We start from the raw sequence: 144,179 nt of genomic DNA, 5'->3' as shown, positions 1-144,179 counted from the left end.
GGTCCTTTGTGACATTCATTTCATTGTGACATCCATTTTCCTGGTCTTTTGTAACATCCATTATCCCGGTCCATTGTGGCATCTATTACCATTGACCTTGGTGACATCCATTATCCTGGTCCTTTGTAACACATTTAATCCTGGTCCCTTGTAACATCCATTATCCCGGTCCCTTGTGACATCCATTACCCTTTCCCTTGTGACAGCCATTATCCTGGTCCCTTGTGACAGCCATTATCCTGGTCCCTTGTGACATCCATTATCCTGGTCCTTTGTGACAGCCATTATCCTGGTCCCTTGTGACATCCATTATCCTGGTCCCTTGTGACAGCCATTATCCTGGTCCCTTGTGACAGCCATTATCCTGGTCCCTTGTGGCATCCATTATACTGGTCCCTTGTGAAAACCATTATCCTGGTCCTTTGTGGCAACCATCATCCTAATCCCTTGTAACATCCATTACCCTGGTGCTTTGTGGGATCCATTATCCTGGTCCCATGTGACATCCATTATCCTGGTCCCTTGTGACATCCATTATCCTGGTCCCTTGTGAAAATCATTATCCTGGTCCTTTGTGACATCCATTATCCTGGTCCCTTGTGACATCCATTATCCTGGTCCCTTGTGAAAATCATTATCCTGGTCCTTTGTGGCATCCATCATCCTAATTCCTTGTAACATCCATTACCCTGGTGCTTTGTGGGATCCATTATCCTGGTCCCATGTGACATCCATTATCCTGGTCTTTTGTGACATTCATTATCTTGGTCCTTTTTCACATTCATTATCCTGGTCCTTTGTGACATTCATTAACTTGGTCCTTTGTGACATTCAATACCTTGGTCCTTTGTGACATTCATTATCATCATTATCCTGGTCCTTTGTGACATTCATTAACTTGGTCCTTTGTCACATTCATTATCTTGATCCTTTGTCACATTCATTATCCTGGTCCTTTGTGACATTCATTTTCCTGGTCCTTTGTCACATTCATTATCCTGGTCCTTTGTGAGATTCAATATCTTGGTCCTTTGTGACATTCAATATACTAGTCCTTGGTGACAGTCATTATTCCGGTACATTGTGACATCCATTATCCTGGTTCTTTGTGACATTTATTATCTTGGTCCTTTGTCACGTTCATTATCCTGGTCCTTTGCGACATTCATTATCCTAGTCCTTTGTGACATTCATTATCTTGGTCCTTTATGACATTCATTATTCTGGTCCTTTGTGACATTCATTATCATCATTATCCTGGTCCTTTGTGACATTCATTATCCTGGTCCTTTGTGACATTCATTATCATCATTATCCTGGTCCTTTGTGAAATTCATTATCTTGGTCCTTTGTCACATTCATTATCCTGGTCCTTTGTGACATCCATTTTCTTGGTCCTTTGTGACATTCATTATCTTGGTCCTTTGTGACATTCATTATCCTGGTCTTTTGTGACATTCATTATCCTGGTCCCATGTGACATTCAATACCCTGGTCCTTTGTGACATTCATTATCATCATTATCCTGGTCCTTTGTGACATTCATTATCTTGGTCCTTTGTCAAATTCATTATCCTGGTCTTTTGTGACATTCATTATCCTGGTCCCTTGTGACATTTAATAACCTGTTCCTTTGTGACATTCAATACCCTGGTCCTTTATGACATTCATTATCATCATTATCCTGGTCCTTTGTGAAATTCATTATCTTGGTCCTTTGTCACATTCATTATCCTGGTCCTTTGTGACATCCATTATCTTGGTCCTTTGTGACATTCATTATCTTGGTCCTTTGTGACATTCATTATCCTGGTATTTTGTGACATCCATTTTCCTGGTCCCTTGTGACATTCAATACCCTGGTCCTTTATGACATTCATTATGATCATTATCCTGGTCCTTTGTGAAATTCATTATCTTGGTACTCTGTCACATTCATTATCCTGGTCCTTTGTGGTATTCATTATTCTGGTCCTTTGTGACCCACATTATCCTGGTCCTTTGTGACATTCAATACCCCGGTCCTTTGTGACATTCTTTATCTTGGTCCTTTGTGACATTCATTATCTTGGTCCTTTGTGACATTCATTATCCTGGTTCTTTTGACATCCATTATCCTGGTCCTTTGTGACATTAATTGTCTTGGTCCTTTGTGACATTCATTATCCTGGTCCTTTGTGACATTCACTATCTTGGTCCTTTATGACATTCATTATCCTGGTCCTTTGTGACATTCATTATCCTGGTCATTTTTGACATTCATTATCCTGGTCCTTTGTGATATTAAATATCTTGGTCCTTTGTGACATTCAATATACTAGTCCTTGGTGACATCCATTATCCTGGCCCCTTGTGACATCCATTATCCTGGGCTTTGTGACACAACTTATTCTTGTCCCTTTTAACAGCATCTGCCATTGTAATCTGTAAAACTTTTTATACTTATGCTTTATATTACAACAATCGTAGCAATTTGTATCATAATTAATCCCCTTTCTTTGTTCCACTCTTTATCCTTGTCCCCTCCCGTTTGTTTCGGGTACTAACCCAAAGGCGGGCAAAATTCCCCTATTCGATATTCATTTTGTTATTTTATTAAATATTTATCATATATAATGTATATATTCTATAAAACTGTTTATAACATTTCACAGCAATTTCTTGACAATCAACATGCATATAGTTGGAAAGCACCATAATTGAGTATTATAGGTAATAACTAGCTTGTTTAACCATTTATGGGGCGAAAACCACACACACATGATGGAAATACAGAACTTGAGACCGATTTTGAATAGATATGAAGTTATTTGAACCATGATTTAAGTCCTAAGAGTAACTTTAAACGTTTATTAAAAATGATAAATGTAACATTACAACAATTTATTAGTTAATAACAGCTTCGCGCGTACGAAAGTGTCGGGTCATTTATTATTAAAAATGTCAGGCACGAACAACAATATTTTCTTGAACTGTTTTAAGGTAATTCATGCACATTTTAACGATTAGACTAGTTTCCGTTTAGAAGACAAATTTCGTAAACACGCCAATATATCATTTCGTTTTCAGTCTCAAAATTTGAAAGCTATGACTTAAATGTATGGAGGAAATTTTGCTGGTGATATCGCAATAAACTTTGAACACGGAGCGAGCACAACAACTGGAAGTTTACATACTGCCGCTCTTACCAAACATACCTTTATGCTACAATAAAGAACAGAACAGAACAGATCACAGTTTATTCGCTTTAATGTTCACAACCAAATATCTTTGTTGAATCGTATCTTCTGAATTTATATTTGAGTTTTCGATTTTGGCAATATACAATATAACCGAGACAGGCCGAGACAGGCGTAGCCCGTATTTTTTTTATGTGGATTGCCAAAATTGGACAATAACTTAAAGTGCAACTCTTATTCAAAATCAATAAATACATATGTATAACAAATATACATTTTGAGTGATAAACCTTTAACTAATCAGTAAATAATGCATTTATGGAAATTATTAATTACTTATATCAAGATTGTAACCGTGTATTTAAAAGCTGAAAACGCAAAAATATTAAATGATTGGCGAATGCTTAAAGATTTACTGTGATTTACTATCGTATTATAAGGTAAAATACCGTGTTTTCAGCACATTTCTTTTAAAATAAACTCGGTGTCCTTTATAAGAAACATTGTTTTCGACTTTTCTTCACCCTTTAATGATATTTTAAAACTATTTTTAATTGTGATAAATCTTATTCGGGAATAAGAGTGCATCTTTAATTGGTAGTTGTTGTAGCATTCGTTAGAATATATCTTTGTAAAAATATTCAACAGTAATTTGATCAATCCTCGATAGTTATTTGCTCACACACAAATATAAACAAGTATGCTACCTTTAACTACTGGCACTAGTTTACTACGTGGGAAACAGACTGACATAAATATATACGATAAGTCTTTTTATGGTGCATTCGTCAGAATTGATCTACTTAAAAAGTTAGAATCAATCAACAGAAAAATTGAAAAGTCCTCGTTTGTCATTGGCCCTCACAAAAATGTAAACATCAAGTATATGCTACCTTTTACTTCAGACAAATTCTAACTGAAAAACACTTTATGAATCATTTTGGGGCTGCTGGCACTAGTTTAAAACTGCACTCTCACATATTGAACGTTTTGACAACTTTAAAAAAAAAAATGTATTTGAAGGAGCCAATGTGTGCGAAAATACATGCAGACCAGTCATATCAGACTGCTGACAAAAATTAGATCGCAGATATTTATATTTAAGTTCAAAAAATGTTTTATGCATTTTTCTTAAAACCGTTAGTAACGCTTTTAGCCATAAAACATTAATTTTCGAAAGGAAATATGAAAACCTGCGATCTGATCTTTTGTCCGCAGTCTTTTATCACTAGTTTGCAGATATTTACGCAAAATATTGCTCATTCCATGACAAAAAATATAAAAGCTGTCAAAAAAAACAGTTAACATGTGGGAGTGCAGCTTTAACACGTAAGCCTTGATGGACTAAAGTATGCTTGAAATACTGAAGCTGTCTTTTCATAAGTAAAATGCATGTACAGAATTGTTGAACAATACTCGATTATCATTGGCCTACACCAAAATGCAAACACCGAAAAAACAGAGTAAACAAAACTATAAATAGCTAATCGAGTGACGAACAGTAAATAAATGACACATGGTAACACGTTTTTTTTTCATTGACTAATAGATAATTTGTGGTCGCACCTTAGGCGCGAAGACACCACTTAGCCGGCGCTAAAACCGTCATAAATGTCTAAAACCGTCCTCATACCGTATCGATTCTGGACAGATATTGTGCGTTTGTTTCAGAAATAATATAGTTAATGTCTGGTCTACGGTCAGTCGTCCGCTCCCACGTCGCAACTAACAGTATTACCTACAATGTAAAGTATAGAAAAACACGTAAGTAGATAAATAAATAAATACATGCACTTCTGTGGGTGGCTGTCCCAATGGCAAACACATGGTTGTTTCGGCATGTTGTTTGGTACATAGCATGTTCGTGTTATATCAGTTTGAGCTGGAGCCACAGGTACTTGGCTAAATGTGAAGGTCAGAAGTACTGTGCTAATTCAAGATAACCACAATTGTAAGTCTTGTGGTATTCAAAGGTCATACGTTTAAATTCTGACCTCACCTTGAGCCAAGCAAAATGGCCGTAGCCCAAAAAGCATCTCAAAGAACAATCCTATTTTGTATGTTTTCAGTATGTCTCCACGTGCATCAAGCATCCCCGTATTCCTCCTGGCTGTAGCCTGTGTGTGCCTTGGTCAGAATCAACAGTTCCCCTATGAAAACATGATCGTAATGGCTCGTAACCTTGACCCAACAAACAGGCTCGCAAGCGGGCTCGGTCCGAAAAGTGGGCTCGGTCCGATAAGCGGACCCGGGCCGTCAAGTGGGATAGGTCCGTCAAAAAGTGTCGGTCCTTTCGGTGGAGTCGGTCTGCCAAGTGGAGTTGGTCGGTCCAGTGGAGTTGGATCGTCCAGTGGAGTCGGTCCGTCAAGCAGGCTAGGTTCAAACAGCCGTATCGGTCCGTCAAGCGGGCTCGACTCGTCAGCTGGGCTTGGTTCAACAAGTGGGCTCGGTCCGTCAAGTGGACTTGATCCGTCGAGTAGGTTCGGTTTGTCAAACGGGCTAGGTGCAACAAGCAGACTTGGTCCGTCTAGTGGGCTCAGTCAATCAACTGGGCTCGGTTCACCAAGTAACCTCATTGAATCAAAGGTCGGTCCGTCAAGCGGGCTGGGTTCAACAAGCATGTTCGGAGCAACAAACATGCTCTTTCCTGATCAGAGTACGTGGACGACTTTACAAACAATATATAACTCCATTGATCATAAAGATAACTAAACAAAGGCATCTGGATCTCCCATTTATGTTAAATATATATGTCCCTGCATCAAAACACCTTTCATACTGTTTGCATTGTGTCTTGGTAAAGTACACGGACGTTTTTCATCCTTTATTCCAAAACGTCCGTGCACTTTATCAATTTTGTTTTTTTGCTCATTTCCCCCTTGAAATAACTAGTTGAAATAAAACCATGGCCTCTGATACCTACAAAATGCATAAAACTTAATGAAAATATGATTATCGTATGGATAACTTACGGCTAACACAACTTTTAGTAATATATTTGTCAGGAGCCGTGTACAGAGCCGAAATTTCCACTTCCCAGAAATCAATTGGTCAAGAATTTCAGAAAAAAAGTTAAGGATTTTAGAGAAAGTTGTCTATAACCGTGGAAAGTGCTCTTAAAAATTATCCCAAAATTAAGAAAGTTATCTTTAAAAAAACCTACCTGAATCGAGACATTTTTTTAACATTTTTGCCTTGAACTTTACCAATAAGTCACATGGGTTCTCCATTGTGTTTTTGTAGACGAAACTGTCCATTGACACTGAGCAAAAATTACATAAAAACAAATTGGCAATTAATTCAACCGAAAATGATTTTTTAAATAATTATTGTTTTTGTTTAGTTCCTGATCCAGACTGTCCGTTAGAGATTCACCCGGATACCGATACAATGTTCATCCAGCGTGATGCTGTGGGAGATCCTAAACCACGCAACTGCCCACCAAGGACATATTTCCTGCGTTCTGTTTGCTCCTGCGTGAATATACCGCGCGACAGTAAGTAGGTTACATTCTACTAAATAAAGAGTATAGGTATGTGAACAGGCCGGGTGAATCTCTAACGGACAATCTGGACCAGGAACTTGAGAACCAGAAAAACAACCGTATGGAAAACGGATGTAGTCCTTCTATAGTCTTAAGTTAAGGTCATGTGTACCCACAAAAGCCTAAGTATTTCTTAATGACCATCTTAATAATAATAATAATAATAATAATAATAATAATAATAATAATAATAATAATAATAATAATAATAATAATAATACTAATAATAATAATAATAATAATAATGAAAATAATATAAGCTTTGACACGACCTTTTCACAAGGCACTTTGAGTTCAATACCTGCGGCATTTGTAGCGAAAATTATGGCTACATTACAAAGAACAGTACAGTTATTCCAAAAGCTGTCGATCCAGAATGTATCCAAAACTGAAAAGAAATTATTCGTTATGTAATCACATATGAAACAATGCAGTATCTCAATTTTTGTAGCTTTTCCAGAGTGTAACCTCCGACCATCTGGGCTCGGTTCCGGCTGGTACGAAGAGAATGTGTTTGGAATGTGGATCCAGCGACCATGTGGACCCGGCTCCGCATTTAGCGCGTCAACGTGCGAGTGCTCGCTCGCAATATAGTTACGTCATCAATTTGTGTGTATATATTATTCAAGAAGAGTAAATTCTATGAAATAGGGCTTTTGGACAATATTTTGCACAAACATGCAGAATACCAGAACGTGTGCGTTTTATTTAAATAAACTTAGAAAGTGACAACCACACGTGTATACACGGGTTCTAGGGACCCTATATTTATTGTCTTGTATGTTCTGAAGTCCGTGTATCTGTATGTTGTCACTGTAGTTCAAATCAAAGAAAAAAGTCGAAGCAGTTTCTCAAATATTGACCTAGCTTCTGTTTCACCTGTACGACTTACTGATGGCTCATTCGGAACACCTCGGCCGTTTTTACCGAAAACTACCTCGTATGTATAATGGTACATTAGTAGAAGTAGTTCGTAAAATTTTGAAATCTATTTTAATAAAATGTAGTGTTTTAGCTACTATTTGTAGATCTAAGTATGAATAGATTGTCAGTGAAGGGTATTATTTCAAACATATATAAGATTCCTAAGTGTTAAGTCATTAAGTTTGACTATAGATAGATAATTAACATTGAAAGCCGTCCATATTCATCTGAGGTTGTTTTCGAACAAAATGTCCGAGGAGCTCCGAATGACTGATGACTTACCAAAAGTCCTGTACCGCAGCTTTGAAAACGCTGCTTTCCATTGGATAAAATACAAATTAAAAAATACCACTGTAATGTTTTGGAACGTAAATGTCTGGTATTTAGCTTATGAAACTGCATTTCAATAAATAACTCGTTATTATCAAGGCATTGCTGAATAAAACATCTTTTGTCGCCAGACTGATTAATTGGTTTGACCATATGTGTGTTGTCATGTACTTACACTCATTTATTAAAACTTGTCATTTTATCAGTTATTTTTTTTCCTTGTTAATTGACATTTCATGTGTATAGTCTTGTTAATAATTGTGAAATAAATACTTCCATATGACATGCTTGACGTTATTTATTGCCTGCACTGTTGAACTCATACCTGGTTGACGTACATGTCCAGGGAGTGTTGCGATGCTCTCGTTATTAGTTTTAACACATCACAACAGCTTTATTTGTAGATACGTGTAACATTTAAGTCGACTAACAAACTTGGAGTAGATGGTAACATGTGGTAAAATGTAGGAAAATCACCAATTAAAGCTGCACTCTCACATATTTTTTGCCGTTTTGACAACTTATTATTTTTTGTCTAGGGATGAGCGTAATTTTGCGTAAATATCTGCAAACCAATGATATAAGACTGCTGACAAAAGATCCGATCGAAGATTTTCATATTTCCGTTCGAAAATTAATGTTTTTTTATGGTTAAAAGAAAAATGCATAAAATATCAATTTTATAATTTAAATATGAAAATCTGTGATCTGATTTTTGTCAGCAGTCTTATTTCACTGGTTTCCGTGCATTTTCGCATAAATTTGCTCGTTCCAAGACAAAATAATAATAATAAAAAAAATGTCAAAATGTTCGATTTGTGAGAGTGCAGCTTTAAAAACTACCATCGATTTTTTTTTTATTAATATTTATGAACAAAACCAACACCTGATTATAACTGTAGTGTCATCCGTGCTGGAGGTGCATGTCCACCAAGCGTAGCACTGGGCCAAAGTAACTCACGTTTTAATCTGAGTTGGAGGCTGAAGATATTAGTTTTATTGTAAACTTGAAATTGAAAGAGAGGTAAAGACATGTTTCATTTCCTGCAATTATAAAGAAACATAAATAACTCATTATATTAAACATACGAAGTAAATTAAATTCATTCTGAACTTGAAATTATAAGAGAGCTATTTTTCATTTTCACGATTATTAAGAGACATTAATAACTCATATAAATAACCATACAAAAAAATCAGACACACCTTAATGTTACACACTAAAAGTGAATGTAATGAGGATATATTAATAAATATATAAAACCTCAATTTGACAACAAATAAAAAGTAGTATAAAATTGTTTTTTTTTATGTTTTAAACAAAAAGGAAACAAAGTGGTTTAAAATGTTTTTGTTGTGCACATTTTCTGAATGCGAGTTGTAGACCTTTTCCAATGTCACCAAGTACTCGATCATCAAAAATTACCAGTCAAATCTCAATCTCAAACTCTTTTTCCCATATAAGAGCTTAGTATGATTCAAAATATCCAATGTTTTTACTACATTTAAGCTGGGAGTTGGATTAAATTGGTCCCAGATTTAAGAACGTATTTTATGTACTTAAATAATTGCTTACACACTGTTAACCGATGCGTTGTACTTAATACTTATTACTTTTTTCTGCAGTAAAATAAAAAAAGGAATCTTCATCAACGTTTCTAATCCACATATCATGATAAGAGAAAGGTAAACAAACTCGTCCGATTTTCAATATTTTGACGTCACATGTTCTTCACGAGTTGGGAATGGAATTGATATTAAACTATTTTTCATGATATTGCTTGCCTGTAAATAAGGTTATGAGTTTAATCGGACTGAGTCTGGTCCTTGACGTTTCAGTAGTGAATATTGGCTTATACGAATCTACATGACTGAATGAACAGATACACCTCTGTCAGCTTTCGTAACAACTCGGCAATCTCCGGCAAGCCTCGGGAGAGACCTCGTAAATAGGCTTCAAGATATACGAAAATGTAATGAGGCCACCGGCGATTTACGCATTATCATTACGCTGAGTAGACCCATTCGAAAACGGACACAATATACTGAAATTATATTCAAAGACATTATACCCATTCGTTGAAATATTGACAAAGCTGTATTGTTCTCATATAACAAGTATGGTTTAATATTTATACATCAAAATATACATTAACAAGATGCGGATAGTATCCGATTCAAACACTGACAATATCATAAAAATAGTATGTATGGTGCAAAAGTTACAGGGGTCTGAACAGGGTCACTAACGCAGACCCGGCGCACACCGGATGCATTGTAATGACGTTAACAGCGTAAACGACGTCAACCTCGTATTTTTCAAAATAATCGCCGTCACAGTGAATGCACATTTGGTGCTGATGAATCCATTGGTATCGGGATACATCTGTATACGTCTCAGAGTCATATTGATTGATCATTTGTGATGTCGCCTTGAGGAGATCTGTCAGCGAATCAAAACAATTTCCTTTCAATTGGGTTTTGATTGTCGGGAAGATGGCAAAATCAAACGGTGACAAATCTGGGAAATATTGTGGGTGGTTGTTTAAAAGTTAAACTGATTTGTTAAAATACTAAATACCGTGTATTAATTCAAATATTAAGTTATATAAATCCTTACAATAGGCAACTTAGTTTAATAAATTGTTTCCGTTTTTTTCTTTTTCTAATTATAATACGTTTCTTTAACATATCGATGTTGTAGAGAAATAATATTTTATATCGCACACACCATCGACAATTGTAGAACCTCATTAAGTATTCTATGAATTATTCCATAGCCGACACCGAACGTCTCTGACAACGTTCTGACCTTTAACCGTCGGTCCTTAGCTTATGCGTCAGCGATTGACGTCACCAACAAGGTCGCACCGTATTTCTTTTTCTTTCTCTACTCTCGTCATCTTCAAGGCTCTCTCTGCCGTCACAGAAACACCGGTGCAATTCAACCTGCTACCCGTAATAACCAAAATTTGCAAAGTAGATGTCATCAGTTGATCCCTTTCGCTGACAAAGAGTTGATTAATTGTCATTGACAAGAAATCCTTCACCACTTTTTATATCTTTTTTGTTGGTAATGCTGGCTCTTTTTTGGACAACTGATAGGTGGAAAAGGACGCATATGATCTGTATAAAGAAAACAACATCAGACAACGAGTGGTAATAAGAGTGGTAAATTGTTTAATGAAAAGTCACCAAGCAACTTAACTTTCACCATTTCACCCGTAACGATATGACATGGTGAATATGAATTCTATAGGGATGGCAACCAGTACCCGAGTACTTTATCAAACATCCGAGTACCCGAGTACCAAATCACTACTCGAGTACTCGAAAAGATCCACACGATTTACAGACGATTCTATAACAATTAAAACTTTTGTTTCGTGTTCATCTTTATTCTGCTTCGATAAACAATGGCACCGGCACATGTGACTAGTATATATATAACATAGTAACACATGTGACTAGTATATATATAACATAGTAACCACCCTGATATACATTTCATATACAAGCTGATATATATATATATATATATATATATATATATATCAGCTTGTATATGAAATGTATATCAGGGTGGTTCAATTTCCAGGAAGAACTCTACACGGGGTTCCCATGTTACAGTGGTCGGTGGTGTGTAGTATATTTTAGTGGTGCGGCGTGGAATCGAACCTGCGACCCCCGGAATAAAAACAGCCAATACGAAGTCATTTTGAGTGCATAAGTAATATTTACATTTTCACCATATTCCCCACTATATATTGTGGTCTTTAAGTTTGAGAGTACAGCGATCAGTCATTTTTCGTTAAATGTGGAAAAGTTTTACACATGTAAAAAACGAAGTTTCATAAAACGAAAAACTTTTTTATCTTAAGACAGTGTCACTGCTCAATTTCATTAAGTTGAGTGAACATGCTAGTATTAGTACATTAAAAGGAACTTTGCAAGAATTCTCTCAATCCATCGTGACATAGATAACATAATTGGTCGTCATGTACACATATCGTACACATTTCTAGGTGGCGTGACACTCAACAGGTAGCAAGTGAACACGTACCGAAAGCTCTTCACTGCATCACTTGTAGTTAACATACCGTCTGTATAAGTGGTCGTTTCGATAAAGGCTTTTAGTCGTAAGTTCACCATTCTTAAAGGTGTTCAAAAGCACAGATTGCAACACACTGACTTTTTTTCAATTTACGTCTTAAAGCGACTAAGATTTTCCTTGAAACAGCCCCTAGCGAATAAGCCAATATGGTTGTCTCTAATAATGCAAGCTCCTAGAATTAATAACATATCGCCAAGAAAAAGTTGCAATGCTTTATATAACTCAACGTCATGATATTGAGCGAGCATACAGGAAACACACGAAACTGGGGCGAAGAGAACGCGCAAACGAATTATCGTCGCTGAATGTTCAATATCGACTGCATTCCAGGCATGCGCACTCGGTAGGTTCGGTGATGTCGCGGGTGATATCATATCCGAACACCTCGTTCGAGTTGATATCACATATGGAGAAAGTAACAGGCGTCCTTCTTCTGCTAACGTCCTTACAGCAGTTGCACGACTGAAAACAAGACATTGGAAATGCATACTATCGTATTGGTTCAAGTGCGACGTTTATATAGATCATATAATGAAACAGAACTCTGAAAATGGCCAAAGCTATATCATATCATTATTACATTTCATTTTCTCAACGAGTTGATTATTGAAAATACTCATGGTAAACTGCGCCTTTTGGAATATAACTATAAGAGGTCAATCAGAGTGCGAACAAGTGCAAACCGTTGGACAACAATAAAATGACCATAATACTAAGATACACATCATAATAAAGCGGGGCCTAATACGGTTCAAACAAGACATGCACAAGGCAGTTCACTGAATATGGATACAAAATAATTAAGTTGAAAAAAACATCAGCACTTACCCGTTCGAACCCGTCATAGGCGGTTACATCCGGTCTGACGAGAGATCTACACAGTCCCTCGCACTTGTTAATCGTCACACGCCCTGTGCACGTGAGCAAGAGGGGCCCATTATGTGTGTCGATGTACTGCCGGAAACGCATGTCCATTTCCACCGTCTCCATTTTACACTGTTCAACGTCTCCTGATGGCCGTTTTTGTGGCGGCGGGAGAATATCTGATGAATATTTCAATTCATCCGCGTTATGAGGTTTGTTGTTTATCTCTGACGATGCGTTGACATTGTCAGAACTATTTCTACTTTTGTCAAGTTTGTTTTCTGATGCACGTTTCACAAACCTATGGGAACGAAATGTTTGACTTTTACCGTCGTTAATATCTATTCTGTTATTATATCTGTTATTTTTCTCTATTGGATACGGCGGTGTCACTTTTATTCCATCCGTTTCGATATCATCCCTTTTCGCGTAGGAATATTTACTGCCAGTCAAAATTGAATCAATGGGGTACCCGTATTTTCCCGGGGAAAAGTTATAATTCATAGGTCGCAATAATGCTCTGGACATGAGTAAATTGTATAAAAACATATTCTCCATATATTTGTGAGATATTGCCTTCGAAGAAACGTCATCACTTGTTTGATAAAGCCCCAAGTTTGGATCTGAACCGTCGGGCACAGGAACCGAGAATTTCACTCTATGTAAAACCGGTGTTTTCAGTATATTTTCGAGATATTCCTCGCTGGATTCATCAGTGCCTGATTTATGTCTTAATGTGTCGCTACGGGTGTCAATTTGTCCGAATCGTGATTGTCCGAATGTATGAGCGGAAGTAATTAGAATTGCATGATGGAAAACTATCACAAACAGCACCGGGAGGAGCAGCGCCATCTTAGCTCGTAACAGCCTGAAAAATATAAATGGTTATTTTCAAAGTTACAAAACATACAATAATATATTGTGTCATATTCTGCATTATAAATTGAAATAAATATTTTTAAACGTTCTCATAAATCAGCTGACACAAGTCTGCACGTTTTCAATGTCGAACACATAAATCTTTCAAACCCAACTCTCAAAAAAAGAATTATCATCGAAAAGCCTGTCATTATTCATTATTGCACTTGATACATTCAACATGCATTATATTCCATTTTCTTTTAATAAACCGCTAATGTTAGTTCTTAATGTTTGCAAGTATATTCCCATCATATCTCCGTGTATCAATGTAAGGAATATATCTGTACGAGAAATTACAGAAAAGGATCTTGACAAATACTTGTTGAAATGCGAAGTGGCGTTAACTGACAAGAGAAATACGTTGTGAAGCATCATATAAATGTCGCGTCCTCTTCAATCTTTATTGGAGTTCCACTGTGTGATGAAATGGCTGATCCTCGTGGCAAAAGCCAGATAAATACCGAGAAGCACCCACAACAATTATTTCCATAAAAGCCAAAACAAGATCTGTAATACGCCACATTCTATATAAAGACATGGCAGATTCCAGATTGTGCCTTAAGCGTCATTAAATCATCGTAAGAAAGCCGTAAATAAGTTATTAGTCGACTGTTTGGTTTAATGCGTTAAGAACTTCCATATCATTCATGAGGTATGACTTTGTCTTGCCGCTAAGTGCATGAAAATACTCCATTTTAGTCAATATCATGAGATAAATTAACCCTCTACAATTGGCATTTCATTTGCAGTTCGCTCAGAAAATGAAAGAAATAAAAAGTGTGCTGTAGAAAGCCATTTAACAGGAACACATCATGCCTATGCCCATCCCACACAAGTATTTACGAACATCGATACCTAATAAAACGATGGTTAATATATAGGGGCAAGGCCAGAAGCCAAACACAAGGCCGCATAGACACTGTCAGAACGAAAACACAAAACGTTCATAACGTATACTGTATATATCAAACTATTTATATCAATAGTTTAACTAGTTCAATGCCCGCTTTCATCATCATCATCATCATCTGAAGAACCACCACAAACACGACCACCACAACGACCACCACCACCAACAACAACAACGAGACAACGTTTTTTGCCATCGTAATTTCATACCTTTTCTTTTTATTATTGACAATCTTTTACAGTTGGATAATGAAACATCTGATTCAGAACTTTTTTTTAAAATTTGAGAAGAAATTTAATTTCTATATATCGCAAAAAAACACTTCTTCTCGTTCCATCGCGTCTTGTCTGATTTTAATTTGTGTATCATAATAAAGAATGAGTTTTCCTCGTAACAGAAGCGACGACCGATTGAATAGTCCGAAATAAATTGTTCAAATGAATACGATATATGTTCTTGTTTGCGATAAGGTAGACTTCTATACAATAAGTCAATCCACAGATGTCAATTTAAATTGAAATATCAACCTTGAACGCAGTGCATACAAAAAAAGCTTTGGTTAATGTTATAAGGAGTCGTAAATCGTATAATATACAGGGAGTTTTATAAATAAGGCTTGTGATAAAAGAATCAGTGAAATATTAAATCAAGTTAAAAGCAAATAAATGGCAGAAAGCATATTTTCCATTGTAAGCAAACAGTATATCAATGTCGGTAAACAGCATGTCAATGCCAGAAAGCAAACATTTAATGTCAGCCAACAAGATGTCAATGACGGAAAGCATTCAGTCAATGTCAGCAAACACGATGTCAATGACGGAAAGCAAACAGTAAATGTCAGCAAACACGGTGTCATTGTCAGCAAACACGGTGTCATTGTCAGCAAACACGATGCCAATGTCAGCAAACACGGTGTCATTGTCAGCAAACACGATGCCAATGTCAGCAAACACGATGCCAATGTCAGCAAACACGGTGTCATTGTCAGCAAACACGATGCCAATGTCAGCAAACACGATGCCAATGTCAGCAAACACGATGCCAATGTCAGTAAACACGATGTCAATGTGAGCAAACACGATGTCAATGTCAGCCCGCAAGAAGTCAATATCAGCAGATGGTATGTGTCAGCAAGCAAACTGCCAGTGTCAGCCAAAACTTTCACTGTCAGCAAGCAAACTGCCAGTGTCAGCCAAAACTTTCACTGTCAGCAAGCAAACTGCCAGTGTCAGCCAAAACTTTCACTATCAGCAAGCAGAATATCCATGTCAGCAAGAAGAATATCAATGTTTATAGCAAAGAAAATATCAATGTCAGCAAGCAAACTGTCAGCAATCACTATGCAAATGTCAGCAAACAAATTAACAAGGTCAGCAAGCAAAATGTTAATATCGGCAAACACGATGTCGATGTCAGCAAAAAGAATGTCGATGTCAGCAAGAAAGTGTCGAAGTCAGCAAAGAACATGTCGATGTTAGAAAGAAAGTGTCGATATTAGGAAGAACGTGTCGGTATCAGCAAGAAAGTGTCGATAGCAGCAAGGAAGATGTCTATGTCAGCAAGGTGGATGTCGATGTCATTAAGGAACGTATCGCTGTCAGCAATAAAGTGCTGATTTCTAGAATAAGGGTAGATGGCAGCAAGAAAATGTCGATGCTAACAAGGAAGATGTCGAGTTCAGCAAGAAAGATGTCAATGTCAGAAAGGAAGTGGTGTCGATGTCAGTAAGGAAGATGTCAATGCCAGCAAGGAAGATGTCGATGTCAGCAAAAAAGATGTCGATGTCTTCAAAGAAGATGTCGATGTCAGGAACAAATATGTCGATGCCAGCAAGGAAGATGTCGATATCAGCAAAGAAGATGTCGATGCCAGCAAGGAAAATGTCGATGTCAGCAAGGAAGTGTCGATGTCAACAAAGAAGATGCCGTTATCAGCAAGGAAGATGTCGATGTTAGCAAGGAAGTGTCGATGTCAGCAAAAGAAAGTCGATGTCAGCAAAGAAGATGTCGATGTCAGCAAAGAAGATGTCGATGTCAGCAAAGAAGATGTCGATGTCAGCAAAGAAGATGCCGTTGTCAGCAAGGAAGATGTCGATATCAGCAAAGATGTCGATATCAGCAAAGAAGATGTCAATGTCAGCAAAAAAGATGTCGATGTCAGCAAAGAAGATGCCGTTGTCAGCAAAGAAGATGTCGATGTCAGCAAAGAAGATGCCGATGTCAGCAAAGAAGTGTCAATGTCAGCAAAGAAGATGTCGATGTCATCAAGGAAGCATCGATTGTAGCAAAAAAGATGTCGATGTCAGCAAAGAAGATGCCGTTGTCAGCAAGGAAGATGTCGATATCAGCAAAGAAGATGCCGTTGTCAGCAAGGAAGATGTCGATGTCAGCAAAGAAGATGCCGATGTCAGCAAGGAAGATGTCGATATCAGCAAAGATGTCGATATCAGCAAAGAAGATGTCAATGTCAGCAAGGAAGATGTCGATTTCAGCAAAGAAGATGCCGTTGTCAGCAAAAAAGATGTCGATGTCAGCAAAGAAGATGCCGATGTCAGCAAGGAAGATGTCGATATCAGCAAAGATGTCGATATCAGCAAAGAAGATGTCAATGTCAGCAAAAAAGATGTCGATGTCAGCAAAGAAGATGCCGTTGTCAGCAAAGAAGATGTCGATGTCAGCAAAGAAGATGCCGATGTCAGCAAGGAAGATGTCGATATCAGCAAAGATGTCGATATCAGCAAAGAAGATGTCAATGTCAGCAAAGAAGATGTCGATTTCAGCAAGGAAGATGTCGATGTCAGCAAAGAAGATGTCTATGTCAGCAAGAAAGATGTCGATGTCAGCCAGGAAGATGTCGATGTTAGCAAGGAAGATGTCGATGTCAGCAAGGAAGATGTCGATGTCAGCCAGGAAGATGTCGCTGTCATGCTATGGTCACAAATGCTTTAAGAGTCACATGAGATGCTTGTCACGTGTAAAGCGTACTCTAAATGATAATATATTCGAAATAATGCGAAGACAATTTAATCCGATATAAGAACAAAATCGGTTATTGTGCATTAAATATCAGGTTAATCGATCATGCTTGGAGGTTCAACTATTGCTACAATGTATTGTTTCAAGTTAAATGAAGGTTATCCTTTATGTAAATGGTTTATTTATCGACCAAACAAAAGATCCATGTTATATATAAGCTATATTTGCTAATGTCGGGCATGAAAGAAAATATTACATTACAATCTTATGATAAAATGAAAGGACCTGGATATTTAAAAACGAAACGATTTATGAAGATCACATACAGCAGATAGAGAACTTCACTTATTCTTATCTGGCTTATTGAAATCATCTATCCATTTCAACGTTTTCAGTGCAATAGACTCGCTCCTTAAAAGGCCTTTTTCTTTCGCTCACAATGCATATCCTCATTGCCCTTTGCTATATCTCCTGAACAATACATATTTAATGATATATTTTTATACTTAAAATGACGCATGCTATAAGTTGCCTAAAGTCCCTTGTGAAAGTTTAATCTCGGGGCCTTTGTCTGCTAATAAAACACGACGGACAGATACAAAGCACGGAAATCCCATTGGAAATGGCCGTTCAATTCATGTTTATAATAACTTATAAAATGTAATTACTGTAACCACGATTCAGTCTGGAATGGAGATTTCCTTGGAAAGTTTGTAAATGTTGATTTTAATTAGTCTCAGATGGAATAAATTAAAGTTTGCTCCACAAGTAATAATTAGTTGATTGGCTATACTCGAACGACTAAAAAAATACCTTGACCAGAAATATTTTTAGCTTCGTTATTTTTTTCGATTTTCATTACGGACTAAAGGCATTAGGAAGTAAATGTAATAATCTCCCATCCAACCCCTTAGATTGTAATGCACCAGTCAATTGTAACCACGGCCCCCAGGTCCGGAGGTATACCGGGGATAGCCGGGTAAAAGGGCCGTGTTTTTTCTTTCCAGGTGGCCCCGCAGGGCCGGGTGACCGCGGTGGTTTTGTCTAAGCGCCAAATTAAGCTGAAATTGGGCCTTATATAGAGTCTCTGGGGTGCGGGGGCATTTGGCCGGGGTTTAACCATCAGTTCGTCCCCGCAGTGCGGGGATTTTACCCGGAGTTTGCTGGACCGAAAGTCAAAGTCCCGGCTATTTCCCGGACCTGGGGGGCCGTGGTTACAATTGACTGGTGCATAAGTCGGGAGGGGCAAAACAAACTATTTTTAATTGTGGCCTCATTATTATTTCTTAATTGGCAGAGCCTTAAATAAACCATTTCCTTTTGTACTCACGTGCGGAATGTTTAATACATTTTGATAGCAATAAGAATAGCTTACGAAGCTTAACATTTATATCCAATTTAAAGGTGGTACCCTACAAATAAGATCAGATCGATTGATCTCTGTACTCTATATATCTCGTCACGTGACTTTAATCCTTTAACCACTCAATGTATACATTGTGATCAAGCCCTGGAGTCTGTGATATGTAAACTGATTTCACTTTTTCAAATCAGTTTAACGTCCGATGCGGGATGAATTAGACTCAAAATTTTACTATTAATATTTTATTTTTCTTGTTTTAAATTTAACCATACCTAAATAAAGATGTCGAAAAAAGATTTAAAGGACATATCGGAGCTTATCCGGAAAAAACTGTAAGTATGAGTGTTCTATATGCAGGTTTAATCCAGGCTTAGATAATCTGTCAACAAGTTAGGAGTGATACGGTTGTTTATTTTGATTTATTATTTAGGTTGAAATTGACACAGGTATTTGACTGGTTTTGCCTTGTAAGTGTAGCTTTGACGTGAAGTGTTTCTAAGATAAATAGAGATAAAAAAAGAAGCTAAATAGACATCTATATGCATATCTGTTATTAAAAACGCATCTAGAAGCAAGAACATTGCTTGCCTTCAGCAGTCATTATACAAAAAAAAATATAACGTGAAGCAAGTTTCATTTCTTAAAGATGAAATCTTACTCCAAAATAAGATACACCACAATTAACAATAGTGTTTTAATATTCCGAAAAAGGAGGAACAAATGTCGAATACAATGGTTCTTATGAATGATACCGAGTTTAATTTGAAATAAATGAGCATAAAACACGGTATTTCTAGATTAAAGTAGACCACAGTAAATCTTTTAGCATTCATCAATCATTTAATATTCTTTGTGCTTTCTGCTATATAATACACGGTTACAACCTGGTTATCAGTAATTAATTTTTTTCCATAAATGCATTATTAAGTAAGTAGTAAAAGGTTTATCAGCCAAAATTGGTGTTTGTTATACATGTGTATGCATTGATTTTGAATAAGAGTGCCACTTCAATATTTGCATGCTCAATTCATCGAAATATAATTATAACAATGGATTATATAACAATGGAATCTTTGGCGCATTGAACGGCAGATGTTGGGATCAAATGATAGCCAAATAATTGATAGTCATGTAATTGGTAGTAATAAAAGGATCATTTAGATACTCACGTTAACTATGGGAATTAGTTCAATACTAAATGGTTTATGTGACCCTACTATTAAAGATCAATGTCCCGTCATTATAGGTATATTAATTGCAATGTAAACTGGGTGTAATTTTATATAATACGATTGCCGGTTGCGGGCTGTTTAAACATTTTAAATCCCACGCCGGCTTACAGACTAATGCTTCAGTCAATATCTCGGTGTAAGATATTATAATTCTGTAAAGAATATTTTAATAGGTGAGATAAGGCAAACATCATGTATATTGCGTACTGAGTGCACAAAACGTGCACTTATCTGATTCCAAATATAGCTATTCAATTATTGAATCTTAAAGAATAAATGCAGTGAATAAATGTTCCTTTCATCCAATAAATACGTCTCCATTACAAGCTCAGCATTCGTGGAAGTGATTAAAAGAAAGTTCAAACGAACATAGAACTCGAGAATAAACTTTTATAAAGGCAATGGGGTGACACGTTATGAGGACAGAAAGGGGGTGGGGCAAACCCCTTCTGAAAGTTACACTCTTATTCAAAATCAGTACATAAAATGCATAACAAAAATAATTTTTGAGTGATAAACCTTTACCTACTTACTGGATAATACATTTATGGACAATATTAACTTCTGAAAACAAGATTATAACCGTGTTTTTAATAGCTGAAAACGCAAAAATATTAAATAATTAAATGCTAAAAGATTAACTGTGATCTACTATAGTCTAATAAGGTAGAAATACCCAGTTTTCTGCACCTTTCTTTAAAATGAAACTCAGTATGCTTCACAAGAACCATTGTTTTCGACATTTATTCATCTATTTTGGTATATCAAAACAATTTTATTAATTGTGGTAAATCGTAGTTTGTAGTAAGAGTGCAACTTTAAACATGCTTGCTAAAACAACACACAGTATCAGTATCGTGAAACCGAACCTTTTATCTGAGCTCATACGATTTCGGAATTTATTTGTGTTAAATGTCCACGCAAGACAACATTACAGAAAATAATTTTACAAAAACTGAACAAACCGAAGCCTGAGTTCCGACTACTGCCATAATTATGTTGTATGTGACATATTCTGTTACGACGTACCCTTGTCTAATGTACCGAGTACTTCTTAAAAAGCCCTGAATATCGCGTACCACAAGAAGGGGGGGGGGGGGGTACGGCCTTATCCTTGTCGGGTTGAGTATCGTCGTGTGATCATTAAGGGACTAGCAAATGTATTAAAGGGTCTGACATCAATAACAAAATACTCGTGTGATATGTGAACAAAATGATTGCTTTTATGATATCAACTGTTTAAAGATCTCTCAGGTCAATTTCTATTTCAATTAAATTGAAAACAGATTGCCGAAAAGTGTTAGTAACCCTATTGAAAATTTTAAGACAACAGGTCTGAGTCTACAAAATTCTGTACATATGAGTATCTACCATAACTTAAGATTCAGTTATGTTTAAAAGCGAATCCTTGAGAAAAGATGACTGTGACTGAGTCAGTGTATGCGCTATATAGAGACTAACTTCAACTTTACAGAAATTTTCGGAACAAAATCTCGGTTAATTTTCTTATTATTGCTGAAGGCTTTTTCGGAAAACAAGTCAATATGTTGTATTAATACTACAATGTACTTCAGATCATTTATATTTGTGTCATCTATTCGTTAAGGCTGCCCCTGGACAATTCTCATTGCTGACGCTGGCCGAGATTTTCAACGTATTCTTGTTTTCATTAACGGATGCCTACCAGGGGCTCGCAATATTTCACAGACTCAAATTATTTCGCAGAAGAAAATACTGTTTCTTGAATAAAATGACCGTCTTTTAGCACCAAATGAGTTTCCTGGCAGCTACAGTAGGACAATATTCGTGCAATAACGAGAAATAATTGAACAGGCATTAATTTTATACTCCGGTACTTTCAAAATGGAAAAAAATACATATTTCAATCCAAACATCTTTTCAAAAAGAGAATTCTTAAAAATTAGTGCCTTCACGGTTTGGAACTATTTGCTTAGGGAAATAATCTCAAACTAATGGACAAACATTGGATTAGAGTTTATTTTTTCGTGCTGAGAGGAAATTCAGCATTATCACAAATTACTGTTTACATGTATTAAGTGCACAAGCATCGCAGAGATTTGTGCCTTGTGTAATTAAGAATAGAGCGCCATATAATAGAGTTGATCGCCATGAGCAACACAACATTCCGATTGTCATAATGTATTAAATATATGTACGATCACACAACATTGCTGAGTGTCACACTGTACGATATGTACGATCACCCAACATTGCTGAGTGTCACACTGTACGATATGTACGATCACCCAACATTGCTGAGTGCCACACTGTACGATATGTACGATCACCCAACATTGCTGAGTGCCACACTGTACGATATGTACGATCACCCAACATTGCTGAGAGCCACAATGTACGATATGTACGATCACCCAACATTGCTGAGTGTCACACTGTACGATATGTACGATCACCCAACATTGCTGAGTGCCACACTGTACGATATGTACGATCACCCAACATTGCTGAGTGCCACACTGTACGATATGTACGATCACACAACATTGCTGAGTGCCACACTGTACGATATGTACGATCACCCAACATTGCTAAGTGCCACAATGTACGATATGTACGATCACCCAACATTGCTGAGTGCCACACTGTACGATATGTACGATCACACAACATTGCTGAGTGCCACACTGTACGATATGTACGATCACCCAACATTGCTGAGTGCCACACTGTACGATATGTCCGATCACCCAACATTGCTGAGTGTCACACTGTACGATATGTACGATCACCCAACATTGCTAAGTGCCACAATGTACGATATGTACGATCACCCAACATTGCTGAGTGTCACAATGTACGATATGTACGATCACCCAACATTGCTGAGTGCCACACTGTACGATATGTACGATCACCCAACATTGCTGAGTGCCACACTGTACGATATGTACGATCACACAACATTGCTGAGTGCCACACTGTACGATATGTATGATCACACAACACCACACTTTACGATATGTACGATCACCCAACATTGCTGAGTGTCACACTGTACGATATGTACGATCACACAACATTGCTGAGTGCCATAATGTACGATATGTATGATCACACAACACCACACTTTACGATATGTACGATCACACAACATTGCTGAGTGCCACAATGTACGATATGTACGATCACCCAACATTGCTGAGTGTCACACTGTACGATATGTACGATCACCCAACATTGCTGAGTGTCACACTGTACGATATGTACGATCACACAACATTGCTGAGTGCCTCAATGTACGATCACCCAACATTGCTGAGTGCCTCAATGTACGATATGAGCGATCACCCAACACTGCTGAGTGCCTCAATGTACGATATGTACGATCGCTCGGAATTGTTGATATCCATAATTTACAATATTTATTCATACGTAGCATTGTTTATTGCCATATTTTAGGGTCATAAAGCATTGCTGGTTGCCATATAAGCCAATATGTATGATCACAAAGCATGTATGTTTGCCATATTTTACAATACTAAGTATGTATTATCACATGTAGGTTTTCTGATTGTCATATTTTACCTAGTGTACGACTGTCCATTTTTTCTCTCCATATTTTACGATATGAACGGTTCTACATCTTACTTCCAGTGAAATGTACATGAATGTGGAACGCAGGGAAACCAGGTTTGACCCACGTGGTCGTTTCACCACCACTCCCAGAATGGTACGTACAAATATGTTGTTATTTAATTCATTTTACAATTGAACTTCCGCCAAACAATCTTGATATAAATATTAATTGCAAAAATGTACTATCAAACAAATAGCACATGAAAACCCTGGACGAACACATCCACGTATACTTGGTTTTAAAAGATTATATCGTTATGTTCTGTTCTGTTAAACGAAGTAGGTAATTCTCGAGGGCGGTCTTAATCCGATTGAGCGTCATGTCAAATATAATTGAGCCATCTTAGGCCGTTTTTGTATAATAAACAGGCTTATTTTAGTAGTGTTTGTGTCTACGGATTATTGATAAAGCCACGGGAGCATCAAGAACAACCCACATATTCTTATTTGATTGAGGAACACCATGTTTATCTCAAGCAAAGGGTGGGGGGCGGGATGGCGTGGGTGGGTGGGTTTGTATGGGTGCAATTGGATTGGATGGGAGGGATGTCAGCAGGGGTTGGGTTGGGTGGTGTGTAAGGTGGGGTGCGGTTTGGTCGGGGTTTGGTTGGGTGGGGTGTAAGGTGGGTTGCGGTTTGGTCGGGGTTGGGTTGAGTGGGGTGTAAGGTGGGTTGCGGTTTGGTCGGGTTTGGGTTGGGTGGTGTGTAAGGTGGGGTGCGGTTTGGTCGGGTTGGGTTGGGTGGTGTGTAAGGTGGGGTGCGGTTTGGTCGGGGTTGGGTTGGGTGGGGTGTAAGGTGGGATGCGGTTCGGTCGGGGTTGGGTTGGGTGGGGTGTAAGGTGGGATGCGGTTTGGTCGGGGTAGTGGTGTCAGATGGGGTAAAGATGTTGAGTTGCGTTAAATTCAGTGTATGCATGCATGTCCACTCCTATAATAATTGATAGTAATAGTCAAAATATCCCATTCAAAATCTTAAAAGTACAACGCCGACAAAGTCGTTTGTCTGATAAAACGTTGAAGTGATGTGATACCTAGGCATTTAACTTCCTTTTTACTCCGGGTTAACGGCGTCACTGGAAGCAATTTCAAGTTTTGAGGAACAACTTTGAGCACGGCGTCATGAATCTGACATTTCGTTTTTCCCGAAGATTTTTTAAATCTTACGAGAATCTTTAGACGGACTTATTGTTTGAAAAGTACATCAGACTTCAAATGAAAGAAAAAAGGGTTACAATGTTAACCGGTCGTGTAGTGTGGGTTCTGCCAACGGACATCTCCTTGCATGAACGAATGTAACCGATCGTGTTGTGTCAAATCGATAAGGGAACTTCTCTGGTGAATTATCAATAAAACAATCACCAGGACCGCAAGGGGGCTATTGCTTGAATGATATCATCTGCTGTAGTATATGCCTTTACAATCGAACTTACAATTCAGTAAAATATCTAATGCAAGTTTAAAATAAGATTTTCATATAGCTCCTCAGCAACAAGGCTTTATTCCAATACTTCAGCACAAATACGACTTTCTGTACAAAGTGCTCGACTCCACTGCCCTGGAGGCTCAGCACCGGAAGTCACGTGCGCGGAGGGACGACGCCGCTAGGCCAAAGACTTCCGTCAAGGTATAAATTGTTTGGGTGTTTTTAAAAGGAAAGAAAACAAGAAGTTATTTTAAACAATATATGTTATTTCTTTAAACCTTTAAATACCGCTGCCTGTCTGTATATGTGCGTATGGTGAAAATTGTGATGTAGGCTGTGGTGGCGATGATGGTGGCGATGATGATGGCTAATTGTCTTTTTGTTTGACACGTTCGTGATAATGTTTTAATTGGAACTTGATTTGTTTCCCAGTCTCCAGAGAAAACCAAGTCCACCCGAAAGTCATCAGAGCGGGTAAAGTCTAGCCTTGTTCGATCCTCAATGAGCCCAAAACGGGAGAGGCGAACGGCAAGGCGAGTGATCTCCCCTGGGCCGAGCGATAAACGACGGGGAGAATCTAGGTACGAAACACTCACCACTGAATGTGTGTTCCTGTTTTTTGCATACGTAAAATAATGGACCGCATTTGAGAACCTGCGTACCGAATACCGCATGTGTAATGCGTACCTCTTTCTTGTGTACCGAATGCTCAATAAAACATTTGAATAACGCGTACCAAACACACAGGGTCTCAGAGCTTCATTGATGGGCTAAAAGTACTGTTACCTTTTTACGTTGTAATTAACACGAATCCTTGCTCATATAAGGCACCGCACCTAAGCAAGCTTATATAACGTTTCTATGGTATCAATGTAGGCGGTGTTAGGGTCAGTTGCTATTTGAATGCATGTTTTACAATGTTGTCCAACCAACAAACTATTCGATACATACAATTGGTTTGATCTACATTTGTAAATAGTTTGACATACACATCTTTGTTTGACAAAGTTAAAACAAGCCGACCCAAGGTATTTGTACCTGTCACATATTTTGATCTTTTGATGTGTTTATTTGCAATCAAGGATTGGTTAATAATTTGTTCAAACAATTGATGAGTATTAAAATCCTCAGAGCAAATACTTTTCAAGTTGTGTATACATGTAAATGGATACTCTGGGCGCTTAAGTTAAACATTCGAGTCCCCATTATGTTCATAAAAATCTGAATTAATTCCGCCTTTTAGCACCTCTAATATCAAGTCAACATATTTCGCATTAATAACCATGCATCTATTGATTTCCTGGTGAACTTATCATTGATAGCATTTCTTATTCAATGGTATCAATGAAAACCTGTACTTTTTGGATACTGATATACTCTGTCAACATATGACGCCGTTAAATTTATTATCGTATTCGTATTAGTTTAAACTTATTTACTTAACAACTAATTACAACATAATAATAATCACTTTCGTTGGCACGATGTTGCGCTAGAGTGTGGTCTTGTGTTGTGGGGGAAACCGGAGTTCCCGGAGAAAACCCACTTGTCGGGCTTGGTGACCACAAAACAAACTCACATGCACCCGGGCCGGGAATCGAACATTCGGATCTCGCCTTGGTGAGAAGCGATCAGTGCGCTAACCACTGCGCAAACCGGGTAACCGGTTGGGTTGAAGTTCATATGGGCAATTTAAGCAATTCATGTTGTTCAGTATAAAATCTATACAACAATGTTTTGAACTGAAAAAGGCCAAATCTTACTGAATCTACCCGAACAATAGTTTTTAAAGGCGCACAATATGAGTACATGTATTTGCATTTTATATTTTAATGCATCATACTGTTTGGCATTAATGATCAAGGTACAAACAAACATATTAACGATGTTTAGGGGCACTTTTAACTGGAGAATTTGTGGCCACGTAGTTATTTTTCAAGGAACCCATTTATAAAAGCTCTTATAGTTTATTTGTTTGCCCTTTTCCTCCCACACCCTTTCTGTTTTTTCATCATTTAAGTCAACTGGGTTTAACATGATCATGTATTAATTTCGTTTTGCCTCAACCTGCATTGTGCGCCATAAAAGATACCAGCCATGGCATTTAAACAAACAACCTCTTGGTGTTTTATAACATCGCACAAGGTTCAGTAAGAAACAGACACTGTTGTGTAAGTCAACTTGATATTTGTACGCCGTTTTATGTCCCACCTTTACATAGTTGTGGCTGTTTACATACTGTGTCCTCATCCAATCCAGGTCTGCAGTGACGCGTACAGACGGACGGACTGACAAGACTGGGCGGGGCTATCCGCGGTCCGACCCAACCCCCTTCCAGGATGACGCCCAGGTCACACAGTCGGAACACCTCGACATTCACAGTAAGTCTAAACCATTTGGCCCATGAACGCGAAAATAATAAAATCGGAGTTCAGCAGCGAGCTTTCAGGCAAACCACTATTCGCCTAGTTCACACATTAACTCTACGTTCCTAAGCAATGGTCCGCTTCTCGAAAGCGTTTTTATAAAACAAATATGTTCATGGAAAAAGAGCGCGAGAGGTTAAGACCCGCATCCAAAAAGTTCAGATGTGTTTACAAAGTATAGTCACAGTACAGTACGAACTACAGCTTTCTTGTTCTTAATTAAGCGACCGAGAGCTAACGCATCCAAAGTTCAGTGTTGAAAACTGCAATTCCTAGATCCACTGTAACTTTCTTTCCGGTGTATGTGTATATTACATGTCACACATTTATTAAGACTATAACTAGTATTTAGCAGTCGGGTAACACAATAATGGCGAAATGTATGTAATTTTTTATTACCACAATATTCTGAACGATTATACGTGGTACTCATTAAAGTTGGATAGGCGTCATGAAGGCGAAATACATTATCCTAATTTCATAACAATTCTACAAGTCTGGTCCGATGCGAGTCTAGCGTTCTTGCCACTGGGCTCTCTAAATGCACTAGCAATAACAGCAGTTTTGAAAATGTGTAATATATAATAACGATGTGTTTCAGAAGATAACTGTATATGATGTTCTGATGTATTCAAAACTGGCTCCGACAATAAAAGCTGATCAGTAATACAAATAAACCAGAAGAATGTAGTTTTAGCTATAGTTTCTTTTACTCGGACACTTTTTTCAATATTTTACAGACATTGACTTGAAAGTGGCAGCAATAAATATATTAGAATCATCAACATCTAAACTGATATCGTCTGGAATCATTCTCTACCACCGCGAGGTGTAATCTTGACAAAATGTCAGCAATGTCAATACAGGAATTTCCCTGAAGAAAAACACACACACACCTTTTTTCAAGAAAACGAAGTATTAGGAAATAAATCTGATTGGCTTTATACTGAAACCGTTACTTTTGAACTGTCTGGAGAAATACCACAGACATATATACTCGCCTTAATTACTCCTGGGCGGGGATATTGCATCTGCAAATGCGTCTGATATTGTTTTTTTCATTAATCTGTAACAGTAGAGGACATCAGTTGTGGTTGTTGTCACATGCTGATATTATGTTACACTGTGTACTCATTCTACAATGGAATTATTTTTTTCAATAAGACGTATTAAACATGAGATATATTTGTTCCCGCTTCACGACATACATAAATATTTTACGCTCAATTCTTAATTGTTTTTGCAAGCAGAAATAAACACCGTTATTTTTTCTCTTTTTTCAAATACTTTTCTGTTGGTAGTTTCTTGAAAGACGCCTAAATGAAAATAGACGATGTGTCGACAGTTTTCAGTGGCATTAACTTATTAAGACACGACTAAAATGATATCCCGACCTATACATACCAGTGATATCGCAAGGACGACCCATTTCATCCGCTTTCAAAATTGTTTAAAAAAAGTGGAACAAGTTCTTTAAACTCTTCCAAAAGTTGAAGAATACGAAAAATATGTCCTGAAATAACTTTTGCTTAAGCCCTTGAACTAAAAAAAGTGAACAACTTCATAGTTAACGCAACGCCAATGACAACAGTAATGATACCAAGTCTAAATGAACGTGAGCAAGAACTATAAAGGGTACCTTAGCTAGATACTGTCACACCCATCGCGTGCAAGAACTATAAGCTCTAGCTAGATACTGTCACACCCATCGCGTGCAAGAACTATAAAAGATACCTTAGCTAGATACTGTCACACCCATCGCGTGCAAGAACTATAAGCTCTAGCTAGATACTGTCACACCCATCGCGTGCAAGAACTATAAGCTCTAGCTAGATACTGTCACACCCATCGCGTGCAAGAACTATAAGCTCTGGCTAGATACTGTCACACCCATCGCGTGCAAGAACTATAAGCTCTAGCTAGATACTGTCACACCCATCGCGTGCAAGAACTATAAAAGATACCTTAGCTAGATACTGTCACACCCATCGCGTGCAAGAACTATAAGCTCTGGCTAGATACTGTCACACCCATCGCGTGCAAGAACTATAAAGGGTACCTTAGCTAGATACTGTCACACCCATCGCGTGCAAGAACTATAAGCTCTAGCTAGATACTGTCACACCCATCGCGTGCAAGAACTATAAGGGTACCTTAGCTAGATACTGTCTAACCCATCGCGTGCAAGAACTATAAGCTCTAGCTAGATACTGTCACACCCATCGCGTGCAAGAACTATAAAGGATACCTTAGCTAGATACTGTCTAACCCATCGCGTGCAAGAACTATAAGCTCTAGCTAGATACTGTCACACCCATCGCGTGCAAGAACTATAAAGGGTACCTTAGCTAGATACTGTCACACCCATCGCGTGCAAGAACTATAAGCTCTGGCTAGATACTGTCACACCCATCGCGTGCAAGAACTATAAAGGGTACCTTAGCTAGATACTGTCACACCCATCGCGTGCAAGAACTATAAGCTCTGGCTAGATACTGTCACACCCATCGCGTGCAAGAACTATAAGCTCTAGCTAGATACTGTCACACCCATCGCGTGCAAGAACTATAAGCTCTGGCTAGATACTGTCACACCCATCGCGTGCAAGAACTATAAGCTCTGGCTAGATACTGTCACACCCATCGCGTGCAAGAACTATAAGCTCTAGCTAGATACTGTCACACCCATCGCGTGCAAGAACTATAAGCTCTAGCTAGATACTGTCACACCCATCGCGTGCAAGAACTATAAGCTCTAGCTAGATACTGTCACACCCATCGCGTGCAAGAACTATAAGCTCTGGCTAGATACTGTCACACCCATCGCGTGCAAGAACTATAAGCTCTAGCTAGATACTGTCACACCCATCGCGTGCAAGAACTATAAGCTCTAGCTAGATACTGTCACACCCATCGCGTGCAAGAACTATAAGCTCTAGCTAGATACTGTCACACCCATCGCGTGCAAGAACTATAAGCTCTTCGAATTACTGAATAATTTTACTAATAATTTCTCCCGTTGGAGAGTGGTTTTATTATGCATGTTCGTGCAAAATGAAATGGAGCCGCCACTCGGCTTCTTATAAGTACTTCGCTTTTATGGTTTAGACATGCAGTTTTACAACTTTACTGACATGATGTCATAATGTTATTGCAGACAACGCGTAAGTCAGTAGAAACATATTGTGTACAATCTAAATGACTCAGAAGGACTCGTTCGATCCGCTCACTCCGCATTCCTTTATAAAGTTTTCACAATATGTTTTAACTATCACAGTGTAACCAAGGTTATGTTACATTTCCACATTTACATGTGTGCTCCATAAAACTGTATTTATCTCTGACTTTTCTGTGAAATGTTCGTGACAAATTACAATGTGAAATGTCCTTTCATGAATTAAATAAATGCTATTCAAAGGTATACATTCATTTCATTTAACTTTAAGGCTATGGAATAGATAAAACAAAACAGCAACAAAAATAGCACCCCGGATTATAGACCTTAAAGACACTTAAATCATTCCCACTGCGACCAATTAAAAAAAAAACTTTAACAAACTGTTAAAGGAAATCTCCATTTCAGACAGTCATGCTAACAGTAATTACACTTCGATAAGTATGAACGAAACAGTCATTTCCAATGGGAATTCCGTGTTTTGAATTGGTCCGTCGTGTTTTATTAGCCGACAAAAGCTTTGAGATTAAACTTACACAAGAAGATTATCTGGGGACTTTTGGCAACTAATACCATCGGTCACACCAACTGAACTATTTTTAAGTAAAATTACATAAGGGTTTGACAAGTAGCAGTGAACGGTAATGAGGACGTGCTACCAGATGTGGTGGTGATGATGATGATGATGATGATGATGATGATGATGATGATGATGATGATGATGATGAAAGTTAAGTTGATTATGATGATGATGATGATGATGATGATGATGATGATGATGATGATGATGATGATGATGATGATGATGATAAAATTTAAGTTGATAGTGATGATTATGATTATGATGATGATGATGATGTTGTTTTTGATGATGATGATGATGATGATGATGATGATGATGATGATGATGATGATGATGATGATGATGATGATGATGATGATGATGATGCTGCTGCTGCTGCTGCTGCTGCTGCTGCTGATGATGATGATGATTATGATGGTGGGTGTGGTGGTTGTGGTGGTAGTGGTGGTGGATGGTGATAATGCTGATGATGGTGGTTGTGGTGGAAAATGGTAACAATGATGATGGTGGTGGAAGTGGTGGTTGTGGTGGTGGTAGTGATAATGATGAAGATGGTGGTTTTGGTGGTAGTGGTGGTAGTGGTTGAAGATGGTAATACTGATGATGATGATGGTGGTAGTGGTTGTATAGGTACTTTTGGTGGATGGTGATAATGATAATGGTGTTGGTTGTGGTGGTAGTGGTGTTAATGATGATGGTGTGTTTTTTTGTTCTGTTGTGGTGGTAGTGGTAGTGGTGGTGGTGATTTTCATGGTAAAATGGCCTTAATCAAACCTTCCCACGTATATGTGTGGATAAATTATTACAGAATGAAGATGTTTCCAAAACATAGCATAAAAATAGGCCGGCACGATTTGTAATTTAGCCTGAAATGATTGGGAGAAACGTCTAAAAAGAACATTTACTGGGACAATGAGAAATATCAGTCTGTAAAAAGTCTGGTATTGGCTGCGTGGGTGAATTGGTTGAGAATGTCAACAAACAGTATTAGTTTTTAACCACTTTCAGCTTTAAACAATGCTAAAAGGGTATTGTTTGGCTAATAAACGTTTTTAGACGACATAATTTCTTATGAAACAAATTATTGTCATACTTTCTGTTTAAAAAACAACATAATAAATGTGAAGATGCAATTACTGTTTGCAGACAGTAGCTTTGCGTTTAGCAGAAGACGCATTTTGTGTTAATAAACGCCATAAACGTATTTGTGTATTATTTTCTCAATGCAGATATCGATGACATTTATTCCGTTTGCACACGTTTGTTATGTTTAGGTAGACGACATATTTTCAGATATAACTCTGTCAACAAGCATCAAATTTTCAATTGTGCAGATGATGCATTTATATAAACCATTCTCCATAGTTTCTGAACAAGTATGCACACATCCTAATATATTTTTGTTTGCAGAAGGTCTTCCGTTTTACGTACGACATATATTCTGTTGTAGACGACATACTTTTTTCTTATTAAGTTTTTGTTTTATATAAAAACGACGTTAGTGACCAATTTCTGTTTCTTCTCTAAACAAGCGACTCTAAACAATTCATTTTGTGGTTGTGGACATCATCTTTTCTGTTATATTACAGACGACAGGCGTCCGCTGATCAGCCCCCGCCTCTCTGATACCAGCAGACGAGTGGTGCTACACAGAGAGTATGACAGGCTCGCCAATTATGCAAACGGCATTTTCGTAAGTAACGACCAGTAAACCACTGGAAAATGACCAGAAAACCACTGGAAAATTACCATTGAACCACTGGAAAATGATCAATGAAACACTCCAAAATGATCCGTGAACCACCGGAAAATGACCAGTAAACCACTGGAAAATGACCAGTGAACCACAGGAAAATGATCAGTGACTCACTCAGAAAATGATCAGATAATCACTCTGAAAATGATCACTCGGAAAATGATCAGTGACTCACTCAGAAAATGATAAGTGAATCATTCCGAAAATGATATGTGAATCACTCGCAAAATGAATAGTGAACCACTCGAAAATGATCAGTGAATCACTCGAAAAATGGCCAGTGAATCACTCGAAAAATGGCCAGTGAATCACTCGAAAAATAACCACTGAACTACTTCCAAAATTACCAAAATGACCACTGAATTACTCGCAAAATAACCACTGTATAAAACAATTTATGCACATTTAGTTAACTTACGTTTATAAAGAATCTGCATACAATTTTCATTTTATAAACATCCGGTGTTTGATCCAAAGTAGACACCTATTCAATATAAATCATCCCTATATCGCATTTACTGACTTTTCTTCTCTTAACCACAGGCGATAGTGATAATTATATCTATCATCTCCGTGGAAACGAATTGCGTATAAACAGCGGAGCTTATTTATAACGCCCATATCGTCATAATTATTCAATAATCATAATTAAATTGACACCATTATAGCAACTTTTCCCCCAAGAGTACGATGTATCATCTATACAATATCAATGGTTTATTTATTTAATAGCAAAGAGAAAAGCTTTTAATGTAAGATGTTCTTGGATTTTTGTGTTTTGTCATTTTTAACCGAAAGTGAAGACCGATATTTTTATTCTTCTACAACTACAGATGTGTTGTTTTTTCGAGTAAAGTGCGTCCAGATTTGATTCAAACCCACCCTCCTAACCGACCCCTTGCGAGGTTCAATCATTCAAGCACCTGTTCGTTCATAAATACACTTTTTTGATTTCAAGACTCTAAAGTTTCATTTATTATTAAGCGTCATTTTGCCGGGTCCAAAATTATTGACGTCATAGAGTAAATGGCGACATTGAACTGGACGATACCGGTTCATGTGTGAAGCAGGGTAAACATTTGCATTATTTTTAGGTAAACTTAAAACATGATAAAATTTCCTGTTTACAGCATGACCTCCCTCTCCGCGAGGTTCAAGTCATCCACCGGTACCGGCCGACTGCTGGACCAACACACGAGCCCAAATACCAGGGCTTCAGTCGACATGTGGGGTCAATACTCAAGTCCAAGGACTTCGTAGACTACTACAACCAGGAAGGTATGACTGTTATCCGTTTAATTAAGCTCATTTGGGAAGACAGATCTAAATTGGAACACCTCTGTCATTTTCCATCGAAAATAACCGCGGATGCATGCCGGTACACTAGTAGAAGTACATGTACTTCGTAAAATTATTAATTATATTATTATTTCATTGTACTGCTTGGGCATGTAATTTGTGTTACTAATTTCAAATTGATTTCCAGTAAAATATATTATTGCATGAATAATTAATATTCGTAACAGTAAAGTTCTGAATTGAAATTACTACACGATTTACTTGCAGCGTAGTTAAATATAAATAATTCTGACATCGTCAACCGTCCATAAACAATCGGAGTTGTTTTAGATAGGACATGGCCGAGGTGTTCCGATTGGACAGATACATGCTAGATCACTCTCGAGTCCATTTCCAGAGTAGAAATCAGTACTGGTGTTCTTTTCGAGAGTAGCCATGTTTGAAACTACGCTCTCTTGAATAGGAGACTGATACCTATACCACTTGACCACTCTCGCCCGACCTTAGTTTAACATTGTTATCAGTTCCCCATTTCCTTAAATGAGGTAGAGTAACAGGGGTTCAATCGACATCAGACCTTCATATTCAAATTAACCCTTTTTCAATTTTGAATGTTAGCTAATTATTTAATTCTAAGCCACTATACACTAGCAGTTATAACAATTTTCGCTCTTTTAACGCGCATTTGGTATTTTTTGAAAGACCATTACTTGCAAATTTGGAAGTAAAATGGCCTGCTATACAATGTTTCCATGCCACAAAAGCTGTGGCCGTATGATGTGCACATTCGTTCTCTAACCTGAAAGTTTAGTCAGTTTAGAGGAAATGGTAACTAGTTTTAAGTTTCAAATACAAACAAAATCTTATTATAAAGTAAATCAAATATCTTACGTTCTTACTAAGAATCTCAGGCCAAAATATTGCTTTTTTCTCACATCTAAGCGAGCATACACCATGAGTGTCAAAATCAGGTGCGTAGCTGCCTATACGCGAGTACGCGGCTGAATCCACATGATTCTGACAAAAAAATCTGCCAAATTTGCAGTATGTGTACGTGACTACATGAACCTAAAACTGTCCATTTTCCAGTACTACATAAAGCACACCACACAACGCCCAGAATGCACCAGAATCATGAATCCACATGAATAGAGGGCTAGCTACGCCCCTGAAAATCAATTCATAAACCATGACAAACAACCCTCACGCAAAACTCGTACGTTTATGAATGTCCTTATTTCGTGCATCCGTTTCCAAGCTGGATGACATATGACATATTACATATGCTACCAAATGACACAAACTCATGGAGAATGCACCTCTTTTTTCACTCTCGTGAACGTTTAAACAGCAATGTTAACAAATACGTCATATAAGGGTATGTTTATTAACGTAGCCAAAACGACAGAGAACAGCTCTCAATTGCTTCTGAATATATTACGGGGTCATTAGGCATCCATAATGCACCAGTCATTTGTAACCACGGTCCCCAGGTCCGGGGAATAGCCGGTACTTTGACTTTCGGTCCAGCCAACCCTGGGTAAAATCCCCGCCCTTCGGGGACAAATTGATGGTTAAACCCCGGCCAAATTCCCCCGCACCCCAGAGACTCTATATAAGGCCCAATCTCGGCTTAATTTGGCGCTATGACAAAACCACCGCGGTCACCCGGCCCTGCGGGGCCACCTGGAAAGTAAAAACACAGCCCTTTCACCCGGCTATCCCCGGTATACCCCCGGACCGGGGGGGGGGGGGGGGCATGGTTACAATTGACAGGTGCATAATTCACAAGTATAATCGATTTTTTAAACACAAAAACAACATATACTTATGTTCAGTGATTATTCATATAGGGTTGTGTTTCAGTCCGTAATGGTCACGATAACAAAGTGGCTTCATTTTCTTCCCTGATATTTCGTGTTATACCGCCATTATGAGACACATACCGAGGTGAAAGTGACAGGTCGCTATCTGCTGCTATACTCAAGTACACTTTCAACCCATTCGTTTTCGTTCCTCAGTATCTAGTATCCTGACTGTACTTAAAGCTAGAAATCACGTTCCTAAAACAGTTGCTGGATGCTATATTGGGATGTCATTTATGCACTTACCAACAGATTTATATCCTAGTAGGATCGGTGAAGAAACTCAGGGGATTTAGAAAATTTGCTTTTTTGTCGAAATCCCAAGCCCTGGGGTAGAGAAAATTGTAAAAATATTTGGAATCGGAGTTGGAGCTGTCCTTTGCATCCTTAATCCAAAAGAAAATGAAAGCGCTGAGACTGTTGAAATGCTGTAGCGTGATTTTACTGATTTACAATTCTTTTCACATGCAATCGATATTGAATCCAAACAATCTTACGAATGACTTCAAACTGTAACCGATAAGTGCTTGTCATTACCTTAGGTAATGTTAGTTGATGTTTTTTTAACATGATCAGCTGGTTTCAAACAATTACTGATACACCAATATGTACAAGGTTATATGAACATTGCTTTCATCTTGCAAGTGTATTGCTAGAGTTATGGTAATTCAAATGAAACCCGATATTTGGCTGAGGGCGTTTTGACTATTTGTAGTAGTTATTCTAAGACAGGGTCTTTTAGTCAAGACATTTTATTTTGTAGCGTATTTATCTATAATTATCTGTTTGCCCCTGGTTCTCACTAAAACCTTCGGCTTGCTTTCAAATTCTTATTAAAGTTGCAATCTAATGCACGTATTTAATTATAATGGTCTTTTAATTCGCACTACTTTTAACCGAATAACACCGTACATCCCATTTTGTAACCCCAGCGCATTAATTCTTTTAAAATGTAAGGTCAAAAAGTAGAATAATAATAATAATAATAATAATAATAATAATAATAATAATAATAGTGCTGTATTATTTGATGTCCTTATATTTTCAACAATTATTGGCGGATGTAATCATTGTCATAGATGTGTGATTTGATCTCTTGAAATCTTCAGGTCTGCGAAACGCGTTAGAACAAGAAACCCAGCTTGACAGACGCTCCAAAACAGCAAAGGTACATTTTCATTACGTATATCAGTATACTTTACAGCTCTGCTGTCTCACGTTACAGTGGACATCAAGGCCTCTAGACGGTTGGATGTGTGCTTTTTCGGTCTTACAAATATCTTTTTACTAAAACAAACAATGGAATAATATACTGTTCAATACATCTGTAAAACTGTATCTCTTCCGATACAATTACGCTTTGTTGCAGAAATAGAGTATATTCTTTGTAATGATTTTCCAGTATATAATTAGTTTGATTGGAGCTTGCAGCTGCGTTATAAAGAATGTCAAGGTTTTTTTTTTACTTTAATAACAGTTTTTGCTTTTAAAGTTTTAAAAGTACGCATTGTTGCAGAAAATGAGTAAATGTTTATATAAATATTATTATTTTCAAGTAGAATATAGATTGTGTGACGTGGGCTTGCAGCTTGTTATTTACAGAGTTCAGTTTCTTTTACTATTTTAATTGTGTTTGCTGGGCAGGTTTTAAATAGCTTCGCATATACTTTTCATTGCAATTGCAGAATTTTAAAAAACAAAAACATTACTGATACATCAATTAACAGAGCTTATGATTACCATGCTTATTAGTCATTTACTACTTCCTTCACACCTGTAGAAAACTAGATCGCCCGTACGGGGCGCACGTGTAAAGCAGACGACAAAAAGTGCCCGTGACGTCAGTAGGTCTCGTGACGTCACAGGGTCACGTCACACGACTTATAGTACTATAGAAGATACTGTACCCCGGTGAGTTGGGCATGCACCCCTTTCCCCATCCCCCACCTCTTTTCTGAAACCTCGTTTTGAAAATATCCACCGACTTCTTTTTACTTACAATAAGAATATACACTCTTTTTATTTTGCATTGTTGCTTTTCTCTCAACGGTTTGTAACATTTCATTCCATTTCTAAGATGTCTTATCATCGTATTTCCGTCCATTTTGATCACCAGAGTTCATTTGTTTGCTTCCCAATTATTTTCAGTGAAGTAATTGGATCATTATTTTTCTTCACAAGACATATAAACCAATAGATACGAATAAAATAACGGTTTAAACACCAAGCTCCATCAATATTATTTGGTGAAACTTCACTCCAAACACCTGGTAAATAGTATATATCTGAACGGATTGATTCTCTTCATAGAAATGAATGTTTCTTACTTTAAAGATGCACTCTTACTCCCAAATAAAATTTATATAAAATTATTGCAAATGTTTTGATATACCAAAAAGGATGGATACACGTCGACAAAAATGGACTTTGTAAAGGATACCAAGTTTAATTAGAAAGAAATGTGCAGAAAACAAGGTATATCTACCTTATGAGACTATAGTAGATCACAGTTAATCTTTTAGCATTCACCAATAATTTAACATTTGTGCGTTTTCAGCTATTAAATACACGGTTACAATCTTTTTATCAATTTTAATATTTTCCATAAATGCATTATTTAGTAAGTAGTTAAAGGTTAATCACTCAAAAGTTATGTTTGTTATACATGTGCATGTACTAATTTTGAATAAGAGTGTCACTTTAAGACAAACGGAAAATAATAGTTTTTTTTCATCGGATGATCTGTGGGGTCTCATACCTGAACCATAGGTGACAATATCGGTCCGGGGTGGTAACACGTTTAATATTATAAGAAACACAATAATTATACGCATGCATATAAAGTTTCATCAACAATTCTTTCGCCCATCCCTGACCAATACCTTTACCTAGGAAACAAAGAAAACAAGGAATACTAAAAATCAGTCCGTATCTCCTAATTAATCATTCCTTTTCTTACACAAAACAATAAAAGAAAGCGTACAGTTGATATATTTCTGTTTACAAACCCTATAAATCATTGTTTGAGAATTAATGAAACAACTTCCTTGTTGCGTGCGAGCGCAAATCTGGTGCAGCCATAAGGAGCTCGTTAAACATGAGGTTCATGAAATAAACACCGTCTGAAACAGACCACTAGTACATTAAAGAAAATGATGTTGTGCATCTTGCGAATATGATTAAATGTATTTTAAGATAATATGAGATGATATAGATTTAAAGCCGACAAGGCAAGATAATTAAACATAAGTGTGTTGCTTTCTTAACCGACTATAGAACTTAATACCCTTAGAGTGGAAGTATGTACTTGAACAATATCTGCGTGACTATTTCACATGTCTATGTGCGAACGTAATTTGACCGGCTTCCTATGAGAGACCGACCCCGTGCATTTCGTTCACGTGCATTTTAGACAAGCATGGGAAGTTGGTTGCCGCTTCCTTTGTAAGAAGCGCTGGGAAAAAAACGACCCCGTGCATTTCGTTCTTGTGCAATTTAGACACGCTTGGAAAGTTGGTTCCCGCTTCCTATGTAAGAAGAGCTGTGAAACAACCGACCCCGTGCATTTTGTTCACGTGCAATTTAGACAAGCATGGGAAGTTGGTTCCCGCTTTCTATATAAGAAGCGCTGGGAAAACAACCGACCGCGTGCATTTTGTTCAAGTGCAATTTAGACACGATTGGAAAGTTGGTTCCCGCTTCCTCTGTAAGAAGCGCTGGGAAAAAAACGACCCCGTGCATTTCGTTCACGTGCAATTTAGACACGATTGGAAAGTTGGTTCCCGCTTCCTTTGTAAGAAGAGCTGGGAAACAACCGACCCCGTGCATTTCGTTCACGTGCAATTTAGACACGCTTGGAAAGTTGGTTCCCGCTTCCTCTGTAAGAAGCGCTGGGAAAAAAACGACCCCGTGCATTTCGTTCACGTGCAATTTAGACACGATTGGAAAGTTGGTTCCCGCTTCCTTTGAAAGAAGAGCTGTGAAACAACCGACCCCGTGCATTTCGTTCACGTGCAATTTAGACACGATTGGAAAGTTGGTTCCCGCTTCCTTTGAAAGAAGAGCTGTGAAACAACCGACCCCGTGCATTTTGTTCAAGTGCAATTTAGACACCCTTGGAAAGTTGGTTCCCGCTTCCTTTGTAAGAAGAGCTGGGAAACAACCGACCCCGTGCATTTCGTTCACGTGCAATTTAGACACGCTTGGAAAGTTGGTTCCCGCTTCCTATGTAAGAAGCGCTGGGAAAAAACCCAAGTGAATTTGGTACCCATTTGTGTAGATAATTATTAATTTCCATCTTAAATTTCGGAATAAAGTATTATAGTACTCTTTGGTAAATAAAATATGTAAAATACAGAGATATCACTGAATACCAACCAAGGGTATTAGAATTCGTTCCATTATTAGTGATTATTACAGCTAAAGACTATGAAAAATTAACGAATTATATTTAAACAGTCGAAGTTGTCCCCTTATAAGTCAAGAGAGGTATACAAAAATTCCATTAATTTATGAAAATTTATGAAAATGAATAACTTTGGCGGCGATTCAATTGAAAATATATACGAAGCTCATATCGGAACAGAACAGAACAGAACGATTTATGAACGAATGATTTATTTGGATACAATCTTAATTTTACTCATTAATACAGAAACTAACATTGAAACAATTATGATCAAACAGTAGCATTTTTATTTTGAAATTCTGATTTCAGTAGCTTCATGTGTTGGCGACCCTAGCAATATTAACATACCCGGGTTTTACCAAGACAAAAAATACAGAAAGAAATGTTTCTTACTGCCGATAAAAAAATAAAATTCGTATTTCAGTAACGATGACAACTCCTGCAATTTCTACATATCTAAGTTTCTTGTGTAAAGACAAAATACTACAGAAGTATGAGTTACTTCAGATGAAAATTACCATTATTTAATAAAATAAAACTGTCTGTATAAATGAAATATTTTTTGTCCGATCAGTTTTAATCATTTGAAAACCTCACTGCATTACATAAAGGGAAACACAGCGTGTTTCGTTCCCATACAACGTAAGAGTACACGACACTTTAACTAACCTTGCAGAAGTGTTTAGAGTCTCTGTAACGTTGGTTCACTGCTAGTCATTCTCAGCCAATAACCCTTCTCTCAGCTTACGTCTCAGGCCCACACAGCAGTCAAGTGTTGACCAAGCTACCAGCAGTCACAGACTATCTCACGGCTTCCTGTCGCGCTGACTTATATTGGACGACACAGGCAGCTTAGCAGCCATGGCAGAGGCAATGATGTGAACATAGCTCGTAAAAAAACGGCATGTTATTCCTCAGATAGCAATAAGCGTGTAAAATCTGCCAGAATATTGTTCATTTGACAGACGATAGCTGTCAATGTTGTTTGATAATGTATAACATATAGCACTTTGAGCACACACAGGACTGTGTCACTGTTGTCGGATCATTGCAGGACAGACAGGTACCCAATGCTTAATGTCATTGAGTACGTATGCTGTTTTGCTACCAAAATATAACGTTATGGTAAAACAAATGCATTTTCAGATTTTAACACAATGTCAGACTGTGGACAGATCTATAATTGCCCTGTCGGAATATCTCGAAGAATCTTAGCATGATTTAGTTTCTTCATTCATTCGGCAGTAACTAATTCTTCAACTTGAGTTTACAAAACACACACACAGACAAAAAACGTATATATACATCTTCGGTATAGTTAAATCGAAACAAAAATAGCTTGAGTCTGTTATAATTAGTTTAAGACTGTTCGAGAACATTGGGGATGGCCTTGCGTTTAGAGTTTCTGAACCGTGTTTACATGTTTTGGAATAATATGAGTTGTGGTCTTGCATCAAAGCCATCTATGATTCCGGAGATATAGTCAATGATAAAGGTACATTTAAAACAAAACGACAGTAAACAGCTAATATTTTAAATCCAATATCTAAACATTTAATTACGATCTCAGTGGCTAAGTTTATTTATTAACAGGAACACGTTGACGGCGTTGGTATTGGCGCTATCCTACGTGCTGTGTTTCACTATTAACACATATGATTGACTTTGGAACCGTTTCTAACTCTATATTATTAAGAATTATGCATGCATATAATACATGTACTCCATTTCATTTTACCATATTGTTACTTAAGTGCATGTTGATTTTTTAAGACTCGTTATTCGAGACCTGTCATTTTTATACTTTTTTTATAACTTCTCTGTGGGTTAGAACATTCTTGACATCTGACATTTTTGCCATTGACAGCTCATTTCAGCTCGTCTTTTTCGAAATGTTTGTATGTCGAAGTATTTTATCGCATTGATATCTCTTCGTCGTCAAATTGTAGTCATCGTGAAAATCGAAACCCTTTGGCTCGAACTCGGTTGGCTCGAACTCCTTGTTGGCTTGAACTGTATGTTAAGGACGGTTCCTTTATATTGAAGGTAAGCATTCCCGCTTGGCTCGATTTTGCCGAGGCTGGAGGTATGTTTGCCGGTCCCTGGGACTTCGAGCCAACGGGGTTCGACTGTATTACAATACTACTCATTAGTTGAAACACCCGGAGAAGCTTGCAATATAGACTCAATAAAACATACTAGGGGCCCTTTAAACTTGTAATGTCAATATAGCACACGTATGTAAAACAAAATGATGCAAGAACACCATTAGAAATTTTAATAATAAGATCACCAATATTCGTTTTGTCAATGACAGTTTGTGAAGATATTAAACGTTTAAGATTCATGGTAAACTACTTATATAAATAAACGACTCTAAATGTATTTTGCTGAGCTTATTACTTTTCCTTTTGCACACACATTATTAGATATGCTTTATTACTAAACTGAAATTTATTTAACAGAACTTTTCAGAAACCACATTTTACAGTTTCGTAAAGATGTCACTTGTTGAACAACGACGCATCTATATTCGCTACCTTTATTTTTTTCTGAGCAGATTGCCAATGGGATAAAGTTAATTAGTTCTGTACATTCATTTCTTAGCATTTTAATTTTATCCCAAATCTAACTTTATTGTAACCGTATAATTTAGAAAAAACTCGAACTATGTGTACCTGTAATTTCAGAACGACGAGACATGCCCTACCGCAAAATCTGACGACCTGGGAGAGAGACCACAAGCAACTACCGCCGACGGCCCTGTATCAGAGGGGCCTGCCGACGGGGAGCATTGATCGCCCTCCGTCCCCTAACTACATCCCCCACCCCTCCATCGACACCACCTCTTCATACCCCCACAGCCATGACCCATACAGACCGCCTGACATAGAAACACCTTCCTCACCCAAACTCCGCTTAAAGCGATCTTTGTCAATTTCGTCTATAACTTCTTCGGTCAAAGTTTGCTTTGATAGCGAAGATAAGTCGGATAAAGGATTCACAGGAAGTACTCAGTCAATTGATAAAAATAGCCCGGAAATTAATGACACTGGTGGACGCGACGTCAAAGATGATGCCAAGATACCAAATGACACAACTCCTTCAAAAGACGGGAATGTCAAAATAAGAAGTAGGTCAAATAGTATAGAGATAAGAAAAGAAGAAACAATACGTAACAACGATCAGAGTTATAATGTCAAACAAATAGTTGTCGTTTCTAGAAATGAAAAGCAAGAACCGACCGCAAAAAATGAAGATACTCCAAAGCCAGAGGGGCATTCAATATTGAATGACACATATTCTACAGATTTGGACCAACATAACGGTGATATCTCGGATTTAAATTCCACCCAGAGAACTATAACGCCGTCATTTGACAATCACTTAGAAGACACGTCTAAACAAGAAAAGGCAAAAGTTAATGAAGTTAAAACTAAAGCTACAGAACCCACTTGTTCCACACCACAGTCGACCCCAAGGCCAGCAAAACTAGCCCCTCTTGATCACACACCTGTGTCTAGTCCAAGAGAAGGAAGACGGACAACCAGAAGGAAACGGGGATCTACTGGAAAGGACTCACCCACAACTGATTCACCAAGACGATCGAAAAAATCTTCAAGAGAAAGCAAGGAACAACAAAACACATCAGTGGATTCTACTGGCAGTGCTTCTACTCCAAGGAAGCAGCTTGCACAAAGGAAGCTAGAAAAACAAATAGCTAGTCGGAGTCCTCGAGTGAATGACGAAAGTAGAAAAGCTCGAGTGAATGACTCGAAAGTTTTCTATGTTGTAGGAACCAAAGAATCTAAAGGAAAATGGGCAGCTAAGTCAGAGATAGAAGAACATGATAAGCACGAAGAATATGACAAGTTAAGTCTACAGGATATTAAGTCGGCTGACACAGAAAATGAAAATGATACTGACAGAAATGTAACACAAGAAAATGAAGTACCGAGACTTGATCTAAGGACAGTAACGGACGTGACTGGGGAAACTGACGTCAATAGGCATGAGAACAATAATGTTAATGAAAAACATGAACACATTAATAACAAAGTTACAAGAACAGTCAATATGCAAGAAGAAATGACATTTACTCCTGCAGTAGATCAAAATAACTCAGCAGTTACAAAACGAGACATTTGCATTGATACAACTGAACCAGACGAAAAGGCAAACGAAGTTATCTATGAAGATGATTTTGAGGAAGTATCAGATGAAGAAAAATCAGTCCCTAAGGTGAAGGAGAAAGGCATTTATGATGAAGAACCTATCAGTCTAGACAATGAAGTACGAAAGAAAACCTCAAAAATAGAGACAGGTGTTGAACTACAATCTGATACAAACCGTGTAGTTGTAAAGAGCGCGGCCACAAGTGACATATACAATGCTCGGGACATGGATGTGGTAAATGTAAGCAAGGAAGAACTAGAGATAAAAACACAGCATCCAAAGGAAAGCCAAGGTCAGAGTATAGGTACGGTAGTTATATCAAATTCAACAATCAATACCCTTGTCATTTCTAGCGACACTGCTCTGGATCTAAGCAAGTTGAACACAATGGGTGTAAAGTCAGAGGAGCCCTCTGATGTATATCAAAGTGGGAAAACACAAGAAACAACTGATGACTTGCCTACACCGGATGTTGTCTCTGACCCAAAAATTATAGATGACATTCTCCCAGAACCAGACGTGCTGTCAGAGACTGACAAACCTTCTGATGCTGCTAAAGTGAGGAATGTAGTACAGCAAGGTACACTGAACGGTGATGCAGTTAATAGGCGCACCGGGAAGCTTGCACTTATAGATGAAAGGGTAATAGAGCTCATGTCAACGGAAATGCAAACAATTTGTGAGGGATCTACACAGACTGAAAATTCAGTGCATGTACAGACAATCTCTGAAGCACAAACACAAACATTCACATCTAAAGAAGAACACACAAACAATGAACCAGAAGCAATTGAAGGCAAATCACTAAATAATGCAACAGTTATTCTAGCGAAAACAGATAGCGAACATCTATCTGAGCTGATTCATGGCAAAGTAACTGAACGTATAGTTAGAGAAGACAAAGTACCAGCAACTAAAGCAACAGAAGACAAAGTACTTAAACTTGAAGTGACAGCAGACAAAGCAGCGCAACATAATGTAATAGAAGACAAAGAATCTGAACCTGAATTGTCAGAAGACAAGGAAATGGAACCTGAAACAACCAAGCATAAAGTGTCTGAGCTTGAAGAACCAGCAGACAAAGTATTGGAATCTGAAGAGAAAAAAGATAAAGCACCGGAACCAGAACCAACTGAAGACAAAGTACCACCAGAACATGAACAGACAGATGACAAAAAATCGGAACATGAAGTCACAGAATGCAAAGAAAAGGAACCTGAAGTAACGGAAGACAACGTATCCAATCCCGAAGTGACAGAAGACAAGGCAATGGAATCCGAAGTACCTGAAGACAAAGTGGTTACACTTGAAGTCACAGAGGACAAAGTATCGGAACTTGAAGTGACAGAAGACAAAGTATCCGAGCCTAAAGTAACAGATGACAAAGTGCCGGAACATGAAGCGACAGAATATAAAGTACCGGAACCAGAAACAACAGAAGACCAAGTACGAGAACATGAAATGACAGAAGACAAGTTACCGGAACAGGAAGTAACGGAAGACAAAGCAGCGGAACCTGAAGCGACCGAGGATAAAGTGCATGCATTTGAAGCAACAGAACACAAAGTATCGGAACCCGAAGTGAAAGAAGAAAATGTTACAGGAACTGAAACAATAAAAACTCAAGTGCATGAAAAATCAGAAGACAAAGTATTCGAACCTGAAATTTCAGAAGAAAAGGAAACGGAATCTGAAGGAACCGAATTCAAAGAGCCTGAACTTGAAGTAACGGAAGACACAGTGTCGGAACCTGAAGTAATAGAAGACAAAGTGTCTGAAACTGAAGTTATAGTAGACAAAATCTCGAGACCTGAAGAAACAGAAGATACAGCACCGGAACCAGAAATAACAGAAGACAAAGTTACAGAACCAGAAGCAATAGAAGATAAAGTGCAAGAACCTGATATGACAAAGAATAAAACACCAGAACATGAAGTGACAGTAGACAAAGAACCGACAAGTGAAGTAACAGGAGGTATAGAAGATGCACCTCAAGTTACAAAAGACAAAGTAATGAAACCTGAAGTACCAGAAGGAAAGGTACAAGGCAAAGAGACAAAAGACAAGGTACCGGACTCTGAAATGACAGAATGCAATGTTACTGTACATGCAGCAACAGACGACAAAGTTACAGAACCTGAAACTACAGACCAAGAAGTACCGGAACAAGAAGTGACAGAAGACAAAGCAGCAAAACCTAAAATGACAGAAGACAAAGTTCCTGAACCTGAAGTAACAGAAAACAAACCTACTGAACCCGAAGAAACGGCGGACAAAGCACCTGTATCTGAAGCAACAGACGACAAAATAACGAAAACTGAAATAACATACGAAAATGTTCCGGAACAAGAAGTTAAGGAAGACATGGACACAGAGCTAAAAGTGACAGATGACCAAGTACCACAAGACGAATTTCCAGAATCTGAGGTGAAAGAAAATAAAGTATCGGAAACTGAAGTGACAGATGACAAGATACATGAAACTAAAACGACAGAAGATAAGATACCAGAAACAGTAGTGACAGAAGACAAGGTACATATAGCTGTTGTGACGGAAGACAAGGTACCGGAAACTGAAGTGACAGAAGATAAGGTACCGGAAACTGAAATGCCAGAAGACAAGGCATCTGAAACGAAAGTGACAGAAGACAAGATACCTGTAACTGAAGTGACAGAAGACAAGGTACCTGAAACTGAAGTGACAGAAGACAAGGTACCTGAAACTGGAGTGACAGTAGCCAAGGTACCTGAAACTGTTGTGACGGAAGACAAGGTACTAGAAACAGAAGTGACAGGAGACAAGATACCTGAAACTGAAGTTACACAAGACCAGGTGCCTGAAACTGAATCGATAAAAGACAAGAAAACTAAAATTGAATTGACAGAAGACAAAGTACCTGAAACAGAAGTGACAGAAGCCAAGGAACCTGAAACTAAAGTGACAGAAGAGAATGTACCGGAATCTGAACTGACAGAAGAGAATGTACCGGAAACTGTTGTGACAACAGACAATGTACCTGAAACTGAAGTTACAGAAGATAAGGTACCTGAAACTGAAGTGAAAGAAGATAAGGTACATGAAACTGAAGTGACAGAAGACAAGAAAACTGAAATTAAAGTGACGGAAGAAAAGGTACCTGAAACTGAGGTAACAGAAGCCAAGCTTCCTGAAACTGTTGTGACGGAAGACAAGGTACGGAAAACTGCAGTGACAGAAGACAAGATGCCTGAAAGTGAAATAACAGAAGATAAGGTACCGGAAACTGAAGTGACAGAAGACAAGGTACCTGAAACTGAAGTGACAGAAGACAAAATACCTGAAACTGAAGTGACAGAACACCAGGTACCTGAAACTGAAGTGACAGAAGACAAGATACCTGAAACTGAAGTGACAGGAGACAACAAAACTAAAATTGAATTAAGAGAAGACAAGATACATGAAACTGAAGTGACAAAAGACCAGGTGCCTGAAACTGAATCGACAGAAGACAAGAAAACTGAAATTGAATTGACAGAAGACAAGGTACCTGAAACAGAAGTGACAGAAGCCAAGGAAACTGAAATTGAGGTGACAGAAGAGAATAAACCTGAAACTGAAGTTACAGAAGCCAAGCTACCTGAAACTTTTGTGACAGAAGACAAGGTACGGAAAACTGAAGTGACAGAAGAAAAGGTACTGGAAACTAAAGTTACAGAAGACAAGATATCTGAAACTGAAGTGACGGAAGATTTGGTACCTGAAACTGAAGTGACAGAAGACAAAGTACCGGAATTTGAAGTGACAAAAGACAAGGTACCTGAAACTGAAGTGACAGAAGATAAGGTATCGGAAACTGAAATGCCAGAACACATGATACCTGAAACTGAATTCACAGAAGACAAGGTACCGGAAACTGAAGTGACAGAAGATAAAATACCGGAGACTGAAGTGACAGAAGACAAAGTACCGGAAACTGAAGTGACAGAAGACAAGTTACCTGAGACTGAAGTGACAGTAGATACGGTACCGGAAACTGAAGTGACAGTAGACAAGGTAGCTGAAACTGTTATGACGGAAAACAAGGTACCAGAAAAGGAAGTTACAGGAGACAAGATGGCTGAAACTGTTGTGACGGAAGACAAGGTACAGGAAACTGAAGTAACAGAAGACAAGGTACCAGAAACTGAAGTGACAGAAGATATGGTATCGGAAACTGAAGTGACAAAAGACAAGATACCTGAAACTGAAGTGATAGAAGACAAGATACCTGAAACTGAAGTGACAGATGACAAGGTACCGGAAACTGAAGTAACAGAAGACAAGGTACCGGAAACTGAAGTGACAGAAGATAAAATACCGGAGACTGAAGTGACAGAAGACAAAGTACCGGAAACTGAAGAGACAGAAGACAAAGTACCGGAAACTAAAGTGAAAGAAGATACGGTACCGGAAACTGAAGTGAAAGAAGACAAGGTAGCTGAAACTGTTATGACGGAAGACAAAGTTCCAGCAAAGGAAGTGACAGGAGTCCAGATAGCTAAAACTGTTGTGACGGAACAGAGGGTATCGGAAACTGAAGTAACAGAAGGTAAAGTACCGGAAACTGAAGTGACGGAAGACAAGATACCTGAAAATGAAGTGACAGAAGACCAGGTACCTGAAACTGAAGTGACAGAAGACAAGATGCCTGAAAGTGAAGTTACAAAAGACAAGATACCTGAAACTGAAGTGACAGAAGAACAGGTGCTAAAAACTGAAGCGACAGAAGACAAGAAAACTGAAATTGAAGTGACAGACGATAAGGTACCTGAAACTGGAGTGACAGAAGCCAAGGTACTTGAAACTGTTGTGACGGAAGACAAGGTACCAGAAACGGAAGTGACAGGAGACAAGATACCTGAAACTGAAGTAACACAAGAGAATGTACCAGAAACTGAAGTGACAGAAGACAAGGTACCCCCAACTGATGTGACAGAATATAAGGTACCGGAAACTGAAGTAACAGAAGATAAGTTACCGGAATCTGAAGTGACGGAAGACAGGGTACCAGATACTGAAGTGACAGAAGATAAGGTACCTGAAACTGAAGCGCCAGAAGACATGATACCTGAAACTGAAGTGACAGAAGACAAGATATCTGAAACTGAAGTCACAGAAGATTTGGTACCTGAAACTGAAGTGACGGAAGAAAAGATACCTGAAACTGAAGTGACAGAAGACAAGATGCCTGAAAGTGAAGTGACAGAAGACAAGGTACCTGAAAGTGAAGTTACAGAAGACAAGATGCCTGAAAGTGTAGTGACAGAAGACAAGGTACCTGAAAGTGAAGTTACAGAAGACAAGATGCCAAAAAGTGAAGTTACAGAAGACAAGGTACCTGAAACTGTTGTGACGGCAGACAAGGTCTCAGAAACCGAAGTGACAGAAGACAAGGTACCTGAAAGTGAAGTTACAGAAGACAAGATGCCTGAAAGTGTAGTGACAGAAGACAAGGTACCTGAAAGTGAAGTTACAGAAGACAAGATGCCAAAAAGTGAAGTTACAGAAGACAAGGTACCTGAAACTGTTGTGACGGCAGACAAGGTCTCAGAAACCGAAGTGACAGGAGACAAGATACCAGAAACTAAATATACACAAGAGAATGTGCCAAAATCTGAAGTGACAGAAGACACGGTAACCGCAACTGAAGTGACAGAAGATAAGGTACCGGAAACTGAAGTAACAGAAGATAAGTTACCGGAATCTGAAGTGAAGGAAGACAAGGTACTGGAAACTGAAGTGACAGAAGACAAGGTACATGAAACTGAAGCGCCAGAAGACATGATACCTGAAACTAAAATGACAGAAGATAAGATACCTGAAACTGAAGTGACAGAACACAAGATGCCTGACAGTGAAGTAACAGAAGACAAGGTACCGGAAACTGAGGTTACAGAAGACAAGGTACCTGAAACTGAAGTGACAGAAGACAAGGCACCTGAAACTAAAGTGACAGGAGAAAAGGTACCGGAAACTGAAGTGACGGAAGACAAGGTACAAGAAACTGAAGTGACAGAAGTAAAGGTACTAGAAACTGAAGTGACAGAAGACAAGGTACCTCCAACTGATGTGACAGAAGACAAGGTAACTGAAACTGAAGTGACAAAAAACAAGATACCTAAAACTGAAGTGACAGAAGACAAGGAGCCTGAAACTGAAGTGACAGTAGACAAGATACCTGAAACTGAAGTGACAGAAGACAAGGTAACTGAAACTGAAGAGACAGAAGATTTGGTACCTGAAACTGAAGTGACAGAAGAAAAGATACCTGAAAATGAAGTGACAGAAGACAAGATGCCTGATAGTGAATTGACAGAAGACAATGTACCGGAAACTGAAGTTACAGAAGACAAGGTACCTGAAACTGAAGTGACAAGAGATAAGGTACCGGAAACTGAAGTGACGGAAGACCAGGTGCCTGAAACTGAATCGACAGAAGACAAGAAAACTGAAATTGAATTGACAGAAGACAAGGTACCTGAAATTGAAGTGACAGAAGACAAGATGCCTGAAAGTGAAGTGACAGAAGATAAGGTACCTGAAAGTGAAGCTACAGAAGACAAGATGCCTGAAAGTGAAGTGACAGAAGAAAAGGTACCGGAAACTGAAGTGACAGAATACAAGATATCTGAAACTGAAGTGATAGAAGAACAGGTGCCAAAAAGTGAAGTTGCAGAAGACAAGGTACCTGAAACTGTTGTGACGGAAGACAAGGTATCAGAAACGGAAGTGACAGGAGACAAGATACCAGAAACTGAATGTTCACAAGAGAATGTGCCAAAATCTGAAGTGACAGAAGACAAGGTAACCGCAACTGAAGTGACAGAAGATAAGGTACCGGAAACTGAAGTAACAGAAGATAAGTTACCGGAATCTGAAGTGACGGAAGACAAGGTACTGGAAACTGAAGTGACAGAAGACAAGGTACATGAAACTGAAGCGCCAGAAGACATGATACCTGAAACTGAAATGACAGAAGATAAGATACCTGAAACTGAAGTGACAGAAGACAAGATGCCTGACAGTGAAGTAACAGAAGACAAGGTACCGAAAACTGAAGTTACAGAAGACAAGGTACCTGAAACTGAAGTGACAGAAGACAAGGCACCTGAAACTAAAGTGACAGGAGAAAAGGTACCGGAAACTGAAGTGACGGAAGACAAGGTACAAGAAACTGAAGTGACAGAAGTAAAGGTACCAGAAACTAAAGTGACAGTAGACAAGGTACCTGAAACTGAAGTGACAGAAGACAAGATAACTGAAACTGAAGTGACAAAAGACAAGATACCTAAAACTGAAGTGACAGAAGACAAGGTGCCTGAAACTGAAGTGACAGCAGACAAGGTACCTGAAACTATTGTGACGGAAGACAAGGTACCGGAAACTGAAGTGACGGAAGATAAGGTTACGAAAACTGAATTGACAGAAGACAAGATAGCTGAAACTGAAGTGACGGAAGATAAGGAACCTGAAACTGAAGTGACAGAAGACAAGGTACCTGAAACTGAAGTGACAAAAGACAAGATACCTGAAATTGAAGTGACAGAAAAAAAGGTACTGGAAACTGAAGTGTCAGAAGACAAGATACCTGAAACTGAAGTGAGAGAAGACAAGTTTCCTGAAACTGAAGTGACAGACTACAAGGTAGCTGAAACCGTCGTGACGGGAGACAAAGTACCGGAAACTGAAGTGACAGAAGATAAAGCACCGGAAACTGAAGTGCCGGAAGACATGATACCTGAAACTGAAGTGACAGAAGACCAGGTGCCTGAAATTGAAGTGAGAGAAGACAAAATGCCTGAAAGTGAAGTGACAGAAGATAAGGTACCGGAAACTGAAGTGACAGAAAACAAGATACTTGAAACTGAAGTGACAGAAGACAAAGTACCGGAAAAAGAAATGACAGAAGACAAGGTAATTGAAACTGAAGTGACAGAAGACAAGGTGCCTGAAACTGAAGTGATGGGAGATAAGGTACTTGAAACCGAAGTGTCAGAAGACAAGATACATGAAGCTGAAATGACAAAAGACAAGGTGCCTGAAACTGAAGTGACGGAAGACAAGTTACCTGAAACTGTTGTGAAAGAAGACAAGTTACTTGAAACTGTAGTGACAGAAGACAAGATTCTGGAAATTGATGAGACAGAACTCAAGTTACCGGAAGAGAAGGTTACGGAAAGGAAAGAGACAAAAGACAAATTAACGGAAACTGAATTGACAGAGGACAAATTGTCGGACACTGAAATGATAGTGGTCAAGGTATCGGAAACTGAAGTGACAAAAGACAAAGTACTGGTCCCTGAAGTTGTAGTAGAGATGGTACTGGAATCTGAAGTAACCGAAGACAATGTACCGGAAACTAAAGTAAGAGTGGACAAGGTACTGGATACTGAAGTGACAGAAAACAAAGTAACGGACACTGAAATGATGGAAGACGAAATTTCGAAAACTAAATTGACAGAAGACAAATTACCGGAAACCGAGGCGACAGAAGACAAAGTTCTTGAACCTGAAGCACCAAAAGACAAAGTGAGAGCAGACAAGTTGACTGACCGTGAAACAGAAGAAAAATCACCTGAAAAGATAGAATACAAGGTACCGGAAAATAAATTTTTAGAAGACAAGCTTACGGTTACTGAAGTGATTAAATACAAAGAACCGGAACCCGAAGTGGCAAAAGAAAACTTCCCGGAACATGTAGATACGGAAGACAAGGAACCGGAAACGGAATTAGCAGAAAACAAAATACCGGAACCTGAACTGACAGAATACAAATTACCAGAAACAAAAGTAACAGTAGACAAATTACAAGAAGCAGAAGTAGCTGAAGACAAAGTTACAGCACCTGAACTGTCGAACAACAAGGTAACAGCACTTCATGAAACGATAGACAGAATTAAAAAATCTGAACTGTTAGAAGACAAGGTAACTGAACAAGAAGTCACAGAAAACAAAGTACTGGAACCAGATTTTACAGGTACCAAAATTTCTGAGCCAGAAGTAACGGAAAACAATGTTTCCGATCCTGAAAGGGCAGAAGAAAAAGTAAGTGAACCTTCGGTTACAAAAGACAAAGAACCAGAAGCAGAAGTTACAGAATACAATGAGCCTGAGGAAGCAGAAGTCAAGGTACAAGAACCTGATTTGACAAACGAAGAGGTACCGGAGCCTAAAGTAACAGAATTCAATGTATCAAAAGCGGAAGTAATGGAATACAAAGTATCGAAACCAGAAATGAAAGAAGACAAAGTATCAGAACCTAAAGAAACAAAAGAGAAAGTGCCTGAACCTGATTTGACAGAAAACAAAGAACCAAAGCTAGCAGAAGTCAAGGTACAAGAACCTGATTTGACTAACGAAAAAGTACTGGAGCCGAAAGTAACAGATTACAATGTATCAGAAGCGGAAGTATTGGAAGACAAGGTACCGAAACCCAAAATAAAGGAAGACAAGGTATCAGAACCTAAAGAAACAAAAGAGAACGTGCCTGAGCCTGAAATAGCAGAAGACAATATACCGAAACCCGAGATTTCAGAAAAAAAAGATGTTGACATACTAAGAAGGAAAGCACAAGAACGTGAAAAATCTCAAAAAGTTGTAAATGTATCTGAAATATCAAACTATAATGAAACAGATGAAAAAGAACAATCGAATACCAATATTGTTTTATTTGGGCCAGCTTGTGAACCAGTAGAAGCAATTTCATTCGAGTCACTGCATCAAGATATATTTCCAAATGATACTCCAATAGGTTATTCCCACTATGAAAGACAAACTCGTCAACCATTAAACGATACGCTGTTTATACCTATAAATATTACATCACATACCGATACCGACGAAATATTACCTGGGGACAAAGGCATTGAGATCAATAAAGATAAGGGTACAGAACCCGTGAAAATAGCAGATAAACGCGAGACCGTGGTCATTGAGACAACTGAAGACAAGGAGCAGGACATCGGGGTCACTAAGACCACGGAAGACAAGGAACCAGAGGCCGAGGTATCTGAGATCACTGAAGGTAAGAAACCAGAGGCCGAATCTAGTGAAGAAAAAGAATCAAAGGCATTGGTAGTGTTATCTGAAAACATGCAACTAGAGACCGAGGCCGCTGAAATCACTGATCACATGGACTCAGAGGTAAATGTCACTCAGATAAATGAGTTCCTAGAAGACAAGAAACCAAAGGCCGCGGTTACTGAGATGACTGAAGATAAGGAACCAGAATTTGATGTCACTGAAGATAAGCAATCAGAGGCCGAGGTCAATGACGACAAAAAACCAGACGCCGAGGTCACTGAGATCATTGAGGATAAGGTAACCGAGACAAACGTTAATGGAATCACTGAAGACAAAGAACAAGAGACAAAGGTAACTGAGATTACTGAAGACAAGGAACCGGAGGCCAAGGTAACTGAGATTACTAAAGACAAGGAACCGGAAGCCGAGGTAAGTGAGATCATTGAGAACAAAGACAAAAAGGCCAAGGACACTGACATCACTGAAGACAAGGCACGAGAGCACGAACAGAATGAGATCCCTGAAGACAATGAACAACAGGCTAAGGTCACTGAGCTCACTGAAGACAGGGAACCAGAGGCAAAGGTCACTGAGATCACTAAAGAAATAAAATCAGAGTCTGAGGACATTGAGGACAAGAAACAAAAGTCCGTGGTCACTGAAGACAGGGAACCAAAAGTTGAGGCCAATGAGATCACTCAAGAATGGAAACATGAGGCCGAAGTCACTGACATTTGTGAAGACAAACAACAAGAGACCGAGACTACTGAAGCCAAAGAAGCAGAGGTCGATGTCACTGAGATCATTGAGGACAAGGAACAAGACGTCAAGGTAACAGAGATCTCTGAAGATCAAGAACAAGAGGAAGAAATGACTGAGACTTTTAAAGACAATGGGCAAGAGGCGAAGGTTACTGAGATTATTAAAGACAAAGATTTGGAGGTCAATATCACTAGGAAAACACAACAAGTGGCCAAGGCGATTCACATCACTGAAGACAAGGAATCAGATGCCGAGTTCACTGAAGACAAGGAACCAAATGCAGAGGCCGCTGAAGACAATAAACCAGAAGCCGAAGTCACTAAGACCCCTGACGACGAGGATCAAGAGGCCAAGTTCACTGAGATCAGTAAAGACAAAGAACAAGAGGCCGATAATACTGAAGACAAGGATCCAGAGGTCGAGGTAAGTGAGGTCAATGAGGACAAGGAACAGGAAGCCACTGAGATCAGTGAAAACAAAACACAAGAGGTCGAGACTATTGAAGACAGGGAATCAGAGGCACATATCACTGATATCACTGAGGACAAGAACCAGGAAGACAAACTCACTGAGATCACTGAGAATGCAGAAACAGATTCCGAATTCAGTGTGGTCAATAAAGACAAGGAAAAAGAAGCGAAGATCACTGACATCACTGAAGACCAAAAACGAGATGCAATACCCATGTTCAACGAAAAAACTAAAGATCAGGAAGCAGAGAACATGGTCACTGAAGACAAGGAACAAGAGACCGAGGTCATAGAGATCAGAAAGGACAATGAACAATATGCCAAGGTCACTGAGATTAGTAAAGAAAATAAACAAGAGACCTTGGGTCCTGAATACAAGGAAGGAGATGCCAAGGTCATTGTAAACACCGAGGACAAGAAACCAGAGGCCAAGGTCATTGAGACCACTGACGACGAGGAACAAAAGGCAAATGATGGTGCAATCACGTATGACAAGGAACAAGAGGCCGAGATTATTGAAGAGAAAGAACCAGAGGCCACTGAGGACAAAACACAAGAGGCCAAGGTCACAGAGATTTTTGAAGACAAAGAACAAGAGGCCGAGAGTACTGAAGATATTAAACCAGAGGCCGAGGTAAATGAGATCACTGATGTCAAGGAACAAAAAGCAAAGCTCACTGAGGTCACTGGAGAACAACATCAAGAGGGCAAACTGACTGAAATTCCTGAAGACAAAGGACACGAGGGGAAGGTAACTGAGAATACTGAATACAAGGAATCAGAGCCCGAGGTTATTGAGGACAAAGAACATGAGGCCGAGGACACTGACATCACTGAACACAAGGAACCAGAGGCCGATGTTACTGAAGACAAGCAACCAGAGGCCGACTTGACTAAGTTCACTGAGGACAAGTCACAGGAGACCAAGGTAACTGATAGCACTACCGTAAAGGAAATAGAAGCCGAGGTGACTGATATAACTGAAGATATGAAAGCAGAGGCCAAAGACACTAAGATCACAGAAGGCAAGGAACCAAAACACGAGGTCATTGAGATCACTGAGGAAAAGGAACAAGAGGCAAATGACATCAATATTACTGATGATAACAAATTAGAAGAGGTGATTGAAGAGAAGGAACCAAAGGCCACTGAGGACAAGGAACAAGAGGCCAAGGTCACTGAAATCCCTGATGACAAGGAACAAGAGGTCAAGGTGACTGAGCTCACTGAAGATCAAGATCAAGAGGGCGAACTGTCTGAAATTCCCGAAGAAAATGAACACGAGGCGAAAGTGACTGAGATCAGTGAAGATACACAACAAGAGGCCGAGGCTAATGAAGACAAGGAACCAGATGCCGAGGGAACTGAAATCCCTGATGACAAGGACCAAGAGGTCAAGGTCACTGAGATCACTGAATACCAAGATCAAGATCGCGAACTGACTGAAATTCCCGAAGCAAATGAACATGTGGGGAAGGTGACTGAGATCAGTGAAGACACACAACAAGAGGCCGAGGCTAATGAAGACAAGGAACAAGAGGTCAAGGTCACTGAGATCACTGAAGACCAAGATCAAGAGGGCGAACTGACTGAAAGTCCCAAAGAAAAAAAACACGAGGCGAAGGTGACTGATGTCACTGAATACAAGAAATCAGAGACCGAAGTTACTGAGGACAAGAAACAAGAGGTCAATGATACTAACATCACTGAAGACAAGAACCAAGAGGCCGTGGACACTGAAGACAAGCAACCAGAGGCCGAGTTGTCTAAGATCACAGAGGACAAGGAACAAGGGGCCATGGTCACTGAGTTTAGTGAAGACAGACCACAAGAAGCCGAGGCTAATGAAGATAAGGAACCAGAGGCCGAGGTAACTGAGATCACTGAGGACAAGGAAGAAGAGGCCAAGCTCTCTGAAATCAATGAAGATACGGAATCAGAGGTGACTGAGACTACTGAGGACACACAGCAAGGGGCTGAGACTACTGAAAAAAAGGAACCAGATGCCGAGGTTACTGGGATCACAAACTACAATGGACAAGAGGCCAATGTCTCTGAGATCAATGAAGACAAGCAATCAGAGGCCGGGGTGACTGAGATAACTGAAGACATGGAAGCGAAAGTCGGTGAGATCACGGAAGACCAATATCAAGAGGGCGAACTGACCCAAATTCATGAAGACAAAGGACACGAGGGGAAGGTAACTGATATCACTGAATACAAGGAATCAGAGCCCGAGGTTACTGAGGACAAAGAATATGAGGCCGAGGTCACTGACATCACTGAACACAAGGAACCAGAGGCCGAGGTTACTGAAGACAAGGAACCAGAAGCCGAGTTGACTAAGATCGCTGAGGACAAGGAACAAGAGACCAAGGCCACTGATAACACTCAAGAAAAGGAATTAGAAGCCGAGGTGACTGCTATAACTGAAGATATAAAAGCAGAGGCCAAAGTCACCGAGATCACAGAAGGCAAGGAATCAGAATACAAGATAATTGAGATCACTGAGGAAAAGGAACAAGAGGCAAATGATATCGATATCACTGATGATAACAAATTACAAGAAGAGGTCATTGAAGAGAAGGAATCAGAGGCAACTGAGGACAACAAACACGAGGCCAAGGTCACTGAAATCAATGGAGGCAAACAACAAGAGGCCAAAGCTAATGAAGACAAGAACCCAGAGGCCGAGGTAACTGAAATCCCTGCTCACAAGGGACATGAGGTCAAGGTCACTGAGATCATTGAAGACCAAGATCAAGAGAGCGAACCGATTGAAATTCCCGAAGAAAATGAACACGAGGCGAAGGTGACTGAGATTAGTGAAGACACACAACAAGAGGCCGAGACTAACGAAGACAAGAACTTAGACTCCGAGGTGACTGAGATCACTGAGGACAAGGAACAAGAGGCCAAGATCACAGAAATTAGTGAAGGCACACACCAAGAGGCCGAGGCTAATGAAGACAAGGACCCAGAGGCCGTAGTAACTGAAATGCCTGATGACAAGGAACATGAGGTCAAGGTCAATGAGATCACTGAAGACCAAGATCAAGAGGGCGAACTGACTGAAATTCCCGAAGAAAATGAACACGAGGCAAAAGTGACTGAGATCAGTGAAGACACACAACAAGAGGCCGAGGCTAATGAAGACAAAGAACCAGAGGCCGAGGTATTTGAGATCATTGAGGATATCGAACAAGAGGCCATGGTAACTGAAATGAGTGAAGGCTCAAACCAAGAGGCCGAGGCTAATGAAGACAGGGAACCAGAGACCGAGGAAACTAAAATCCCTGATGACAAGGAACATGAGGGCAAGGTCATTGAGATCACTGAAGACCAAGATCAAGAGAGCGAACAGACTGAAATTCCCGAAATAAATAAACAAGAGGCTAAGGTCACAAAATTCAGTGAATGCACACAACAAGAAGCCGAGGCTTATGAAGACAAGGAACCAGAGGCCGAGGTAACTGAAATCCCTGATGACAAGGAACATGAGGTCAAGGTCACTGAGATCACTGAAGACCAAGATCAAGAGAGCGAACCGACTGAAATTCCCGAAGAAAATAAACACGAGGCGAAGGTGACTGAAATCAGTGAAGACACACAACAAGAGGCCGAGGCTAATGAAGACAAGGAACCAGGGGCCAATGAAACTAAAATCCCTGATAACATGGAACATGAGGTCAAGGTCATTGAGATCACTGAAGACCAAGATCAAGAAAGCGAACCGACTAAAATTCCCAAAGAAAAAAAACAAGAGGCCAAGGTCACAAAAATCAGTGAAGGCGCACACCAAGAGGCCGACAATAATAAAGACAAGGAACCAGAGGCTGAGGAAACTGAGATCACGGAGGACAAGGAAGAAGAGGCCAACCTTTCGGAGATCAATGTTCATAAGGAATTAGAGGCCGGGGTGACTGAGACTACTGAGGACACACAACAAGAGGCCGACACCGCTGACGAAAAAGAACCAGAGGCCGAGGTTACTGAGATCACTGACTACAATAAACAAGAGGCCAATATCTCTGAGATAAATGAAGATAAGGAATCAGAGGTCGGGGTGACTGAGATAACTGAAAACATGGAAGCCAAAGTCAGTGAGATCACGGAAGACCAATATCATGAGGGCGAACTGACTCAAATTTATGAAGACAAAGAACACGAGGGGAAGGTAACTGACATCACTGAATATAAGGAATCAGAGCCCGAGGTAACTGAGGACAAAGAACATGAAGCCAAGGTCACTGACATCACTGAACACAAGGAACCAGAGGCCGACGTTACTGAAGACAAGGAACCAGAAGCCGAGTTATGTAAAATGATTGAGGACAAGGAACATGAGACCAAGGTCACTGATAGCACTCAAGAAAAGGAATTAGATGCCGAGGTGACTGATATAACTGAAGATATAAAAGCAGAGGCCAAAGTCACCGATATCACAGAAGGCAAGGAACCAGAACAAGAGGTCATTGAGATCAATGAGGAAAAGGAACAAGAGGCAAATGACATCGATATCACTGATGATAACAAATTAGAAGAAGAGGTCATTGAAGAGAAGGAATCAGAGGCCATTAAGGACAAGGAACAAGAGGCCAAGGTCACTGAAATCAATGAAGGTATACAACAAGAGGCCGAGGCTAATGAAGCCAAGGAATCTAAGGCCGAGGTAACTGAAATCCCTGATGTAAAGGAACATGAGGTCAAGGTCACTGAGATCTCTGAAGACCAAGATCAAAGGGGCAAACTAGCTGAAATTCCCGAAGAAAATGAACACGAGGCGAGGGGGACTGAGATCAGTGAAGACACACAGCAAGAGGCCGAGACTAATGAAGACAAGAAATTAGAGTCCGAGGTGACTGAGATCATTGAGGACAAGGAACAAGAGGGCAAGGTCACAGAAATCAGTGAAGGCACACACCAAGAGGCCGAGGCTAATGAAGACAAGGAACACGATGCCGAGGTTACTGAAATTCCTGATAACAAGCAACAAGAGGTCAAGTTCACTGAAAACCAAGATCAAGAGACGGAACTGACTGAAATTCCCCATAAAAAAGAACACGAGGCGAAGGTGACCGATATCATTGAATACAAGGAATCAGACCCCGAGGTTACTGAGGACAAAGAACATGAAGCCGAGGTCACTGACATCACTGAACACAAGGAACCAGAGGCCGAAGTTACTGAAGACAAGGAACCAGAAGCCGAGTTGACTAAAATCACTGAGGACAAGGAACAAGAGACCAAGGTCACTGATAGCACTCAAGAAAAGGAATTAGAAGCCGAGGTGACTGATATAACTGAAGATATAAAAGCAGAGGCCAAAGTCACCGAGATCACAGAAGGCAAGGAACCAGAACAAGAGGTCATTGAGATCACTGAGGAAAGGGAACAAGAGGTAAATGACATCGATATTACTGATGATAAGAAATTACAAGAAGAGGTCAATGAAGAGAATGAATCAGAGGCCACTGAGGACAAGGAACAAGAGGCCAAGGTCACTGAAATCAATGAAGGTATACAACAAGAGGCCGAGGCTTATAGAGACAAGGAACCTGAGGCCGAGGTAACTGAAATCCCTGATGACAAGGAACATGAGGTCAAGGTCACTGAGATCTCTGAAGACCAAAATCAAGAGGGCAAACTTACTGAAATTCCCGAAGAAAATGAACATGAGGCGAGGGTGACTGAGATCAGTGAAGACACAAAGCAAGAGGCCGAGACTTATGAAGACAAGAAATTAGAGTCCGAGGTGACTGAGATCACTGAGGACAAGGAACAAGAGGCCAAGGTCACAGAAATCAGTGAAGGCACACACCAAGAGGCCGGCGCTAATGAAAACAAGGAACACGATACCGAGGTTACTGAAATTCCTGATAACAAGCAACAAGAGGTCAAGGTCACTGAGGTCACTGAAAACCAAGATCAAGAGACCGAACTGACTGAAATTCCCCATGAAAAAGAACACGAGGCGAAGGTGACTGATATCATTGAATACAAGGAATCAGAGACCGAGGTTACTGAGGACAAGAAACAAGAGGTCAAGGACACCGACATCACTGAAGACAAGAACCAAGAGGCCGTGGTTAATGAAGACAAGCAACCAGAGGCCGAGTTGTCTAAGATCACTGATGACAAGGAACAAGAGGCCATGGTCACTGAGATCAGTGAAGACAGACCACAAGAGGCCGAGGCTAATGAAGATAAGGAACCAGAGGCCGAGGTAAGTGAGGTCACCGAGGACAATGAAGAAGAGGCCAACCTTTCGGAGATCAATGAAGATAAGGAATTAGAGGCCGGGGTGAATGAGACTAGTGAAGACACACAGCAAGAGGCCGACACCGCTGACGAAAAAGAACCAGAGGCCGAGGTTACTGAGATCACTGACTACAATAAACAAGAGGCCAATATCTCTGAGATCAATAAAGACAAAGAATCAGAGGTCGGGGTGACTGAGATAATTGAAAACATGGAAGCCAAAGTCAGTGAGATCACGGAAGACCAATATCAAGAGGGCGAACTGACTCAAATTCATGAAGAAAAAGGACACGAGGGGAAGGTAACTGATATCACTGAATACAAGGAATCAGAGCCCGAGGTTACTGAGGACAAAGAACATGAAGCCGAGGTCACTGACATCACTGAACACAAGGAACCAGAGGCCGAGGTTACTGAAGACAAGGAACCAGAAGCCGAGTTGACTAAAATCACTGAGGACAAGGAACAAGAGACCAAGGTCACTGATAGCACTCAAGAAAAAGAATTAGAAGCCGAGGTGTCTGATATACCTGAAAATATAAAAGCAGAGGCCAAAGTCAACGAGATCACAGAAGGCAAGGAACCAGAACAAGAGGTCATTGAGATAACTGAGGAAAAGGAACAAGAGGCAAATGAAATCGATATCACTGATGATAACAAATTAGAAGAAGAGGTCATTGAAGAGAAGGAATCAGAGGCCATTAAGGACAAGGAACAAGAGGCCAAGGTCACTGAAATCAATGAAGGTATACAACAAGAGGCCGAGGCTAATGAAGCCAAGGAATCTAAGGCCGAGGTAACTGAAATCCCTGATGTAAAGGAACATGAGGTCAAGGTCACTGAGATCTCTGAAGACCAAGATCAAAGGGGCAAAATAGCTGAAATTCCTGAGGAGGCGAGGGGGACTGAGATAAGTGAAGACACACAGCAAGAGGCCGAGACTAATGAAGACAAGAAATTAGAGTCCGAGGTGACTGAGATCATTGAGGACAAGGAACAAGAGGGCAAGGTCACAGAAATCAGTGAAGGCACACACCAAGAGGCCGAGGCTAATGAAGACAAGGAACACGATGCCGAGGTTACTGAAATTCCTGATAACAAGCAACAAGAGGTCAAGTTCACTGAAAACCAAGATCAAGAGACCGAACTGACTGAAATTCCCCATGAAAAAGAACACGAGGCGAAGGTGACCGATATCATTGAATACAAGGAATCAGACCCCGAGGTTACTGAGGACAAAGAACATGAAGCCGAGGTCACTGACATCACTGAACACAAGGAACCAGAGGCCGAAGTTACTGAAGACAAGGAACCAGAAGCCGAGTTGACTAAAATCACTGAGGACAAGGAACAAGAGACCAAGGTCACTGATAGCACTCAAGAAAAGGAATTAGAAGCCGAGGTGACTGATATAACTGAAGATATAAAAGCAGAGGCCAAAGTCACCGAGATCACAGAAGGCAAGGAACCAGAACACGAGGTCATTCAGATCACTGAGGAAAACGAACAAGAGGCAAATGACATCGATATTACTGATGATAAGAAATTACAAGAAGAGGTCAATGAAGAGAATGAATCAGAGGCCACTGAGGACAAGGAACAAGAGGCCAAGGTCACTGAAATCAATGAAGGTATACAACAAGAGGCCGAGGCTTATAGAGACAAGGAACCAGAGGCCGAGGTAACTGAAATCCCTGATGACAAGGAACATGAGGTCAAGGTCACTGAGATCTCTGAAGACCAAGATCAAGAGGGCAAACTTACTGAAATTCCCGAAGAAAATGAACACGAGGCGAGGCTGACTGAGATCAGTGAAGACACACAGCAAGAGGCCGAGACTAATGAAGACAAGAAATTAGAGTCCGAGGTGACTGAGATCACTGAGAACATGGAACAAGAGGCCAAGGTCACAGAAATCAGTGAAGGCACACACCAAGAGGCCGGCGCTAATGAAAACAAGGAACACGATACCGAGGTTACTGAAATTCCTGATAACAAGCAACAAGAGGTCAAGTTCACTGAGGTCACTGAAAACCAAGATCAAGAGACCGAACTGACTGAAATTCCCCATGAAAAAGAACACGAGGCGAAGGTGACTGATATCATTGAATACAAGGAATCAGAGACCGAGGTTACTGAGGACAAGAAACAAGAGGTCAAGGACACCGACATCACTGAAGACAAGAACCAAGAGGCCGTGGTTAATGAAGACAAGCAACCAGAGGCCGAGTTGTCTAAGATCACTGATGACAAGGAACAAGAGGCCATGGTCACTGAGATCAGTGAAGACAGACCACAAGAGGCCGAGGCTAATGAAGATAAGGAACCAGAGGCCGAGGTAAGTGAGGTCACCGAGGACAATGAAGAAGAGGCCAACCTTTCGGAGATCAATGAAGATAAGGAATTAGAGGCCGGGGTGAATGAGACTAGTGAAGACACACAGCAAGAGGCCGACACCGCTGACGAAAAAGAACCAGATGCCGAGGTTACTGAGATCACTGACTACAATAAACAAGAGGCCAATATCTCTGAGATCAATAAAGACAAAGAATCAGAGGTCGGGGTGACTGAGATAACTGAAAACATGGAAGCCAAAGTCAGTGAGATCACGGAAGACCAATATCAAGAGGGCGAACTGACTCAAATTCATGAAGAAAAAGGACACGAGGGGAAGGTAACTGATATCACTGAATACAAGGAATCAGAGCCCGAGGTTACTGAGGACAAAGAACATGAAGCCGAGGTCACTGACATCACTGAACACAAGGAACCAGAGGCCGAGGTTACTGAAGACAAGAAACCAGAAGCCGAGTTGACTAAAATCACTGAGGACAAGGAACAAGAGACCAAGGTCACTGATAGCACTCAAGAAAAAGAATTAGAAGCCGAGGTGTCTGATATACCTGAAAATATAAAAGCAGAGGCCAAAGTCAACGAGATCACAGAAGGCAAGGAACCAGAACACGAGGTCATTGAGATAACTGAGGAAAAGGAACAAGAGGCAAATGAAATCGATATCACTGATGATAAGACATTAGAAGAAGAGGTCATTGAAAAGAAGGAATCAGAGGCCACTGAGGACAAGGAACAAGAGGCCAAGGTCACTGAAGTCGATGAAGGCATACAACAAGAGGCCGAGGCTAATGAAGACAAGGAACCTGAGGCCGAAGTAACTGAAATCCCTTATGACAAGGAACATGAGGTTAAGGTCACTGAGATCACTGCAGACCAAGATCAAGAGGGCGAACTGACTGAAATTCCTGAAGAAAATAAACACGAGGCGAAGGTGACTGAGATCAGTAAAGACACACAACAAGAGGCCAAGACTACTGAAGACAAGAAATTAGACATCGAGGCGACTGAGATCACTGAGCACAAGAAACAAGAGGCCATGGTCACAGAAATCAGTGAAGGCACAAACCAAGAAGCCGAGGCTATTGAAGACAAGGAACCAGAGGCCGAGGTAACTGAAATCCCTGATGACAAGGAACATGAGGTCAAGGTCACTGAGATCACTAAAGACCAAGATCAAGAGAGCGAACCGACTGAAATTCCCGAAGAAAATGAACACGAGGCGAAGGTGAAAGAAATTAGTGAAGACACACAGCAAGAGGCCGAGACTAATGAAGACAAGAAATTAGAGTCCGAGGTGACTGAGATCACTGAGGACAAGAAACAAGAGGCCAAGGTCACAGAAATCAGTGAAGGAACACACCAAGAGGCCGAGGCTAATGAAGAAAAGGTACAAGAGGCCGAGGCAAATGAAGACAAGGAACAAGAGGCCGAGGTTTCTGAAAATCCTGATAACAAGAAACAAGAGGTCAAGGCCACTGAGGTCACTGAAACTCAAGACCAAGAGACCGAACTGACTGAAATTCCCGAAGAAAAAGAACACGAGGTGAAGGTGACCGATATCATTGAATACAAGGAATCAGAGACCGAGGTTACTGAGGACAAGAAACAAGAGGTCAAGGACACAGACATCACTGAAGACAAGAACCAAGAAGCCGTGGTTAATGAAGACAAGCAACCAGAGGCCGATTTTACTAAGGTCACTGAGGACAAGGAACAAGAGGCCATGGTCACTGAGATCAATGAAGACAGACCACAAGAGGCCGAGGCTAGTGAAGATAAGGAACCAGAGGCCGAGGTAACTGAGATCACCGAGGACAAGGAAGAAGAGGCCAACCTTTCGGAGATCAATGAAGATAAAGAATCAGAGGCCGGGGTGACTGAGACTACTGAGGACACACAACAAGAGGCCGACACCGCTGACGAAAAAGAACCAGAGGCCGAGGTTACTGAGATCACTGACTACAATAAACAAGAGGCCAATATCTCTAAGATCAATGAAGATAAGGAATCAGAGGTCGTGGTGACTGAGATAACTGAAAACATGGAAGCCAAAGTCAGTGAGATCACGGAAGACCAATATCAAGAGGGCGAACTGACTCAAATTCATGAAGACAAAGGACACGAGGGGAAGGTGACTGACATCACTGAATACAAGGAATCAGAGCCCGAGGTTACTGAGGACAAAGAACATGAAGCCGATGTCACTGACATCACTGAACACAAGGAACCAGAGGCCGAGGTTACTGAAGACAAGGAACCAGAAGCCGAGTTGACTAAAATCACTGAGGACAAGGAACAAGAGACCAAGGTGTCTGATAGCACTCAAGAAAAGGAATTAGAAGCCGAGGTGACTGATATAACTGAAGATATAAAAGCAGAGGCCAAAGTCACCGATATCACAGAAGGCAAGGAACCAGAACACGAGGTCATTGAGATAACTGAGGAAAAGGAACAAGAGGCAAATGACCTCGATATCACTGATGATAACAAATTACAAGAAGAGGTCATTGAAGGGAAGGAATCAGAGGCCATTAAGGACAAGAACCAAGAGGCCAAGGTCACTGAAATCAATGAAGGTATACAACAAGAGGCCGAGGCTAATGAAGACAAGGAACTTGAGGCCGAGGTAACTGAAATCCCTGATGATAAGGAACATGAGGTCAAGGTCACTGAGATCTTTGAAGACCAAGATCAAGAGGGCAAACTGACTGAAATTCCCGAAGAAAATGAACACGAGGCGAGGGTGACTGAGATCAGTGAAGACACACAGCAAGAGGCCGAGACTAATGAAGACAAAAAATTAGAGTCCGAGATGACTGAGATCACTGAGGACAAGGAACAAGAGGCCAAGGTCACAGAAATCAGTGAAGGCACACACCAAGAGGCCTGCGCTAATGAAGACAAGGAACACGATGCCGAGGTTACTGAAATTCCTGATAACAAGCAACAAGAGGTCAAGGTCACTGAGGTCACTGAAAACCAAGATCAAAATACCGAACTGACTGAAATTCCCCCAGAAACAGAACACGAGGCGAAGGTGACTGATATCATTGAATACGAGGAATCAGAGACCGAGGTTACTGAGGACAAGAAACAAGAGGTCAAGGACACATACATCATTGAAGACATGAACCAAGAGGCCGTGGTTAATGAAGACAAGCAACCAGAGGCCGAGTTGTCTAAGATCACTAAGGACAAGGAACAAGAGGCCATGGTCACTGAGATCAGTGAAGACAGATCACAAGAGGCCGAGGCTAGTGAAGATAAGGAACCAGAGGCCGAGGTAACTGAGATCACCGAGGACAAGGAAGAAGAGGCCAACCTTTCGGAGATCAATGAAGATAAGGAATCAGAGGCCGGGGTGACTGAGACTACTGAGGACACACAACAAGTGGCCGACACCGCTGTCGAAAAAGAACCAGAGGCCGAGGTTACTGAGATCACTGACTACAATAAACAAGAGGCCAATATCTCTGAGATCAATAAAGACAAAGAATCAGAGGTCGGGGTGACTGAGATAACTGAAAACATGGAAGCCAAAGTCAGTGAGATCACGGAAGACCAATATCAAGAGGGCGAACTGACTCAAATTCATGAAGAAAAAGGACACGAGGGGAAGGTAACTGATATCACTGAATACAAGGAATCAGAGCCCGAGGTTACTGAGGACAAAGAACATGAAGCCGAGGTCACTGACATCACTGAACACAAGGAACCAGAGGCCGAGGTTACTGAAGACAAGGAACCAGAAGCCGAGTTGACTAAAATCACTGAGGACAAGGAACAAGAGACCAAGGTCACTGATAGCACTCAAGAAAAAGAATTAGAAGCCGAGGTGTCTGATATACCTGAAAATATAAAAGCAGAGGCCAAAGTCAACGAGATCACAGAAGGCAAGGAACCAGAACAAGAGGTCATTGAGATAACTGAGGAAAAGGAACAAGAGGCAAATGAAATCGATATCACTGATGATAAGACATTAGAAGAAGAGGTCATTGAAAAGAAGGAATCAGAGGCCACTGAGGACAAGGAACAAGAGGCCAAGGTCACTGAAGTCGATGAAGGCATACAACAAGAGGCCGAGGCTAATGAAGACAAGGAACCTGAGGCCGAAGTAACTGAAATCCCTTATGACAAGGAACATGAGGTTAAGGTCACTGAGATCACTGAAGACCAAGATCAAGAGGGCGAACTGACTGAAATTCCCGAAGAAAATAAACACGAGGCGAAGGTGACTGAGATCAGTAAAGACACACAACAAGAGGCCAAGACTACTGAAGACAAGAAATTAGACATCGAGGCGACTGAGATCACTGAGCACAAGAAACAAGAGGCCATGGTCACAGAAATCAGTGAAGGCACAAACCAAGAAGCCGAGGCTATTGAAGACAAGGAACCAGAGGCCGAGGTAACTGAAATCCCTGATGACAAGGAACATGAGGTCAAGGTCACTGAGATCACTAAAGACCAAGATCAAGAGAGCGAACCGACTGAAATTCCCGAAGAAAATGAACACGAGGCGAAGGTGAAAGAAATTAGTGAAGACACACAGCAAGAGGCCGAGACTAATGAAGACAAGAAATTAGAGTCCGAGGTGACTGAGATCACTGAGGACAAGAAACAAGAGGCCAAGGTCACAGAAATCAGTGAAGGAACACACCAAGAGGCCGAGGCTAATGAAGAAAAGGTACAAGAGGCCGAGGCAAATGAAGACAAGGAACAAGAGGCCGAGGTTTCTGAAAATCCTGATAACAAGAAACAAGAGGTCAAGGCCACTGAGGTCACTGAAACTCAAGACCAAGAGACCGAACTGACTGAAATTCCCGAAGAAAAAGAACACGAGGTGAAGGTGACCGATATCATTGAATACAAGGAATCAGAGACCGAGGTTACTGAGGACAAGAAACAAGAGGTCAAGGACACAGACATCACTGAAGACAAGAACCAAGAAGCCGTGGTTAATGAAGACAAGCAACCAGAGGCCGATTTTACTAAGGTCACTGAGGACAAGGAACAAGAGGCCATGGTCACTGAGATCAATGAAGACAGACCACAAGAGGCCGAGGCTAGTGAAGATAAGGAACCAGAGGCCGAGGTAACTGAGATCACCGAGGACAAGGAAGAAGAGGCCAACCTTTCGGAGATCAATGAAGATAAAGAATCAGAGGCCGGGGTGACTGAGACTACTGAGGACACACAACAAGAGGCCGACACCGCTGACGAAAAAGAACCAGAGGCCGAGGTTACTGAGATCACTGACTACAATAAACAAGAGGCCAATATCTCTAAGATCAATGAAGATAAGGAATCAGAGGTCGTGGTGACTGAGATAACTGAAAACAAGGAAGCCAAAGTCAGTGAGATCACGGAAGACCAATATCAAGAGGGCGAACTGACTCAAATTCATGAAGACAAAGGACACGAGGGGAAGGTGACTGACATCACTGAATACAAGGAATCAGAGCCCGAGGTTACTGAGGACAAAGAACATGAAGCCGATGTCACTGACATCACTGAACACAAGGAACCAGAGGCCGAGGTTACTGAAGACAAGGAACCAGAAGCCGAGTTGACTAAAATCACTGAGGACAAGGAACAAGAGACCAAGGTGTCTGATAGCACTCAAGAAAAGGAATTAGAAGCCGAGGTGACTGATATAACTGAAGATATAAAAGCAGAGGCCAAAGTCACCGATATCACAGAAGGCAAGGAACCAGAACACGAGGTCATTGAGATAACTGAGGAAAAGGAACAAGAGGCAAATGACATCGATATCACTGATGATAACAAATTACAAGAAGAGGTCATTGAAGGGAAGGAATCAGAGGCCATTAAGGACAAGAACCAAGAGGCCAAGGTCACTGAAATCAATGAAGGTATACAACAAGAGGCCGAGGCTAATGAAGACAAGGAACTTGAGGCCGAGGTAACTGAAATCCCTGATGATAAGGAACATGAGGTCAAGGTCACTGAGATCTTTGAAGACCAAGATCAAGAGGGCAAACTGACTGAAATTCCCGAAGAAAATGAACACGAGGCGAGGGTGACTGAGATCAGTGAAGACACACAGCAAGAGGCCGAGACTAATGAAGACAAAAAATTAGAGTCCGAGATGACTGAGATCACTGAGGACAAGGAACAAGAGGCCAAGGTCACAGAAATCAGTGAAGGCACACACCAAGAGGCCTGCGCTAATGAAGACAAGGAACACGATGCCGAGGTTACTGAAATTCCTGATAACAAGCAACAAGAGGTCAAGGTCACTGAGGTCACTGAAAACCAAGATCAAAATACCGAACTGACTGAAATTCCCCCAGAAACAGAACACGAGGCGAAGGTGACTGATATCATTGAATACAAGGAATCAGAGACCGAGGTTACTGAGGACAAGAAACAAGAGGTCAAGGACACATACATCATTGAAGACATGAACCAAGAGGCCGTGGTTAATGAAGACAAGCAACCAGAGGCCGAGTTGTCTAAGATCACTAAGGACAAGGAACAAGAGGCCATGGTCACTGAGATCAGTGAAGACAGATCACAAGAGGCCGAGGCTAGTGAAGATAAGGAACCAGAGGCCGAGGTAACTGAGATCACCGAGGACAAGGAAGAAGAGGCCAACCTTTCGGAGATCAATGAAGATAAGGAATCAGAGGCCGGGGTGACTGAGACTACTGAGGACACACAACAAGTGGCCGACACCGCTGTCGAAAAAGAACCAGAGGCCGAGGTTACTGAGATCACTGACTACAATAAACAAGAGGCCAATATCTCTGAGATCAATAAAGACAAAGAATCAGAGGTCGGGGTGACTGAGATAACTGAAAACATGGAAGCCAAAGTCAGTGAGATCACGGAAGACCAATATCAAGAGGGCGAACTGACTCAAATTCATGAAGAAAAAGGACACGAGGGGAAGGTAACTGATATCACTGAATACAAGGAATCAGAGCCCGAGGTTACTGAGGACAAAGAACATGAAGCCGAGGTCACTGACATCACTGAACACAAGGAACCAGAGGCCGAGGTTACTGAAGACAAGGAACCAGAAGCCGAGTTGACTAAAATCACTGAGGACAAGGAACAAGAGACCAAGGTCACTGATAGCACTCAAGAAAAAGAATTAGAAGCCGAGGTGTCTGATATACCTGAAAATATAAAAGCAGAGGCCAAAGTCAACGAGATCACAGAAGGCAAGGAACCAGAACAAGAGGTCATTGAGATAACTGAGGAAAAGGAACAAGAGGCAAATGAAATCGATATCACTGATGATAAGACATTAGAAGAAGAGGTCATTGAAAAGAAGGAATCAGAGGCCACTGAGGACAAGGAACAAGAGGCCAAGGTCACTGAAGTCGATGAAGGCATACAACAAGAGGCCGAGGCTAATGAAGACAAGGAACCTGAGGCCGAAGTAACTGAAATCCCTTATGACAAGGAACATGAGGTTAAGATCACTGAGATCACTGAAGACCAAGATCAAGAGGGCGAACTGACTGAAATTCCCGAAGAAAATAAACACGAGGCGAAGGTGACTGAGATCAGTAAAGACACACAACAAGAGGCCAAGACTACTGAAGACAAGAAATTAGACATCGAGGCGACTGAGATCACTGAGCACAAGAAACAAGAGGCCATGGTCACAGAAATCAGTGAAGGCACAAACCAAGAAGCCGAGGCTATTGAAGACAAGGAACCAGAGGCCGAGGTAACTGAAATCCCTGATGACAAGGAACATGAGGTCAAGGTCACTGAGATCACTAAAGACCAAGATCAAGAGAGCGAACCGACTGAAATTCCCGAAGAAAATGAACACGAGGCGAAGGTGAAAGAAATTAGTGAAGACACACAGCAAGAGGCCGAGACTAATGAAGACAAGAAATTAGAGTCCGAGGTGACTGAGATCACTGAGGACAAGAAACAAGAGGCCAAGGTCACAGAAATCAGTGAAGGAACACACCAAGAGGCCGAGGCTAATGAAGAAAAGGTACAAGAGGCCGAGTCTAATGAAGACAAGGAACAAGAGGCCGAGGTTACTGAAAATCCTGATAACAAGAAACAAGAGGTCAAGGCCACTGAGGTCACTGAAACTCAAGACCAAGAGACCGAACTGACTGAAATTCCCGAAGAAAAAGAACACGAGGTGAAGGTGACCGATATCATTGAATACAAGGAATCAGAGACCGAGGTTACTGAGGACAAGAAACAAGAGGTCAAGGACACAGACATCACTGAAGACAAGAACCAAGAAGCCGTGGTTAATGAAGACAAGCAACCAGAGGCCGATATTACTAAGGTCACTGAGGACAAGGAACAAGAGGCCATGGTCACTGAGATCAATGAAGACAGACCACAAGAGGCCGAGGCTAGTGAAGATAAGGAACCAGAGGCCGAGGTAACTGAGATCACCGAGGACAAGGAAGAAGAGGCCAACCTTTCGGAGATCAATGAAGATAAAGAATCAGAGGCCGGGGTGACTGAGACTACTGAGGACACACAACAAGAGGCCGACACCGCTGACGAAAAAGAACCAGAGGCCGAGGTTACTGAGATCACTGACTACAATAAACAAGAGGCCAATATCTCTAAGATCAATGAAGATAAGGAATCAGAGGTCGTGGTGACTGAGATAACTGAAAACATGGAAGCCAAAGTCAGTGAGATCACGGAAGACCAATATCAAGAGGGCGAACTGACTCAAATTCATGAAGACAAAGGACACGATGGGAAGGTGACTGACATCACTGAATACAAGGAATCAGAGCCCGAGGTTACTGAGGACAAAGAACATGAAGCCGAGGTCACTGACATCACTGAACACAAGGAACCAGAGGCCGAGGTTACTGAAGACAAGGAACCAGAAGCCGAGTTGACTAAAATCACTGAGGACAAGGAACAAGAGACCAAGGTGTCTGATAGCACTCAAGAAAAGGAATTAGAAGCCGAGGTGACTGATATAACTGAAGATATAAAAGCAGAGGCCAAAGTCACCGATATCACAGAAGGCAAGGAACCAGAACACGAGGTCATTGAGATAACTGAGGAAAAGGAACAAGAGGCGAATGACATCGATATCACTGATGATAACAAATTACAAGAAGAGGTCATTGAAGGGAAGGAATCAGAGGCCATTAAGGACAAGAACCAAGAGGCCAAGGTCACTGAAATCAATGAAGGTATACAACAAGAGGCCGAGGCTAATGAAGACAAGGAACTTGAGGCCGAGGTAACTGAAATCCCTGATGATAAGGAACATGAGGTCAAGGTCACTGAGATCTTTGAAGACCAAGATCAAGAGGGCAAACTGACTGAAATTCCCGAAGAAAATGAACACGAGGCGAGGGTGACTGAGATCAGTGAAGACACACAGCAAGAGGCCGAGACTAATGAAGACAAAAAATTAGAGTCCGAGATGACTGAGATCACTGAGGACCAGGAACAAGAGGCCAAGGTCACAGAAATCAGTGAAGGCACACACCAAGAGGCCGGCACTAATGAAGACAAGGAACAAGAGGCCGAGGTTACTGAAATTCCTGATAACAAGCAACAAGAGGTCAAGGTCACTGATGTCACTGAAAACCAAGATCAAGAGACCGAACTGACTGTAATTCCCCCAGAAAAAGAACACGAGGCGAAGGTGACTGATATCATCGAATACAAGGAATCAGAGACCGAGGTTATTGAGGACAAGAAACAAGAGGTCAAGGACACAGACATCACTGAAAACAAGAACCAAGAGGCCGAGGTTAATGAAGACAAGCAACAAGAGGCCGAGTTGTCTAAGATCACTAAGGGCAAAGAACAAGAGGCCAAGGTCACAGAAATCAGTGAATGCACACACCAAGAGGCCGAGGCTAATGAAGACAAGGAACACTATGCCGAGGTCACTGAAATTCCTGATAACAAGCAACAAGAGGTCAAGGTCACTGAGGTCACTGAAAACCAAGATCAAGAGACCGAACTGACTGAAATTCCCCCAGAAAAAGAACACGAGGCGAAGGTGACTGATATCATTGAATACAAGGAATCAGAGACCGAGGTTACTGAGGACAAGAAACAAGAGGTCAAGGACACATACATCACTGAAGACAAGAACCAAGAGGTCGTGGTTAATGAAGACAAGCAACCAGAGACCGAGTTGTCTAAGATCACTGAGGACAAGGAACAAGAGGCCGTGGTCACTGAGATCAGTGAAGACAGACCACAAGAGGCCGAGGCTAGTGAAGATAAGGAACCAGAGGCCGAGGTAAATGAGATCACCGAGAACAAGGAAGAAGAGGCCAACCTTTCGGAGATCAATGAAGATAAGGAATCAGAGGCAGGGGTGACTGAGACTACTGAGGACACACAACAAGTGGCCTACACCGCTGTCGAAAAAGAACCAGAGGCCGAGGTTACTGAGATCACTGACTACAATAAACAAGAGGCCAATATCTCTGAGATCAATGAAGATAAGGAATCAGAGGCCGGGGTGACTGAGACTACTGAGGACACACAACAAGTGGCCGACACCGCTGTCGAAAAAGAACCAGAGGCCGAGGTTACTGAGATCACTGACTACAATAAACAAGAGGCCAATATCTCTGAGATCAATGAAGACAAGGAATCAGAGGTTAGGGTGACTGAGATAACTGAAAACATGGAAGCCAAAGTCAGTGAGATCACGGAAGACCAATATCAAGAGGGCGAACTGACTCAAATTCATGAAGACAAAGGACACAAGGGGGAGGTAACTGACATCACTGAATACAAGGAATCAGAGACCGAGGTTACTGAGGACAAAGAACATGAAGCCGAGGTCACTGACATCACTAAACACAAGGAACCAGAGGCCGAGGTTACTGAAGACAAGGAACCAGAAGCCGAGTTGACTAAAATCACTGAGGACAAGGAACAAGAGACCAATGTCACTGATAGCACTCAAAAAAAGGAATTAGAAGCCGAGGTGACTGATATAACTGAAGATATAAAAGCAGAGGCCAAAGTCACCGATATCACAGAAGGCAAGGAACCAGAACACGAGGTCATTGAGATAACTGTGGAAAAGGAACAAGAGGCAAATGACATCGATATTACTGATAATAAGAAATTAGAAGAAGAGGTCATTGAAGAGAAGGAATCAGAGGCCATTGAGGACAAGGAACAAGAGGCCAAGGTCACTGAAATCAATAAAGGCATACAACAAGAGGCCGAGGCTAATAAAGACAAGGAACCTGAGACCGAGGTAACTGAAATCCCTGATGACAAGAAACATGAGATCAAGGTCACTGAGATATCTGAAGACCAAGATCAAGAGACGAAACTGACTGAAATTCCCGAAGAAAATGATCACGAGGCGAGGCTGACTGAGATCAGTGAAGACACACAGCAAGAGGCCGAGACTAATGAAGACAAGAAATTAGAGTCCGAGGTGACTGAGATCAATGAGGACAAGGAACAAGGGGCCAAGGTCACAGAAATCAGTGAAGGCACACACCAAGAGGCCTGCGCTAATGAAGACAAGGAACAAGATGCCGAGGTTACTGAAATTCCTGATAACAAGCAACAAGAGGTCAAGGTCACTGAGGTCGCTGAAAACCAAGATCAAGAGGGCAAACTGACTGAAATTCCCGAAGAAAATGAACACGAGGCGAGGGTGACTGATATCATTGAATACAAGGAATCAGAGACCGAGGTTACTGAGGACAAGAAACAAGAGGTCAAGGACACCGACATCACTGAAGACAAGAACCAAGAGGCCGTGGTTATTGAAGACAAGCAACCAGAGGCCGAGTTGTCTAAGATCACTGAGGACAAGGAACAAGAGGCCATGGTCACTGAGATCAGTGAAGACAGACCACAAGAGGCCGGGGCTAGTGAAGATAAGGAACCAGAGGCCGAGGTAACTGAGATCACCGAGGACAAGGAAGAAGAGGCCAACCTTTCGGAGATCAATGAAGATAAGGAATCAGAGGCCGGGTTGACTGAGACTACTGAGGACACACAACAAATGGCCGACACCGCTGTCGAAAAAGAACCAGAGGCCGAGGTTACTGAGATCACTGACTACAATAAACAAGAGGCCAATATCTCTGAGATTATTTTTGACAAGGAATCAGAGGTCAGGGTGACTGAGATAACTAAAAACATGGAAGCCAAAGTCAGTGAGATCACGGAAGACCAATATCAAGAGGGCGAACTGACTCAAATTCATGAAGACAAAGGACACGAGGGGGAGGTAACTGATATCACTGAAAACAAGGAATCAGAGCCCGAGGTTACTGAGGACAAAGAACATGAAGCCGAAGTCACTGACATAACTGAACACAAGGAACCAGAGGCCAAGGTTACTGAAGAGAAGGAACCAGAAGCCGAGTTGACTGAAATCACTGAGGACAAGGAACAAGAGACCAAGGTCACTGATAGCACTCAAGAAAAGGAATTAGAAGCCGAGGTCACTGACATCACTGAACACAAGGAACCAGAGGCCGAGGTTACTCAAGACAAGGAACCAGAAGCCGAGTTGACTAAAATCACTGAGGACAAGGAACAAGAGACCAAGGTCACTGATAACATTCAAGAAAAGGAATTAGAAGCCGAGGTGACTGATATACCTGAAGATATAAAAGCAGAGGCCAAAGTCACCGAGATCACAGAAGGCAAGGAACCAGAACACGAGGTCATTGAGATCACTGAGGAAAAGGAACAAGAGGCAAATGACATCGATATTACTGATAATAAGAAATTAGAAGAAGAGGTCATTAAAGAGAAGGAATCAGAGGCCACTGAGGACAAGGAACAAGAGGCCAAGGTCACTGAAATCAATGAAGGCATACAACAAGAGGCCGAGGCTTATAAAGACAAGGAACCTGAGGCCGAGGTAACTGAAATCCCTGATGACAAGAAACATGAGGTCAAGGTCACTGAGATCTCTGAAGACCAAGATCAAGAGGGCAAACTGACTGAAATTCCCGAAGAAAATGAACACGAGGCGAGGGTGACTGATATCAGTGAAGACACACAGCAAGAGGCCGAGACTAATGAAGACAAGAAATTAGAGTCCGAGGTGACTGAGATCACTGAGGACAAGGAACAAGGGGCCAAGGTCACAGAAATCAGTGAAGGCACACACCAAGAGGCCTGCGCTAATGAAGACAAGAAAAAAGATGCCGAGGTTACTGAAATTCCTGATAACAAGCAACAAGAGGTCAAGGTCACTGAGGTCACTGAAAACCAAGATCAAGAGACCGAACTGACTGAAATTCCCCCAGAAAAAGAACACGAGGCGAAGATGACTGATATCATTGAATACAAGGAATCAGAGACCGAGGTTACTGAGGACAAGAAACAAGAGGTCAAGGACACCGACATCACTGAAGACAAGAACCAAGAGACCGTGGTTAATGAAGACAAGCAACCAGAGGCCGAGTTGTCTAAGATCACTGAGGACAAGGAACAAGAGGCCATGGTCACTGAGATCAGTGAAGACAGACCACAAGAGGCCGAGGATAATGAAGATAAGGAACCAGAGGCCGAGGTAAGTGAGGTCACCGAGGACAATGAAGAAGATGCCAACCTTTCGGAGATCAATGAAGATAAGGAATCAGAGGCTGGGGTGCCTGAGACTACTGAGGACACACAACAAGAGGCCGACACCGCTGACGAAAAAGAACCAGAGGCCGAGGTTACTGAGATCTCTGACTACAATAAACAAGAGGCCAATATCTCTGAGATCAATAAAGACAAGGAATCAGAGGTCGGGGTGACTGAGATAACTGAAAACATGGAAGCCAAAGTCAGTGAGATCACGGAAGACCAATATCAAGAGGGCGAACTGACTCAAATTCATGAAGACAAAGGACACGAGGGGAAGGTTACTGATATCACTGAATACAAGGAATCAGAACCCGAGGTTACTGAGGACAAAGAAAATGAAGCCGAGGTGACTGACATCACTGAACACAAGGAACCAGAGGCCGAAGTTACTGAAGACAAGGAACCAGAAGCCGAGTTGACTAAAATCACTGAGGACAAGGAACAAGAGATCAAGGTCACTGATAGCACTCAAGAAAAGGAATTAGAAGCCGAGGTGACTGATATAACTGAAGATGTAAAAGCAGAGGCCAAAGTCACCGAGATCACAGAAGGCAAGGAACCAGAACAAGAGGGCATTGAGATAACTGAGGAAAAGGAACAAGAGGCAAATGACATCAATATCACTGATGATAAGACATTAGAAAAAGAGGGCATTGAAGAGAAGGAATCAGAGGCCATTAAGGACAAGGAACAAGAGGCCAAGGTCACTGAAATCAATGAAGGTATACAACAAGAGGCCGAGGCCGAGGTAACTGAAATCCCTGATGACAAGGAACATGAGGTCAAAGTCACTGAGATCTCTGAAGACCAAGTTCAAGAGGGCAAACTGACTGAAATTCCCGAAGAAAATGAACACGAGGCGAGGGTGACTGAGATCAGTGAAGACACACAGCAAGAGGCCGAGACTAATGAAGACAAAAAATTAGAGGCCGAGGTGACTGAGACCACTAAGGACAAGGAACAAGAGGCCAAGGTCACAGAAATCAGTGAAGGCACACACCAAGAGGCCGAGGCTTATGAAAAAAAGGAACAAGAGGTGGAGGTAACTGAAATCCCTGATCACATGCAACAAGTGGTCAAGGTCACAAAAATTACTAAAAACAAAGATCAAGAAAGCGAACTGACTGAAATTCCCGAAGAAAAAGAACACGAGGCGAAGGTGACTGATATCATTGAATACAAGGAATCAGAGACCGAGGTTACTGAGGACAAGAAACAAGAGGTCAAGGATACTGAGATCAGTGAAGACAAGAACCATGAGGCCGTGATAACTGAAGATAAGCAACCAGAGGCCGATTTAACTAAAATCATTAAGGACAAGGAACAAAAGGCCAAGGTCACTGAGGTGAGTGAAGACACACAACAAAAGGCCGAGGCTAATGAAGACAAGGAACCAGAAGCCGATGTATTTGAGATCACTGAGGATAAGGAACAAGTGGCCGAAGTAACTGAGATGAGTGAAGGCTCAAAACAAGAGGCCGAGGCTCATAAAGACAAGGAACAAGAGGCAGAGGTAACTGAGATCACTAAGGACAAGGAAGAAGAAGCCAAGCTCTCTGAGATCTATGAAGACAAGGAATCAGACGCCGAGGTGACAGAGATAACTAAAGACATGGAAGCCAAAGTCAGTGAGATCACGGAAGACCAAGATCAAGAGGACGAACTATCTGAAAGTCCTGAAGACAAAGGACACGAGGGGAAGGTAACTGATATCACTGAATACAAGGAATCAGATCCCGAGGTTACTGAGGACAAAGAACATGAGGCCGAGGTCACTGACATCACTGAACACAAGGAACCAGAGGCAGAGGTTAATGAAGACAAGAAACCAGAAGCCGAGTTGACTAAAATCACTGAGGACAAGGAACAAGAGACCAAGGTAACTGATGACACTAAAGAAAAGAAATTAGAAGCCGAGGTGACTGATATAACTGAAGATATGAAAGCAGAGGCCAAAGTCACCGAGATCACAGAAGGCAAGGACCCAGAACACGAGGTCATTGATATCACTGAGGAAAAGAAACAAGAGGCAAATGACATCGATATCACTGATGATAAGAAATTAGAAGAAGAGGTCATTGAAGAGAAGGAATCAGAGGCCATTGAGGACAAGGAACAAGAGGCCAAGGTCACTGAAATTAGTGAAGGTATACAACAAGAGGCCGAGGCTAATGAAGACAAGTTACCAGAGGCCGAGGTAACTGAAATCCCTGATGAGAAGGAACATGAGGTGAAGTGCACTGAGATCACTGAAGACCAAGATCAAGAGGGCGAACTGACTGAAATTCCCCAAGAAAATGAACACGAGGCGAAGGTGACTGAGATCAGTAAAGACACACAACAAGAGGCCGAGACTTGTGAAGACAAGGATCCAGAGGCCGCGGTTACTGACATCACAAAACACAAGGAACAAGAGGCCAAGCTTACTGCGATCAGTGAAGACAAAAAACAAGAGGCATTGACTACTGAATACAATGAGCCAGAGACCGAAGTCATTGAGATCTGTGAGAACAAGGAACAAGAGGCCAAGGTCACTGCGATCACTGACGATAATGAATCAGAGACTGAGATCACTGAGATATATGAAGACATTGAAGAAGTAACAAAGGTCAATGAGATCACTAAAGACGAGATACCAGAATCCGAGGTCACCGAGTTAACTGAAGACAGGGAACCAGAGGCGAAGGTCACTGAGATAACTCACAAAATAGAACAAGAGGTAGAGGTCGCTGAGATCATGGAATACAAGCAATCAGAATCCGACATCATTGAGATCACTGAAGACAATGAAAAAGAGGACAAGATCACTGAGATCATTGAAGAGAAAAGACCAGAGGTCACTGAAAACAAGGAAGTAGAGAACGAGGTCACTGCGCTCATGGAGGACGTGAAACAAGAGGCCAAGGTCACTGAGATTTGTGAAGACAAAGAACAGGAGGCCTTAAATACTAAATGCAAGGAACTAGAGGCCGAGATCACTAAGAACACTGAGAAAGAGAAACAAGAGGTCAACGTTACGGAGATCACTGAAGACCAAGAACAAGCGGGCGATCTGATTGAGATCTTTGACGATAATGAAGAAGAGGCGAATGTTACAGTGATCACTGACGACCAGGAACCGAAGGCCGTGGTGACTGAGATAACTGAAGACCAACAACCAAAGGGTGAACAGACTGCGATCCCTGAATACAATAAAAAAGAAGCAAAATTCACTGAGATCACTGAAGAACTAGAACAAGAGTCTTTGGTCATTCAGGAAAAGAAACAAGAGTCAATAGTTGCTGGGGACAGGGGACAAGAGGCCGAGGTCACTCAGATTTGTGAAGACATAGAACAAGAGTCCGAAACTACTGAATCCAAGAAACCGAAGGTCGAGGTCACTGACATCACCGAGGACTATGAACGAACGTCCAATGTCACTGAGATCACTGAAGACCAAGAACAAGACGGCGAACAAACTGAGATCCCTGAAGACAATGAACAAGAGGCGAAGGTCACTAAGATCACAAAAGAAATAGAACAAGATTCCTTAGTCACTGAAGTTAAGAAACCAAAGTCAATGGCCACTGAAGATAGGGAACCAGACGTTGAGATCACTGAGATCACAATGAAAGGGGAAAAAGAGGTCGAGGTCTCTAAAATCACTGAAGGCCAAGAACAGCAGGTAGGACTGACTGACACATTAGAAGACAATAAACAAGAAGCTGTTGTAACTGTGATCAACGATAACAAGGAACTGGAAGCCGGGGTAACTGAGATCACTGACAACAAGAAACAAGAGACCAAGGTCCATGTGATCACTGAAAACAATGAACAAGAGGCCGAAATTACTAAAGACAATGACCCAGATGCCGAGATTACTGAGATTACTGAGGACAAGGAACAAGAAGCCAAGGTCACTAAGATCAGTGAAGACCAACAACCAGAGGCCGAGGTGACTGAGATCCCTGAAGGCAATGAACAAAAGGCGAAGGTCACTGAGATCTCTGAAGAAATAGAACAAGATAACTTGGTCACTGAAAACGAAAACCCAAAGTCAATGGACACTGAAGACAGGGAACCAGGGTTTGACGTCACTGAGATCCAAAATGACAAAGAACAAGAATCCTTGAATACTGAAGACAAGGAGCTAGAGGCAGAGGTCACTGAGATCACTAAAGTTAAGGAACCAGAAGCCGATGTGACTGGGACAATTAAAGACAATGATTCAAATGCCGAGGTTATTAAGAGCATGGAGGATAGAGAACAAGATGCCGATGCTACTGAAAACATAAAAGACAATGCTTCAGGGGTAAAGAGCACAGAGATTGTAGAAGTGAATAAACAGGAGACCGATGTCACTGAGATCACCGAATACCATGAAAAAGAGGCCGAGATCACTGACGTCATGGAACCAGAGACCGAAATCACTGAAGACAGGGAACCAGAGGCCGAGGTCAATGAAATCTCTGAACACAAAAAAATAGAGGCCGGGATCACTGAGATAACTGAAGACATGGTAAAGGAGACAAATGTCACTAATATCACTGAAGACAAGGAACCAGAAACCGAGGTCACTGGGATCACTGAAGACAATGATCATGAGGAAACGGTCACTGAAATAACTGAAAACCAGGAACAAGAGAAAGGGGTCACTGAGATCACTGAAGAAAACAAACAAGAGGTCAAGTTCACTGACATACTTGAAAACAATGAATCAGAAGACGAGGTCACTGGGATCATTTTAGAGCAGGAACTAGAAGCCAGGCCCACCAAAGAAACGGATTCAGAAGGCGTGGTTACTAAGATGACTGAAATCAATATACCAGAGACCGATGTCACTGAGATCACTGACGACAAGGAACAGCAGACCGATGTCACTAAGATTATGGGAGACAAGGAACAAGAGGCCGATGTTACTGAAGACAAGGAACCAAATGTCCAGGTCAATAAGGTCACTGTGAACAATGAGCAAGATGCCAAGGTCACTGGGATCACTGAAGAGAAGAAAGAAGTGAACATTGCTTCTAAAGGTAAGGAACCCGAGTCCGAAATTACTGAGGACCAGGAAAATGAAAAAAATGTCACTGTAAAGAAGGAAATGGATACCACATTCAGTGAAGACAAAGAACCCGAAATCGCTGAGGACAAGAATGTCGAAGCAATTATTACAGAAGAGAAACAACTAGAGGCCGATATAATTGAAGACAAGAATGTCGAAGCAATTATTACAGAAGAGAAACAACTGGAGGCCGATATAATTGAAGACAAAACGGTCAGAGCAATTTTGACTGAAGAGAATGAACCCGACACCGAAGAAATAACTAGTAGTGACGGAAAGGAATCTTATATCACTCAGGACAAGGATGTCAAAATCATGGTCGCTAAAGCGAAGGAATCTGAAAACGAAATCAGTGAATACAATGAGGTCGAAACCATTGTAAATGAAGAAAATGAACCCCAAGCAGACATCACTGGGGACAATGAGGTCGAAGCCATTGTGGTTGACGAAAACGAATCCGAGCCCGTGATCACAAATTCCAAGGAGCTCCAAGTCATTGTCACTGAAGAGAATGAAGCCGAGGCTGAAATGACTGAAGACAACGAGGTCACAGCCATTGTGGCTGAAGAAAAAACAACCGAGGCGGAGATCACGGAGGACAAGGAGCTCGAAGCCATTGTCACTGAAGAGAATGAATCTGAGGCCGAAATTAATGAAGACATGGATGTTGAAACCATTGTGACTATAAAGAAGGAACCCGAGGACGATATCACTGAAGACACCGATGACGAAACCCTTGTCAAAGACAACAATGAATCTGAAGCCGAAATCACTGAAGACAATAAGGTCGATATCGTTGTAACTGAAGAGAAAGAAAACGAAGCCAAGATCACTATTGGCAAGGTGCTCGAAACCATTGTCACTGACGAGATGATACTAGGTACCGAAATAATCGAAGACAAGGAGGTCGAAGCCATTGTGACTAAAGAGAAGGAACTCGAAGGCGACACCAGTGACGACAAAGAAGAGGAAGCTATTGTCATTGGTGATAAAAACATTGAGACTGATGCCGCATTCAATAAGGAAGTCGAAGCGATTATCAATGTAAATAATGAGTATGTTGCTAATGTAATTGAAAGCAGAAAAGTTTCAAAGGGCGATAAAGATCTCGAGTCTGAAGCTGCTCCCGATACTAATGTCAAAGCCATTGTCGCTGTCGATAAGGAACATGCCGACATCTGTAAAGACAAGCAATCTGAAGCCACGATCACTGAAGACAAAGAAACGGAGGCCGTACTCACTTACGAAAATGAGATCAGAGTTATTGTTACTAGCGAGAAGGAAGCGGAGGCAGAGCTCAACGAAATCCTGTATAGTGATGGCGATAACGACACATACGCGGATACGTTTGAATCTTTATCCGAAAACACGTCGACACAGCAAATTACGAATACCAAGAACACTAAAATCACATACGAAGACACCGATGGTAAATACAACTTTGGCAAGGAAGTCGATGTTATAATTTCTCAAGAAAATAATAACAAGGTCGCAGAAGAGAGACAAACTGACCAAGATTTTTCGGAAGACAACAAAACTGATGCCGACATGAGAATAGAGAAAGTGACAGAAAACGAGTTTACTGATGACAATAATATCGAACAAGGTTTTATTGATCAATTTGAACAAATAATATTTGAGATTGAAAATGAGGAACACATAGATCATGTGGATAAAATAAAAGAAAACGAACAATCAAAGCGCACCTCTGACGAAGAGAATACCCTCATTACAATGGAACATGATATCACAGAATATAGTCAAGTAGATATTTCTGAAAACGAATACATTTCAAATGGAGAAAAATCACAAAAGTCTGACAAATCAGATGACAAAGAACCAAAACTGGATATCATAAAAGATAAAGAACCAAAACGTATCACAGATTGTGATACAGAAGTCACCAAAGACAAAGAAGGTATGGAAAACAAAGAATCAACACCTAATATAATCGCAGTTTATAATGGGAAAGCATCTGAAACCGACATTACCGATAACAACACACATGAGGTAGACTTTACACAAGTCGGTACTCCGGAAGATCAGAACAACTGTTTCGAACCTGTGAACACAGCAGAAAAACTATCCGAGATCCAAATGGAAGGCAACATAGTAGAACTCAACGAATCAGAACACAAAATTGATGAGCTAAATGTCACTGAATTGACAGAAACCGAAGTCATGAAGATCGAAGAGGCTCACCAAATTGCCAAAGAATTAGTTGAGAAAATATTCCAAGAACTCCTAGAACAAAATCATGTAGATTTAGATGACATAGAAACAGAAACCAGTTTCACTGTAGAAAAAGAGCCCGCAGATACTATCAAAGGAGACGATAAGCCAAAACCACTTAGCGGAAATGTAACCGGATCCAATGTCTCAATTGACAATATGCCAAAAGATGATGTTTCAGAGGACAAAAACATCTATCCAGAAATTATAGAGACCAAAGCGTCAGATTCGGAAGATGTAGATATCAGAAGGCTGGAAAATGACATAGACGATCATGTCTCTAAAATGTCCACGCTGTCAGATATAACGTCAAAGGAGCTGTATTCTTACGAGGAAACCCCACTGTCCGCGAGGTCAACAAATAGTGATGACGTCACTGACACATACACCGATACTTTTGAGTCATTGTCGGAAAACCTATCTTCACAGCAAGGCACAGACACGAAAGTAATGAAGACATCAAACGAAGCCATGCTTACCGGGAAGTCTTTACTTAGCTCCGAGTTGCTTTTCAGGAACCAGAAGAAATCTTCATTGTCCGATTTTGAAGACCTACCGCTTGAATAAGGATATTAAAAAGGACTAAAAATCAAATGTGTTGGAAAATTTAACAATGTGAAGTATTTATTGACGCACACATACTGGACCATATTATGCTATATAATAAGAATACATGTTTAGGTTTCTTTTCAATATCATGGATTGTATATTCACTGTTAGTCTGTAGGGGGTTTATATTTTACATTTTGTGTATATGAAATCATTATCATTTCCGATTGCATTTATATTATAATATTTATTATAGCCTGTATTTATGTTAATATATTGAATATATCTTCCTGCTGTTAAGTTGTACATGGTTTTGCCAGTACAGGGTGTATACTTATGTACATATTCCGTTTTTAAGTTAATTTATGATCAACTGCCAAATTGTTGTATTCACAGTTTTTGTGATTAAAATGAATTGATATGAACTAGTTGTAATTTTTTTGAGATGCCTCTCAAAACACACCTATATAATAGGTTTTGAGAAGTAATGGCAACCTAGAAAATAACTATGCTAAGATCGGATCTTGAGCTTTATAAATTGACAGTTAGCTAAGTGAAAGTAATTTAAAAAAAAATCTCTACTTACTAGGAAGTCGTGGTAATCTCGGGAAAATCCATACTAAAGTTCACAGTAAACTCTATACGGTGGCGATAAAGTAACTGTGCATGATCAAAAACATGCCTCATTATAATCTCAGGATGTTGTCTGATTATTCAGCGCATTAATTATTCAAGAAATCTCTGATACAGAGGGTACTCCCCCATAACATGCAGTTTTCTAGAATACCGGTACTGTGATCTTAACATATCATAGCTTTAAGGTTAAGAAATAAAAAGTATCTTACACGAGTCGTCATATAATAAACAATTATATTCAACGAGTTCAATAAATTTGTTAGTAAGCGAGACTTTAGCGAGCTTACTGATTTATTTCGTTGCGTTGAATGACTAAACCTGTAAGTGTTGCCATGACCTTTCAGGTTGGGACACGACCAAATATACTCGAAGTGCATATATGCAGAATTCCTAAATGATTAAACTTTATGGGCCGACAGCGATGCAAAAGTGGGTGGGGAAGGTCAAAAACTAAAACGTTCAAAAAATACATGTATTATTAAGCTTTGAGGAACAATCTTTTTGGGGAGTGAAACATTTATTCTTGGCGACATATTTTGGTAAGTTAGGAGTTAAGCAAAATTTACAAAAGAAGGTTTTAACAGATTTGGATAAAAAACATTCACATTATTACGGAAAGGTATGTCGACATTAGTACTTCGTTTTATGTCAAAATACCCCAGACTACCTATTCAATAATGACTTGAGAGATCTTGATGATATCTTGTCTACTGAGAAAGTTATTCCGAAAAGTGATGAAATTTCGTGGATGAAATTCATTTCCGGGTTACAAAAATGCATATATATATTTTTTTTTTAAAATAGATGCAATCAACACAAAGCCACGAGACATTATTTCTTGGGCAGTTCCGATAAAGCTGGCCCACAAACATATTCTTTTTGTATCAAGACATTTCCGGGAAAACGTAAATGATTTTTTATTGAAAATCTGATAAAATATTCTTACGTAAAAGATGCTAAACTCTTATATACAGCCTTTCATGTTGCATCGGACATATGTGTCATGCTTGTGAAATATTGAACCTCAAAATTAAATGGAAATTGATTTTTTTAAACATTTACAATTTTGGTCCCTCTTTCGACTTTTGCATCGCTGCCCACACTTAAGTGTGATCTTAGAACTTTGTGGTAGGGTCGCCGATTTTCCACCAGACTATATGTGCTAGAGTCATAGTTCTTGTACACTGCACTTCCTGTCATTGTGCTTTACCATTATATGAAGTTTCATCCAATCATTTTTAATTCATGCTCCGGACAAAAGAAACGTATCATAGGCTAATAACTCTAAAAAATAAATATAGCCATGGATTTTAATCACTTTACTTCCTCTCTTTGTGCTTTGTCATTACATGAAGTTTCAATAAATTTCACCAAGTAGTTTTCAAGTTATAGTCCGGACAAAAGTTGAACACCAAAAAGACACAACAAAGGGCAGTAACTCTGCAATTTGCTAAAATATAGATATGGCTCTTTTATACTGCACTTCCTCTTATTGTCCTTTAACAATTATTTGAAGTTTTAATTAGATTAAATCTGGTAGTTTTCACGTGTCCGGACATGAAAAAGTAACAAAGGAAAAAAGCTTCAATTCGCAAAAGCAGAGTTATGGTTCCTATACAATGCACTACCTCTCATCATGTTCTACAATTATATAAAGTTTAATTAAATTCCATCTATTAGTTTTCAAGTTGCGCTTCGGACAAGGAAAATTGTAAGGGACCAACCAACCCACCACAGGGTAATTCGAATTTACCCCCTTTACATTTTGGGGTTTGTCAGGGGTAAAATACTGTTTCTTTTGCACAACACTTCTGTTCAACCAAGTCAATATGTGTGTGAAGTTTGCAGAGCAATACCTCAAAAACAGATGCAGTTATAGAGAGAAGTAAAAAATTAATAATAAAAAATAAAAGTGCAATAGCTCTAAACAAGAGGCCCATGAGAGCATATGCATGACTTTTTATGTAACTCTCATTCGTAGGGAACGAATCATGTTTCCATTGGGCAATGTTGAAGAAAATTGTCTCTCACAAGGGAAATAAAACTACTACAATAATACACAACCAAGTTATCTCCCTTAGAATATACTTTTGTATGGCTGCAGTATTTCATAATGATTTGGATGGTTTAAGAGAGTAACCAAGCTCTCATATGGATATCTGACTTATGTAGAAGTTTAATTCAGATACAATAAAAAATGAAGCCTGTATTGCTTTTACAAGCATTTGTATACAGACGCATGGACGACCGACACTGCGCTTTCACATAAGCTTTTCTGGCCAGTAGAGCTAGAAACATTCAGAAAATAATGTTTCCTTTGAACAGCACATCTGCTCTACCAAAATTGTGTAAGAAGTTTAAAGTCAATAACTCAAAAACATATGGAGTTATGGAGATAAGTGAATAAAACTAAGAATAAAAAATAATATAAGGGTTTAACGCTAAAAATACAATTCACAAAATCATGTTGTATGTTTGCACAACACATCTCCTCAACACAGTCAATATGTGTATTTAGTTTGAAGTCAATACCTCAAAAACATTGATTTATGGAGAAAGTTACGAGTTGTCTCGATGTCCCAGGATCAACAGCTATGAGTTATTAGGAGGATACAGTGGAATCCATTAAATAATAACAATGTTAATGCTGAGACAAGAATGTAACTGACAGACACACAAGTGCATGCATGGACAGTGTGATTAATAAATGCCACCATTTAAGGCCATAAAAAGGCAACATTTACAACAATTAACAGCACCAAGCATACTTGTACACTTATTTTATTCCAAAATTCAATCACAATATTAATAAATAATTGTTGAAAACTTGACCCAAGAGCTTCAAGATGTTTATGTACATGACTATAAATTTGACTCAAATTCCTGAAATGGGTTCAATGTAGCTACACATGTAAGACTTGTTGAACACTATAGTTACTAGTATTAACACAGATCATGCATGAATTGTCAACAATGCTGGAAAGTCATACATGCCATATTTTTGGACATTTTTTTCATACTGAGACTTGGGACTGTTTGTTGACATGGGCCCAGGTCTTAACAATCGTATCAAAGGTATGTTCAAGTATGAGGAAAAGTGGCTGCACAAGGTCTCGAATCAATTTCTCTTTTAAAAAGTCTCAGCTTCTGTACACATCCTGCTGTGTTGTTCACCGCTGGAAATCTCTCTGCATATCTAATAGCATGGTAAAGCACGAGGTCCGCATAGCTCAGCTTGTCATCAAATAAATACCTGGAAATACACAAAAAATGTATATAAAGTTGCAAACTGTTCATTATGATATGTACACTGTAATATGTGATACAAGAACCATCAAATGATGATAAGGCCCCTTATGATAGCATATTTGACAGGGGAGCAATTTAATGGCACGTAACTAGTCAACCCGAATAACTACAAAATATGGGCAATGCAGAAAACTGTTGTTCTTAGATCATTAACATTTCCTTATTATTTTGGAATGAAAAGTAAGTTATGGTCAATTTCAGCACAAATCCCTATTGTTATTGTCCAATCATAACAATAATTATTGGCTTCCTTCACAAGTTATCATTAAAATCCAGTACTTTCTATTCAATGTCAAGCATTGATCAGTGTTTGAACCAGACACTTATGTTCCTGGGACACAATTAAATAAAAAAAATTAGTTGTTATTACAATTATCTTAAATCTGTATAAACGTGACAGGTGGTAATACATAAAAAATATTTCACGAACATTGTGTCCATTTTCAATGCCAGCGAAAGTTCTATTCAAAGAAATGCTATAGAAAAAAAAATGAAACTATGGAAGTTAAGCAATTTCAATTTTTCTATTGAGATAGCCCCCGGAGCCCTACAAATAACCCTCTTGGTAGATTTCAAATTATGAGTGATATTAATGTACATAATAATACATACTAATTTTATAATATTGGTCACATTAAGTTGTCCTATGTAGTAATATGTGAACTTTGTTGCTTAGTGACCCCATATTATTAGGGTATCATAGTTTTAGAAATTAAGAAAGGATTAAAAGGATTTGAAAGTTAGAGAAATAATATGCAAACATCATAGAAAAAAATATACCTTACAAATTTGTTTCACCATGAAAGAACAAAAACAGGCTTTCAATTTTCATTTATTGTACCGGGGTACATAGTGGTAACTATTAAAAATCAGCAAATACTACTCCTTGAAATAATAACAAAATTATAAAGAGGACGCCAGGCATCAAACAAACGCCAATGGTTCATTAAACTGGCAAGCTTGTCTGTACAAACAGAAGTCAGGAGTAGCCCTATACCTGCATACACTGTTGCCCGCGGAAACAAGGTGCTCGAAATATTTCAGCCAAGGGGGAAGTCTAACAGTCTGAAACAGGCTCAAGGACTCTTGTTGAAGGTTGTTGCTTGGTAGATGTTGGTGAAGTTCAGCTGAAAAGTTGAGGTTGTACAGTTAATAACATGAGATAATCAATTTTCCATAAAGAATATTGTAAACAACATATATGCATATATCTGTCATTAAAATAATAAGCAAAAAAATCATTAGAATTAGAGAATTATGGTGTGTGGGTGAATATTTTTTCCACTACACTAACAGCTGGTTTCCTTGCTCAACTCTTTCAGGTTTCCTTGCTCAACCCTTTCAGGTGTCTTTGCTCAACCCTTTCAAGTTTCTTTGCTCAACCATTTCAGGTTTCCTTGCTCAGCAATTACAGGTTTCTTTGCTCAACCCCTTCAGGTTTCTTTGGTCAACCCTTTCAGGTTTCTTTGCTCAACCCTTTCAGGTTTCTGTGCTCAACCATTTCATGTTTCCTTGCTCAACCCTTTCATGTTTCTTTGCTCAACCCTTTCATGTTTCTTTGCTCAACCCTTTCATGTTTCTTTGCTCAACCCTTTCAGGTTTCTTTGCTCAACCCTTTCAGGTTTCCTTGCTCAACCCTTTCAGGTTTCCTTGCTCAACCCTTTCAGGTTTCTTTGCTTAACCCTGTCACTTCTCTTTTTGCAGTGGAAATGTATCTTAAACTGGCAAGCTGTACAATAGATGTCAGGAGTATTCCTATACCTGCATACATTCTTGCCTGCGGAAACAAGGTGCTCCAAATATTTTAGCCAATGAGGAATGTATCTAACAGTTAAGAATGGTCCAGAAAGGACTTGGGAGGCTCTGGTCCATTCTGCTGAATATTCTGCATAGGATATCACTTGTTTGTTTTCTCATGAGAGTGTCGAGGATAAACATAAAATCAATTTGGTTTGGCCTAAGTTTAAGCTGGACATTGATTCAGTGTAACACTGGTCAGCAAAGAATTAAGTACACTTGGTAGGGAGAGAGAAGTGATACTGCTTGCTAGTGAGTGTACAGATCACTGTTATTTGGTCTGATTTAATCCAACACAGATCGTCAGCTTCCTTTGAATAAAATCTCACAATGGTGATTTCTTCTCACCCAAAGTCCAATTTCAGCTCTTAGCCAATTTAGTGCCCTGCAAATCATTCAGAGTCTATACCTTCAGTTATGAAGTCATGGCAGTTGCTGCATATCTGCTCTGCCTGTAGTTGAGCGTGAACGTTTGCAGGGTAGAGATCAAACTGCTGAGCGAGGTACTTGCAGATCACTGGGGTGGCTGATAACTTCAAGGTTCCTAAAGTGATAGGGTAAGATCTTTATAATCAAATGAGGCTACAGATAAAAGTTTATAGAAAGGATAAGGTCAAATTGCTGGGCCAGATAAGTGCAGATAATTGAGATGGCTGATAGCTTTAATTTTTACTGGTACCATATTCATGAAGCATCTTAGTGTATATTTTCAACTTGGTAAAATTTTGTAATTTTGAAAAAAATAATATTTTAAATACTCTCCTTTTCATCAGATTTATTCATATATGGATATATTGGTTAGGCCATTTTCTTGCTTATTTTCATATTTTTGGTGTACAAAATAATAAATAAGTAAATAAGAAAATGCAATTTTGCACTTAATTAAAATAGTCACTAAGAAGCTTTATGAATAAGGCCCCTGGAATCATAAGCTAATAAAATATCAGAGAAAAAATAATAAAAATAATATAAGGGCATTAACTCTAGTGCTGTGGTGCAAATGCCATGTTTGACTGTAGTCATTATTTCTATTACATGTATTTCAGTCAAAAGAAATAAAATCAAAGCCAAAGTGCTTGGCCTTATTGAACATCAGGCAATGTGTGAACCAAGTTTCGTTTGAACATCTTTAGTTATGGCCAAATTTAATCTTGTATGTTTATACTCTGTTTAAAAACGTATTCCTAATGGCGTGTGTGGATGGAAACATACTCTAGAGCAAAAAAATTAGCTTGAGTAAAAGTTAAAAAGCAACGAGTTGTACTCAATTATATTACTTGGTGTTAAATAATTTTTCTTTGGAATCTTGACCAAATTTTTTAATCAACATATTCTATGGGAGAAATTCAATGAGCTTTTAAAAAGTGTATAACACATTTTGAATAACTTTTGATACTATGATATAAAATGAGTTGAGATTGAGATTTGACTTAAGTATTTCTGTGATATTAGGGTCAGATATGATACAAATGAAAGTGCTTACCTCTCCTTAACACAGAACATGATGGGTTTGGAAACTCCTCTGGTGTTCCAATAACAGCGCTGTAAGCCTCCAAAGCCATTTCCTGGTAAGCTACACCAGCCTCTGCAAATATCATCTGTATAATGACAGACTTGAAGTCTCCTGGATCTCGGTACAGCACCCAGTCATTATCAGGGTCTCTGCAAGTATCAAATTTGTAAATTACCTACAAATTAATATGTTTTCACTTTATGCATGAGAGTAAAACTGACCAATAAGAACTCATTTGTACTGTTGCCTGACCTGTTACTACTTAACTGAAAATAAAATGATTTCTGCCATAACGACCTTGATACAAAAAAGCGTTTCCTAAAAAGATTAATGTTGCCTTAAATAAATTTATTATTATTATTTATTATTTATTACTTTCCATACGGTTTCAATCCATTAAATAGATTTATACCTTTCCATAAGGTTTGAATCCATTTTCTGTCTTTTATTAGCAGGCATGTTGTCATCTTCAGACTGGACTGTGCCAATCTGTTTCTTCTGAAAATCAACTACTATTCTGACCTTTCTATTACCAGTCCTTTTAAAATCCCCTGAATTTGAAACAATTTGATCTACCTCACTGTCATTCGATTGCTGTTCCTCAATTTTATTCAGATATTCCATTGTTTGAATGCATTCAATGTCACTAGGATTCTTTAATATTGAACTATGATGGGAATCAGGTTGGTAGTCAACTACATTCATTTGAACAGCATCAAGACTTACAGAAGAATGCCTTTCATTTTCAAGAACCTTTTGTTCACCACTATGAGTTTCACCAGATGATGATTTGGATGTCAGAATGGCTCTAGCCATGTGTATAACATCAGTTGTTTCGCTGTCACCATGAACATGATATTCAACACTCTGATCACCTTCATGACCTTCAACCTCGGTTGTATTCTTTGAATGGTCATCTAATCTGTCTGATACATAAATATCTTGAGTATGACAATCTTGCCTCAACAGATCTTCCTGTGAACCATCATTTTCTATTTCCACTTCATCTACTCCACCCTTATCAGTAGTCTGAGAGTCATCATTTTCAGGAGCTTGCTCATCGATCTTTTCAGCAATAAGTAACGCCGAGTCTTCAATGACAACACTGTCGTCATTGGTGTCCAAAATCTCACCTCTACAGAGCTTGGAAAAGGTGCTGTTTTCATTTGTCTGGCTGTTAAAGGTTGTCAGGTAGCTTTCAAACACACATTGTGACTTAATGACATGCCGAAGAAGATTGAAACAATCCTTACAGATGTACACTGCCCTGGGGCTGGAATAAGATAAGACATTTGTAATAAAACTATTCATTGAAGTGATCTCATGTTTCACTAATCCTTCCAACGGGGTGAATTCCATCATTTATCTATACAGCTATTTTGTGTGGAGTTTGCATTTGTGTATGTTGTGTTTATACATTTGTGTCTCAAATTATTGTTGTTTGCATCCTTGCCTTCTGCCTCTAACCATGGTTTATTCATAAAATATTATGACCTCTGGGCCTGTCCCTGTAGTTTTAATTGTATTAATGGTATAAGCACAATTATTAAAATTAGAATTGTGCAAAAAAAGTTTTGGCTGTCAGGACCATTATTTTTCAAGAAATGGACCATGGCCTTGACATCATAATCTAAAGGGGTCATTGACCATGAGCAATGTTCATACCAAGTTTAAATACTCCACATCAAGTTGTCCAAAATTATTGATAAAACTGAAAGTGGTAAACTGACAACGCGAGCGCTGTTGTAGAAATTGACAACAATTGACAAAACCATGCTATTATAAAAACCAAATGAAATTCAGAATATCAAATATATATCTAGTTATTTTAAGTTAATCTTTTTCAATTAACAGTTATGATTTCGCAAAAGTGAAAACACATTGGCACATTATCTCTCAAAAGTTTAGCAAAATCATATTTGCTTATATAAAATAAAATAAGAAAATTGGACATAATATTGCATAAAAGAAAACATATATATTTAATATAATTATGCCAGAAGTGTGTTCTTTAAATAATCAAAGTGCAAGAATCACCATATTATCCTAGTTCTTTTTTGTTTGCAACTTACTAGAGGCCAAAAAGCGAGTCAGCCTTCTCTCCTAGCAATGATTCAATCCCCTCCATGACATTCAGACCATCAACAAGCTCGGTACTCATGTTCATTCGCTTTTTCTTATTGTCACCTTCCTTGAACTGACAAAAACACGACCAGCATTGTCCAGGCTTGTCTGTGAAGACTTCACCTGAAAATCATCACTGTCAGATGTGAAAACTTCAACTGAAAATCATCACTGTAAGATGTTACTAGCTAAGTCATGGATTAAATAATGGTTTTTACGTAAAAAAGAGATCTCAAGCTCTGCTGACCGTTGCAAGGCAGTAAACCCAATATTTATTCATGAATATATTTTAGGGATGCAAACGAATGGCAAAATTGATTTTCAAATATTCGGTAATTCTTTCGATCGAATATTGGAATATTCAATTACCGAAATACATATTTTAGAAGATGTAGTAAACTACTATTATTTTTTGCTAAAGTAATAGCCGGGGCATTTTTACCCTACTTTGTCGTAGCCAGTACGCAGGTCGGACCCTGATTTTCCCCAAATGAGCCTTCGAAATTTTCCATTTTCAGGAAGAAAAAAGCAATACATTATAAACAGACAAATAACACAATTGAATGATTCAATTCCACTGCCTTTATATTTGTAGTAAACAATGTGAAATTAGACGGATTCCTAGTCAAATAGTGTTTTGCGCCAATGGAAGGTCTTTCCGTAGGATGATCAGCCCCATTCTGAGAAACAGTTTAAAGCACATATATGTAACAACATTATTGTAGCACATGGCATTCATATATCACGTCGATTTGAGCTATGTTGCACAGCTTAATTTTCAGCCAAGACAACACATTGGTGTTAAAACTGATTCCTAGCCAGTTCTTGTAAAAGTAGGGAACTTTTTATAGCACCCTTTCGATATGACCCTAAATGACATATGACGCGCGTTTTAGTCATAACATTTACAACTCTGGCATTAGGGATCAATCGTTGTAAAAAGAAGAAAAACAAACTTTATAAACAACAACAGTTTTGTAGGCAAATGTGTTTTGTTCTCTTTATTGAACTTTTTTTCAAATATTCGAATACCAATTTTGACATTCGAATACCAAACTTTTGATTGATATTAATATTCAAATATTCATTTGCATCCCTAATATATTTAGATGTTTGGATGGTGTGTGTTGTAATATTCTTTTATGGCAGCTGTGTGTCTTTCATTAAGTGTTTCTTAAGTCCTTGAAACGTGAGTCTCTGAACAGGGATATCCTTAATTGCTTTGCTACTGGGCTTGTCCCTGTAGTTCCCATAGTATTATTTAAATAACAGGGGTGAAAGCAAAAGGTTCAATCTTCTTCTTTATTTAACATCACTAAGAACCTTTTCGCATTCATCCCTCGAAATTTATTGGATGTACCTCATCTCATCCATAGCATCATTCTGAAGTTGACCCTCAGCTTTGATGCCTTTTTCTATTCTGTTTTTAGTTTTAAGGAGTTCCAGTTTCAGTGCTTGTAATGACAGGCATGTTATTATAATCAAGTACATATCCTTATTGTAAGCTGGTGTTTTAAATGCAAACACAATGGGGTGATCAAAGTAACAGAAATTAAACTACAATATAATATCATAATCATATGCTTCTGGTGTTTGTAAATTTGACATACCAACACCTTTCCTTTAAAATGTCAACAGCTGAGACAGCTAGTACCTCTTATACCTTAATTACTATCAATTTTCATGAATAGATGTAAAGGGCAACTACTTTTTTTAAGGAAGGGCACTTTACATCTGTTACTAAAATTTGCATATAAAACTGTTTTGTTTGGACAAACTAAGCATGTTTTTTATTCAAACAAAGTGCGGCAAAGCTGACTTCAACACTCAAGAACAATGCGTATTCCTAGACAATAATTATAACCAGGGTTATGGGCCTTGCTGTACATGAGTTTATTGTAACTCGCTATATGTGTTCCAAGTTTTTATCAAAAATATTTTATGAGTTATATGAACAAGGTTCAAGTATTGCAAACCACTGACACCTGAAAGGCATAATTACAATACCCCATTTTTTTCTTTAAAAAACGGACAAACTAAGCAAAAGTGCCAAGGAGCAAAAAGCAGCCACATAGAAAACCCCTGCTTACTAGTTTTTTAAAGTGACATTCTTATTCAAAATCAATACATACACATGTATAACAAACATAAATTCTGAGTGTAAACCTTCAACTACTTACTAAATAATGCCTTTATGGAAAATATTAATTACTGATAAGTTTATTACCATGTATTTAATACCTAAAAACACAAAAATATTAACTGCTTGGTGAATGCTAAAAGATATACTGTGATCTACTATCCTCTTATAAGGTAAAATACTGTGTTTTCTGCACCTCTTTTTAAAATCAAATTCAATGTCCTTCATAAAAAAACCATTGTTTTCGACATTTAGTAATCCTTTTAGGTAAATTAAAACAATTTTATTAAATATGGTAAATCTTATTTGGGAGTAATAGTGCATCTTTAAAGTTTCATTTCCTGGTTCATAATTATAGTTTGTGTGACATGCATGATCCAAGATTTTGTGACAGAAGGAAAAGGGACAAGTTACGTTACACTTGTTCATACAATATTTCTACCTTTGCTTTACACTAATTTTTAAAACCAAATGAAGGATTCAATATTAATTGAATTATTATGGTAGATTTTGTATTCTGCGTCATAATAAATTCACAAAAAATGTTTAAAATTAAACCATTTCAAGATTTAAACAATCTGTTTTATATAGATTATCTTTAGTATATAATATTATGATTCAAAGGCATCATGTGATCCTGCTTCAGCCTTCCCATACAGTATATAGGTAGGCTCAAGCAGGGCTCACATCATGCCTTTAAAATTGCACAGTTATTTATTAAAGCTAGCGTTATTTGTATCGTTGTAAACCCCTAGACCCCATTTCAATAAAGGTCAGAAGGCTTAAGATTGTAATTTTTCAGGTGAAACTAGGGTTTTGATGTAAACTGCATTTCAATAAAAATGTTGCACGGATATTTATTGCATTAACTCTCCGATAACTTTACAGGTGAACCTGAGCACTCTAAAGCAGCGTGAGATATATCTTATTGAAATTGGTTTTCTGCACCTTGTTTCAATATAATTTCTTCACTGTAAACTAACCTTTACACTGTTTAAGAGTGCTCTGGTTTAACCATAAAGTTACCGGCAGAACCTATGCAATATTTTTTTTTTAACTTACTTGTGTAATATTGCGACCTCTGTTCATTAGACACCTTGTCTGTTATGCTGATCACCTGCTTCATTGATCTGTCCACCTCACACTTCTTGTTGATTGCCTGACGCAGGTACACCTGACATTCTGCGATAGTGTATGTAGGTTATAATACATGAGTTCAAGCAGGAATGAGGCTTTAGTGTAAGTTGTTGTACAGTTATTCATGGCATGATATAAAATATGGTATTCATAAAAAAGATTCAAAACTACCTCTGACCCCACCTGTTGACCCTCCCGTTGTCCCTACTGTTGACCACACCATTGACCCGACCATTGACCAGACTGTTGACATCACCTGTTGACCCCACCATTGACCCTACCAATGACCTGCTTATTGATCCTACAGTTGACCCTACATCAGACCCTACAGTTGACCATCACAACAGGTCACACCATATGTTCACCATCATTTTAATTTTAGTCATATTTCTCTACTATGACATAAAAATTATATATATACACTTAAAGACCAGTATTCCTCTTTGCCACGCTTCAGTCCGTCAGAAGTCTTAATAGGGAAGTATAAAGAAAAATGTACATGGCGAAATGCAAACTATATCTATCCATACATACTTTTTTGTTAAGTTCAGAAGTAAATGTATATAAGCTACATCATGCGATTTCGGGCTTACTGACATAATATTTGCAAATGAAATAATCATTGATAAAAAAATTGTCCTACATAATGAAATTTTTTCCAAGATTTTTTTTTTATGAGGAATGTCGTTTGTATAATCAAAATTTCTTGATCATTGATGAAAATTAATTGCTTCCCTCATGTTTCCATACTGCTTTGATCTTAATTTGACTGCTCTCATTGTTCTGTTTAAAAATGAAATGTTTAAAAATACTAAAATGAATCATCTAACTTTGTTATATTTATGCTCCATAAAGACTTCCTGTTAGGATGAAAATTACAAGCTAGTTTGAGTATTGATACATTAATTATTAGTTTCATTTTATTAATGTACTTTCCTTTATATCATGTCTTATTAATTAATATTATGTCAGGTTTATTATAGCCAATGCTCAAGGCATGGTCCAATTTAAGCAAGCATCATAATCTAATTTCAGAAATATCACCATGGAATGATCAGTATTGCCTCCTGAAGTGATTTAATTGAAATAACAAATATGATAAACAAAGCAAATGATTGTCCGAAAGGCACCAAATCACATGATGTGGTGCATATGAGTCTTCACATGTATTTTATTGAACAATTCATTAACATATTTATGACAACCAGAAATTGAATCTACAATTTTATTTTTTTATCAGTTACACTTCAAGGTGTTGGGAGTAATCAAGCTTCAAAACCTTGAAATGTTAAGTATTTAATGAAGATGTGCTCATTTCGAAGACTGGTTTAATTTTATAGAACTTACCATGACATACAACCCTGGAAGAATGGATCTTCAGTTTTGCGAGTGAAACCTCTCCATCACAAATATCCTCTAGGGCCTGAATCAAAATATCAAAACATCCATTTGGGTTTATACTATTAGTCAATGTGTGAAATTTAAATCTTATTTGATCTCTCATAAATTAATGCAATCTCATTGGAGTTGTTTTCCAAAGTGTAAGTATGTAACCCCCGGGAAGTTATATCCATCTCCTGTTCCTCATGTAATCCCCAGGAATTTATATCCATCCCCTGTTCCTCATGTAATCCCCCAGAACTTATATCCATCCCCTGTTCCTCATGTAAACCCCGGGAACTTATATCCATCTCCTGTTCCTCATGTAAACCCCAGGAACTTATATCCATCTCCTGTTCCTCATGTAATCCCCGGGAACTTATATCCATCCCCTGTTCCTCATGTAATCCCCGGGAACTTATATCCATCCCCTGGTCTTCATGTAATCCCCCAGAACTTATATCCATCCCCTTTTCCTCATGTAATCCCCAGGAATTTATGGCATCCCCTGTTCCAGAATTTATATCCATCCCCTGGTCTTCATGTAATCAATCCCCTGGAATTTATATCCATTCTCTGGTCTAGGATGGGAATGTAATTCCCCGGAAGTTGAAAAATAAGACAATAAAAAATGTTTGTGATTGGGTAAAATGTAGAAAAGAGTGCTTGTATGTTTTTACAACAAACTTACACACAATGATGGTTTAAATACAATCCTACTAAAAGTAATAGACTCAAAAAAAGTATGCTGCTGCCAGAGCAAATCCCCTAGTTGAGGAACAAATCCCCTAGTTGAGGAACAAATCCCCTGGGTTTTTAAGCCAAATCCCCTAGAATTAGCAGAGGTACAGAATGTAAGATATATCAACATATTTTCTATACATATTTATATAACCTTGGTTTTTGTCAAAATCTCTTGGGTTTTCTAACAAAATCCCTTTGAGATGTCTCCAAAAATATGCATTACTACAGAGCATAATTATATTCACTTCCGTGAAAACAAAAAGATAAATGATTCAGTAACTTATCAAATCAACAAGTGCACAGCAACACTAATCAGTTTTCCCAGTTATTTAAGGGACTGTGAATCAGGAATTGTGAAGACTTGACAGCAAACAAATTGATATTTTGTCACTGGTAAATAAAATATGCATTAACATGTTAATTTAACTTAGTTAAATCTGCACTCTCAGAGATATACCATTTTTATAACTTTTTTTTATTTTTTGTCTTGGAAAGATCAAATATCTGCAAATCAATGATAAAAGATTGCTGACAAAAAATCAGATCGTAGATTATCATATTTCCGTTCGAAAATTAATGTTTTATGGCTTAAACCGTTACTAACGGGTTTAAGAAAAATGCATAAAACATAATTTTTTTAACTTCAATATAAAAAAACTGCGATCCAATTTTTTGTCAGCAGTCTTATATAACTGGTTTCCATGGATTTTCGCAAAAATTGGCTCGTTCCAAGACAAAAAATAAAAAAAGTTGCCAAAACGTTCAATCTGTGAGAGTGCAGGTTTAAGGGCTAAACTGTTTGTACAAGGACAATGGCACTGACACTGCCAAGATCTGTGAAAATATCTTGACTTTTTTCTTTAAAAACAACAACAACATGAAGAACAACAACAACAACAACAGTAAAGTCAATAGAGTTAATATCACACCTGCATTATGGAGATGTTTGGTTTCCCAGATTCTGGGCTCCATTTTCTGTTCTGTAAGTTATTGGACAACTGATTTGGGCGCTTGTATTTGGTAGAGTCTTCACACTCAGTCAACTCCACACAGCAGTTGAAGCAGGACATGGCTCCCAGTCCTGTATAGACAAAATGTAACCCTGGTTAAAGCTACCCTGGTTCTTTTACGTGCACCAGTGTATAGCACTGTCACATAGGACCCCCATTAAACATCCTTCCCATAAGACACTTAGTATTTTTTCATTGGGGCTGGCAGGGAATCAAACCTGTGACCCCTGGATTGACATTCAAGTGTTACCATTAGACCACTGATCGACCACTAGATGGGAAATGTACAATGCTATTTATATATATAGATTAAAAAATCACTTTCTAAACAAAGTATTGTGAAGGATGTATTATTGCCAAAGTTAGCATGAATGACTCACAAAATAATTTGCTCGTTAATTTTGATCATTTCTTAAAAATATTTTAAAACAGGTACCAACTTACTCGAAGCGGGAGGTGACACACCTCAATCAGTGGCCCCTTTGTATTAAAACTTGTTTATGGATCATTTTGTTTATTTTTTTTACCACTGTGGTTTGAATAAGGCTGATTACCGGTTCTGGTATCAAATCATATACCGGTAACCGCTAATGTCATTAGGTTGATTTATCGTTCCTAACGTTCCTGTATCATTAACTTTTTTTTCTCTTTTTAGTTTCAAAATTTTCATCATGGGTGGTGCCATTATTGTATTCCTAAATATTTTACTGGTGCTGTATAGTACGTACTGCTAGCGATTTTCTCACCTGACAAGTTAAATGAAAGTTTATGTACCGGGGGAATATCAAATTCAGAACTTTATACAAAAAACTTTTAAGTACACCATTAGTGCATTTCAAGCTCAAAAGCAATTGTCTTTCATTTTTTCAAGCTTTTTTAATCGATTTTTATTCTTAACAAAAGATGTCCAACTTTAATTAACCCTTCTCCTCATATCAAACCAAGCCATATTAGGTCTGCCAAGGTATGGCTTATCAGTACATTGATTATCAGTACTCAATATATAATGAGCACCTATAAGCATCCCTACTGCATAGCAGATTATTATAAAAGAATTTTGGAAAATTGACCCCTAAACATTTAAAATAATTCTAGTATTTCTTTTAGTTTTATTATGATATTCATGATCAATATTAAGTTGGCAGGTAATTAAATTTCCAATCCAATAATTTTTATTCTCTTATCCAATTTATTTTAGAAAACTATTTATAAACAAACACAACTCATGTAAAGAGATGAAGATGTTTCAGTTTATTTCATATAATAGACTGAAATTGACAGCTATACATTACAAACTTATTTTTGTAGTATTTCTTTTAATTTAATCAATTATAGATGTATAAAAAGTTTGTAGCGTATTAAACTTTAAATACAATGACCTAAGTTTTATTTAAAAGGATATATAATAAATACGATGCATGTTCATTGTGTTTTAAATTAATTGAATTCAATCTTTAATTCTAAGATCCAAACAAAAATATTGCTTGGTCAGATTCTGGCACCCAGGTTCACACATTATTTGGGTTTCTTATGAATGGATTTGATGAAAATACTGAGAATTAAATTATTGAATGTTTTGGCAAACATATTACAAAGTCAACACATCACTGTGATAACCCAAAATGTTATAATCAATTAAGTGGGATAAGAAAGTTAATTTTTTTATCGCTTGACTTTCAGCTTGTATGATTTCGAGATTATACAGCTTACTTAAAGTCATTCTAAAGCAAGTGTGATGACAGGGGAGCTCACTGTGTCTGATAAAAAAAAATGTAAACATCAGCATGGCTTTTATGACTAACTGACTACTGGTTGAGAAGCAGTTTCCGACGGAAAGCAGTTTCCGACAAATCGCCTTTTCGCGTACTTTCTTTAGATCTTCATAAAGAAGGTACTTTAATTTAACTATATGGTTACTAAGCAATCAAAAGTTGAACTTCTTACCGAGACACGTAAGTAACTTTTATCATTATTTAATGTTTAATGTTTATTTTTCATTTTGTACACAAACTTGCACGTGGGGGATTGGCACGCGCAGTGTATTGCGCATGCGGGTGAACCTAATTTGCATATTTATGAATAGCTACAAGGTTTTCCTAAATTGGCTTATACAATATGCGCCCCTATTAGATACACTATATGTGACGTCACACATGTGAAAAATATATCGACAATAGCAGCTTGAGCTGTAGTTATCTTAAATATGAACAATTTTAGTAGTTATTTAAACACGTATAAATAATTCAATAAAAACATATAAAAACTGTCGGAAACTGCTTCTCAACCAGTACTCTTCAAAGAGAGTCCTGTCAATCATTGTCTGCAAATATGCCACATCCCAAAAGAAAAAATGCAACCTATATCCCTGATGTTAAAAATGTGAACATATTTTGCCTGTGTTTCCTTTTATGTGAATAAAAAGCTCAAGCTGTTGATAGATCATAAAATCTTCCTTTATTACAAATTTTAATCCTATAAAGGCATTTGATATATCAATATCCTGAATGTATGATGAAGAACCCAACAACTACTACTAGTACACTTTAAATAACACCCGTATTTTCTGTTTTGAGAGTGTTCATAAAGGTGTGTAAATGATAAAATTTATAAAATAAAAAAATAACAAAAAATAACGAAGCATTAGTCCCTTAAACTTGGAATCTTCTCATAACATGTAAATTCCTACGCTTGGTTCAGCTGCACCATGTCAAAGTGCTACGATTTATTCATATAAAAAAAATTAAAATTAGACTAAATATCAATCAAAGATAATTATTGTATGAAGAATACGCTGTATCAAATCGTTTCTAACCAAATCTTATTGGAAAATTAATGACAAATTTTAGTACAAGGGGAGCAACTCATAAGATAACGATATGGTTTTTAATATAGTTGCCGTACAGTTCCGTACTAAGAACTTATCACTTCATTTTGCCCAGAGCAATCCAATCATTTATCTGTAAAACAATTTTGATGAGGGTATGGTTTGATTGTATTTGTGTGGTGTAAGGTTTTTTTGGTGTTTGTAATTGTGTATGAGATGTTAATGTGCTTGTGTCTAAAGTTTATTGTCGTCTGGGCCCTTGCCTTGTGTCTAAAGTTTATTGTCGTCTGGGCCCTTGCCTTGTGTCTAAAGTTTATTGTCGTCTGGGCCCTTGCCTTGTGTCTAAAGTTTATTGTCGTCTGGGCCCTTGCCTTGTGTCTAAAGTTTATTGTCTTCTGGGCCCTTGCCTTTTGTCTAAAGTTTATTGTCGTCTGGGCCCTTGCCTTGTGTCTAAAGTTTATTGTCGTCTGGGCCCTTGCCTTGTGTCTAAAGTTTATTGTCGTCTGGGCCCTTGCCTTGTGTCTAAAGTTTATTGTCGTCTGGGCCCTAGCCTTGTGTCCCTAAACAGAGTTTAGTTTTGAATGTTCGACTCCTTGGCCTGTCCCTGTATTTTTCATTGTATTATTGTTCCCAGCTCCTGAATGACCTCGCAGTGTCCAATTTATGGTGTACTTAACTAATCTCAGTCAATGTATACATTATGGCACAATGACCTTGCCAATGCGTAATTTCAGGGAACGGATTGCTAATGAATGCGTTATCTCTACGAAATCGAAGTAAGTGAACATCGTGGCTGACCTGTTGCATATATAACACATTATTCCCCTTCTATAGTTAGCCCGAGCAAGTCTTTGTGTTCGTGGTTAAGGACAGAAAGGTTTGCGGCCTTAAAGATAAGACAGAGTTTAAAACATCTGCCCTTTTGACACCACGGTCATTAGCTGTACAGGCATATTGTTTAACGAATTCAAACCTATATATTTCACCTGTCTGTAGATACGCTGTTTGTCTATATGGATATTATATATACTACTTATTTTGAAATAATATTTTTAATCTTTATTTTAAAAGCCGGTATATTTATTTTCATTACAGTTTTTGAACGTGAAATGTTTAGGTATGTGTGTTTCTTTAACTGATCTGATGGCCCTCAATTTTATTAGTTTTCACCTATATACACTCCCGGTAAACTCCTGGGTTCAATGTTCCAAAGTGTTAACATCAAACATGGCAAAACAAACTTCAAATACATGTGTTATATTTAACGTTTATGTATGATGTCGTTTATGACTTCAGACGTGGGCTGCGTCTTATATAGGAACGTACGACAAAATATCTTCAGTTCAATACAATTGAATAATTTTCAAACTTTGATAAACCTTAAGCATTTTCACCCAAACTAATCATATCTCATCAGACCCAAGGAGTAAAGCTAAACAACTGATCATACGCTAATCGTGTTTATAAGACTGACAGTATTTTGTGTCAACTTCGTGACTTGAGTAGAAGTAGTATGCCATGTACTGACTGGTTATGTAGTACAGTATGAATCGACGTCCTAACGAAGGATGGGTTGCGTTCGTTCACCTAGATAAAATTGCGTTGATAGCAGTTTGTTTTTGCTGGGTTACGTACTAAAATGATAATGATGAGAGATAAAATTGTGTGTGTAATATAGTGCTTCGTCTTTATTATGGACTCACAGTCTCTTAATATATATATATACTGAACGCTGTCTTTCGAACAAGGAAGGTCCATCTAGCTTATAAACTATGTCATTCCTATTTGATTCAATGTTGAACATCATGCTACAAGTTCCCAAACAAGATTTAGTCGCTTATAACAAAATCAACCTAAGATCCAATTTTTGTTTTGGCTTAGTCTGTGTCATTTTCTCATTTTGAAAAGTAAAGTTTGAGACTTTTAAAGAATTTGTTTTAAACTACATTTCGCTACGCATACTAAAATAAAAGAAATCAAAACAATAATACAATATAAAACTTAAACCTGTTATGCTTAAGAATTAAAAAAATGGAGAAAGGTCTTATTTTCAAAAAGTAGACACCAGGATTCATTTTTTCGAAAGATCTTGATGCTCATTAAGATTTACTTTTAAAATATAAACTATTGTTTCTTAAATGTTTCCCGATCTAAAAGCAATGCTATACAAACAATCTTTATTTTCTCAGTAATTTGTAATGATCTTTAATTAAAACATAAGTCATGTGTTTAACTCGAAGAAACTTGTGTTTCTTTTATTTTATTGACCACACGCTCAAGGGCAGTAATGCCAGGTGCGTCCAGGTTTCCTGGTTCATTGTTGTGGCTGAAAAACGGACTCGATTTGGTGAGTATTAACACTGTTCTCTATATGTTTCAACGATATATTTTATTAAACACCTTGTGCACCGAAGGAAGAGCAATTACTTGTTTACGATGATTACTTACCGAATCGAGGCCGTTTTTCAGCCAAATCAATGAACCAAGAAACCTGGACGCATCTGACATTACTGCCCTTGACGTTACATATTTGATACACGTCTTCGAAAGAACAAGCAATCATTATGTATTGCATTGTTCTATAGAATGACTACGTTTACTTAAACTGTTTACTCCCAAAAATGATGTCCGGGTAATTATACTCCACAAAAATACGCGTGCAAATTGCATACAGAACCAATTTTAAAAACAATGCAGTGGACAATAAGTTTGAATGTATTTTCGGAAAAATACATTTTTTGTTATAGTATGGAAAGGTTTTGGGGTCATAGGAAAGTGAGTGGGGAAGGCAATATAGTTAAATGTTTCAAAAATTCATGTATTATTATTTTTGAGGATCAATCTTTTTCCGGATTAAAACATACATCCTTTGTGCCATGTTTTGTGGAAATAAGGAGTAGACCAACTTTAACAAAAGAAGATTTTATCAGATATGGGATCATAAAGCATTTGCTTTTTTTTCGGAAATATCTTTTGACAATATAAATATATCCATGTGTCAAAATGGTCTACACTACCAAATGATCAGTATCAGGGTGTTTCTTGATGATATATTTTCAAATAAGAAAGATATTCAATATAATAGTGAAATAGGTGGATTAAATTCAATTCTTGGTTACAAAAAATCTTTCTTAAAATAACTACACTCACCACAAAGCCACAAGACATTGTAGACAGGGTAGTTTTTACTATTTTCATTTTTATTAAAGACATTTCTGAAAAAAATACTCTTATTAAGTAATTTTTCGAAAGATTTGCGCAACACCTTAAATATTGCACTACACATATTGCAAATGATGCATGTTTTATTCCGGCTGAATACTGAGCGCTAAAACTAAATAAACCAATGCTTTTCTTTTAAAAACATTGTATGTTTTTGTCCGTCAAACGACTTTTGCACTGTAGAGAGCCCTTCACTTATTTCTTTTCCGTTGGTAAGAGACCACGCAATGTTTACATTTATATACGATTAATGGTATACACATACTCATTTTTTACCTCGGCTTTAGACGAGTTCACATTAGTCTTATATTTATATATGTCCTCCTGTATGACCAAAGATGTTTGCAACGCTGTATTGTATTGATAACAATATTGTTAACGATAAATTTTCTTTTGGCCAACTCGGTTGAATTATAGCTAATTTTTACAAGATGTAGGGGAATCTACATATAGAACCTATGCATGTTCATGAACGCTTATCAACTCTCAGTGGTAAACACAGAACCGATACCACGACCTACGACTTTTTTGCTCTCCGTCGCTTTAAACTAGGTTGTTAACAACTATTATGGTGCTATTGCTTGCAAACCGACTAAGGCTCCTTTTTGCAACGAAGGAACAGTCAATTGGACCTTTCCCAAAGTGGTTGCGAACAGTATGTTTTCAGCACATCAAAACGAGCAACTTGAGGCTATGATTTAATTGGCTGGGTGATGTGAAAACAATGCAAACTATGTAGTATTATTTATGAATTCTTTGTGCGTGTTGAGCCCTCCCCATAGAAAGCCAAATCTCCGACATTGTCAGTCGGCTTTCCTTGATGCGTAAAGTAAATTTATAGTTGTTGAACTTGATTCCGAAATCACTTATTGTATTAGGGAGAAGCAAAAGCCACGATCAAGTATCATTTGGGCGTCGGAAAATGTCGGGAGATGAAATCTTTTAAAGACACTCTCCCGTTTGCCTGAAAGCGAGGTGAACGCGTCGACAAAAACACGTTTGTTGACAGATTTTCTTGCAATATTGACAACTTCGCCTGTTACATGTTGTTACATATCTTTGCCACCGTTAAAGACCTCGTCCTGTAATCCAGAACGCCTGGATAGAACCCGGCTAAACTTTTGTATTGCTCTGTATATAGTATTGTTATTTGAAGTTGTAAAAAATTACCTTGCTTCAAACTTTGTGATTTAAAATGTTCGAAAATGCTTTAGATATGAATACTGAAGTACATACGCTTATTAATACTTTAGTGTATTGTTAAATGCAGTCGAATGTACTTTTTATAGTACTTAAGAGACATCTCTTTTGCAGTTTCAAAATCTAAGGCCATACCAAATTGTTTTTATGTTTAGCGTCAACCCTGGGTACGAAAACCTATCGAAATGTAGTTATCCACTGAAAAACGAACCCCTGAAAAAATATACTAAACGAGTGACAATATCTTATCTTATGTACAATATAAACACTAGAGGCTCCTAAGTGCATTCTGGACCATTCTTAATTGTAAGATATATTTCCACTGAAAAATGAGTCCAAATAAAACTTGTATTTAAGTGAGTTGATCATGGTAATCACACAGAGTGTATCAATTTATGATATCAAATGCCAAGAATACTAGTACAAAGTATGAACCATGCTGGTTACACTTATGTTCTGTGGTGGAACTTATGGTAAGCGGAAATTGAAAATATTTAGCAAGAACGTTGATCATATAAAATGTGTTGTTTTTTTCCGATCGGGTAGCCAAAAAACTATACGTCAGCGGACGTTAGACTAAACAACAATTTGGTTTGGCTGAATCAGGAAATGTAAATATTACTGCATGCATCTAAAAGATGACAAAAATCGCTTTGTCCACCAAGTAACTTTTTTAAACTGCCCTTCTTTTTTATCTTTACCAAACTTACTGTGATTATTGGCATAATATCTCAATCCACTTATATATTGCGTTATTAACTACAGAGTTATGGCTCTTGATTTATCTAAATGAGACCATATGTAATTGTATTTTCTTAAAAGCTGGACTCTCTGACACAGATTGAGAGTTTTGACATTTTTTTAATTCGTCTCAGAATTAGCAAATTTTTAAATCAATGCCTTCAATCCAGTCATATAAGATAACTCACAATAGAATTGTCAGGAACACTCCGGAAATTTTCTTAAAGCCTTAGTAATTCTTTTAGCCATAAAACAGGTTTTTTTTTTCAAACAGAACTATGAAAAACTGCGAGCTGATCTTTTGTAAGCAGTACTAAATCAATGTTATCCAGACATATTCACGAAGGTTGGCTCATTCCAGGTCATTTTTTGTGTTTGTTAAAGCTATATGCGAGAATGCAGCTTTAACGTGACCATTTCTTATTCAATTTTTACCAAATTTAGCTACAATGGTCAAGGGCAATGTCGCTAATTAATAAGATCAATAAACAGCCGGATCTCACTATTAACACGAGTGATGGTCCTTGAAACGTCAAAATTTGACAACATTCATTGTGTCCTCTATTTCATTATATATAAATTATCCCATCATTTACAGATTTGGTTACATTGTTTATATGAATTATGTCTTTTGTTTGAAGAACAGTCAAATCGTCCGATTTAAGGTGTTATTTAAGCAAACCAACTCGTCCTAGTTTTGTGAACGTACTATAATGGTCGAAATAAAACAATAGGTTATGTTTCTATTCATTTTTTGCCAAACGGACATATGGTTGGGCTAATTCGCCCACATCTTTATGCACTTTATTGCTTAAATAGTCTTGCATTATGTAAGGTATAGAGAATATTAAGTATCATTTTGTTAGTTGCTGGCAGCCGGCTGCTATGCAGCTGTGCTGTACTTTATACAAGCACATGACGACAGATTTAGGCTCAATGTGGGCTGTTGAAAGATAACAGTAGAATAAATGTGTATGAATCCTTATCGACGGTCAGAGGTATAAAAGGTCCGCCAGTTTGTTCTGTCAGACTTGTCACCGTCGCTGCTAGCTCCAAAGTAAGTACAACATAATTAGAGAAACTATTGGAGCTGTTTGTAACAGTAGACCAAAGATTTTGATATAAGAAACATCTATGAAATTATTGCGTTCTGATTGAACTGGTATTTGTTTTTGTTTCTTAATACGAGAATGTAACGTTATTGAAACAGTGCCAATTGTGCTGCAGCTAAATGTCTAAATATGTTGTTTAATCTGGTTTAGCAAGTCTTGTGTGACAATTGTTTAAAGATATGGCAAGAAATTAATGAAAACAAAAAACAACATCATAAAGTTACACACGGTTATGGCAAAACCACTGAAGGCACGATCTTTGCATTTCTAAAGTGCAAAAGTTTTTAAATTGTTTCCGGTAAATATGACATTTGTGTTTATTATCTGAGTACCAGAATCAGTGTATTTAGATTTTCTTGTAATACTAGCCTTTAGGGGTTTTCTTATCCCGTATACACTTGTTCTTACTACATTCAATTACTATGCCGCTATTCATAAATATCTTAAGCCATGTCTTAACCTTAGGTGATTTCCAAAAGTTGCATGGTCAAATTAAAAGCAACGCATACATGAACATGTTTTAAAAATAAATGTATGTATTTTTAATCGAATCAATTAAATTAAAGTATTTCAGATAATATTAAGATATGCTATCATATGATTAGTGCGATACTTATCTTAAGAAAATAACTTAAGTTCTGAAATGACTTAAGATGTTTTATCAATGTCGACGTAGGTTTTGCTGTTTGATTATGACAATTCAAGCGCATATTTGTACACGCTTGTGCACGGAAAACAAAAAAGAAATATTGCTTGTCGTTCATTTCACCTATGTTTCCAGATCAACATGCAATTCGTCATCTGTCTACTGGTCCTGATTCCCCTGGCCCTCAGTGCAGAGCCTGACAAACGGTTCCTTGTAACAAAGGCACAAAGTAACACTTAAACACTTTTTTGCACATTTTTGTCAAGGACATATAAGTTGTTTTTCTATAGATAGTGATTTTGACAAACCATGCGTTCAGATAACATGTGTGCGGCAAACGTTTGCTATTTGGTTCCCCGCTTGCAGTGTATGCGCTGCGTTGCAAGAGGGATATAAAACAAAACGTCTGCTAGCATTTTATAAACGCTTGCCTCACTGAACGGACTGCAGCAGCAGCACTTATGTGTTTCACTAAACTTCGAAATAAATTGCCAAATTTAAGCTTGAAAATTGGCTTCATTACATCACATTCCAAGAGTAAAAAAGTTTGGTGCCATCATTGCTCTTACCTTGAGTTAAGTGGGTTTTATTTTGAAAATTAGCAGCTCCAGTTTACAACATAAATTTCGCTTTTTGTTCCAATTTGTTTCAATGTAAACTGTTATGTTTTAATTTGATTATGTTTTTTCTTTGCTAAATTGTCCAGTTAAACTAGATATTGTCCTCGATCTACTATTGTAAATATGCGTTCAAAACTCACCACCATAACACACAATATAAAGGATAAATTATCTATGTTTTAAAAGTATAATGGGGAAATAACAGTTAACCAATGAAAGGCAAATAGTCACGTCAGATTAAAGGGACTCGCTCATGGTTTGTAAAGAGTTTGCTTTTTACCAAAAAAAGCTAAACAAGTATGACATGTCGTTTGGAGTGTCAAAACTAAGATACACACACTGGAAACATTCAACAAATGTTGATATATGTTCAATTATTGTCTTTGGAGACCACCATTTTGAATACAATTAGCAACGCGTTTCAACATATTACTGTTGGGTGATGGATATAATCACGTGTTGTTTCCAATATATTCGATAGAGGTTAAAATATACAGCAGTCAGTGTGCAAGTTTTTGTGGTCGAGTGATGTCTTTAAATGTATTGACTGTACCGGCGTTGGCTCGCTCCCTACTACGATCAGAATGTTTGTACTTATACTTTAATTGTATTTTTTTCTGCATTTTCGGTATCGAAGAGTAAAATACGTAATTATAAAATAAGTTTTTTTTTTTTTTCAAATGCATTACCAGAACAATGTATATATGTATAGTCCAAAAAATATTAAATTTTGATTAATGTATAATTGTACATATGGACACTCAAAACATCTTAAACATACGTAGGCACTGTACTTGACATATAACCGTCACTGATTCTATTTCAGGCCTTTAGGTATAGCTATATATGTTTGCAGCCTTGTTAGCTTAATTCTGTATAAAGATTAGAATGAGCCGCTTAAGTTAATCAAACCATTACATTTCAAAGCACTTTATGTTCGGTTGTTATATGCACAAACTTTAAAGATCGCATCCTAGTTACTTTTGCCCGCTTCGCTAATTGGTCGTATATATATAGTCTATAACGAATATTAATAGTATTGCTTGATAAACACTAGCGGATTTATTTATTTTTTGAGTTTGGTGGTTGTTTGGTAAGTAGGTCTGAATATCTGTTGCAAAAGGAGCTTACTACCTCCACAATCTATGAGGGTTACACTATGAGTAAATTGTTATAATTGACATCAGGTAAAATCTTGATATAAGAATGGGCGGAATGGGCTCAGCGAACTGACTTAGAATAAAAGCTCGTTGACCGACACATTGGCAACGCAAAATCTGACACAGGGAGTGTGTATCGGATAAATGGCAGAGCCTTTAAACATCCTCAAAAGTTGAGATTCTAAATGATTAAGCCAAGTATTAAATTATTGCATATCTGCAGTTTCGTTGGCTGAAAATAAGTAATAGAAAGATGACTTGAAGTAATATGTTGATGATTAAGAATGGGCCGAACTAGCGTAGTGATCGAGCCCTTCTTTATCATTATGATACCAATCCAGGTCATCTTACCTCCTTAGAATACAACCTCATTAGCGTACACAATTATCAACGCAAACGCTCACATAGGAGTATGTATCGGATGAGTGGCAGAAGGCGGATCTTTAAAAATCCGCGAATGTTGAAATTCTATATGATTAAGCCTAGAACTTAATGATCTGCAATTTCATTGGCTGAAAATGTAGGCTGAATTTTAAGAATTAATAATGCATACACAAATAAATTAAAATTCTGAAAATATTTCAGTTGCGGATTTTGCTCAGACTATCTGCGACTATGTCGGGTCTGAAGGTGGCGGTTTAGCGTGCACGACAGCCTGTGGTCTTGCAGGCACAGCAATTCCATTGAGTGGTTTATTGTGTGCGCCCGCATGCGCCTTGTAAGTACTAACCTTTTATTTTTAGCTCCTCTTTTTGTAGGAAGTGGCCAAGGAAGATGTATTAAATAACCTTTGTGTGCCAGGTTAATAAGTAAGATAATAACTGGTTAACTAGATTCTTGTTACCACTTATCTATAAATGCATGTTTGGCTTCTAGCAGTAACTGGTTACCTAGTTATGGTTTGCGAATTCCATTTACAAGAACCATAATGGCCCATAACAGGTTAACTATATAAGTTTCGTGTTACCAGTTATCTATAAACATATAAAAAACTGGTTATCTACTAATGATTTACGAATTTCACTTAGTAAGTGGTAACACGAATCTTATCTAGTTAACCAGTTAGTATGTTACTTTCTATGTGTCATTCGAAAACCGCGTCTGAATCTGGAATGCATTTATATTGTTTCCCAAGAGGTTTTTCAAAGTTTTCCAAATAGACATTAAAGTGACAACCATATTTAAAATCAATGCATACACATGTATAACAAACAATGATGGTACCATTTGAGGACCACGTGGAATGAGCGACTTAAGATACCCGATGTATAAAGAATTTTTTGTTCCATTTCATCATGGAATTTGCGAGATGCCTGGTAGTGTAGTGTGATATAAATCTGCTAGCATTAGTTAGGGTATGCATGGCGATACTGATGGTAATAATATGAAAAAAATGGACTCAAGCACAGTTTGTAATGTTTGTTTCGGTATATAGTAAACATGTATATTATTTCACTTCAATTAATGCCGATGTAACAGTAGTAACTAGACAAACAAATGTCATGTAATTGTAAGATACAGAGGCAGTGCACATTCAAGCTGCTTTTCATCATCCACACAAGCATTTGTTCATGTCCAGTAAGTTTTGAGTTCAAGAGTAATTAAGAGTTGCTCTTCACTGTCATTTTTGGAAATACCCTTCTGCTGGGGTTTTAACCAAAGAATCACTGAAGGTGCTGCACCCCGTCATTTTTGGAAACACCCTTCTCCTGGGGTTTTAACCAAAGAATCACTGATGGTGCTGCACCCTGTCATTTTTGGAAACACCATTCTGCTGGCGTTTAGCTAAAGAATCACTAAAGGTGCTGCACCCTGTCATTTTTGGAAACACCCTTCTGCTGGGGTTTTAACCAAAGAATCACTGAAGGTGCTGCACCCTGTCATTTTTGGAAGCACCCTTCTGCTGGTTTTAGCTACAGAGTTATTGCATGGTGTTGCATCGTGGCCTTTTTATAGCACCTTTCTCCCCTCATTGAGATCAGCAAGTCTATCTTCATAGTACTAAATGCTTAAGATAATCAAATAGTTCTTTTGTTTTGATTAGCATTTTTAATATAATAATACTTTAATCAAATATATATATATATATATATATATATATATATATATATATATATATATATATATATATATATATATATATATATATACAAACTTAACATATTCGGCAGTTGAAACCTAATATTACTTCATACAAACACAATTCCTAACATTACTTCTCCAAGTCAAAATGTGGAAGTTCTTCACAACCTGATACAATGTATCCTTTACATCATGTCCCTCTTTTGGAGCACACTGTCCTGTTTGTGTTACTTATTTAAAACCAAACTAACTTCGTTTACATTTCTTTTACAGGCTTGCTACTGGAGCACATCACTGTGACCATGACATCATTCACAAATAACTGCATGAACTGTTGCATGGATGAATAAAACTGTTTGACACTCTTTGGTTTCCTTTCGTATTTAAGAATTAATCACATATTTTCCCAAGTAGCCAGACAGTTATTATTATGACTTAAAACGGCGTTTGATAATGAGTTTGAAATGTTCTTTCAGTGGAAATACTGTTGAGTTATATCGTACAAAAGATGAATGTTAGGGAAAGGTAAGCAAGAAGTAGTCCTCTACATTCGGGCGTTTTATCTTTTACCTCAAAGATTGGTGAATCTACCATGGTTGAAACAACCAGGTCTCCGGATTGGTAGAAACATGTTTTCACCACTTAGTGCACCTAAATGTATTAGAAGTCTATTTGAGAATCCCATATATGGGACTTGTTTTCAAAGGAAATGCTGCATCGAAAATTCACGAGTAATTTCTAAAAGCACAAGTCATCACTGAATCAGATGATTTAACCAGCTCACTTGTTTAACTGAATGAACATTCAGTCGTATTGTTGTACAGCTATGAATATACTGGCGCATGCAGATATGACTGTGATGTTTAGAACTTACGCAGGAACATAATAAAACTAATAATTATAACCACGTCTGATCAAAGAAATATGCACAAAAATAATAAAAGCAGCAGGGCTGTTGCTCAAGTGGTGGCGCTGTTTCCTTGTTACACGCTTCATGCCGTTGGGTTAATCATAATTGTTAGACATATGTGTGCACGTAAAACAAAACAACGTTGATAACATGAAGTTGACATTTGTAAGTCAACTTTACACTTCAAATAGTTTATTTGTTTGAAACAAGCTTTTTTATCCTATGGCACAAGTAAGAATCAATATCAATCTGTAAGGGGCTGGGTATAAAAATTTGGCCGGACCGAACCAATTCCAGATCGACGGAAATCAACGAAAATCTCCGTTCCAATCCGGAATAGAAAGACGGGTATAAAAGACTGGCCGTACCGAACCAATTCCAGACCAACAGAAATCAACGAAAATCTCCGTTTCAATCCGGAATAGAAAGACGGGTATAAAAGACTGGCCGGACCGAACCAATTCCAGACCAACGGAAATCAATGGAAATCTCCGTTCTAATCCGGAATAGAAAGACGGGTATAAAAGACTGGCCGATCTGGAAGGTGTATAAAAATATGAAAATTGTTTTGTGAAGTGCATTTAATTTCAATACAATTTATAATAATACGTTTTAAAGTTGTGCAACAATTAAATGTCGTCCGTTTCATGTTTACAAATAACAAATGATCGAACATCGGTTTCAGATAATAAATGATTATTCATATTTAATAATAACCTGAGAAAGAGAAAAATTCAAACGAGTTTTACTATTTTTACGGGGAGGTTCCGTGAAATATAGTAAAGAAATTTGCGTCTAAATAGTAATTGCTTATTGTTTGTTTAACTTGTACTTTTATTCTGGGAGAAGGTTTTTATTGGTCCCTGATTGATTTGAGCTATTTTGATGCAACTTTTACTGTATGGGTTTCTTTTTCTTAAGTATTTTGTTCGCACGGTGTCTATCCGAACAATATCAAGTATTATATGCAGCTCATTTACTATATATTAAATACTAATAAGTATTAAGCTGTTATATGTTTTTGTGTTTGTTATTATTAATATTTGGTAATGGTCCGGTCCGGCCAGTCTTTTATACGCAATCAAAATTTTGAAGACTTCCGAGCGATTTCCGAACATATACAAATGGTCAAGCGCTAATGGTTCGAAATGAAATTGTTAATAGTTATATTTATATTCTGCAGTGAATTTCCCTATTTCTACTGCTGTTACTAAATCTTACCATTTTTGATCTGAAGAAAATTATTGTCACCATTGTAGGTTTCATGTGTTCAACAAATAATGTTGTAATATCATTAATTTAGAAAAATAGCGAAATAATTTAACTAAGAATATAAATTATTTTATAAATTCTGGCATCTGAGAGTCTGATTAACAATAAACACTACAAAGTGTTCCGCCGCTGTCACGTGGCTATTGTTGTCAGGGTGGTGTGTAAACTTATTTATACTCGCATTCAGGCATTGCCCAAAATTTATAATTAGTTTAAAATTAACCATTTCATACAGTATTTTGATAATAGAAAGACGAAACTAGCTGTGCCTTAATAGATTTAAAGCATTCATTTGACTGGAATGATGGCTTGTAGCAGAAAATTAATACAAAGTAATACAAATATAAATGGAAAATTTCTTAATTGTACACATAACACGTAAAGCAATATCAAAGCACGCGTTTCGAAAAATACAGTATATGTTTCTGTCCTTGGAACGAATTTTGCACTGTAGGAGGACTTCATTTATCTCTTTTCCGTTTGTAGGAGACCAATGTCTATATTTATACGACTTTTTATATCTTTATAATGCACACATTCACTTTTTTAGCTCGTCTTTAGACGAGTTTACACATATGTCCTCTTTTGACATATATCTATGACCAGAGATAAGTAACGATCTTTGCAACGCTGTATTGTAATGATAACAATATACAGCTAACGATAATTGCCTTTTCTTTCGGCCAACTCGGTTGAATGTCAGCATATTTTTATACGGTATAGAGCAATCTTCATATCGAACCTGTGCATGTTCATAAACGCTTATCAACTCTCAGTGGTAAACACATTGCAGATCCGACGACCTACGACATTTTTGCTCTCCGTCGCTTCAAACTAAATTGTTTACAGCTATTATGGTGCTATTGTTTGCAAATAGGCCCAGTCGAGAACCAGCTTATAAAAGAACGACCAAATTTCCTTTTTGAATCGAAGTGACAGTCAATTGTACCTTTCTCAAAGTGGTTCCGAACAGTAAGTTTTCGGCACTTCAAAGCGGGCTACGTTTGATGTGAAAGAAATGTAAAAAAATTTTTCTCAAATATACATGTACATCATACATATAAAGTATTAAAATGTCGTGCATTAAATTAAATCATGAAAAGATATTTGAGTTTTTCCGTTTTGGGATGTTAGTTGAGAAAGTAAGAAATGCTAGTAGGTAGAAGAAAGAAATGTGGATGAAATTTACCTTATTAGATTGGTGGAAACTTGTATTGTAGTGAATTATAAGTAATATTTAATGAGAACTGTGTATTATGTATGAACCTTTGCTGGTGTTTTAGCCCTCCCTAGAGAACGCCTAATCGATGCTGCTGATGCGTGAGGTTGATGTATAGATGCTGCACTTGATTCGGAATTCACTTGGTATATTGGCGCGGGGCAAAGGTCACGATGATTGGATGCTACAACACCTTAAAATGCTTCGAAGCTCATTTGCAGACAGAAGTAACATTTTGACGTCGGCAAATGTCGGGAGATGAAATCTTTTAAAGACAAACTCCCGTTTGCCTGAAAGCGAGGTGAAAGCGTCGACAAAACACATTTATTGACAGATTTTCGTGCAATATTGACACATTCGTCTGTTACATTTTGCTAAATATCTATTCGTCCGTATTCCAGCTGTAAAGACCTAATACAGAAGTCCTGTATTCATTATTGTTACTTTTAACTTTCAGTAATTTAAATTATGTGTAACTTTGTGATTCAAAATGATCGAGGATGTTTAGAATATGAATACTCAAATACAACAGCTTATTAGTCCTTGGATGTATTGTTAAATTCGATCGAATGTAGTTTTTAAAATATATGTGAGACATCTCTTTTGCAGTTTCAAAATTTCAGGACATATCAAAATGAGTTTATTTTAAGCGGCAACTCTAAGTACGAAAACTTATCTAGCTATTCTGAAAAAACAAACCCTATAAAAAACGAATACTAAACGAGCGGCATATCCGATGTATAATAATGACACTAGAGTCTCGTAAGTTTATTCTTGACCATTCTCAATTGTAAGCCAGATTTCCACTGAAATTTAAGTTCAAATAAAACTTGTATTTAAGTGTGTTGATCATGGGAATCACACAGAATATGCATTATTTTATGAAATCAAATTCCAAGAATAGTAGTACAAAGTATGGAGCATGTTGTTTGCACTTGTGTTTTTGGTGGAAACTACGGTAAAAGGAAATTGAAATATTCGGCAAGAATGTTGATTATATAACACGTGTTGTAAGTATTACTGCATGCGTCTAGGAATTACAAAATGATGCAATTTCGGCTAGGTTTCCATGAATGTTTCGCATTTGTGATACACTGTATACCAATCCTCTGTTAATTAGCCTTATAGCTCGAATGAGTTTGATTAAACGCTAGATCCTAATTTCACTTAAGATTTAAAAATAAATCGCTTTGTCCGCCCAGTTACCTTTTTAAAGGGGCTGCACTCCGTATGATGAAATAGCGAAAAAAAAGAGAAAATTGTCGAAATCTGACATAAACTTGGTATTGATGTGTACAATGCATTGAAACTTACTAAATGAAGTACCACTTGATTTACAATTAATTTATTTTTTGCAGTTTTTTCGTATTTTTCCATTAAAGCAGATTACTGGGTATGTCTACCTAGTAGAAGTCATTCCTTATATGTGATTGGCTAGTGATATTACCATGTTATGTATATATTTTAAATAGTCCAACCGTTTAGAGTAAGCCTACGTAACACAGTGGAAACAACACTGGTCTACAATTTTAGCGACACCGGTTCGAACCCGGTCTCCGACCCGATTTTTTTTCTACATTTTGGTATTTTTTTACAATTATGATATCAAAGGTTAAAACAATTTATTAAATATTTGTCATGAGATTCGTTACAGAAAAATACTTTTTTGGTGCCAATCTGGTGTATAGTCCCTTTAACTGCATTTCCTTTTTGATGTTTACTGTACTTACTGTGATTATTGGCATAATATCTCTATACACTTCTAAATTGCGTTATTCGCACAGGAGTTATGGCTCTTGATTTATCTAAATGAGACCATATGTAATTGTCTTCTCTTTAAAGCTGCACTCTCATATATTGACAGTTTTGGTATTTCTTTTTTTATTTTGTCTCAGAATTAGCATTTGTTTTTAAATCAATGTCTTCAAACCAGACATATAAGATGACTCACAATATATAACAGATTGTGCCAGTTGTAAGGAACACTTGCTATACAGCTGAGCTGTTAACTTCGTGCATGCACGTGACGACAGATTAACTCTCGATTTGGGCTATGGAAAGATAACAGTAGAATAAAAGAGTGTAGGTATCCTTATCAAATGTTAGAGGTATAAAACGCTCCTTCCGTGCGTTCTGTCAGACTTGTCGCCGTTGCTGCTCGCTCGTAAGTCAGTATAACAGAATAAGTGAAACTGTCAGAGCTATTTGTAACAGTAGACCAAGGATTTTGATATAAGTAACCTCTAAAAATTTATTGTGTTCGGATTGAAATGGTATTTGATTTTGTTTTTAAGACGTAATTGAAGCAATGCTATTTGTGCGGCATCTAAATGTCGTGATATGTTGTTCAATCTGGTTAAGCAACACTTGTGTGACGATTATTTAAAGATATAGCAAGAAATATGTGAAAATAATTACACACGCTTATGGGAAAACCACTGAAATATTTGTATTTTGAATGCAAGATCTTCGCATTTCCACAATAAAAAAGGTCTACTGTTTAAATGTTTTTTGCAGGTAAATATGACATTTGATAATGTTTTTATCATCTCAGTCACTTACCAGAATCAGTGTATCTAGATCATCTATTATTAAGTTATATCTCATAGGCACTTGTTCTTTACATTCAATTACGTAGACCATGCCGGTATTCATACATATTTTAAGTCTTGTCTTAACTTCAGTCGATTTCCTAAAACTTTCCTAAAACATAGTCAAATTATTAGCAACGTATACATGTGTTAAAATAAAAGTACGTATTCTCAATAAAATCAATTAAATTAAAGTATTTCAAGTAATATTAAGTTGTTATATCATGTGATAAGTGCGATACTAAATAATCTTATTTATGAAAACACTTATTATGTCTTTATCAATGTCGACGCAGGTTTTGCTATTTGATTTTGCTAACTCAAATGCCTATTGGTACACGCTTGTGCACGGAAAACAAAATACAAATATTCCTTATTATCGTTCATTTCACCTATGTTTCTAGATCAACATGCAATTCGTCATCTGTTTACTGGTCCTAATTCCCATGGCCCTCAGTACAGAGCCTGACAAACGATTCATATCATATCAAGAAGGTAAACGTGAACAGTTTTTTGCACATTTCTTGTCAAAGACATAATCAGGGAGAGAAATCGCGTTACTTCAAAAAAGTTCTCACATGGGACACCACGGGTCACAATCGATGTAAACAAACAAGTGACGTTTATTTCTAAATAGCTTTTTTTTTTAAACAGAGATTTCAAAATATGTCTAAGCCTACAAAAGACTATGCTATTCCCTGCTTCTACACGTAAAATATTTTAGATTTGCTTGCATTTTAAGAATGCAATCATTGGCCAAAATTGTAATTTGATGGAGTTTGGTAGATCGATGCAACGCTGGAATTTTGCCAATAATTGCAAATCAAGCCAATTTCAAGTAATAGTAATTTCTGAATTCTGAATAGTCAAGATTAGGAGGAGTTAAGGTAACGTAGCGAACGAGCCCCTTTTTATCATTAAGATATTACTCTGACGCAGGAAATGTGTATCGGATGATTGGCAGTAGGCGGACCTTTAAATACAAATGAATGTTCAAATTCTTAATCATTAAGCCTAGTACTTAATGATCTGCAATATAATTGGCTGAAAATGTAGGTTAGGTTTTGATATTTGATACTGTTAACCAAAATAAACTATCATGCTGAACGTATTCCAGTAAAGGGATTCGCTTCGACTATCTGCAACTATGTCGGGTCTATAGGTGGTGGTGTAGCGTGCAGAACAGCATGTGGTTTTGTAGGTACAGCAATTCCATTGAGAGATATATTGTGCGCGCCCGCATGCACCTTGTAAGTACTTACCTTTTATTTTGATCACCTCATTTTTTGTAGGAAACGGTCAAGGATATTCCATTGTATAGCCTATGTGTCGTCGTCGTCGGCCGTAGTCGTGAGTGGCGGTGTTGTGCGAATTCATTAAACTACTGTCATTATTTTGAACTGTTTAATATATTCAGATGAGAAGTACATGCCGTTATCACGAAGTTTAGGAATGAATACAGAAGGGCCAATGTGTCCCTATATCGCTCACCTGAGTAAAACTTAAATTGTACTGAAGATTTTTTCTACAATTAAAGTGCATGAATCTCGGGTGACTACAGTGATACATTGGCTAGTTATCGACCGGGGTATTCAATACACGTTCTGACGAAAATTTGGTGATGATTGGACAAATGGTTGTAATATGTAATGTGTTTTCGATGATTGTAAAATGATAAAAAAAGCAAAGAAAAAAATGAAAAAAATAACCAGTTTTGATTAAGGGGTCACCAAAGGAACATTTTTATAAAATATGTTTTGAAATGGGCCCAACGGTTTTCAAAGAGAAGATTTTCAAAATGTTCCATTAAGTAATATAATGAAAACTAGAATCGCCCCTCTTGGTAAGTTTTTTTTATGAATCACAATGGGTGAGGGAATATATATGGTCTCCTAATGAACATTTCTGTAGTTATTTTGAATTCGGGTGATTATTTTCTAAGAGGTCGCCTAAGGGACATTCCTGTGAAATGATTTTAAAATCCGATCAGTGGTGTCTGTGTAGAAGATTTTCAAAACTTTCCTTTAAGTTGCTGTGGCAAACACAGTTCTTTATGGAACAACTCTTATTGAAGAAATCTTGATGAGGAACACCCAAAGAACATGCATATAAGGTTGTAATTGACCTAGTGGTTTAAGAGAAGTTTTTCAAGGGGAAATGTTGAAGACGGACGACGACGGACGATGACTTACACTAACCCGATCGCAATATCTCACGATAGGCACTCTGTGCTCAGGTGAGCTTAAACCGAAGTGTTGCTATCTGTGACAATTCTACAGATTTGGGATAATTGCAGTTATGAATAAAACCATTTACTGAAACGGCGCCAACTTAAACAAGTGCAAATAATTACATTAAACGCAGCAGAACACAGCTATTCTAAACATTGTTTTTAAACTTCTGATTATTAAATATCTTATACCAATAGAAATGTCAAAGAAATTTACAAACATTAATATGCAAAATCAAATCTGTTAGATTTATGAAAGAATTTTAAATAGGCCATCGAAAGTTACTATATCATACATAGTTGCGAAGGTTAATTATTATACTTTACACCCTTAGGAAGGTTAAATACTATATCGTACACCCTTAGGAGGGTTAACTTCTATATCGTACACCCTTAGGAAGGTAAATTACTATATCGGACACCCTCATAGAAGTAAACTAGTATATCGTAGGAAGGTTAATTACTATAGCGAACACCCTTATGGAGGTAAACTACTATATCGTACACCCTAAGGAAGGTTAACTACTATATCGTACACCCTTATGGAGGTTAATTACTATATCGTACACCCTTTTGGAGGTTAACTACTATATCGTACACCCTTAGGAGGGTTAACTACTATATCGTACACCCTTAGGAAGGTAAATTACTATATCGGACACCCTCATAGAAGTAAACTAGTATATCGTAGGAAGGTTAATTACTATAGCGAACACCCTTAGGAAGGTTAACTTCTATAGCGAACACCCTTATGGAGGTAAACTACTATATCGTACACCCTAAGGAAGGTTAACTACTATATCGTACACCCTTATGGAGGTTAATTACTATATCGTACACCCTTTTGGAGGTTAACTACTATATCGTACACCCTTATGGAGGTTAACTACTATATCGTACACCCTTAGGAAGGTTAACTACTATATCGTACACCATAAGGAAGGTTAACTTCTATATCGTGCACCCTTAGGAAGGTTAACTACTATATTGCACATCCTTATGGAGGTTAACCAATATATCGTACACCCTTAGGAAGGTTAACTACTATATCGTACACCCGTAGGAAGGTAAATTACTATATCGTACACCCTTAGGAAGGTAAATTACTATATCGGACACCCTTATAGAAGTAAACTAGTATATCATAGGAAGGTTAATTACTATAGCGAACACCCTTAGGAAGGTTAACTTCTATAGCGAACACCCTTATGGAGGTAAACTATTATATCGTACACCCTTAGGAAGGTTAACTACTATATCGTACAGCCTTAGGAAGGTTAATTACTATATCATACAGCCTTAGTAAGGTAAATTACTATATCGTACAACCTTAAGAAGGTTTCATACTATATCGTACACCTTCAGCTACTAACTATGCCATTTATTGTACCATTGGAGTTATGGTACTGGACGAGCGTTAGTATCGGCGTGTGGTGCTCTTGTATACGAGTATTATGATTGCATATGTGTTAGGTTGTTTGTGATTGTACTTTTCTCCTGACCACATGGATGATACCCGATATATATAGGCATTTTATTACACTTCATCAGCAGTTTGAGAGATGCCTGGTAAGCATAGTGTGATATAAGTCTGAAAAATCTGGTAACATAAGTAACGCTATAGCATGTCGATTACTTATGATATCAGTATGTAGAAAAATAACCTCAAGCAATTATTTTCGGTATAGTGTATACATGTATTTTTTTCTTAAAACAATGCCGAAATAACAGTAGTAACTAGACAAACAAATGCCATGCACATGTAATTGTAAGATACAGACGTAGTGTACCTTCAAGGTGCCTTTCTTCGTAAACACAAACATTGTTCATATCCAGTAAGGGTTTAACTCGAGAGTTATTAAAGGATTTTGTTCACTTTCCTTTTTTAGCTCACCTTAGCCGAAATATGGTGAGAATGTGAATAGGCATAATACATCAGAGAAGCCAAATCCCTGTTATTGCCCTTTAATTATCAACAAGTCTATAGCACAAAGTTTGACTCGGTGATATACATAGGGCCATCTTGGCCCTCTTGTTGGTAGCTACCTTCTGCTAGGATTTAAGCTAGAGTTATTTACGGTTGCTGCATTGGGTCCTTTTATGAAAGCATTCTTCTGCTAGTGTTTAAGCTAAAAAATCACTGATGATTACTGCATCGTGTCATTTTTGAATAAAATATGTTATGTTTTAACTACAGGGTTATAATAGGATGCTGCATCCTTTCATTTTTCCAAACACCCTTGTGCTATGGTTTTGTCTACAGGGTAATCGCAGGGTGCTGCATCCAGCCATTTTTATAGCACCCTTCTCCCCTCATTGAGATCAGCAAGTCTACGCTTCTGCTTTCATAGACCTAAATGCTTAAGATAATCAAATATTTCTTGTGTTTTGATTAGCATGTTTAATATGATAATAAAGTAATAAAATATGTACAAACTTAACATATTTGGCAGTTGAAACCTAATATTACTTCATACAAACACAATTCCTAACATTACCTGCCGAAGTCATAATGTTCAAGTTCTTCACAGCCGGAGACCCTTCTTTGCTTAAAACCTGGCTATCTAGTGTATCATTCAACTCTAAAACAAGTGTGTTTACTGATTTAAAAAACAACAACAACTTATTTTACATTTCTTTCACAGGCTTGCCACTGGAGCGCATCACTGCGATCATGACATCATTTACAAATAGCTGCAAGAGCTGTTGCTTGGTTGAATAAAACTGTTGGACACTCTTTGATTACTTTTCTTATTTAAGGATTGATCACATATTTTCCCATGTAGCCAGACGGTTATTATTATCACTTTAAACGGCGTGTGATGTATACTAGTTTGAAATATTCATTCAGTGGATATAGAAATGAAACAAGATATATATCGTACAAAAGATGAGTGTGTGAGGAAGGTAAGCGAAAAAGTAATCCCCTTCATTGTGGCTTTTAATCTTTTACCTCAAACATTGGTGAATCGACCATGGTTGAAACTAGCAGTTTTCCGGATATGTAGAAACATGTATTTACCAGTAAATGCACTTAAGTTTTTTTCTTTCGAGAATCTCATTAGCTAGACTTGTTTTTTAAAGGAAATGTTGCTTCTAAAATTCATGGGTTATTGCTGAAAACAAGTAATCACTGAATCAGAGTTGATTAAATCAGCCAACTGGTATAACTAAATAAACATCCAGTCGTTATTATTGTACACTATACAATGGGAATAAATCCTCTAATGCCTTGATAAATGTAGGCTTCCTTGGCCTATCTATAATATGGAGGATTAAATATCCAAATAAAAAACAATTTACGTGGCACTCAAATAATAAACCCCCAATTTTTGCAGACTTGATTACTTTCTGATTTCGACCAATGTATCGAATAGTATATCGGAGTGTAAAATATCCACTGGCATAAGATCGGATCATTCAATCGTAACTATAAAGATAGATCTGTCTAAACATCAACGAGGTCCTTCAAATTTAAAAATTCTGTTTTATTAGAGGCTGAATACCAAGCAAAAATTAAAAAGGCCATTAAAGATACAGCTGAAATTAATAATAATGCAAATCCAAACACTTTGTGGGAAATTATTAAAGGTGCCATTAGAAATGTTACCATTCAATATTGCACATATAAAATTAAAGATAGAATCAAGACAGAACAAAAACTAACAGAAGAAATTAACAATATAGAAATACAATTCGCCAATAATCCTAGCAATAATTTAGAGAATATATTAAAGGACAAAAAACAATCACTAGAAGACATAACAAAACAGCAAGCTCAAGGCTATCTTATTAGATCTAAATCAGAGTTTATTTAAGGAATGAATTGCGGGGTTGATGTCATTATCGGGGTATGAACGCAATTGGGTTGGTCAATGTGTGTGGAGTCCGAAGGACTCCACGCGTACTTTGACCAACCCAATTGCGTTCATATCCCCGATAATGACATCAACCCCGCAATTCATTCCTTATATTTACACCAATTGTTCATTATTTCATTCAAGAATTGTTAAAAAAATACTTCATTTCATTTAAGAAAACCTTTCAGTAACCCGTTCTTTCCCATTCGGTAAATAGAACGACCCGACTTTAACCGGAAACATTTTTTTCAAATGACGTCACAATAACGCGGGAAAAGATCAACCACTTGAATCACTTTGAAACGTAAAATTGAAACACTTCTGGTACCAATATATTTAAAATATAATAAACTAACACTTTTAAAAATGTTGATCTATATTTTACTGGACCTGCAGACACAATACAACCAATAACAAGATCAATGGCTTTCATGTATATTGTTATGCAATGAATTACGATCCGAACATATCCGAAGATGTTGCGTTCATCGATTGATGAACGCAATTGCCGAAAGGCAGTTCATTTAAGGAATGGAAGTTGAGGTGTAAATATAGAAGGCATGAAAAAAAAAACCTCAAAATATTTCGCTAATCTTGAGAAAAAGAAAAAAGAGAAAAAAACATAACTAGATTAAATGTCAACAACGTCGAAATAACTGAACCCGACAATTATCTCAACGAAACTAAACTGTTCTATAATAACCTTTATAAAAAACAACAACTAGATGAATCTAAATATGACTTCTTTAAGCACAATACCAATAAACTAAATAATGTACAAAAAGAATCATGTGAAGGAAAGCTAACAGAAAAGGAGTGTGCTGAAGCTTTATTAGCAATGAATTATAACAAAAGCCCAGGTTCTGGCGGTTTACCGACAGAGTTCTATAAATTATTTTGGATTGATATTAAGTTGTTTCTTTTAAATTCCTCAAATTATTCATATACCAATGGGAGTTTTACACAATTACAAAAGCAAGGAATAATAAATTTAATACCAAAAAAAGATAAAGACTCCTCCTCATTAAATAATTGGCGTCCTATATCCTTATTAAATAAAATTGCCACAAAATCTATTGCTATAGAAGGAAACTGGTTATTCAAAGTGTAATTCATAACTCTCAAACAAGTTTCATGAAAAGCGGTTATATTGGGAAAATATCCGACTAATATATGATATTTTAGATCATTTAGATAATACTTATTACCCGGGCCTTCTACTGTTTGCAAACTTTGAAAAAGCCTTTGATAGTATTGTTCATGAATTCATGTTTAAAACTCTAGAATATTTTAATTTTGGAAACTCTTTCAATAAATGCATAAAATTATTTTATTACGATATTCAGGCTTGTATAACTAACAACGGTCATTTATCAGATTTCTTTACGATAGAACGCGGTGTAAGGCAAGGTTGTCCCTTATCCCCTTATCTATTTATAATATGTATAGAAATGCTTTCCATGGCAATAAGAAACAATTCTAATATAAAGGGAATAATCAAAGATAATGAAGAATTCAAAAAAACTTTATTCGCAGATGATGCAACATTTTTTGTTAATGGTACTAAAGCTTCTATTTACGCCCTTCTTAACACAACATGAATTTTGGCAATAGCTCAGGTTTAAAATTGAATATGAATAAGTCTATAGTATTGAGGGCTGGTTCACTACGCTTCACTGATATGATTTTTTGCAAAATGAAGCAATTTAAGTGGACATTGGATCAAGCGACAACGTTAGGCATTGTATTTACAAATGATAGAAACAAACGCATAGTATATCAATAAATTAGTGCCAACGAACACATATCTTTTCAATTGTAGGATAGTCCAATTTACCCTTTGTGATATGTGTAACATGAATATCGAAACAATAAAGCACTTGTTCTGGGAGTGCCATCATAGTTAAGTTTTTTGGTCAAATATCAAAAAACTAATCAGTAAAAGTAATATCCCAGAACTAATTGATTATAAAACGTTATCATTTGGTGTACAGCCTAAAACAGATTATTCCGTAATAACTAACTTCATTATATTAGCAACAAAATTCTATATCTACAAGTGTAAGGTGAACCAATCTCAGTACGAATATTTTATTAAATTCGTTAAAGAAAGAAAAGAAATGGAAGCACATATAGCCTTAACTAAAAACAAACTGAACATACATAACAGAAAATGGAATCGACTGGTCTTGGAATAACCACATAAAACTCAAGTTTTTCTTTGCAAAACATACCCGCTGCCTCTTACTATTATTAAAAAAAGTTCTACGTTTAAAGCAGACTGCCATAAGTTTTGTTCAGTTTTCACCCGGAACCAAACTATCTTTCTCTTTTTCTCCCTTCTTTCTATTATCAACCTACCTTTAATCTCTAGCTAACACTCTCCTCAACAGCATTAAATAGTGTTAACATAACCTGTATATGTTTTTTGTAATATATATAAATGGATATTAATAACATGTAATTTGTTCAACAGTATTAATGTATAATATTTACTGATGAAATAATATATACAAAAGTTAATTTAACTACAAAAAACAACAACATTGGAGCTAGTCCGGGAGTCTAAAGTTTCGCCCATGACGATTGCAGAAATAAATGTAGTATGCAATTTCACCTAGTGACCTATTTTTAACCAAGACCTATAGTTGAACTCGATTCACAAACTCTGACTAAGTTTCATGAAGATTTCGTAATGGCGTCTAAAATTTTAGGCACTACTGTTTGACCTGGTATGACTTATACTAGAGCTTTGCATACCTTTCACAGAGACGATCACTTGCTCTATGGTCGTTATAAAGAATATACTCAGGTCTGACACGAGTGGTCAAAATTGCAAGTCGTTCATATATACGACTCATATGGTGGCATATAACTGCCGTAAGATAACCTGTTAACGTTCGCGAATTGTTTCGTGTTGATCATTTAATTTTCGCGATAATTATCTAGCTATAAAGTTAATATTCTCGTTACATTTTTGGTAAGATAAGTATCATAAGACTAAAACAGGCTTAAAAGTGCCCAGAACTGCCACCTGTTACCTTTTTAGCTGTACAACATTAATAGGTTAACTAGATATGGACTTGGTTGGCGATACTTACTGGTTAACGTAGTAAGATTCGTGTTACCACTTACCTATAAATGCATTCCTGATTCAGGAGCAAACCTGTTAGCGCCTTTAACGCTTCAAATAGTTGCTTTGTTTGAAACAAGCTTTTTTATCCTATGGCACACACGTGGGAATCAATATCAATCTGTAAGGGGCTGGGTATAAATAACTGGCCGGACCGGACCAATTCCAGACTTACGGAAATCAATGGAAATCTCCGTTCAACTCCGGAAAACAAAGACGGGTATAAACGACTGGCCGATCTGGAAGGTGTATAAAATTATGTATTGTTTTGTGAAGTCACTTATAAGTTAAATACAATTTGTAAACATAACGTTTTAACGTTGTAAAAAAAAGTTCGTCCGACTCATGTTTACTAATTACAATGATCAAACATTGGTTTCAGACAATAAATAATTATTTATATTTAATAATAACCTAAAAAAGAGACAAATTCAAACGAGTATTACCACTTTTAACGGAGTGGTTCCGTGGAACATAGTAAAGTAATTTACGTCAAAATTGTATTTGCTTATTGTTTGACTTGTACATTTATTCTGGGAGAAGTTTTGTTATTGCTTCCTGATTAATTTGAGCTATTTTTGATGTACCTTTCTCTATACGGGTTTCTCTTTAAGTATATTATTCACACGGTATCTATCCAAACATTATCAAGAATTATATGCAACTCATGTACTATACATTAAATACTTATAAGTAATAAGCTGTTAATTGTTGTTTTGTTTGTTATTGGAAATGGTGCGGTCCGGCCAGTCTATTATACCCAATCAAAATTCTGAGGATTTCCGAGCGATTTCCAAACCGCTCCGGAAATTCCCATTGTCTTTATACCCAACCCCGTAAGGGCCTTAAAAGATACAGTACAAAAGTGGGAGATGAAGGCAACAAATTAACATGTTTTAAAAGTCTTTTTCCGGAGTAAAACATACATCCAGTGTGCCATGTTTTTGGGGTAATAAGGAGTAAACCAACTTTTACGGAAGAAGATTTTATCAGATTTGGGATAAAAAGCATTATTTTGCATTTTCGGATAAGTCTTTTGACAATACACATATATAGTTATATGTCAAAATTCTCCACACTACCAAACGAACAATATCTTGGTTTTCCTTGATTATTTATTTTTAATTGAAGAAGATATTCAATAAAATAGTGAAAAATAGAAGATTAAATTCATCACCAGGTGACAAAAATGCAAGGATCTTCCTTCAAATAGCTACAATAACCACAAAGCCACAAGACATTGTAAATAGGGACGCTTTGACTGTTTTAATCAAAACATATTCATTTTGTACATATACTTTTCTGAAAAAAAGCAAATTATTTTTTATTAAACTCTGATCAAGTTATTTTTCGTAATATTTGCTCAACACTTTATTGCCCCTAATGTTGCAAAGGATGTATGCTTAATGACGATACTAATCCCCGGTCTCTCACCATATTATGCGGTCTCATCCGGGCTCCTAATTCCCGGTCCCTGGGTATTGAAATAACTTATGGCTTAAGGCTACGGAGTGTGTTGCCGATGTTTGGTAAGCAAAATTGACAATTTATTTGCCTTTAATATGAGAAAAAATTATCAATTACGAATTTAGTCGATATTAAGATGATATTTATTCAGCTTTTTTTAAAGACTGGCTATTTTGAAGACTATTTTTTGGCGAAATTACAAGTATTTTGTGCGAAAATAACCAACAACATGTATATTTATTATTCATTGCTTGTATTCAATATCTTAAATACTTACACTACATACGTAATGAAACTGAACACTCTATAATTTGATCACTGGTATCAACAAAATAAGACTTGGCGAAAATGAGTTAAAATGGAATAAGGAAGATAAGTGGCGAAAACGATAAGTTTGTCATAAATATAGGGAAACATATTAAAATGGTGAAGCGCTAACGGTTCGAAATTAAATTGGTATTAGTATTATTCATATTCTGCAGTGAATTTACCAATTTTTACTTCTGTTCATCTGAAGAAAATTATAGTCACGAATGTACGTTTCAAGTGTTTCACAATACATGTTGTTATAGTTTTATTTAGAAAATTGCGAAAGGATTTAACTATGAATAAAAAGTATTTTATAAATTCTGTCATCCGAGACAATGATAAACAATTAACATTATTCCGCCGCTGTTACATGGCTATTGTTGTCAGGGTGGTTTGTAAGGTTATTTATACTCGCACTTAGTAATATTGTTTGTAATTTGATGTTTTTGGAGCATGTTGCACAGACAGAATGTAACCCTGTTTACAGCCTCCCTGGTTCTATAACGTGCACCAGTGTATAGCACTGTCACACAGAATCCCCATTTGACGCCCTTCCCGGAAGACGATTAGTATTTATTAAGTTGTGCGGCGGAGAATCGAAAATGCGACCCCTGGATTGACAGTCAAATGTGTCACCACTCGACCACGGGTCCGCCTATTGTCAGGCGTGTCTGTCATCGATTTTATAACAGGCTGCGGCCGTTTATTGCTCGGGTATTGTCACCAAAGGTGCTCCTGTCAGACAAATTTCTTCTAAAATGTCTGGCTTTTCCACTGCGGATATGTTTTACTTAACCACTTAATACAGTACATTGATAATAGAAAGAGGAAACTCATTATTTGTGCTTTAATAGATTTAAAGCAATCATCGGACTTGGATGATGGCTTGTAGCAGAGAATTATTACTTAGTAATACATTTTATGTTTCTGTCCGTTAAACGACTTTTACACTGTAGGACCTCACTTATCTCTTTTCCGTTTGTAGGAGAGCCATATTTACAATTATACGACTTTTTATATCTTTATAATATACGCACTCATTTTTTTAGCTCGGCTTTAGACGAGTTCACACCAGTCTGACAGAGTAAGTATTTTATGTCATCTTTTGACATATATCTATAACCAGAGATAAGTTACGATGTTTGCAACGCTATATTGTAATGATAACAATATACAGCTAACGATAAATGCTTTTTCTTTTGGCCAACTCGGTTGAATGTCAGCACATTTTATACGATATAGAGCAATCTTCATATAGAACCTGTGCATGTTCATAAACGCTTATCAACTCTCAGTGGTAAACACAGTGCAGATACCACGACCTACAACATTTTTGCTCTCCGTCGCTTCAAACTAAATTGTTTATAACTATTATAGTGCTATTGTTTGCAAATAGGCCCAGTCGACAATCAGCTTATAAAAGCACGATCAAATTTCCTTTTTGCATCGAAGAGACAGTCAATTGTACCTTTCTCAAATTGGTTCCGAACAGTAAGTTTTCGGCACTTCAAAGCGTTCAATTAGGCAATAGTTGATGTGAAACTAATGTAAATTGTTGTTGTTTTTTCAATTTTGTTTTCTCAAATATACATGTACAACATACATATATTCATATAGTTTACAAATGTCGTGCACCAAATTGAATCATGAAAAAAATATTTGAGTTTTTTTTTCCGTTTTGGGGTGTTAGTTGAGAAAGTAAGAAATGTAAGTAGGTAGAAGAAAGCAATGTGGATGAAATTTACCTCATTGAATTGGTGTAAACTTGTATTGTAGTAAATTATAAGTAATATTTAATGTAAATTGTGTATTATATGTGAACCTTTGCTGTTGTTTGAGCCGAATCGCTGATGCTGATGCGTGAGGTTGATGTGCAGATGCTGCACTTTATTCGGAATTCACTTGGTGTATTGGGGCTAGGCAAAGGTCACGATCATTGAATGCTACAATACCTTAAAATGCTTCGAAGCTCATTTGCAGACAAAAATATAATTGGGACAAACTCCCGTTTGCCTGAAAGCGAGGTGAAAGCGTCGACAAAACACATTTATTGACAGATTTTCGTGCAATATTGACACATTCGCCTGTAACATTTTGCTACATATCTATTCGTCCGCTGTACAGCTGTAAAGACCTAATCCAGTAGTCCTTGATCGAACCAAGACAATTTTTTGTATTTCTTTGTTTATAATCTTTAATGTTACTTTAAGCTTTAAATAATATAACATATTTCTAACTTTTTATAATATATGTGAGGCATTTTTTTGCAGTTTCAAACCTTCAGGCCATACCAAAATGAATTTATGTTAAGGGGAAACTCTTAGTACGGAAACTTATCTAGCTATCCTGAAAAGAATGAACACCGAAAAAACGAATATTAAACGAGTGACATATCCTAAGTATAATATTGACACTAGAGCCTCCTAAGTTCATTCTAGACCAATTTCAATTGTAAGATAGATTTCCACTGAAATTTGAGTTCAAATAAAACTTGTATTTAACCGAGTTGATCATGGGAAATTTTCGACAAGAACGTTGATCATATAAAATGTGTTTTTGCTTTTTTCGATCAAGTAGTCCAACATTATATGTCCATGGACAGTAATAACAGAAACGATTTTGTATGGCTTAAATAGGAAATGTAAACATTACTGCATGCGTCAAGGAATTACAAAATGATGCAATTCCGTCTAGGTTTGCATGAATGGTTTCGCATTTGTTATACACTGTATACTAATCCCCTGTAGCGTTATAGCTCGAATAAATAATAATATACCACATTTATATAGCGCTCTTTCCAAAAATGCTCAAAAGCGCTTAACAATATATGGTTAAACAGTACAAATTAATCAGAAAGGAAAAATATATATGCAAGTTAAAAGCAATGTTAAAAGTTCAAAGCAATGCTTAAAAATAGGCATGGAATTAAAAATATAAAGCAGTTTTCTAAGACATATTCTGAAAACATAGATAAAACAATTGAATGACTAATACTTAAAAATAGGCATGGAATTAAAAATATAAAGCAGTTTTCTAAGACATATTCTGAAAGCATAAATAAAACAATCGAATGACTAATACTTAAATGGAATATAATATGAAATAAAACCATTCTATTAAGATATTGGAATATGGGATATTTTCCATCTTGACTGTTCCAAATTACATAATCACAGTTAATAAAGTACGCGATTCAGTTTTCAGTTCCCATAAACCTGAATGAAGAAGTGAGTCTTTAGTTGTCGTTTGAAGCTTTCAAGAGAAGTACAGTCTCTAACATGTGCTGGTAAAGTGTTCCATAGTTTAGGAGCAGCTGCAGAAAAGCTCCTATCCCCAAATTTAAGTTTTGTTTTTGGTGGCACAAGAGTTAGCGATTGGTTGGCTGAACGTAGATTTCTAGTCGGTTTGTAAACGTTGATCATATCATTAATGTATTGTGGAGCTTTGCCATAAAGTGATTTAAATACATGAATTAGTATTTTGAAATTGATTCTGTAATCCACTGGGAGCCAGTGAAGATCTTTAAGCACTGACGTGATGTGACTAAACTTTGACTTGCTGGTAATTATCCTAGCAGCAGTATTTTGTACAAGTTGTAGCCTGTTCAATGATTGTTGTTGGACTCCATACAAGAGAGAATTGCAATAGTCCAATCTAGATGTTACTAAGGCATTTACGAGTGTTTTCGTAGCATCCTCGTTGATGTACTGTCGAATGCGTCCTATCTGTCTCAGCTGAGCGTAAGTTGATTTGCACACAGACTTAACATGCGATTCCATGTTCATCCGAGAGTCTAGAAAAGCACCAAGATTTCTGACGTTAGCTGATTGAGTGATAACAGATGTTCCAACATTTACTGTAAGATTTGATACTTTTTCAGACTTATGCCCAGATGAGAAAACTATAAGTTCCGTTTTATCCGAATTCAGTTTCAGAATATTGTTATTCATCCAGTGCATGATTTCAGAAACACAATTTGCTACACGATTTACCATGTCTTCGGTAGTTGATTCATCTATTGGTTCAAACGACAAATACAATTGGGAATCATCAGCGTAGAAATGTACATTTAGTCCGTGTTTTCGACAAATAGCACCAACAGGTTTTGTGTACATGACATATAATTTAGGACCCAGGACGGAACCTTGGGGGACACTATAGGTCATGTGCACGGGCTCGGAAAGCTCACTGTCAATACATACGGTCTGGTAGCGGTCACTTAAATACGATTTCATCCACTCGAGTGGCATCCCAGAAATGCCAAAATGATGTTCAAGACGTGTGAGCAATGTTTTATGGTCTATGGTATCAAACGCCGCAGATAGATCAAGCATCACTAAAATAGTAACTTTTTGTTGGTCCAGTGCTAGCAAGATGTCGTTTTGCACTTTGAGTAAGGCAGTTTCTGTGGAATGAAATTTTCTGTATGCTGATTGATAAGGTTCATGTAGATTGTTGGATTCCAGATGTCTTTCTAAGCGAGTGTCTCCAGCTTTTTCAATGATTTTCGACAAATACGGAAGATTTGCGACTGGTCGGTAGTTTTTGAATATGTCAGGATCCAATGATTATTTTTTCAAAAGAGGACGAATGTGTGAGTGTTTGAATGACGATGGCACGAATGAGTTTGATTAAAAGCTAGATCCCAATTTCACTCGAGATTTTAAAAAAATCGCTTTGTCCGCCCAGTTACTTTTTTAACTGCATTTCCTTTTTGATATTTACTATCCTTATAGTGATTATTGGCATACTATCTTTATCCACTTCTAAATTCCGTTATTAGCACGGGAGTTATGACTCTTAATTTATCTGAATGGGACCATATGTAATTGTCTTCTCTTTAAAGTTGCACTCACATATTGACATTAGGCATTTGTATTTAATTTTATCTCAGAATTAGCATTTTTTAATTCAAAGTCTTCAATCCAGACAGATAACTCACAATAGAACAGATTGTGTCAATTGTTAGGACCACTTGCTATGCAGCTGTGCTGTTAACTTCGTGCATGCACCGGACGACAGATTAAGGCTCGATTTGGGCTGTGGAAAGATAACAGTAGAAAAAAGTGTATGTGCCCTTGTTTATAGTCAGAGGTATAAAAGGTCCTCCCGTTTGTTCTGTCAGACTTGTCACCGTCGCTGCTTGCTCCAAAGTAAGAATTACAGAATAAGTGAAACTATTGGATCTATTTGTAACAGTAGACCAAGGACTTTGTTATAAGTATCTTATACAAATTTATTGTGTCCTAATTGAATTGGTATTTGTTTTTGTTTCTAAATACGAGAATATAACGTTATTAAAAACGTGCTATTTGTGCTGCAGCTAAATGTCGAACTATGCTGTTCAATCTGGTTTAGCAACACTTGTGTGACAAATTTGTAAAGATATAGAAAGAAATAAATGAAAAAACAACAACATAATAATAAAATTACACACGGTTATGGCAAAACCACTGAAATATTTGTATTTAGAAGGCACGGTCTTTGTATTTTTAAGTAAAACAGTTCCACTTTTTAAATGTTTTTAATGTCGATTTCCTAAAATTTCATAGTTTAATTAAAAGGAACGTATATATGTGTTACAATAAAAGTAAGTATTTTCAATAAAATCAATGAAATTAAAGTATTTCAGATAAAATTATGTTGGTATTAAGTGCGATACTTATCTTCAGACAATAACTTAAGCTATGAAATGACTTAAGATGTTTTAAAATGATATTATACCGACGCAGGTTTTGATATACATTTGATTATGACAATTCAAGCGCCTATTTGTACACGCTTGTGCACGGAAAACAAAAAAAGAAATATTGCTTGTCGTTCATTTCACCTATGTTTCCAGATCAACATGCAGTTCGTCTACTGGTCCTGATTCCCGTGGCCCTCAGTGCAGAGCCTGACAAACGGTTCCTTGTAACAAAGGCACAAAGTAACACTAAAACACATTTTTGCACATTTTTGTCAAGGACATATAAGTTGTTTTTCTATAGATAGTGATTTTGACAGACTCTAGAAGCACGTCATTTCATGCAGAATACATCACATTCCAAGAATAAAAAAAGTTTGGTGCCACCATTGCTCTTATTTTGAGTTAAAATGATTTTATTTTGAAAATTAGCAGCTCCAGTTTACAATATAAATCTTAAACTCTTGTTGCATTTTGTTTCAATTTATGCTGTTATCTTTCAATTTGATGATGTTTTTCTTTGATAAATTGTCCAGTTAAACTGGCCTCGAACTAATATTAGTAAATATGCGTTCAAAACTCACCATCATAACACACAATCTAAAGGATAAATTATCTATGTTTTAAAGGTATAATGGGGAAATAACAGTTGACCAATGAAAGGTAAATAGTCACATCAGATTAAAGGGACTCACGGTTTGTAAAGTGTAACAACTAAATAAAGTGTGGTATATCAATTGGGTGTCCAAACTAAGATATAGACAGCTGGAAACCTTCAACAAATGTTGATATATGTTCAATTATTGTCTTTGGAGACCACCATTTTGAATACAATTAGTAACGCGTTTCAGCATATTACTGTAGCGTGATTGGATGATGGATATAATCAGGTGTTGTTTCCAATATATTCGATAGAGGTTAAAATATACATCAGTCAGTGTACATGTTATTGTGGTCGAGTGATGTCTTTAAAAAAATGTATTGACTGTACCGGCGTTGGTTCGCTCCCTACTACGATCAGAATGTTTGTACTTATACTTTGATTGTATTTTCGGTATGGAAGAGTAAACTAATTATAAAAAAAGTTTTTTTTCAAATGCATTACCGAACAATATATATTTATAGTCCAAAAAATATTTAATTTTGATCAATGTATAATTGTACAGATAGACATCGTAAACACTCAAAACATCTTAAACATACGTAGGCACTCTAATTGACATATAACCGGCACTGGTTCTATTCCATGCCTTTTGGTGTAGCTATATCTGTTTGCAGCCTTGTTAGCTGAATTCTGTGTAAAGATTAGTATGAGCCTTAAGTTAAACAAACCATCAAATTTCAAAGCACTTTATGTTCGGGTGTAATATGTACAGACTTTAAAGGTCGCATCTTAGTTACTTTTGCCCGCTTCGCTAGATGGACGTGTATGTAGTCTATAACGAATATTCACAGTATTGCTTGATACACACTAGCGGATTTATTTATTTAGTAGTTATGGTGGTTGTTTGGTTGATAGGTCGGAATATCTGTTGCAAAAGTAGCTTACTACCTTCACAATCTATGACGGTTACACTATAAGAATATTGTTATAGTTGGCATGATGTAAAATCTTTATACAGTCGAACCTCGCTATGTCGACGTCGGATAAGTCGACTTTCCGGTTATGTCGACTTTTTTTCCGGTCCCGAATTTATTCCTTCTTATTCTATATAAAATAAATCTGTTTGTGTCGATTTTCTTATCTCGACTTTTTCGCTATGTCGACCTCGTTTTTCAGTCCCAGTGGTCGAATTTCACACATTTCCTATGTTCTTTATGTCGAACTGTAGATCGGGACGTAGGTGTGAAAATATTCATTACGGTTTGCGGCATGTCGCAAAATACCGTGCGTGTCAATATAACAAACTGTCATAATTGGGGGATACAAAAATGTAATTGGTAAGTGCGAATAATTAAAGTTGTTTGTTATGTATTTAATTAAAGAGACATGTGTTGCTCAAGCTCTTTGGTATTGTATAAACATGAACATTTTATTGATTAGATATCAATCCCGAATGGGAACAGAAAGAATAACTTCAAAATGTTAAATGTTAGTTCCACTGCTCTGGTCGACCAATTCAGAGAAGGACCCAGTATAAAATCTTACAATGTACAAATGTATGCAATTGTGGTTTTATATGTGTTTTGAGTGATCCATAAACACAAAAGAAATAAATTTGACACAAATAATTCTTCTTTTGTTTCACTTTATTTTTCAATAATAAGTTTGCTGTTTTCCCGACGAAAATATTTAACAAGACCGTTCAATTGTGGATGTAAACATCGGACAAACCAACTCAAACGTGTTGGGATTTGTGATATTTTTTTGTATTTCAGATGAGTCGACTTTTCGTTATCTCGACTTTTTTCACAAGATCCCGAAAAAGTCGACATAACGAGGTTCGACTGTAATTAAGAATGGGCGGAGTGGGCTCAGCGAACTGACTTAGAATAAAAGCTCATTCGGATCGACACATTGGCAACGTAAAATCTGACACAGGGAATGTGTTTTGGATGAGTGGCAGAGGCTTAAATCACCTTCAAAGGTTGAAATTCTTAATGATAAGCCGAGTATTAAATTATGGCCAATCTGCAGTTTCATTGGCTGAAAAAATAACAGTAAGATTACTTAAAGTAATATTTTGATGATTAGGAATGGGCGGAATTAGCGTTGTGAACGAGCCCTTCTTTATCATTATGATATTACTTCAGGTCATCTTACGTACTTAGAATACAGCCTCATTAGCGTACACCATTACCAACGCAAACGCTCACATAGGGAGTATGTATCGGATGAGTGGCAGAAAGCGGATTTTTAAAAATCCGCGAATGTTGACATTTTCAATGATTAAGCCTAGAACTTGATGATCTGCTATTTCGTTGGCTGAAAATGTAGGTTGAATTAATAATGCATACACAAATAAACTAAAATTCTGAAAATATTTCAGTTGCGAATTTTGCTCAGACTATCTGCGACTATGTCGGGTCTGAAGGTGGCGGTTTAGCGTGCACGACAGCCTGTGGTCTTGCAGGCACAGCAATTCCATTGAGCAGCTTATTGTGTGCGCCCGCATGCGCCTTGTAAGTACTTACCTTTTATTTTAGCTCCTCTTTTTTGAAGGAAACGGGCAAGGATTATGTATCATGTAACCTTTGTATGGCAGGCTAATAAGTTACATACTAACTGGTTAACTAGGTAAGATTCGTGTCACCACTTCGCACATATCTATAAATGCACGTTTGGTTTCTAGTAATAACTGGTTATCTAGTTATGGTTTGCAAATTCCACTAAATGAGAACCATTATAACTGTTTAACTATATAAGATTCGTGTTACCAGTTATCTATAAATATCTTTATACAATTGGTTATCTACTAATGATTTGCGAATATCACCTACTAAGTGGTAACACGAGTCTTATGTAGTTAACCAGTTAGTATGTTACTAACTAAGTGGAATTCGCAAACCATCACTAGATAACCAGTCCGCGCCTGAATCTGGAATGCATTTATATTGCCATACTAGCCGCGGCGGCAATGTTTATCATCAATCATCATGGGGTGAAGGAATATGATAGAGGGTCACTTTCCTATGACATGATTTTTAAAGCGGTTTCTGAGAAGAAGACTTTCAACGTGTTTTCTTTAAGTTGCTTTGGCAACGAAAGTTGTGCATGGAATCAATTTTATTAAAGGAATATAGAAGATGACCACCCAAGGAAGATGCATGGGTAAGGGTTAGGGTTCGGTTGAAATTGTTGTAGTGGTTTATATATACACCCAGTTTATACATTATAAGTGACAGACAGCTGATAAGACCATAGCTAGTCAGTAAAGTACAAAAACTTGTTGCTGATATACATCAGAAATAAGTAATTCTATTTTTGTTTGATTTTGAACTTTTGATTATTAAATTCCTGATACCAATAGAAACGTCTAAGAATTTATATGCAAGCCACACTCCCCTATATTTTCGATTTATGAAATAATTGGAACAATGCCATCAAATGTTAATTACCTAATCATACACACTCAGCTACTAATAATGTCATTTTTTGTACCATTTGAGTTATGGTTCTGGACGAGCGTTAGCATCGGCGTGTGGTACTCTTGTGTATGAATATTGCGTCTGTAGGTGTAGCTTTGTTATGTTGTTCGTAATTGCCCCTTTCTTCTGACCACGTGGAATGAGCGACTTAAAATACCTGATGTATAAAGAAATTTTTGTTCCATTTCATCATGCAGTTTGCGAGATGTCTGGTAGTGTAGTGTGATATAGTTTTGGTAGCATTAGTTAGGGTAGTGCATGGCGATAGTAATGGTATCAATATGTAGAAAAAAGCTCAAGCACATTAAAGATACAGTCATTTCAGTCTGTATTTTTGTGTTCCTTTTACAACTGAAATCGAAAGTGTCCAATGACCTGTTTTGCAATATTCCACGGCCAAAAAAGCAAGTTTGTAATGTTAGTTTCGGTATATTGTAAACATGTATATTATTTCACTTCAAATAATGCCGATGTAACAGTAGTAACTAGACAAACAAATGTCATGTAATTGTAAGATACAGACTGGCAGTGCACCTTCAAGCTGCTTTTCTTTGTAAACACAAGCATTTGTTCATGTCCAATAAGGGTTAAGCTCAAGAGTTATTAAAGGGTGCTGTCCACTGTCCTTTTTGATAGCAACAAAACACTAGAGTTAAACTAGAGTTATTGAAGATTGCTGCGTTCTTGTGTGGTAGCATCCTGCTAGGAGTTAATTAGTTAAAGGTGCTGCACCCTGTCATTTTTGGAAACACCATTCTGCTGGTGTTTAGCTGAAGAATCACTAAAGGTGCTGCACCCTGTCATTTTTGGAAACACCCATCTGAAATGGTTATAACTATGAACAGAGGTATTGAAGGTTTCTGCATCCTGGCCTTTTTATAGCACCCTTCTACCCTCAATGAGATCCGCAAGTCTAAACTAAATGCTTAAGATAAAGGTTGCTGTTTTGATTAACACTTTTATTATGATAATACAGTAGTCAAATATATACAAACTTTACAGGTTTCGTAGTTAAAACATAAAATTACTTAATATAAACACAATTTCTAACATTACCTGTCAAAGTCATAATGTAGAAGTTCTTCAAGACCCGATACAATTGACCCGTTACACCCTATCCCTCTTCAGCAGCACCCTGTCCTGCTTAGAACCTGTCTATCTACTGTGCTTTTCAATGCTAAAACAAGTTTGTGTTTACTTATTGAAAATTGTTTACTTGTTGAAAACCAAAATATTCTTTATTTCTTTGACAGGCTTGCTACTGGAGCGCATAGCTGTGACCATGACATCACATACTAATAACTGCACTACATACGTAATGAAACTGAACACTCTATAATTTGATCACTGGTATCAACAAAATAAGACTTGGCGAAAATAAGTTAAAATGGAATAAGGAAGATAAGTGGCGAAAACGATAAGTTTGTCATACATATAGGGAAACATATTAAAATGGTGAAGCGCTAACGGATCGAAATTAAATTGGTATTAGTATTATTCATATTCTGCAATGAATTTACTAATTTTTACTTCTGTTCATCTGAAGAAAATTATAGTCATGAATGTACGTTTCAAGTGTTCCACAATACATGTTGTTATATTTTTATTTAGAAAATTGCGAAAGGATTTAACTATGAATAAAAAGTAT

General features: G+C 38.0%; 5 protein-coding genes and 1 long non-coding RNA gene across 11 annotated transcripts in view; 4 read left to right on the top strand and 2 right to left on the bottom strand.

Annotated features, from left to right (window-relative positions):
- LOC128209150 (collagen alpha-2(I) chain-like) overlaps positions 1-8,262 on the top strand; it is a 10,166-nt gene extending 1,904 nt beyond the window's left edge. For 3 of the 5 annotated variants that reach the window (XM_052913246.1, XM_052913168.1, XM_052913089.1), the window contains 3 exons: positions 5,249-5,835; positions 6,523-6,675; positions 7,175-8,262. In XM_052913246.1, coding sequence (XP_052769206.1) covers positions 5,250-5,835; positions 6,523-6,675; positions 7,175-7,317 — 882 coding nt within the window. In that variant the 5' untranslated portion in view covers position 5,249 and the 3' untranslated portion in view covers positions 7,318-8,262. The remainder of the gene's footprint in view (positions 1-5,248; positions 5,836-6,522; positions 6,676-7,174) is intronic. The other 2 variants (XM_052913328.1, XM_052913408.1) reach the window with 2 other exon arrangements.
- A 4,138-nt stretch (positions 8,263-12,400) lies between these two features.
- Positions 12,401-13,807, bottom strand: LOC128235004 (partner of bursicon-like). Its single transcript, XM_052949680.1, has 3 exons — positions 13,785-13,807; positions 12,920-13,256; positions 12,401-12,553 (listed from the first exon to the last, which is right to left on the bottom strand). Exons 1-3 carry the CDS (start codon positions 13,805-13,807, stop codon positions 12,401-12,403), a joined length of 513 nt encoding a protein of 170 aa, XP_052805640.1.
- Positions 13,808-15,451: 1,644 nt separating this feature from the next.
- LOC128234995 (uncharacterized) lies at positions 15,452-17,734 on the top strand. Its single transcript, XM_052949672.1, has 3 exons — positions 15,452-15,973; positions 16,489-17,024; positions 17,113-17,734. The coding sequence occupies exons 1-3, from the start codon at positions 15,452-15,454 to the stop codon at positions 17,732-17,734; spliced, it is 1,680 nt and encodes a 559-aa protein (XP_052805632.1).
- A 14,341-nt stretch (positions 17,735-32,075) lies between these two features.
- LOC128234989 (titin-like) lies at positions 32,076-86,386 on the top strand. Its single transcript, XM_052949659.1, has 7 exons — positions 32,076-32,208; positions 33,168-33,271; positions 34,465-34,612; positions 37,608-37,666; positions 38,279-38,409; positions 43,597-66,436; positions 66,923-86,386. Exons 1-7 carry the CDS (start codon positions 32,076-32,078, stop codon positions 86,384-86,386), a joined length of 42,879 nt encoding a protein of 14,292 aa, XP_052805619.1.
- A 3,383-nt stretch (positions 86,387-89,769) lies between these two features.
- LOC128208350 (uncharacterized) lies at positions 89,770-103,401 on the bottom strand. Of its 2 annotated transcripts, none has more exons than XM_052912013.1 (10): positions 102,599-103,401; positions 102,078-102,229; positions 100,372-100,447; positions 98,950-99,069; positions 95,696-95,870; positions 94,036-94,896; positions 93,594-93,772; positions 92,520-92,654; positions 91,311-91,440; positions 89,770-90,257 (listed from the first exon to the last, which is right to left on the bottom strand). In XM_052912013.1, exons 2-10 carry the CDS (start codon positions 102,216-102,218, stop codon positions 90,086-90,088), a joined length of 1,989 nt encoding a protein of 662 aa, XP_052767973.1. In that variant the 5' UTR covers positions 102,219-102,229; positions 102,599-103,401; the 3' UTR covers positions 89,770-90,085. The 2 variants fall into 2 exon arrangements, with proteins under 2 accessions (XP_052767973.1, XP_052767904.1); XM_052911944.1 differs by having other exon boundaries at positions 102,603-103,401.
- An 8,718-nt stretch (positions 103,402-112,119) lies between these two features.
- LOC128228631 (uncharacterized) lies at positions 112,120-116,055 on the top strand. Its single transcript, XR_008259956.1, has 3 exons — positions 112,120-112,132; positions 114,269-114,401; positions 116,039-116,055. It is a non-coding gene; the product is annotated as an uncharacterized LOC128228631 (long non-coding RNA).
- Positions 116,056-144,179: the final 28,124 nt, after the last annotated feature.

Source organism: Mya arenaria, chromosome 1 (assembly GCF_026914265.1).
Source record: "Mya arenaria isolate MELC-2E11 chromosome 1, ASM2691426v1".
Lineage (NCBI taxonomy): Eukaryota > Metazoa > Mollusca > Bivalvia > Myida > Myidae > Mya > Mya arenaria.
Note: the sequence above shows the minus strand (reverse complement) of the source record. Positions and strands in the feature narration are given on the sequence as shown.

Excerpts from the sequence above, each read along its gene's own strand:
- LOC128235004 (XM_052949680.1), bottom strand. The coding sequence starts at position 13,807 with ATGGCGCTGCTCCTCCCGGTGCT. Across the intron at positions 13,257-13,784 it reads GCGCTGCTCCTCCCGGTGCT|GTTTGTGAAACGTGCATCAG; the intron begins GTTTGTGATAGT and ends TCGTTCCCATAG. Across the intron at positions 12,554-12,919 it reads CCTATGACGGGTTCGAACGG|TCGTGCAACTGCTGTAAGGA; the intron begins GTAAGTGCTGAT and ends TCTTGTTTTCAG.
- LOC128234995 (XM_052949672.1), top strand. The coding sequence starts at position 15,452 with ATGGCAGAAAGCATATTTTCCATTGTAAGCAAACAGTATATCAATGTC. Across the intron at positions 15,974-16,488 it reads TCAGCAAGCAAACTGCCAGT|AAAGGAAGTGGTGTCGATGT; the intron begins GTCAGCCAAAAC and ends TGTCAATGTCAG. Across the intron at positions 17,025-17,112 it reads GTCAGCAAAGAAGTGTCAAT|CAAGGAAGATGTCGATATCA; the intron begins GTCAGCAAAGAA and ends TGCCGTTGTCAG.
- LOC128234989 (XM_052949659.1), top strand. The coding sequence starts at position 32,076 with ATGATGATGGTGGTGGAAGTGGTGGTTGTGGTGGTGGTAGTGATAATG. Across the intron at positions 34,613-37,607 it reads AGACTACTACAACCAGGAAG|GTCTGCGAAACGCGTTAGAA; the intron begins GTATGACTGTTA and ends TGAAATCTTCAG. Across the intron at positions 38,410-43,596 it reads ATAGAAGATACTGTACCCCG|AACGACGAGACATGCCCTAC; the intron begins GTGAGTTGGGCA and ends CTGTAATTTCAG.
- LOC128208350 (XM_052912013.1), bottom strand. The coding sequence starts at position 102,218 with ATGTCCTGCTTCAACTGCTGTGTGGAGTTGACTGAGTGTGAAGACTCT. Across the intron at positions 95,871-98,949 it reads GAGGTCGCAATATTACACAA|GTGAAGTCTTCACAGACAAG; the intron begins GTAAGTTAAAAA and ends GATGATTTTCAG. Across the intron at positions 91,441-92,519 it reads CCATGACTTCATAACTGAAG|CTGAACTTCACCAACATCTA; the intron begins GTATAGACTCTG and ends TCAACTTTTCAG.